At 37.0% G+C, this 144,179-nt stretch overlaps 1 protein-coding gene across 3 annotated transcripts; it reads left to right on the plus strand.

Annotated features, from left to right (window-relative positions):
* Positions 1-10,242: 10,242 nt before the first annotated feature.
* Positions 10,243-116,561, plus strand: EIF3E (eukaryotic translation initiation factor 3 subunit E). 3 transcript variants are annotated; one of them, XM_050801383.1, is made up of 13 exons: positions 10,243-10,258; positions 76,455-76,569; positions 78,386-78,503; positions 82,239-82,281; positions 83,333-83,437; positions 89,235-89,360; positions 90,018-90,142; positions 100,862-100,988; positions 101,798-101,899; positions 103,597-103,706; positions 114,774-114,876; positions 115,161-115,295; positions 116,380-116,561. In XM_050801383.1, exons 2-13 carry the CDS (start codon positions 76,512-76,514, stop codon positions 116,416-116,418), a joined length of 1,191 nt encoding a protein of 396 aa, XP_050657340.1. In that variant the 5' UTR covers positions 10,243-10,258; positions 76,455-76,511; the 3' UTR covers positions 116,419-116,561. The 3 variants fall into 3 exon arrangements, with proteins under 3 accessions (XP_050657340.1, XP_050657339.1, XP_050657338.1); XM_050801382.1 differs by lacking the exon at positions 10,243-10,258 and adding an exon at positions 71,412-71,596; XM_050801381.1 differs by lacking the exon at positions 10,243-10,258 and adding an exon at positions 71,421-71,635.
* The last annotated feature ends 27,618 nt before the right edge of the window (positions 116,562-144,179 follow it).

Consider the following 144,179-nt stretch of genomic DNA (forward strand, 5'->3'; position numbering starts at 1 on the left):
AACAGAAAATGAAAGAAGGGAATCATAAACCATACAAATGGTTACCAACAACAGCAAAAGAGAATAGAGTGGAGAGGATGGAAATAGAATATGAATTTCTTTGAAAATTCCTTACTATATACAGTTGATTTTGGAAGTATGTAAATATTTTATGTAATTATAAGACAAAAATAAAGTTGAGAGGGAAAATCAAGTTTTAAAAATAAAAAATAAAGTTGAAGAAACAAGTGGGGTAGGTGCTGTGGTTCACATCTATAATCCCAGCACTTCGGGAGGACAGGGTGGGAGGATCACTTGAGCCCAGGAGTTCCAGACCAGCCTGAGTAACATGATAAGACCCCATCTCTACAAAAAATTAGAGAAATTGGCTAGGCATGGTGATGCCTGCCTGTGGTCCCAGCTACTTGGGAGGCTGAGGCAGGAGGATCCCTTGAGCCCAGGAGGTCAAGGTTGCAGTGAACCATGGTTGTGCCACTGCATCCCAGCCTGGGTGACACAGTGAGATCCTGTTTCAAAAAAAAAAAAAAAAGTCAAGAAACAAATGAGTGTAACATACCTAGTTTACTAACATAAACATACACGGAGGAACTATGTCAAGTGATTTAAAATACAGTAATTTAACTTTATATCTTTCAAATTACATGACCTAAGAACAAGGACAAAGGATCTGCAACGAAAGGTCTGACATATTTTATTAATCATATTATGTGTAGCTAAATTTATATTATTATTTTGTAGTGTACAAAAGCAAATGAGTAATTATGTTGGCATAAGAGATTTTTTGCATAGAAAAAGATACACATTAAGTTATAGGAGGTTAAGGAAAATCTCTCTAGCCCAAAATTTGAATTAAAAACATCAGTATGAACTCATCTATTTTTTTAAAATGTATTTAACTTTTTTCTAGTTTTCTAATTGTGTCTACTACAAAATTTCAGAAGCAACAAACCTAGTGTCAATAAGCATCCTTAAAACACAGAACATGGTGTCTTAGCACCATTTTCCAAAAAAAAGAAACTAGCACTCTTTGGATAGATGGGTAATTCCAGATCTGAAACAGGAAATGTATTGATGAGTCTGCAACATCTTGTCAAGCAGAAAGCAATGAAGTTATCAAAGACTACTAGGGACTCTCTAGAGAGAGAGAGAGAAGAAGAAGAAATGTTCGATAAAAAGAACTTAAAAAGAAACCTGTATTTTAAAAAGAGAATAAAAAGACACATCAACTAGTTGTAATATGTAGACTTCATTTGAATCCTTATTCTTTCTTTCTTTCTTTCCTTTCTTTCTTTCTTTCTTTCCTTCCTTCTTTCTTTCCTTCTTTCTTTCCTTCTTTCTTTCCTTCTTTCTTTCCTTCTTTCTTTCCTTCCTTCTTTCCTTCTTTCCCTCTTTCCTTCCTCCTTTCCTCCTTTCCTCCTTTCTTTCTTTCTTTCTTTCTTTCTTTCTTTCTTTCTTTCTCTCTCTCTCTCTCTTTTCTTTTCTTTTCTTTTCTTTTCTTTTCTTTTCTTTTCTTTTCTTTTCTTTTCTTTTCTCTTCTTGAGAAAGGGTCTTGTTCCATCGCCCAAGCTGGAGTGCAGTAGTATAATCACAGCTTACTGTAGCTCTAATCACCGAATGGGTTCACCTTGCCCACTACCCAGACAGAGCCAATTTCTCAAGACAGGGGAATTGCAACAGAGAAAGAGTAATTCATGTATTGCTGGCTGTGTGGGAGATCAGTTTTATTATTACTCAAATCAGTCTCCCAGAGCATTTGGGGAGCAGAGTTTTTAAGGACAACTTGGTGGGTGGGGGAGAAGCCAGTGAGCTTGGAGTGCTGATTGGTCAGAGATGAAATCATAGTGAGTCAAAACTGTCTTCTTGTGCTGAGTCAGTTCCTGGGTGGGGGGGCCACAAGGTCAGATGAGCAAGTTGATTGATCGGGGTGGTGCCAGCTGATCCATCAAGTACAGGATCTGCAAAAGATCTCAAGCACTGATCTTAGGAGCAGTTTAAGGAGGGTCAGGATCTTGTAGCTTCCAGCTGCATAACTCCCAAACCATAATTTCTAATCTTGTGGCTAATGTTAGTCCTACAAAGGCAATCTAATCCCCAAGCAAGTAGGAGGTCTGCTTTGTGAAAGGAATGTCTTTGTTTTACACTATAAACTAAATTTTTCCCAAAGTTAGTTCGGCCTACACCCAGGAATGAACAAGGACAGCCTGGAGGTTAGAAGCAAGATGGAGTCAATTAAGTTAGATCTCTTTCACTGTCTCAGTCATAATTTTGCAAAGGTGGTTTTGTAGCCTTTAATTTCTGGGCTCACGCAATCCTCCTGCCTCACCTTGGCCTTTCAAAGTGCTGGGATTATAGGCATGAACCATCATGCCCAGCCTGGACCTAATTTAAAAAAACAATTTTTAAAAATTACATTTATGAGACAATTGAAAATATTTGTAAGAATATTTCTGATGTTTAAAAATTATTTGCTGAGATAATGATATTGAGATATTTGAAGAAAAATATGCATAGATACATACATTCATATATAAACACACACACACACTGAAATATTTGCAGATAAAATTATATGAGACTCAGAATTAACTTCTAAATATTTTAGGGGAGGGGTAGAAAAGAATGTGGGTATTTAAATGAAACAAAATTGGCTATGAGTTGCTAACTGCTAGATTGTTGAAACTGTGTAATATATACTGTCTCATTTGTACCCAAGGGATTTTAATTTATGGAGGTGACTAAGTGCTGGCACAAAAAGGCTAAAGCCATGGAAAGATTTTTATTACTTAATTTTCTGAAAGGAGGGGGCATGTTATGCCACACAGGGCCATAGGGGAAGCACCAGTGTGGTCAGGAGGCAGAAGACAGGAGCAAGAGAAAAATCTAGCCCAGAGCCTTTATTTGGGGTTTCCATGGAAAAGGCAAAGTATAGCAGAGTAAACAGCTTAATACTGGCCACTTTGAATAATTCTGGTGGGCTCCAAGCTATAGAGATGGTCTCTAGTTGACTGGTACCTGGCCTTGGGATGATTTTGAGCAGGGGAAATATTGGCTTAATGCATGAGAAATAAAGAGATGGTTGGTTTGCATATAAGAGTCATGCTCCCAAGTAAGTTGTTTATGACCTTTAAGTATTAACAGGTCTCGGCTGGGAGTGGTGGCTCATGCCTGTAATCCCAGCCCTTTGGGAGGCCAAGGCAGGCGGATCACCTGAGGTCGGGAGTTTGTGACCAGCCTGATCAACGTGGAGAAACCCCATCTCTACTAAAAATACAAAATTAGCAGAGTGTGGTGGCGCATGCCTGTAATCCCAGCTACTTAGGAGGCTGAGTCAGGAGAATTGCTTGAACTCAGGTGGCGGAGGTTGCAGTGAGCCGAGATCATGCCATTGCACTCCAGCCTGGGCAACAAGAGTGAAACTTCATCTCAAAAAAAAGAAAAAAATAAAGAATTAACAGGTCTTGGGAAGGGCAGTCTCTCCCCAGGTATGTAAGGCCCCCAAATGCCAGAGCATCGAGAACACAGGAAAGAAAATATAGATAAGAAAGTTGGTCTGTGCTGGGCGCAGTGGCTCATGCCTGTAATCCCAGCAGTTTGGGAGGCTGAAGCAGGTGGATCACTTGAGGTCAGGAGTTTGAGATCAGCCTGACCAATATGATGAAACCCTGTCTCTAATAAGTACAAAAATTAGCTGGGTGTGGTGGTACATGCCTGTAGTCTCAGCTATTTGGGAGGCTGAGGCAGGAAAATCGCTTGAACCTGGGAGGTGGAGGTTGCAATGAGCCAAGATCACACCAGTGCACTCCAGCCTGGGCAACAGAGCAAGACTCCATCTCAAATAAAAAATTTAAAAAAAAAAGTTTGTCCTGTGATAAATGTATGCTAAATAGATAAAGAACCTAAGAAAACACAGACCACATACATGATGTACATTATACTGTTTTCTCTAGTATTATATATTTTGAGATTTTTCAAAATAAAAAGTTTTTAGTAAACTAGGAAGAGCATTAGATAGCATGAGTGGACTGTGTTTCCAAAGAGCGTTACAATAGCACCCATTATATTGGGAAAAACTCTCAAGCCGCATCTTTCCTCCACTCTTACACCAACCACAACAATCAATACAGAAGACTGCCATGATCAAATATGTGTGTGGGTTTCTCCTCCCAACACCAAGCAGCAGACACTAGCTAGATGTCCTCCAATTCAATTCTGACACTGTTTACCTGGAGAGAGTGTCAGGTTCCACAGGCCAGGGTCTCAGTTCACAAGACTGCACCTGCTCCCTTCAGACACCAATCTCAAGTCTGAGCTTCTGGAACTTCTGACCTGTTGCGGGAAGCCAGGGACCCCAAACGGAGGAACTTCTGAAGCCGTGACAGAAGAATATAAATTGTGAAGATTTCATTGACATTTATCACTTCCCCAATCAATACTCTTATAATTTGCTATGCCTGTCTTTAATCTCTTAATCCCGTCATCTTCATAAACTGAGGATGTGTGTCGCCTCAGGACCCTATGATGATTGCATTAACTGCACAAATTGTTAGTAAAGCATGTGTGTTTGAACAATATGAAATCTGGGCACCTTGAAAAAAGAACAGGATAACAGTGATGTTCAGGGAACAAGGGAGATAACAAGGGAGCCAGGCAGGACAGAGCCATATTTCTCTTATTGCCAAAAACGGGTAAGAGAAATATCGCTGAATTCTTTCCCCAGTAAGGAATATTAATAAGTAACAGCCCTGGGAAAAGAATGAATTCCCGGGGAGGCCTCTAAAATGGCCGCTCTGGGAGTGCCTACCTTATACAGTTGTAGACAGGGATGAAACACGCCCTAGTCTCCTGCAGCACCCCCAGGCTTATTAGGATTAGGAAATTCCTGCCTAGTAAATTTTAGTCAGACCAGTTGTCTGCTCTCAAACCCTTCTTCCTGATGTTTATCAGTAACAATGCCTGCACAGCAGGACTGGGAACCTCATTAGTAATACTAGTTTCACCCTGGCCTTGTGACCTTGCCCTGCCCATTTGCATTGTGATATTTTGTTACCCTTGAAGTGTGTGATCTCTTGACCCAAACCCTATTCATACACTTCCTCCCTTTTGAAAATTGCTAATAAAAACTTGCTGGTTTTACGGCTCAGGGGAATTACAGAACCTGCCGACATGTGATGTCTCCCCCAGACAACCAGCTTTAAAATTTCTCTCTTTTGTACTCTTTCCCTTTATTTCTCAGAGCAGCTGACACATAGGGAAAATAGAAAAGAACCTATGTTGAAATATCGGAGGCCAGTTCCCCCAATAGACCCACTGGCTTCAAGTTGGGGTTCCCATGACCCCCTCTTTGGGTTCGATTAATTTGCTAGGATGGCTCACAGAACTCAGGGAAACACATACTTACATTTGCTGGTTTATTATAAAGGATACTACAAGGGATACAGATGAAGAGATGTGTAGGGTGAGGAATGGGGAAGGGACATAGAGCTCCATGCCCTCCCTGGGCCCACTACTCTCCAGGAACCCCCACATGATCAGCTGTCCTGAAGCTCTCTGAACCCAGTTTTCTTGGGTTTTTATGGAACTTCATGACATCAGCATTCCTTCCCCCAGGGTATAGGGCAGGACCCTCTGAGGAGGGCCTTAAGACTCACGATCAGAAAGGCAGGGCAAGAGTAGAGTCCTGCCTTGGGGCAGGTGAATGGCGGGCAGGAGAAGGTCATAGGCCTGTCCCTGAAGTCTAACACACCCAACATTATTAAAAAATGACTGTAACAAGGGCTATGGGGGTTAGGAGCCAGGAGCTATAGATGAAAACCTGTATATACATATAGGTTTATATATATATAGATACACACACACACAAACACACACACACATATATATGTTTCTCGTGTAATACCCTACAAGCACAGGCAAGCAAAGCAAAAATGGACAAATGGAATCCATAAAGTTAGAAGACTTCTGCACAGCCTTCTAATTTATATATATAAATGGGTATATATATCATAACACATAACCATTTGACATGCTCTTTTGGAATATGACTGCTATGGTTTGAATGTCCTCACCAAAACTGATGTTAAAATTTAATTGCCACAGTAATGGTATTGGGAGTGGGAGTTTTAAGAGGTGATTAGTCATGAGGGCTTTGCCTAGTTCCTCTGCCAGTGAATTTGCACTAGTCTTAGTACCTATTTTGATCAATGGCAAATGTTATGCTTTGTGACTTCTGAAGTTGGGCCTTAAAAGTTATACATCTTCTATTTTTACTGCTTATAATGCACCTTCAGTGAATTCAGTCACTATGCTTTGAGGAAGCCCAGACAGCCACATGGAGAGAATTCTGTGGGGAAAAATCAAGGTCTCTGATGACAGCTACAGCTGAGTGCTGAGTTCCCAGTCAGGAATCAGCAAATCTCACACCATATGTGTGAGACTATGTTAGACCTCCAGCCATTCCAGCACCCTCATGACACCAAGACACCTCATGAAGAAGAAAAGCTACCTAGCCAATCCCTGACTTCCTGATCCACAGAACCATGGACAAATGAACTATATTTTGTTTTAAGCAATTAAGTTTTAGGTAATTTGTTACCTAGCAATAAATACTTGAATGAAAAATCTAAGACTACCTTGCAAATAAAATTATTTCCCTATGAAAAGAAAATAAAGAACTCTAATACATGTGTAATCTTTAAGCAAATTAATGAAAATAAAGAATTTCATTTAAACACACATAAAACATTTACTTCATGATCCATGAAATTTAAGCATTCAATTTAATTCTTCTGCATATAAAGATCCAGTTTTCCCAGTATTACTTATTGAAGATACTGTTCTTTTCCTATTCTGTGTTCTTGACATCTTTATCAAAAATAAATTGCCTGTAAATGCATGGGTTTATTTCTGGACTTTCTATGCTGTTTTATTGGTCTATGTATGTGTTTTTATGCCATTACCATGCTGTTTAGATGATAATAGCTTTGTAATATACTTTGAAATCAGGTAGTGTGACGCCTTGAGCTTTGTTCTTTTTGCTCGGCTGCTTTGGGTATTTAGGGTCTTTTTTGGGTCCATATGAATTTTAGGATTTTTTTTTTATTTCTGTAAAAAACGATGTTGGAATTTTGATAGGGTGGCATTGAATCTGTAGATCACATTAGTTAGTATGGACATCTTAATTCTTCCAGTTCATGAACACCAGATATCTTTTATTTGTGTCATCTTCTATTTTTATAGTTTTTAGATAACAGATCTTTTACCTCTTTCATTAAATTTACTCCTAAGATTTTGATTTAAAAAAAAATTTATGGGTACATAGTAGGTATATATATTTATGGGCTACTTAAGATATTTTGGTATGGCATACAATGTGTAATAATCACATCAGAGTAAATGGAGTATACACCACCTGAAGGATTTGTCATTTCTTTGTGTTACAAACATACAATTATACTATTTTAGTTATTGTTAGATTTATAATAAATTATTGTCGACTAAAGTCACCATGTTATGCTGTCAAAGACTAGATATTATTCATTCTATCTAACTATATTTTATACTTACTATCCAACCCCACTCCCCAACACCCACAATGCTTCTCAGCATGTGACAACCCTCATTCTACTCTTTATCTCCATGAGTTCGATTGTTTTGATTTTTAGCTCCAGCAAATGAGTGAGAACATACAAAGTGTGTCTTTCTGTGCCTCACTTATTTCACTTAACATAATGTCCTCCAGTTCCATCCATGTTGTTCCAAATGATAGGATCTCACTCTTTTTTATGGCTGAATAATACTCCATTGTATATGTATACCACTTTTTCTTTATCTTTTCATGTGTTGATGGACACTTACCTAGATTCCACATCTTGGCTATTGTGAATAGTGCTGCAATAAACATTGGGTGTGCAGATATCTCTTTGCTATATTGATTTCCTTTCTTTTGGGTATACACCTAGCAGTGTGATTGTTGGATCATACAATAGATCTATTTTTAGTTTTTTGAGGACCCTCCAAGCTATTCTCCATAGTGGTGGTACTGATTTACATTCCCATAAATAGTGTATGAGAGTTCCCTTTCTCCACATCCTCACCAGCATTTGTTAATTGCCTTTCTTTTGGATATAAGCCATTTTAATGGTCATGAGATAATATCTCACTGTAGTTTTGATTGCATTTCTCTGATTATCAACAATGTTGAGCACCTTTTCAAATACCTCTTTGTGGTCTTCTTTTTAAAAATGTCTCTTCATATCTTTTGCCCATTTTTAAATTTGATTGTTAGATTTTTTACTGTAGAGTTGTTTGAGCTCCTTATACATTCCAGTTATTAATCCTTTGTCAGATGGATAATATGCAAATATTTTTCCCATTTTCTGGGTTTTCTCTTTATTTTGTTGATTGTTTCCCCTGCTGTGCAGAAGCCTTCTAACTTTATGAATCCTATTTGTCCATTTTTTGCTTTGCTTGCCTGTGCTTGCAGGGTATTACACAAGAAATATTTGCCCAAACCAATGTCCTAGAGAGTTTCCCTCAATGTGTTCTTTTATAGTTTCACAGTTTTGAGGCCATAGATTTGTCTTTAATCCATTTTGATTTGATTTTTGTACATGGTGAGAGACAGGAGTCTAGTTTTATTTTCTGTATGTGGATGTCCAGTCTTCCCAGCACCATTTATTGAGGAGACTATTCTTTTGCCAATGTATGTCTTTGGCACCTTTGTTGAAAATGAGTTCATGGTAGATGTATGGATTTGTTTTTGGTTTCTCTATTCTGTTCCATTGTTCTACGTATCTATTTTTATGCCAGTACCATGCAGTTTTGGTTACTGTAATTCTGTAGTATAATTTGAGCTCAGTAATGTGAGTTTTGCTGTTTTTGCTCAGAATTGTTTTGGCTATTCTGGGTCTCTGTGGGTCCATATAAATTTTAGGATTGTTTTCTATTTCTGTGAAAAATGTCATTGGTATTTTGATAGGGATTGCAGTGAATCTGTAGATTGGCTTAGGTAGTATGAACATTTTAACCACACAATATTGATTATTCCAATCCATGAACGTGGAATACCTTTCTATGTTTTTAGTGTCTTCTTTAATTTCTTGCATCAAAATTTTATAGTTGTCATTGTAGAAATCTTTCCTTTCTTTGGTTAAGTTTATTCTTAGGTATTTTATTTTATTGTGGCTATGATAAATGGGATCACTTTCTTGATTTCTTTTTCAGATTTTTCACTGTTGGCATACATAATAGAAATGCTATTGGTTTTTCTATGTTGATTTTGTATCCTGAAACTTTATGAATTTGTTTATCAGTTCTAATAGTTTTTTGGTGGAGCCTTTAGGTTTTTCCAAATACAAAATCATATCCTCTGCAAAAGAATAATATGACGTCTTCCTTTCCAATTTGATGCCCTTTATTTTATTTCCTTCTCTTGTCTGATTTATCTAGCTAGGACTTCCAGTACTATGTCAAATAACAGTGGCAAAAGTGGGCATCCTTGTCATATTCTGGAACTTAGAGGAAAGGCTTTCAGTTTTTTTCCCATTCTGTATGATACTAGCTGTGGGTCTGTTATGTCTGTTATGTCATATATGGCTTTTATTATATTAAGGTATGTTCCTTTTACACCCAGTTTTTTTAGGCTTTTTTTGATAAAGAAATGTTGAAATTTTTCAAAAGTTTTTTCAGCTTCAATTGAAATGATCATATGGTTTCTGTCCTTCATTCTGTTGATGTGATGTATCTCATTGGTTCGCATATGTTGAACCACTCTTGCATCCTTGGGATAAATCCCACTTGATCATGGTGAATGATCTTTTTACTATGTTGTTTAATTAAATGTGCTAGTATTTTGTTGAGTATTTTTGCATCAATGTTCATCAGGGTATTGGTGTTTAGTTTTCTTTTTTTGACATGTCTTTGGTTTCAGTATCAGGCTAATACTGGCCTCATAGAATGAGCTTGGAAGGTTTTCCTTCTCTGTTTTTTTGAATAGTTTGAGTAGGATTGGTATTAGTTCTTATTTAAATGTTTGGCAAAATTCAGCCGTGAAGCCATTGGCCCCAGGGCTTTTCTTTGCTGGGAGACGTTTTATTACAGCTTTTTTTTGCCGTTGTTGTTATTTTGATTCTACAGTAAAAACGAATTCAACGGCCAACTCAACTGCAATTGTGCCAGTGAGAACCTCAGGAGCCTAACAGAAGATAACGCTAGGAAGGGTTCAAGGAGCTGAGCAGAGATTTTTGGCTGCCTACCACAGGTAAGATAAACTTTGAAGTTTAAATCTAACCACGTTAGAAGGACTTGGTAAACACGTTAGGCTTTCCATTGAATTAGGAATAGAGACTACATGCATCAAAAGAGCATCAAGACTAAAACATAGACTTGTCTTGACAAGGAAAAACCAGACCTCCCCAAGTTAAAAGCAATCTATCTGTAACTTAACTGCCTGCTAGAACAAGACTCACCACTTTTCAGAGAAAGATCTAGAGTCTCTGCAACCTATTACTCAAAGCATAACAATAAAAAATTACTAGACGTGATGAAATGGGAAAATGTGACTTATACTCAATAGAAGGTGACCAACCAAGGACATAGGTGTTAGAATTGGCAGAGAGAGACTTTAAAATAACTATGACAAATATGTTAAAACATCTACAGGAAAAGATGGATATAACATATAATGAAATGAGCAAATGAAGACTAAATATTGGAAAAGCAGAAATGAAACTGATTTTATTCACTGACAACATGATTCTATATGTCTCCAAAAATCTATTAGCTCCAGTAAGTGGATTCGGCAAGGCTGTAAGATACAAAGTCAGTATTTCTATATTGTTTCAATGAACAATTGGAAAATAACATTTAAAAATAATATAGTGTCAAAAATATAAAAATTTATAAGAATAAATTTAAGAAAAGGTATAAAAGATCTCCACTTTCAAAATCACAAAGCAGAAAAAAAGAAATTAAGAAACCTAAATAAATATATGTATATGTCATGCCCTTGGTTGGTTGCAAGACTCAATATTGTAAAGCTGTTCTTCTCCCCTAAGTGATCTGTAAGATTGACGTATTTCTAACTCAGAATGGGTTTTTGGTGGAAATTAATAAACTAACATGGAATATTATGTTATATGCAAATGCAAGGACGTAAGATAGTCAAAATCTTGAAAAAAGTAAAAGCAAAATGTTGGAGGACTTAGGATAACTGATTTTAAGACTTATAACACTACATTAATTAAGACAGTGTGTTATTTGCTTAAGAAAAGGCCAATAGATGAATTAAACAGAATAGAAAATCCAGAAATAGACCTTCCCATATATTCAGCCAATTGACAAATATATCAGCAATTCAATAAGGGAAAGAAAATCTTTTCAGCAAATGATGCTGGAACAACTGGATATCTGTATATTCTGACCTGTATATCACAATGTATTAGAATTTTACATAAGCCAGGCTCAGTGGCTCATGCTTGTAATCTCAGACCTTTGGGACGTCCAGTTGGCAGGATTGCTTGAGTCCGGGAGTGCAAGATTAGCTGGGCAACATAGTGAGACCCTATCTTTAAAAAAATTAGCCTTAAGTGGACTGTTAATCTAAAAATAAAAGAGAAAACTATAAAGTGCCTAGAAGGAAGCATAAAGACTATTTTTGCAATCATGGAATAGGGAGTAATCTTTGGTATATAAAAAGCACTAACCATAAAAGAAAAAAAAAAATGATAAAATGGACTTTATCAAAATTAGAAACTTCTGCTCATCCAAAGGTACTTTTAAGAAAATGAAAATGTAACTCACTACCAAGGCTTAGCAGAATTATATTACACAGGTTGGATGTAATGAAGAGAAGGGTTTAATGAAGGTTTCTTCATTTTAGACTTCTTGCAGAAGAAAAATAAATAAATATGATAAATCTAAAAAGTGAGACTTGAGAAATGGGCAAGAGAGGTGGAAGTTTGAATACTAGTGTTAACATCATCTTACTCACATGAAAAGTGTGCAGATAAATTTGACAGTTGATGGAATAATCAGTAGCAATTTCAGTATAATATTTAAAGCTAGAAAGTAACAAATAGAAATCAAAATAGTGATATAATTATTAAAACTGATAGGAAGGAAAAAGAAATAGGAAGTAAATGAGTGAACTAAATCTTTTTTTTTTTTTTTTGAGAAGGAGTCTCACTCTGTCACCCAGGCTGGAGTGCAGTGGCGCGATCTCGGCTCACTGCAAGCTCCGCCTCCCGGGTTCACGCCATTCTCCTGCCTCAGCCTCCCAGTAGCTGGGACTACAAGCGCCCGCCACCACGCCCGGCTAATGTTTTGTATTTTTTAGTAGAGACGGGTTTTCACCGTGTTAGCCAGGATGGTCTCGATCTCCTGACCTCGTGATCCGCCCGCCTCGGCCTCCCAAAGTGCTGGGATTACAGGCTTGAGCCACCGCGCCTGGACTAAATCTTTATTATCTATAGCTGGGAGTCAATAAATGATACTCAAAGTTGATAAACCAAGAAAATATCAGTAAAATCATGTTATTTGGAGTCATCTGTGTAAATAATTCTGAGAAAACAAATATTTAACCTCTGGAAGACCGGTTTAGGAATGGAAAAGAACAGAGAAAGGAACTTTGCTTTTTGTTTCATGTCATTCTCTAACATTAGGGTTTTTTCCCCATGCATGTGTATATATTGACTTTTTTTTTTAAGACAAATATGGTAGATAAATAGAAAGATAATAGGAAGGGGGAGGATAGGATGAAGAGAGGAAAACCTATATACCTAGAGGTTATCACTGCATAGTGAGATTTCAGGTGATTTTTTTTCTTCATTATACCTTTTTGTATGGCTTGGGTATTTTACGAAGAGTAGGTAATATTTTTATAAACATAAGAGGAAAATAAACTGTTTCCCCTTTGTAAAAAAGAAAATCTTAAATTAAAACAAAAATAAACCTTGCTGAGTATTTTATTGCCTCCTGGAAAATAACATCTGGTGGTTTTGGAGCTATCTTGTGGGAAAACACTTTTCATAATGTCAAAGTATTATTAACTTCTCGATTTGCATCAGTATGTTACATTAAATACAAACCACTGTTCTTTCAGTGGATGAAGTCTGGAGAGTCCTCAGCCTCAAAGTGCCAGGTAGGACTGAAGAATAGTTGCCTACTACTTAAGCAGAAAGTTCTCACAATAACAGAATTGCTGTCAAATAACATTGAGTTCTTTTCAATTGCTATGGAAGTGAAGAAATCCAAAAAATACCCTTATGGCAATGTCTTTACAATTTGTACTGACATAAGCTCTTTTGGGATTCTTCTCTAAGATTAGGTTTACACCCATAATTATGTCATCATGTATGCAGAAGTGTCATTTTTTGCTCAGTTCATGTAACTTGTTTATAAGCCTGGAAGAGCAATAGTCAACGGTGATGTTCAGAGCCATCTGCCACTTAGATACCAAAACCTGTCGTAGTGTTCCCACTAGAGCTGTGATGTTGGTTCATCTATATCTTAAATTAGGTGTGTAGAGAGTAAATTTCATGCCCATAGGAATGCATTTTATAGCAAACAGAGTAGTATTCCAAAAACTAGTCATCAGGTTATCTTGGCTATTGTACATGCAGCACATCTGGGAATTATTCTCAGGAAAACATTGGGTAGAAGCTCTGACTAGTGGCTTGGACTTTGTTTGACTACTGCAAGGACTGGAAAAGAAATAAAGCACATATAAAGCTACAGTGTGTAATCTACCAAAGTTAACTCCAGGATACTAATACTGAAACCTTGATCATGAATTTTCACTGATTTTGTTAGATTATATTAATGGATTATGATAGACTCATTCACAAATGCCATTAAAATGTTTCCAATTATCTCATTTCTTTAGTCACAAATCTGGGCCAGGTATTTACAATACAATTTTTGTTATACATTGCATTTTCTAATAATTGAATTTCTAAGAACATTGCTTAAAGAAATATAGCAAAATAGTTAAAAGGAGGGATTTTGAGGTCAGACAACCTGAGTTTAAATCCTTTAAGCTCCATTTGCTGTATGACTCTACTTAACACACTCAGTGTGAACCTCAGTTTTCTCATCTATAAAATGGAAGTAAATTATAAGTTATAGAGTGTTATAAAATTAAGGTGATTTATATAAATCAACTAGGGTAATGATTCCCAAGTTGTGCGCACGTTGAATATTCCTGAAGAGTTTCAAAATATATTGAGCTCTGTGTCTCATCCCAAGTAATTGTCTTTAAAATTTTTTAAGGTCCCCAAGTGATGCTACTGTGCAGGCAAGTTTGGGAATCCTTGACCTAGTGCATAATAGTACCTGCATACAGGTGCATATGATCCAAGTGTTTTATAAACGTTATCTAATTTAAATGTTTGCAACAATCCTAACAAACATGTACCATAGTATCCTCAATTTCCAAGTGATAAACTGAAATTTAGAGATATTTGGTAACAGAAGCAAAGCCAGATAGCTACTGCAGAGCAGAGTCAATATTTAAAGCCAGTTCATCTGAATCCAAAGTTTAGGCTCTCAGTTATAATGCTGTCTAGCCCCAAGAGAATTTCCTATTCGTATATTTTTCACACTCAACTGAGGTAGAGTATATTGACAATGTCAGTTTCACAAAAAGGAAAAGAAGGACCCAGAGTTAATAGTACCTACTCAGTAAGTCATAGAAACAACCCACTTTTTAATCACTTCTCACAATGGTCTCACGCTAATGGTGAGGCTGAAAGGATGGCAAAGACTACTGAGGATTGTTGCAGAGAATTGAATAAGAAGATTAGCTATGTTTCTCATTTATAAACATGTCATTTCATGTTACTAAATAGTCCTCAATCGTATTGAATTTTTAATGGGTTTTGCATTAAAACTCTCTCAAGTTTCTTTCTAGATGCATCAGGGACTCAAAAGACAAAGGTAACTTCTGAAAGTTATACTTAGCACTTACTTGTCATGTATCTTACTTGTCTACAGTAGTTATTATTTACCAAGAACTGGACTAATGTGGGTTCCAGCCATAATAATTGAAACATGGTCTATGTTCAACAAAGTCCAAGATACAAGTAATAAAACGTCACCGTATATTACCTGTGACCACATCCCTCACAGAGCCATCTTGAACTGAATTTTTGATTCCATCTACTCAGGACCAACTACAATAACTGAGAGATGTTTTCTATTCTCTACCATAATAGCTGGGTAACCAACTAAAGAAGAACAAAGTTGGAAGACAAATACTATCTGATTTCAGGGCACAATGGTACTCAAGATAGTACAGAACTGGCATAAAGATAGACAAACAGATCAATGGAACAGAATAGAGAGTCCAGAAATAAATCCACACATGCATAGGCAAATTTTTGACAAAGGTCCAAAGGCAATGCAATGGAAAAAGGATAATTGTTTTCAACAAATATTTCTGAAACACATGAATATGCATATATAAAAAACCTACTCTGATTCATACTCTTTACCATATACAAAAATTCACTAAAAATGGATCAAATATTTAATGTAAAACCTTAAAACTAAAAAACTTCTAAATATCAATATAAGATAAGACCTTTGAGATCTTGGGCTTTGGGTTAGACAAATATTTCTCTTTTTTGAGACAGGATCTCACTTTGTTGCCTAGGCTGGAGTGCAGTGATGCAATCACAGCTCACTGCAGCCTGAAATTCCTGGGCTCAAGTGATCCTCCTGCCTCAGCCTGCAAAGTACTGGGACTACAGGCATGCACCACCACACCCACCTAATATATTATTATTACATTATTATCTAGAGACAGGGTCTCACTATGTTGCCCAGACTGATCTTGAACTCCTGGCCTCAAGCCGTCCTCCCACCTTGGCCTCCCAAAGGCACAATCCATAAGAGAAAACAATAAAATGAAACAATATTTGCAAATCATGTATCTAATATGCAACTTATAGTCAGAATATAAAAAGAACTCTCAAAACTCAATAATAAGAAAACAACTCATTTGAAAAAAAGAACAGAAACTTCATCAAAGAAATATATGAATAGGAAATGAGCATATTAAAAGATGCTTAATATCATTAGTCATTAAGTAAGTGCAAATTAACACCACAATGAGATACCACTGCCCACCCAACAGAGAGTCTACAATGAAAATGACCATATCAGGTATTGGTGAGGATGTGGAACAACTGGAATTGTCATTCACCACTAGTGGAAATTGAAGTGGCTCGGCCACTCTAGAAAAACTTTGGACAGCTTCTTAAAAAGTTAAACACACACCTACTATACAATCCAGTCATTTCACTCCTAGGTATTTACACAAGAAAAATGAAACATACGTTTGAATGGAACCATACAAAGATTTGTATACGACTATTTACAGCACTTTTATTTGTAATAGCCAAAAACTGGAAATTATGCAAATGCCCCATCAACAGGTGAGTGGATCAGCGAATGTAGTATATCCATTCTTCAGGAATGAAAAGTAATGGATACATACAGCAACATGAATGAATCCCAGAATAAAAAACTAAAAAAAAAAAAAAAAGCCAAACAATAAAAGAGTAAATACTCTGTGCATAATTTCATTTATATAAAATTTTAGAGAATGCAAACTAATATATAGTGACAGAAAGCAGATCAGTGGTAGCCTGGGCTGGGGAAGGAGAGGTAGGAAGAATTAAAAAGAGGCATGAGTATTATCCGAAGCAAAATTAATGCAGAAACAGAAAACCGGATACCACATATTCTCACTTGTAAGTAAGAGCTAAACAGTGAGTACACATGGACACAAAAATGGAAACAATAAACACTGGAGATTTGGAAAGTGGGAGGGTAGGAGTGGGGTAAGGGTTGAAAAATTACCTGTTGAGTACTGTGCTCATTACTTGGGTGACCAGGTCATTAGAAGCCCAAACCTCAGCATCACACAGTATACCCATGTAACAAACCTGCACATGTACCCCCTGAATCTGAAATTTAAATAAATAAATAAAAAGAAGCATAAGGAAACTTTTGGAGGTAATGGACATGTTTATCATCCAGCTTGTGGTGATAGTTTTACAGGGGTATGCATACATCAAAATCTATACACTTTTTTTTACTTTATTGTAGTAAGAGCACAACATGAGACCTACCCTCTTAGCAAACTTTTAAGTGTAAAATATATTACTATGGACTATTATTTATTTTTATGCACTTAAATATATGCAGTTTGTTTTATGTCAATTATACTTCAATAAAGCTGATAAAAATAAAAATTTTAAAAAACCCTTTTTGCTTAAAGACTTTATGAAGCATTGCCAAGTATGGCGAGGATATTTTTGTTTTATATTGTTTCTTTTGATTATAAGCTGCAGTGATTTCTGATAGGGTTAGATTTCTCATTTTTCAGCAGTAAAAGATCACTGTGTTAAAAGCCTGTTTTATTATTTAAAGGCACTGCGAATATTTTAATCAATTGTCTGGGAGAAAATAAAAACTCCTTCTACCTCAAAAAAAATAGCTGTACCACATATCAAAGAAGGTTGCATATAATTTTACGATGCCAATTGTTTTAAAATTCAGTAATTGGCAAGTGTATTCCACAGTTTGCAGATTTATCTCAGATATTCTGACCCATTTATTAAATCAGGCAATTACAAAAGAGCACCCCCAGTTAAAACATGCGTTCTCATGAATAAAGATATATCCGCCACACTCAAGTACATTTAATATCAGAGCTTCCATTTCTGAAGCTTTGTTTGTCCTTTTTGGCCTTTCTTTTCAAAAGGTAAATGGCACAGCAGATTCTTTAAAGACAAAGTTACATTTCAATAAGCTAGTCTTGGGATTTGTTCATGTTCTGTGCTTGCAGTTATTTATTGCTTTATAAAGGTTATAGGTAGGTAAATGTGGCTAAAGGTTGATAAAACAGAACATTTTACAGAACACCCTATTGGTTTAACATATTAAAACTTTTAGCATTTACAATTATGTTAAAGGATGAATATCTTAGAGTTATGAGACCTGAGATATTCATGGCATATCTAAATGGGAATAGATGTTTTTCAAATACTGACAGAGAAGATCCCATCACTTGCTTTTGTAATCTAGCTTATGGTAATACTATCCTAAAAGAAAGGTCTAAAAGTAAAATCCTGTTTATTCAGAATTTTGAGTAATGAGATTATAATAATTAAATATTGTGGCTTATAGGAATTGCCATATATTATATACCTGGATTTCAAATTTTTCAAATAAGTCAAATATGAAAGGCACTAAAATGAGACTCTATAATACCTAAAAAATTTTTGAAAAAAAAGATAAAGTGAGAGGAATCACTCTATCTCAATGTTAAGACCTATTATATAGCTATAGTAATCGAATGGTGTGCTATTGATGGAGGAAAATGTGGGTAGTTTGATGGAATAGAATAGAGAACCCAGAAATGGCCTACCCTATGTCAATAGCCATATCCTGGTTGTTATATTACACTTTTGCAAGCTACTGCCATTAGGGGAGACTGGACAAAGGGTACAACGCAAGGGATTTCTCTATATTATTTCTTACAACTGAATATGAATCTCTAATTATCAATATAAATGTTTAATTTTAAAAAGATAACAAAAATAATTAAAAAAATAAAATATGTTTCTGGTTTGTTTTAAAGTAAAATACAAGATTTTATAGCTTTGACAGGGGCTTTCATTATGAGGACGAGTTATACATAGGACTATAAAAAAGGTCTTTTTTTTTTTTTTTTTTTTTGAGACAGAGTCTCACTCTGTAGCCCAGGCTGGAGTACAGTGGCACAGTCTCGGCTAAGTGCAACCTCCGCCTCCTGGATTCAAGCAATTCTGCTTTAGCCTCCCGAATAGCTGGAATTACAGGCACACACCACGCCTGGCTAATTTTTGTAGTAGAGATGGGGTTTCACCATGTTGGCCAGGCTCGTCTCAAACTCCTGGCCTCAAGTGATCCACCCACCCCGGCCTCCCAAAATGCTGGAATTGCAGGTGTGAGCCACTGCACTCAGTCAAAAAGGTCTTATTATTTGAAAGTTCTAGTTAATTGGGTTTTCAATGAATGGATATTACCATACACATAATTACATTAATAAGACCTCTGGTAGTTCTGACAATTACCCCGTAATCTTTTCCAAGGGTCAGGAAGGTGAGCCTTAGTTAGTTGTCAACCTGGAAAGCTACTGGTGTCTCCATGTGCAACCTGTGTCTAGGTCATCTGTGCAGTTATCATGTAATGCAGTAAGAAAAGATATTCTTCATCAGAGCACCAGAATACTTAGATTTTGCCTGTATCTATTCCATAATCTTCAAATATATAAGTAACATTGCTAAGAATACACAAAATGGAAAAAACTCATTAAAATATTTACATGAAATTACTTTTGCACACTATGTAAGCAAGTAATCCAACCCGAAATGTTATAATGGATGTTATATTTGTGAAGGTTTGTTTTGGTTTGGTTTTTCCCTAAAGTAAGATCTTTCCTGTGTTTTAGAAGAGATTAATATTATAATAGTGAGCTGGTAAAAATGCAACACATTTTGAATTAGATAAAAAATTTTAAAACATAATCTCTTAAACTTTTAGAGTTTTATCATTTTTTTCTCCCACTCCATTCCCACTTCGACAAACTTGATTCATGCCCTCACCTCACTTGACTTGTCTGAACAATTTAAGCAGCTTAATGATTGTTTTGCCTCTGACCTATTTCTCACCTCTCACCCCTAATCCATCCTCCAGACTACCCTGGGTGATTTTCCTAATAAGCAATCTGCTCACACCCTCTCTGCTGGAAAACCAGTCATTGCTTCTGATTGCCTAAAATGCAAAGTCTAAACTTTGCTTCACATTCGAGGTCCTCAGAAATCTAGGCCCAACTTACCTTGCTAGTCTTATACGTGCCACTCCTAAATGCCCCTTCTATACTCTGTCCAGGTTATACTTTGTGTTGTCACAACACACCATGCTTTTCCTCATGCAAGTTCTTCCATCTAGAATGTCCATCTTTGTCTCTGCCTGGTTAATTATCTCACTTCCTCACTGAAGCTGTCCTCAACATCCTAAGACAGTTCATCACTTCTTTTTGCTCTCACAGGATTGTGTATGGAATAATAACTACTATTTACTGAGCGCTTACTAGGTACCAGGCACTGTGCCTAACTAAGCATTTTACAGACGTGATCTCATTTAATCTTCCCAGCAGCCCTATGAGGTAATCTGGCCTTTTTATGGTGTCTTCTCATTCATTGTTTTCCTGTCTACATCCTCATTAGAAGAGACTAATCTTACTCATCTTATCTGAACCACCTCCTACTATAAAAGTCTGATCAAATTGGGCACTCAATAAATGTTTGTTGAGTGAATGACTATTGGACTGAATCTAGTAAAATACACAAATTCAATAGGGCACTTTAAAAAGTAACTTGTTATAGAAGATTGACTTGACCGTACTCGAATGAAGCCACAACCCTGAGAATATGCTTCCTAATCCAAGCAGCTCTCTCCTTGCCTCTGGCATGCTGCTTGATATTCCCACTGTCCTCAAAAATGCCTTCAATTTCTTTATTTTTTATTCTTACTGCCACCAACCTAGAAGAGACCCCGTCTTGTCTCTTGCTTGATCTACTCATCCACTTTCAGAATCTGTCATCTTTGTTACTTTATATCTTAGAAAAGATCCGTCCTCCTAAAATACAAGTCAGATTGTATATTTCTCAGCCATATGTGGTGACTTGCACCTGTAATACTCACACTTTGGGAGGCCGAGGCGGGCAGATAGCTTGAGCCCAGGAGTTCAAGACCAGCCAGGCCACACGGTGAAACCCCGTCTCTACTAAAAAAAAATATATATATACAGAAATTAGCCAGGCTTGGTGGCGGGTGCCTGTAGTCCTAGCTACTCAGGAGGTTGACGTGGAGGTGATAAGGTAGAGGATCACCTGAGCCTGGGAGGTCAAGGCTGTGGTGAGCTGTGATTGTGCCACTTTGCTCTAGCCTGGGTGACAGAGTGAGAGAGACTGTCAAAAAAGAAAAAGGAAGGAAGGGAAGGGAAGGGAAGGGAAGGGAAGGGAAGGGAAGGGAAGGGAAGGGAAGGAGGGAGGGAGGGAGGGAGGGAAGGAAGGAAGGGAGGGAAAGGAAAGGAAGAAAAGAAAAAAAGAAAAAAAAAGAGAGAGAGAGATTATATATTTCTCTTGCTCAAAAAACATACCTGTTCTAGAAGGAGTCTTTTCTTCCAGCCTGAATTTTGGAAATCTCTGCAGTTTGGCCCCAGATTTATCTCCCACTACATTCTAAATCGTATAGTCCAATCAACCTCAAAGAGTCCCCATTCTTACCTCTATGCCTTCATTTATTGTAATCATTCTGCCTATCTGGGCTGCCTGTTTCTCCACATTGTCTATAAAATTTCTATCTCTTCCATGATGCTTTTCTAGAACACACCAGTCAGATATAACCACTTTTTCCCCCATATGCTTATTCCACTGACAGCTTATAAGAGATATTTTGAATTTTAAACTATCTTGCATAGTCTAAAGTTAGCTCTTTGAGCAATCAAGTAGACCTTTTCAGTTAACTGCCTGCCTCATAAATGATCTCCTTTTTTGAACATGTCTTCTTCCTCATACCAGGTGAGTCCTCTCCAACTGTGCTTCTACCAGATTAGCCTCTTTCTTGGAACATAAGCAAATCAATCAGGAATGGGAACCTGATCATGCTGGGCTGGCTAGATTCTCTCTCCAGAGTCGATGTTCTTGGGACCAAAAAAAAAAAAAAAAAAAAAGTTTTTAAACCTAAGTCTGTCTCCTAATGGAGGAGCTGGGAACTAGAGAATTGTTGCCCATAGCCAGTAGTGATATACCTGTGAGGGTGGGTCCCACCAGACTGACCTCTTTGCTTACATTGATATATATCTAAAGGCAGCCCTGGCTGGGCATGGTGACTCACATGCTGGGAGGCTGAGGCAGGCAGATTGCTTGAGCTCAGGAGTTTGAGACCAGCCTAGGCAACGTGGAGAAACCATATCTCTATGAAAAATGCAAAAATTAGCCAGGCTGACTTGGTGTCACGTGTGCCTGTTGTCCCAGCTACTTAGGAGGCTGAGGTAGGAGGATCACTCGAGCCCAGGAATTTGAGCTGCAGCGAGCTGTGTTTGCACGACTGCACTTCAGCCTGGGTGACAAAGTGAGACCCTTGTCTCAAAACAAAACAAAACAAAACAAACAAACCAACAGAAAAAGGTAGCCCTCTAGGTAGGTGCAGCTTCAGATGCTGGGCCCAAATGTATAATGTATGCAGTGACCTTGGGTAGCCATAGCACTGTCCTTTATAGCTGAAGAGGCAGAGAAAGCTGGGCTGCTGAAAGAGCAGGATGGACCAAATATATGAGGGAAAAAAACAAAGAATAAACAGAGAGAGAGAGAGAGAGAGAGAGACAGTACATGAGAGTATGCTGCTGTCGGTTCCTGTCAGCTTTCCTGATACTGGATATAGACCCTATAGAAACACCGTTACTTGTGTTTTTCTTGGGAAAATCCAGTATTCTTTCAATAAACTCCCTTTTTAGTTCAAGGGCAAAATGATTCCTGTTTTAGGTGTCTAATCCCTCAAGACCCAGGGTAGCTTTTTAGAGTAACTAGCAATGTCAGGCACCTGGTGGACACATGTTGAATGTAGATTGGACCACTGGTTTTTAACCTTGACTGTACATTAGCAATACCTGGGATGCTTTTAAACCTACCCATGCCTATGCTCTGGTTTCTCTTCAAAACGAATAAACCTACACACGCCTGCATCACACGGGAGACCATCTGAATTCAAACCGGGTTAGATGAGAGGACACACACAGTGGCATTTTTTAAAGCTTCCTTTAACCCATTTGAGATCAGGGTTTATTTTCATTTGGTTATATGTTATAAAACTATATATACTGAGGGAGAGCTGGTACCATACTAAGCCATTTTCATTTACTAACTCATCTATGTTGAATCAGTTACCAGATTACACCATCTGGGGAAAGAATCGAATAGTTAGGGTAAGGGTTGCATTGGGAGTGGTGGAGGCAAGTGTGTAAAAGAAAGGAAGGACAGGCATGAGTTTAGTACATATTTGTACCAAACAGCAAATTACCAGGGCACAAGGAGTAGCTGTATAAGCCAGCAGCTGATCAAGCAGAAGGAAATGGGGTTACCATAGTCTATTTCGTTTCAAAAATATGAAATTTTAATTTTAAAAACATTTTATTTTTTAAAAATTTGCTACAATTTTAGTTTGAAGGTCAAGCCAAGACAATCTAACATCCTAGTGAGATCAGCATAATATATAGGTCAGCATTAAAGCCCTATATCTAATTATTAGTTCTATATTGATAATCTAATGAGAAAAGATGTCATTATTAGGAGGCAGCATAAACTTCTAAGAATACTAAATGTATATTTTTAAGGCTCTTTTCTTAATTTTTCCACACCTCTCCTTGAAAGCAAATATGACTACATCCTGCTTAAAATGTTAGTACTGTGCCTCTTCTTAATGAATTATCTTGTATTGTGGCTGTTTCAGTGCTTCTCTTTTGTTTTCTGTTAATTACAAGCTCCTAGAGCGAGCAGTCATGGTTTTAATCTTTGTAGCCCCCATAAGAATCATTCTTCAATTTACAGCATGTTACTTTTGTGTGTTGTATTACATATATCAGTTAGGCATAAGTTCTGCTGCAACTAATGGTAAATCCTACCACAGTGGCTGAAACTGTGGCTTTATTTTTCTCATATAAAAGAAATCCAGATATAGGCAGTCCAGTGTTGGTGCAGCTTCCCAAGGAAGCATTAGGGACACACATTCTTCTCACCTTCCTGCCTCTGCTGTCCTAAATGTTAGCCTGTCACTTCACGGTTACAAGTTACCTGCTGTCCCTCTAGGTACTGCATTTGTTGAAGGCAAGAAGGAGACAGGTTCAAAAGACCAAAAGGGGCTGGGCACAGTGGCCATCTGTGTAATCCCAGCATTTTTGGAGGCCAAGGCAGGAGGATTACTTGGGCCCAGGACTTCAAGACCAGCCTGGCCAACATGGTGAGACCTCATCTCTACAAAAAATACAAAAAAATTAGCCAGTTGTGGTGGCACAGGCTTGTCGTCCCAGCTACTCGGGAGGCTGTGGTGGGAGGATCACATAGGCTTGGGAGGTAGAGGCTGCAGGGAGCTGTGCAATTGCACCACTGCACTCCAGCCCAGCTGACAGAGAGCAAGACCCCGTCTCAGAGAAACAAACAAAACAAAACAAAAAAACCAAAAGGAACATTCCAGTCCAGTCTATCCTAAAAGTTTTCCTGGAGTCACAGCCAGTAACAGCTCATTGATCAGAACTAGACACATGGTTACTCCTGGGCCAATACTGGAAGATGTCTAAGAAGAAAGAAATTGTGGATAGGGGTTGGGTCAGCCAGAAACATTGTACCACAAGGTTTGAGTCTAATTGGAGCTGAAAGGAATACTTAAGATTATTTGGCACCCCCTACTGAGATCTGACAGTTGAGAAAACAGCGGCCCAGAAATGTCTGAGATCCATAGCCAGGTAATGGCAGAAGAGAGACTAACCAAAGATTCAGTTATTATAATTCCTAGGCCATTTCACATTCCATATATACATGGACCATTAGAACTACCGATTTTAGAAGCTACAATTCATTTCCAAAGATGGAATTTAGAACATTGGAACTTTATTTCGGCTGTCTGCAAAATAACCTCCCCCTCCCTATAAATTTTCAAAGCAGCAAGTGGGAAGAAAGATCCTCCAGTCCTTTGACTTGAAAGAAGATAAAATAAACTGTTCGAAATTTCTGTAGGACATGTCCTTTGTCAGCTGTCCTCTTGCTCATTATAATATGGGAGGTTGTTTTTAAAATCTCGAATGCATAACAAATTCAATAAACAATGACAATTCAAAAGTGTTCAAGTATCCAGTTTGCTCTTCTTCCTTAGTATACACTGCCCTTTAAATTTTTTCCTAGAAAAAAATTTTAAAAATGTGTTGTTGCTATCAAATGACCGTAATCCTGGTCCTTGGCCAAAAACTAAACAAAACAAAAAAGGCTTTGCTAAGTATATACATTGAAAGAATTATCAATCATAATTTTTTAGTTTCCCTGCACAACTAGTTCTAGCTCCCTAGACATGATATGCACATTGCAGCAAGAAAAATAAAAATATGTCTCCATTTTAAACAACAAATTTTCTACAAAAGTGTTAATTATTACTTCTCTATAGCTGTGTGATTTTTAATCATTATGAGTAATCATCAAGCACCACTTATACATCTTTCTTTGTGAAGTATGATAGTTTCAGTTCCTATCCTCTAAGAGCTTACAACACGATATGTCAGAAATAGAAGCATGCAAGCTAAATTTAATCTGGGTATAGTAGAGACTTTTTATATAAACATGTCAGTGGAAGCTCTCCTAATACCACCATTACAGGCTACCAGTGTTATAATAAGCTTTTTTCATCATAGTAAAAATGAGAGTCAATAAAGTGAGGTTTATACAACTAAAGTTTAAAGCTACTCAGACCAAGGTTCACATCCCATACTATTATAGACCAGGATATCTTGCTTCTTTGAGATCAGTTCTCATCTACTGTGGGGGTAAAAATAAAAGGCTCCAGTTATTGAATTATAGCAAGAATTAAATAAAATAAGCTTAACATAGTTTACCACAAATAGTAAGTGCTGAATAAGTAATAGCTATTGTTATGTTTAGGTTGATATAATTAAACAAGACAGTATATATATGTATCTGAAATAGTAAATCATGTTAAAACAAATCAGTTATATTTTTATCATGTTCAAACATATTTGGGCCTAGATTATGTGGACTTATAACTTTTCATAAATATGTCAGTAGCCTTATACATATATGTTTAGCATGTGTGTTTTTCTATCATTCATCCATCTGCTGTAGCGTGCAGCTATTTTATGCCACTTTAAGGATTGATTCAGCAATAATCTGGCTGCTACCACCAAACTCTGTTAGGGAGAATGATTTCTACAAAAATTTTACTTCATAGGCTATCATTTTAAATAGAGGGAGGTGCAGCAAAAAGATGGTTTATCATAAATTTTGTAATAACCCTACATAGTTTTCCCAAGTCAATTTTAATCTGTTTGGGGTGTGTAGTTTATCGGTTATATTTCAGTTTCCATGTCAACAGATGCAATCATTGCATACACATTCTGCAGCTGGGTAGACAGGCAGTCTCCTCTGAGACTTCAACTTGCAAATAAAGCAGTGTGTGAGTAAGAGGCAAGCATTCTTCTCCAGGAGACTTAGCACTGCACTTCTAGGATACCAGTCTCAGGTGATAGCCAAAGCAAGGCTTCCAAATCCAGCTCTTTCTCTAAGTCTCTCATGGAACAACTGAGACATCTTTAACCGGGGCATAAAGACACTTCCACTTCTGCTTTTAGAATTTGGTACTTAGGTTAAATAAAACACAATGAAAAACCATACACTCAGTACCTGGTTCTCATCCATCTTTTAGGATTTCCTGTGTTTCTGAAGTGGAAATTTACAAAAACACAGTTGAGCTGTTCTGAAAATAAAATTTGGATGATGAAAAATAAAGTCATAGAAATCACCGCAAAAAAGTAGGAATCAAAGAAACTTCTGTAACAAAAATTACCGAAGATTCTTTCATGATGCTGTGAAACTGAGATTCTGCATTCATTTGAGCCACTTCAAAACACAGTGAAATATTTTATATGTAATTGACGCAGTTAAAAGAAAAATAATTTAACCTTTTGTTATGGAAAATTGTCAAACATACACAAAATTAAAGAGAATAATGAAATGAGCCTTTATGTACCCACCTCCCAATTCCTCAATTATCAATATTTTGGCACTTGTTTTATCTATATACCCTGCACAAATTTTTTACCAGATTTGATTAAAGTGAATCATGTAATTTCACTCATAAATATCTACATCTCCAACTGATAAAGATATTTTTTAAAAAGTAACAGTTATGCTGTCATCTAATAACAGCTAAAAAATGAACAATACTTAAATATTTAAAAATTCTATTTTAAGTTAATAATATAAAAGAGATTGATGTTGACAGTTGTATACATTTTAAAATCATAAATAAATTACTTCCATAAAAATTTTTAAATTATTTCTTTTTCCCACAGAGAACAAAATATTTTGTAAACATTGTTTGTTGTCCTGGGTTTTTCTCACTCTTTTTCTGGAGGAGGGATATATAAACTTCTAGTTAGTTCCTGTCATTTTATGATAACAAGGATACTCATTAAAGAAGCTAATCTTTGTTAACTGACATAACATCAGGGATTCTATGATTCTGTCGTCAGTTCCTCTTCAGTTGGCCCAGAAGTAAGTACCAAGAAGTTATCATTTCCATGTCTGTCATTACTTAAAACTAGCTAGTATGAGCAGGACAGAGGCCATGGAAGTTGAAATCCGCTAAGGAGTATCAAACAACAAACCTGACGAATCAACTAGAAGAGAAAAAGAAAAGAAAAAACAAACAAACAAAACTAGCTAGTATGTTTATGAACTCTATCTGTTTCATTAAAGGCCATTGACCAAGCTATTTCTCCATGAACACCTTTCTCTTAGAATGACTCGTGTTCCATTTGTGGAGTACCAGTCTGCCTTTGCCTTTCCACTTACCAACTTTTGTAGGGGGTCTTTCTGATGTTTCCCGTGCCGATCTGTTTGTGGCTTCTCTGCCTCTTTCTCTAGCTTTGGGGATGTCTTTATCTGCCTCATTTTTCTTTTTCCCCATGTTCATCTTTTGTTTCCTCTCTAATCTCTGCCTCTCCTTCATAGTTGTTAAATTTATTGAATATAAGGTGATATTTCCTATTCTTAATCTTCAAAATAGACAGAGGGTAACAGACCTAAATGTAAAATGCAAAACTACCAAACTCCTAGAAAATCAAATCGGAGAAAACTTACATGACCTGGGGTATGACAATGAGTTTTTAAGTACAACACCTAAGGCACAATCCATGAAAGAAATAATTGATAAGACAGACTTCAGTAAAATTCAAAACTTCTGCTCTATGGAAGACAATGTCAAGAACATGAGAAGACAAGCCACTGAATGGAAGAAAATATTTGTAAAAGACACATCTGATAAAGGACTGTTACCCAAAATGCACAAAGAACTCTTGAAATTCAACAATAAGAAAACAACCTGATTTTAAAATGGACCAAAGACCTTAACAGACACATCATCAAAGAAGCCATACAGATAGCAAATAAGCATATGAAAAGATGCTCCACATTACATGTCATTAGGGAAATGGAAACTTAAGAATGAGGTAACACTACACATCTATTGATATGGCCAAAATCCAGAATACCAATGACACCAAATATTGGCGAGTGGAGGAACAGGAATTCCCATTCATTGCTGGTGGGAATGCAAAATGGTGGAGCCACTTTGGAAGAAAATTCGATGGTTTCTTACTAAACAAACTTTACCATATGATCTAATGATCACAATCCTTGGTATTTACCCAAAGGAGTTGAAAAGTTATGCCCACACAAGAATCTTTACACAGATATTTATAGCAGATTTATTCATAATTGCCAAAACACAGAAGCAACCAAGATGTCCTTCAGTAGGTGATCAGATAAGTAATCGGTAATCTATGGTACATCCGGACAACAGAATAGTATTCAGCACTAAAAATAAATGAACTATCAAACCATGAAAAGACTGAAGGAAACTGAAACGCATGTTACTAAGTGAAAGAAGCCAAGCTGAAAAGGTTGCATACTGTATGATTCCAACTACATGACCTTTTGAAAAAGGCAAAACTATGAAGACAGTAAAAAGATCAGTGGTGCCAGAGTTTGGAAGAGGCGGGAGGGATGACTAGGTGGAGTACAGGGTATTTTTAGAGCAGTGAAGATACTCTGTGGGATACTATAACGATGGATACATCTCATTAGACATTTTTCCATAGAATGTATAACAATGAGACTGAATCCTGGGACTTTGGGTGATTGTGGTGTGTCAATGTAGGTTCATCAATTGTGACAAATGTGCCAGCCTGGTGTGGGATGATGATAATGTGGGATGTGGTGCTTAAGTGGAGGCAGGGAAGTAGAGGAATTTGTATAGGAGATCTCTGTATCTTCCTCTTCACTTTGTTGTGAATGTACAACTGCTCTGTAAAAGACTCTTTAAAAATAAGAAATAGATAAAACAAAGTCCTTTAAAAAATTAATTTCATAATAGATGAGATAAACATTTGGGGCTTCTCTAAAAGAAAATAAAATTGTTTTTCACTTAATTTTTTTTTCTTCTTTCAGACTGGTAGCTCTCTTAGCATGTTTTGATAGAATACATATTTAAGCATTCTTATAGTTAGCTAGCTATACAATGTATGTTCACTGAAGATTATTTCCAAAGAGCTCTAAGCAGTTTTGTAACTGGGAATTTTACTCATTCTCATGGCATGCGTGCTCGTAGGATAAAATGTATTGTATGATGCTCTGATATTTGGGAAGGGTAATACAGTTTAGAGAGCTTCAAAACATCACTCAGCAGATGAGTGCAGTCCCCTTGCTAGTACTCAGTGTTTTACCTAGAAAATTTGTAGTTATTCCAATTGGATTACGTCATTAAATACAGATTTTTGTCAGCCTTGTTAAAAACCCTTACATCTAGAAGACGTCTTAGAGACTAACCTAAAAGTCTTTAATTTTACTCATTGGGAAATTAAGACTAAGGGAGGCCAAGGATTGCCTAATAAGTTAGAAATGGAGTTAGAACTAGAACCTCAGTTTACTGACTACCAGTCCAGTACTTTCTAGAACTTTCCCTATAATTTTGGGAAATAAGGAATATGTTGCATGGTGTGAGAGGGCGGTGCTTGCTCTCATCAGTATAACATGCTCTGTGAGTTGTTTTCCCAGGGTCCCTGATCCTCCCACATGCTTTAAGCCAATGGGGTCTAGAACACAGGATTACATTAGGACGGTGGCTGGAGCAAGAGTATGATGGAAGAAGGTTTAGTTGGCTTTTGTTAGCATCATGCTGGAATGCAGCTAAGGGTAATATATTAATATGTCAGGATACACTTTCAAGGCAATTTCAAAATAGAAAAATCTCTCAGTGGAGCAGAAAATATTGAAATAACTTACAAAACAGCGTTCCAGTTTACATCTGTGAAAGGGAAAAGATGTCCATTCTTTCCTCCACCTTTAATGATTCACTGTATTTGTTGGCCTAATGAGTTGTTGTCATTTTTATTCTCTTGCATTAGTAAGTTCCCAAAGAGCATGTCACTAGATTTGATTATATGATGACATATAAATGAGAAAATATGCCACATTCTTTTTTGTGTGAATAAAGCGTCTTGCTAATAACAATGGGGAAAATAATAATATGCAGGCCCTAAATACTTGTGGAAGTGCTTTAATACCAATGCCTTTTGCTCTCCAAAAGCAATCTCAGGACATATGTTTTGGTTTTCAACCCTCAAAATGGATAAGCTCTATTTTAAGGCACTATTAGTATTATTTATTATTAGCTCTTTCTCTCATGTATTTTCAAAATTATTTGCTTTATATTTATGTTTAAAAGAACTCCCTTTAATAATATCATTTCAGAAATAAATAAATAATAATAAATGGCATCGTTTCATTAAGAGAGTAGTCAACAATTCACTGTACTTTTTAAATAGGTTAGAATTAGAATTACTGCTGAAAAACCACTGTTCTTCATCCTGTGTTTCCAATGAGAAAAATAAATCAATATTAGAAAATGTCACTTTGGTGAGGTTATTAACAACCTTAAATTACAGGGAGGTTCCTCTAAAGAGGAGAAAAGGATGATAAAACACGTCTACTTGAAATGGCTTCATAGTTTAAGCAAACAGCATAGCCAAAAATTGTCCCACCCAGCAGGAAATGGTAACATCCTTAAAATATTCCAGAGAAATAGACTGTTTCAACAAAAAGGAAAAAAAAATCAACCCACGACATCAATTGAATTTTGACTGAGACTGTTGAAGACTTCGGCTGGAAAAACATAATACTAGGGAATCTAAAACTCTTAAACAGCATTGGAAAATGCAGACCCTAGGGGAAAAAAAATGTAGGATAATGCATAAAAATAAGGTATGGATACTGATCATATGTTGTAATTCAGTGTTTTTCTCCCACATTAAGCTTTGAGTATAAAACCGAACAATGTCACAATATAGCTACTTTATTCAATCTAACTAAAATACACTCACTAGAAGATATACTTCCAGATCTTTATACTTCACATCTAACTTATGCTGTGAACTACTAAAATTATCTTTACAAAAATATCCCATGATACCCTAAAAATTGTTTGTAAATTGTAGTAGCTCCCCCCTCCCATTATAATATCAAACAATCAAGAAATATAAATAGTATGTAGTCATAGAAGTTTATATAATTGAAAGAACTGAGAACTTCAAAGTTGGTTTAAATGTTTATATCCTAGTTACCAGTCCATGGGCTTGGATAGGTATTTAGTTTCTCTGAGCCTCAGTTTTCCTTATCTATCAGGTGGGACTAAGAATATTTACCCTATTGGGTCTCCTTTACCACTTAAGCAAGATGACAAATATCTTAGTGCATGGTAGATGCTCAATTAATGTTTGTTTCTTCCATTTTTCTGATTAGGATGCAGCTTGAATTAAAACCTAGAAAAAAAATTTTTTTTTGAGATGGGGTCTCACTCTGTTCCAGGCTGGAGTGCAGTGGCATGATCTTGGCTCACTGTGACCTCTGCCTCCTGAGTTCAAGTGATTCTCCCACCTCAGACTCCCCAGTTGCAGGGACCACAGGCAGCGCCACCACACCTGGCTAATTTTTGTATTTTTTAGTAGAGATGGGATTTCACCATGTTGCCTAGGCTTGTCTGTAACTCCTTAGCTCAAACCATCTGCTGGCCTCAGCCTCCCAAAGTGTTGGGATTACAGATGTGAGCCACTGCACCCAGCCTAAAACTTGGACATCTTAAAAAGGAGACCAGGCTGGGCACGGTGGCTCAGGCCTGTAATCCCAGCACTTTGGGAGGCCGAGGCAGGTGGATCACAAGGTCAGGAGTTCAAGACCAGCCTGGCCAATATGGCAAAACACCATCTCTACTAAAAATACAAAAATTAGCCGGGCGTGATGGCAGGCACCTGTAGTCCCAGCTACTCAGGAGCCTGAGGCAGGAGAATCACTTGAACCCAGGAGGCGGAAGTTGCAGTAAGCCGAGATCGCGCCACTGTACTCCAGCCTTGGTGACAGAGGGAGACTCCATTTCAAGAAAAAAAACAAAAACAAAAACAAAGCAAAAAAAGAAACAGGCCAGTACTTTTTCCCCACAGATTACACAGACTGTTGTGATAAGCTGGAGGGCCACCCTGGGAAGAAGCCTGGGGAATAAAGATTTGTCTAAAGAAGAAGCCCTAAAAAATTTTAGACTCTTCAGATGGATAGTGTGATAAGCAAGAAGAAGGCTGTGTATGTATTAAGCGTGGAAATGATGTGGTACGCCCTGTCTCTCTGACATCTAGTGTATCATAGGAATCTTGGTGGGTAGACAAGTACTTTAACACACTGGGCTGGGTTGTGTTCTGTATTGCATTTTAATCTTTTCTTGCAAATCTCAATTTTTCTCAGTGAAGCCTGGTAACACTTTTTTTTGTGTGTGTGTGGGGTGGGGCTGTCTTTAGCAATTTAATTCTCAATGTAGGCTGTTGTGATATTTGTTTTACAAAACATACAGGTAACAGTTAAGGGACTAGTTAGCATTTGTATAGAATACCGCCACCTTTTGGTTAGATTTCAATGAGAAACGCAGATGTTTTAAGTGAGCTATCTGAAAATACATTTTTACAAAACTGATCAGGCAAGAGCTATCTCAAATATATTTACTTTTATTTAACAATCCTATTAGTGATTGAGTATAGTATTTTCTGGTCAAGATAAGAGTGTTCCCTCTTATTTTCTACATACTCAGTTTCTGAAAGTGCTCTGGGAATGCCACTCTTCGGCAACAACTGGATAAGCCTAAATTCATAGTTGTTTTCCTATGATATGGAAGGTTAAAGTCACTGCGGATGGCCATTCCTACTTAAGAGGTGATGTTTTGAGAAAACTAATATATCTTCATCAGCTAACTGAAGCTTCACCATTCTTACTGCATGTCATCACTCAGACATTGCCATGTGAGGTTTGTATTTTTTTTTTTATTTTATTTCTGGGCCTATCTTTAAGAGCTTGCTTTACTTTTATCACCAGCTTTTTACAGATGAGAAAATTTCAACTTAGGTTAAACACAGGAAAAGTCACAGCTTGAGTGGGACAGAGGTGTCCTGGAAACTCTGTCTGATGACACCAGAAACCATTCTCATTAGACCCACGTTGTATTCCTGAAAGAGTCATGATTTATTTCCCCTGATGTCAACTCATCTTCTAAAGTAGAAAACAAGAACTGCCATGGCAAATCAGCGGGAGGCTGACCCTGTCTTCCATTCTTTCTTTACCTACCCACTCTTGAAAATTTTATTTGGTCCAATGACTTCAATCTACCCACTTATTTATCCTGCAACACCTACCTTAGCCTCTCTTTCTCTCTCTCTCTCTCTTTTTTTTTTTTTTTTTTTTTTGAGACGGAGTCTCGCTCTGTTGCCCAGGCTGGAGGGCAGTGGCACCATCTCAGCTCACTGCAACCTCCGCCTCCCAGGTTCACGCCATTCTCCTGTCTCAGTCTCCCGTGTAGCTGGGACTACAGGCGCCCACCACCATGCCCTGCTAATTTTTCCTTTTTTTTTTTTTTTTTTGTAGTTTTAGTAGAGACGGGGTTTCACCGTGTTAGCCAGGATGGTCTCGATCTCCTGACCTCATGATCCACCCGTCTCGGCCTCCCAAAGTGCTGGGATTACAGGCATGAGCCACCGCACCCGGCCTCTTTTTTTTTTTTTTTTTTTGAGACAGAGTCTCACTGTCGTCCAGGCTGGAGTGCAATGGCATGATCTCGGCTCACTGCAACCTCTGCCTCCTGAGTTCAAGCGATTCTCATGCTTCAGCTTATCAAGTAGCACGCCACCATGCCGGCTAATTTTTGTATTTTTAGTAGAGACAAGGTTTCACCATGTTGGCCAGGCTGGTCTCAAACTCCCAACCTCAAGTGATCTGCTCGCCTCAGCCTCTCAAAGTGCTGGGATTACAGGCATGAGCCACCGTGCCCAGCACCTTAACCTCTCCCTTAAATTCAAATTCCAAACCCATATCGGTAACTTCTGGCTAGAATATTTCACCATTACAGAGATTAAACTTGACTAAAGTGGATGCTCCCTTTTCTGAAATAATTTTCTCTTCCTAACCCTCCCTAAATCACTCCTGATTTTTCCTTCTTCCTCTTCCCCCACATCATGTCAGTTACATAATCCAATTAGTTGGTTAATTGATTTAGTTCTTAAATATTTACTGGATGCTCATTGTGTCCCCAAGCACAGGGCTGGGAGCTAAGAATTTATCAACATAAATCCCTGCCCTTGAATGGATTTCAGATTATTACTTAATGTCTTTCACATTCAATACTTTCTTTCCATTCCCACTGGCAATGTTTTAAACTAACTCATGTCTTGTCAGGCCTGGTCCCTTGCAGGAGTTTCCTAGCTGGTGGTTTATCTGCTTCTATTCTCCCTGCTTGTCGCCAGGCTCACCCCCATCCTTAGACAGTATCTAACCTTTCTATTTGTTACCAACAGGAAACTCTTTCTGAACCCTACTTGGCAATGTTCTTCTTTGCTTATATGCCGTTAATTGTTGTTATTGCTGGTAGAATTATGTTCAAACCTATTAGTCTGTGTTTTAAGGATCTTTACAATCTGCTCCTCCATTTTCAGTCCTCCTTCTTACCATAGGAATAGTTACTAAAGCATGGTCTTAGATTCCTTCAATCAGAATCACATAGGTATCTTATTAGAGATATAGATTTCTTGTCTGCCAGTGAATCACTATCTTGCGCTACGTCTGAGAAATTGGAAAGTAGTCTCCGACATCTAGGAGCTGGCTGGGCTTCGTAGTGAGGCCATGATGTACTTCTGTTGAACACAAGTAATTTCACAGAATGCCAACATTAGACAAGGTTGTTTGGTGATCATGATGACCAATCTGTAATCAAGAAGAAACACAGACAAAAACAAGAACATTGTGCAAACCAGAAGAACAGACAAATATCCCCCATCCTGGCGAGTATGACTGCCTGTTGCTTTGCCAACTACAGTTTTAGCATTCTTTGGTTTGTCCCACCTTCTAGATAAAAATTATTAAGATACTCAATCATAGAAGTGCCTCTGCTTCATGACAGCACCTAATCCAGAGCAAAAGCCTGCTTCCTTGGACTCTCCTCAAGTTTACCTAGCACAATTCCAAATCCTTTTTAATACCTTTTTACGGAGACACTCCATGGGTTATCCACGGTGTGTAATCTTTCTCTTTGTAATTAATCCTTCAACTACAGATACGTTTCTGGTGGGCTTTGGCTGGAGGGCATTTGACAGATCACATGAATTTTCATTTTACTGAGCTCCTAAAGTAATTCTGAAGTTGAGATTGAGAACCACGGCTACAACCAAGCTATTGTCTATGTTTTTCTGTAAACAAGTCATATACATTCTTACTTATCTAATCCATCTAGCCTTCAAAGATAACTTATTTTTTGTTTTGTTTTGTTTTGAGACAGGGTCTCACTCTGTTACCCAGGGTGGAGTGCAGCAGCACAATCATGGCTCACTGCAGCCTTCACCTCCCAGGCTCAAGCCATCCTCTACCTCAGTCTCCCAAGTAGCTGGGACTACAGGTCTGTGCCACCAAACCTGGCTAAATTTTTAATTTTTTCTTTTTTTGTAGAGACAGGGTTTTCCCATGTTCCCAGGCTAGTCTCCAACTCCTGGGCTCAAGCATTCCTCCCACCTCGGCCTCCCAAAATGCTGTGATTAAAGGTGTGAGCCACTGCGCTGTGCCCAAGATAACTTATGTCTTCCTTCATCACTGAGGGTCCCTGAGCTGCCATCCCACATCATCTCCCTTCACTGAACTCATACCAGTGACACCCACTTGGAACCAAGTACAGACATTGTATTGCTCCTCACCCTTTAACATTCAGTTCACGGCCTTCCTCTAAAAAACTATGGCTGTTCAACACCAGACCTTCAGAGAAAAAGCAATTCCAATCACTGTCAGCAGAAGAATCTTCCTGAACCCTGCTTCGCAAGTCGCTTTTTGGCTTATACATCTTTTGTGATTGCTATTGCTGGCAGAATAAAGTTCAAACATTTCAGCCTGTTATGAATAAACAAGCTGGGCTGTTTAATATCAGACTCTTCAGAGCAAAAGAAAAGAAAGAGAGTGAGTTCTAGAAATACTGTCTCTCTGCCAGGGTCAAACCTAGGAAGAGTCCCCAAGGAAGGTTCCAGAGGACAAACAGGAGAGGAAAAATCTGGCTTTGATGAATATGAAAGAGGAAGGTAATAAATGAAGAAATGAATGAAAAAGAATGAATGAATGCTTGTGCTCCTAGTGAATTATTAATCATCAGACAAGCTCGAATAGCCCTACGTGCTGATTTCATTTCTTTCAGGTGTTTTATCTTTTTAAATAAATCGTGTATGTAATAACTGGGCTGGTGGTTGTTATAATTGTTTGATAACCCCTTTTTACCTCCATTTACTTACTCTTTCATTCATTCCACAAATATTTTTAGGCGACTTTTCATGTGTGAGGTACTGTGATAGGAATTGGCAGTACACATTTAATTAAGAAACGTCACTGCTGTCATTGAAAGCCCAGAATTTATTGGTGGAAATAGATAATTAATTATGGCATTACTCTAAATTGTGTTTAAAAAACAACTATTCAACTGCAAGGGAGGGACTGCTGGAAGAAATTACTTTAAATGGACACCTAATGAATTAGAAAGAGTAATTTTACAAAATTGTGGTGAATCATATTTAAGATATATATTAAGGTCTTTTTAAAATATGCTTTATATATCCACTTCTTCAAATGAAAATTTTTAAAGACCAAAGTTTTAGAAGTTATTTTCTAAGGTCTTACCTCCCTTCAATATACTGTGACAACTGCTATCTGCCTGTTTTTAAGATATTGCATTTCTGTCTCTCCAGCATTTTTGTGCTTTGAATCCTTTTATGTGAGTGCATTTTTCTATTTTGAAAAGCATTCTGTATAAGAAAGTCCTATGGAATCTTCTTTAGTAAGGAATGTTACCTACTGCATAGTGTCAGATAAAAAAACAGATCCTCCCTTGGGCAATATCATGACACGTCACTGATAGTACCTTCGAACAATCCTGGAAGATGCCACAGCTTAAGCATACTATTGTTCAGTTACCTTTTTTCCTAGAACTGTACAGACTATGTGACTAGAAAATAACCAGAATGCAGAATCCATGTCTATCTGTTCCATGGCAGCACGTCTTTCCAACATCTAGTACCATTACTTGCACCACATGGTAATATTCACAGCATTAAGAAAATGACAATACATCTCCATAAGAACTGGAGAGAACATAGCTAATAGTCTAGAGAGGCAGAAGAGGGTAGAAGCAAATAATCCAGACGACCCTGAATCTCACTAGGGATAAGACAGTGGCAACTTGAAATGATTCGTGCATGGTGATCCAAAATTCTTGTGGCTTCAGAGAAGGTATACAGAAATAAGTCCATATAGACTCACATTTCAAATAAGAATAACTTGTGGTTGGAGGAGATTACTGAAGGAGACATGATCCTTTCCTTAAGTAGCCTACAGTCTAGCTAGGAGACAAGACTAAAGAATGAGAAACAACCTGGTAGCAATTAATGGCTAGACATGATGTGCTGAGAGCTCAAACTAAGATGGTGGCAGAGAGAATGATGAGGAGGAAGAGGAACGTGCTTCTAGAATCTGGAGTTACATCCTTTTATATGTTGGCCCATGTCAATTTATCCATTTAAAAATATTTCTAGAGGGTGACGATGCATATTTAACTGATTGAATGCTGATAACTGTAACAACTTCCACATTGACTGTCTTATGGAGTCTACCAATTTATAAGGTAATTTTAGCCTCTCTCTAGTTGTGTCCATGCAGCCTTTAAGATTAAATACTTAGGTATCTTCTAAAGTCTGCCAATTTTACTGGCTCTCCGATCCTGCAGGCTTGACATGCTGGCTATTAAGACTGACTTTAAGTGATTTACTTAAACATAGTATGTTTCTATCTAGTCCTCTCACTGAAGTGAATCCCTGGCTCTCCTTTCCAGGATGGGCTGGCATGTTGTGACTCCTGCCCTTTTGTTTTAGTTACCTATTGCTGTACAACAAATTAATCCCCAAATTTAGTGGCTTAAAACAGCAAATAGTTTTCTTACACAATTTCCCAGGATCAGAAATCTGGGAACAGGTTAGTTGTGTGGATCTGGTTCAGTCTGTCATGAGTCTATAGTCAAACTGTCAATTGGGGCTGCAGTCATCCAAAGACTTGAATGGGCCTGGAGGATCCACTTCTGAGATCACTCATATGGCTGTTGGGCAAGAGGCCTCAGTTTCTAAATTCATGGGCCTCTCCATAGGATTACTTATGACCAGGCAGCTGGCTTCCCCCAGAGTAAATGATCTTAGAGACAAAAAGAGAGTGAGAGAAAGAGAGAGACAGGGAAGGAGAGAGAGAGAAAGAATATACTTCCTTTTATGACACACACCATTAGCTCTATCTTATTTTATTCATTCAAAGAAAGTGAGTCTAGCCCACACTCCATAGAAGGGGATTACACAAGAATGAGGATACCAAGAGTCAGGAACCACTAGGGGCTGTTCTGGAGGCTGCATACAAAACACCCCTTTATAAAGTGACTGTTCAATTATTTATTTGAAGTCGTTATCTTCATTTTCACCTGTATTTATTAACTCCCTCATGAAGTTAGTGTGAATGCTAATCTGCGTGTGAAGCTATATGAAGTTAATATTTTATACTTTAACCTCAAAGTGAGAGTTCCTCTTCCTCCTACTGACAGATTTTACCCTTTTGAGAATGAAAATATACTTGTCTTTCCCCCCACTTATTATCTTCCACTGAAAGCTGTAGGTTACCATTTCTTTCTTATTTTGATTTGTAAGGTTGTCAGGATAACAGCACAAAGCATTCCTTATACTCACAATGTCAAAAAGAAAATAGAGAATTCTTTCTCCTCCTTACTGCCAACTGAAAATATTCATATCCAAATCCTTCGCCACTCAGTCAACAAGCCAAACCCTATTCACTGTCGAAGTGAGCAACTGCCAGCAGTTTCTCCATTTACTTGTATCAAATAAATAAAAAACTGTACTAACCTGAGCATTGGTTTATTTTTTAAATAATTGAAACAATTTGGTGCTTGAGTCTTCAGTGTGTAAAGGAAGCAAAAATTCACCAACTGAAACATAACATGTTACATATTACCGTGGCTTGACTCTGAGCACGATTTTTTTGAAGCCAGAAATAAATTGGATATGGGAAGTCAAGGTCATGGCCTCTGGCACTCAGGAGTTTATAGTCAGGGAACACATTAGAGCTTGGGTCCTGAAACCATAACTATTGTCAGTAAGAAAGCGACGACTGTTGCTTGATACTTTATTATGAAGAAAAAAAAGCAAGCAAGAAAGCAAAGACTGATCTGATAACACTCTTCATGCCTTTAAGGGGGCTGTGTAGATTTTGTCCTTTCTTAAATGCATGTCTACTTCGACAGCACTGAAATTGTCTGATGAAGAAATAATGCTTTTTAAAATGCCCATTATGGGATTCTCAGACAGATCTCTCCTGCTTTTGTAGATTTTAGGTAGATTCAAGTATATGAACAGATTGAAGACAGAACTGTATTCCATTCTCACTTCCATCACAGATGTGCTAACTTTGGCAACATCTCTGAGCTTACTTTCCTCAAAAGTGAAATAAGAATAATAAATATCTACACTTGCAGATATATTTTGATGATTGAAGTATATTAAAATACTACTAATAGGGCTCTCACATAGTAGATAGTCAAAAAACGTTGCTTCTTCTTCCTTTTGTGTCTTATCAAAATATGCTGGATATAATTCTGCAAGAGTGATTTTCACATAGTTGTTGCTTCATTTTCTGGCTCTGCTGCAGAATATGGGTATGGAGGGGAGCTTTTCTACCTTCTGCATGCAGGACATTACATTGTTAACTGTATTCTGAAGCTTAAAAGAGAATTGGGCTGAATATTTAAGTACTCCCCAAAGTCAATGCAAGATATAGGAAATTATGCATATTAGAATGTTATGCTGCAACATGATACATTAAGTCCCAGTGAAGCTGTGGTTCCTAATTCAGACTGTATTAAGTTTCTCTGCTTAAATTTTATTATAGTGTAGATCATCGATATCAAGTGAATCAAGCCAACTATGAAAGCATCGGTAATAAGAGAAAAACATTTTAATGTATTAAGAAACCACTCTATGAAATTTTACACAAAACACACCACTTACTTCAGAGACATTTGCTGGAAAGTTGCTAATGTTGAGTTTTATATTAATTTATGTTTACCAAATGCTTTGCAATCACCTGTATTACTCATCTTCAAAGACTTTTGGTAATGAATCAAACCAAACCACCAACCTGGAGAAGCGACTTTGCTAAAGTAGAAGGCACCATTACCCCACATTACAATTGAAAATTTAGGATAACTTGGTCTGCAATCTTTCATAGAGCCCCTTTCACTGTCAAAATAACCAAGCATAGTCTTGAACCTTTTCACAAACATTTTATCTCCCGTTAATTGAAAGCCACACTATCTCCTGAACTCCTTCTCTTTGCCCACAGAGCCAGGAAGAAGAGTCAGCACACTCTTTACACTTTCTGCTCATTCCAAGCTATTTATTGTTCCCCGAGAAACTTTCACTATATCCTTTTCCTACCAGAACTTAATGTAACCCTCTTCTTGTCATACCATCTTGGTTTCCTTGTTACAGCCATGCTTGATATATTTTTAAGCAATAACTCCAACTCTGCTCAGCCGTCTTTGTCTCACACTACTCAAATTTGCAAAGGACCAGTATATAAACCATGGTCCAACTTAAAAAATTAACAATGATACATATGACCATAAAGAAAACAATTACACATTGTAAAAATTAGGACATTTAGTCCATGCACACCAATTTATAAGGAAGCCTCAGTAGAATCACAAGGCTGTTTGGTGAACAGGAAGCATAGTAGGTAAAGTTAGTTAGATGGTATTTCTAGTTGATGTCTTTCAGCTATAGTTGTCTGGCACCCCTCTTCACTAAGGGCCATGCTGCTAAATAGCCTGGATATTTGACCAGTTTATCAGGAAGCAGTGTTTTGTAACTATACTGAAGGTACACAAGCTTCTATAGTACTTTTGCCTCCCTCTTACTATACCCCCTATGCATGATTGAAAACATGGGGATATATTCTTTAGCTATACCTTTTCTTTCTTTTTCTTTCTTTCTTTCTTTTCTTTTTTCTTTTTCTTTTTTTTTTTAAGACGTTCTGGCTCTGCCGCCCACACTAGAGTGCAATGGTGCAATCCAGGTTCACTCCAACCTCCATTCTTTGAATTTTTAAAGTTGAACCATGGTTTATATACTGGTCCTTGCTGAATTTGAGTAATGTGAGATGAAGAACACTGAGCAGAGTTGGGGTTATTGCTTAAAACTTGGCTCACTGCAACCTCCGCCTCCCAGGTTCAAGCAATTCTCCTGCCTCAGCCTCCCGAGTAGCTAGGATTACAGGCGCCTGCCAGCAGTCCTGGCTAATTTTTGTATTTTCAGTAGAGACGGGATTTTACCATGTTGGCCAGGCTGGTCTCAAACCCGTGACCTCAGGTGATTCGTGCCTCGGCCTCCCAAAGTGCTGGGATTACAGGGATGAGCCACCACGCCTGGCCAATGTCTGTATTACATAATGATTTATTTTCCTAGGTTTGCTACCCAGTAGTAGGATGGCTGGGTTGAATGGTAGTTCTATTTTTAGTTCTTTGAGAAATCTCCACAGTTTTCCATAGAGGTTGAACAAATTTATATTCCCACCAGCAGTGTACAGTACAGCTTGTCTTTTCTTTAATCAATCAGCATTTGATTGGAATTAGGCATTCTTACTTACAGTCACCTTGACAAATCTTGCATGGTCCTGCATGAACTATTCATCTACAGGTAACCATATCTATTGATGGTTATGCCATGTTATTTTTAAAAAATTCGCCATGTGAGGGTGTTGAGACACCTCTTGTGCCTTACCTCACATCCCGTTAATGTACATCTAGCCCAGCTGTTGCTATGACAACCAGTTGTGCAAAGTATGATGTGACAGCACCTTGTCTCCACTGCGGTGAAAATTTCTTGTTTTCTACATCAGGGAATTTTTGCTGTAGTGCCTATGGGAAACTTTAGCTATTTTGACTCACACGCAAACCTGGAAGTTTGAGCGAGTTAACACAATGAGGGACAAGAGTCCCCCCTCATCCATCCCTTGAGTGGATAATGCTGAGGCCAGCTGCACAGAACTCCTCAAACTGACCCCATATGATACAACCATATTGGTTGATTGCTATACTTTTTAAGATGAGTGTATTTTTTTCCTCGATTGAAAAATGTAGGATTTACAGATTTTGTTTTGTTTTGTTTTGTTTTTTGAGACAGAGTCTTGCTCTGTTGCCCAGGTTGGAGTGCAGTGGCGGGATCTCGGCTCACTGCAAGCTCCGCCTCCCAGATTCAGGCCATTCTCCTGCCTCAGCCTCCTGAGTAGCTGGGACTACAGGCGCCCGCCACGACGCCCCACTAATTTTTTTGTATTTTTAGTAGAGACAGGGTTTCACCGTATTAGCCAGGATGGTTTCGATCTCGTGACCTTGTGATCCACCCGCCTCAGCTTCCCAAAGTGCTGGGATTACAGGCGTAAGCCACCATGCCCAGCCAAAGATATTTTTATGTCCAATTTCACATTGGCAAGACATGCCATCATGACTTTTGGAAGTGTTGTATCAGCTTTCAAATCAATATGAATATTTTTCAAAACGTTTAGGCCAATATAAAATATTTGGGCAATTTAAAACATAAACACAGCATGAGAAAAATTTTACTGAGAAAGATAAGTAAATTAAATGTTAAATTATCTGCATAATTCTGTTCAATGTTTTCACATAAAAAGTGAAAAACTGGGAGATTTGCCCTTAGAAATTAGATATTTTTCTCCTTTTAATTTATAGAAACATGTTATGGAAACTAGTCACAAAATAAAATTACTACATTATAAATATAAAACATATAAAAGCCCTAGTACATGACATGGTCTTTGAATTTGTTTCAAGATGATTTTCTGTTTAATACTTTCCCTTAAATATTGATAGAAAATAAGAGGTCAGCCAAACATCTTGGCGATGCTAAGAAATTATATTTTAAATGCAGTATGTAAACCCTCATTTTCATTTTCTAATATTAATTCAGAGAAGATGGAAAATACAAGTATTTTAGTCCCCAAAGAAATATTAACTCCTCAAACTGGGCTGCTTTGGAATAAAAGTCCTGATGTGCACCCTGTGAACTCAGTTAATATCACTATGAGTACTGTAATTTTTGCATTTCCTGATTTGTACTAAAATTGCAAGTATATTAGTTTAATATTTTATAGGGGTTTTGGAAGACTACTCTTGAAATTTTCAAGGTACAGGGTTGTCATTTCTCTGGAAGGAAAATTCCAGCATCTGACAATAATTCTCTGTAATCTTTCACTTGGCCGAAGGCTCTGATTGGTTATAGCCGTGGCTTTTCCTCACACACAAATTGAACAATTTCACCAGAGGTTCACTTTTTTTCTCTTTTGCTCAAAATAACAAAACTATTTGCCATACTATCCCTTTGTCTTTGTCCTAGGTTCACTAAACTAATAGGCCTAATCCCAGGCATCTTGATTAGTTACCCAGTCAGCACAGTTACTTTTAAACAGGGAGAATTTTTATCTGAACACTGAACTTATGCTTCATGCTCTGCAACAGTTCCACTGACCTTATTCTTTGGTCTGTGTGTTGTGGTTGTTTGTATTTTTATTTCTTTGACTTGGTGGCCCTACGCATCCACAGGGCATTCTAGTATTGACTATTGACAAAAGTCTAGTCAAATAATAAACCTTATCATACTTCCAAAGTATTTGTGGGGGAGGGGTGGAGGATAACAGGTTTTTATTCACTTATGAACTGGCTTACATAACCCCTTCCCTCCAGAACAACGTACGTAACTTTATTTTCACATGGTCATAAGAAACAGTAAACTTTCCTGTTTCTTATTTTTCACAGCAACATTCGTAGACATTTGAAATTTGAAGTATATTGAAAACATACTTGGAAAGTTGCTAGAAATAAATCAGTAAGGTAAGGGGCAGGTAATTTTATAATGATCAAGGTCTGATTTTAAAAGTGGCATAAAATAATCAGAGTAAATAGCATTTACTGAGAACTTCTTGTTAGACACCTATGACAAAAAAAAAGAATCAGACAGCTTTAGTCATTTCCTCTCTACTGGGTTATTTCCATCAACATTCCATAATAACTCCCACCTTAAAAAGGAATCCTTTGTGCCTTTTCCTTTAAGGTACCTTCTTTACCTCTCCATCCTATCTATAGAAAAACATCTTAAAAGCATCCATACTCACCATCTTCACTTTCTTTCCTCCTATTTTAGTCTTTCATCACCTCCACTCTACTGAAAATACGTTCTTCAAGGTCATCGATTCTTTTTTTTTTTTAAATAGAGACAGGGCCTAGCTATGTTGCCCAGGCTAGTCTTGAACTCCTGGGTTCAAACAACCCTCCCACCTCCTCCGAGAGTGGTGGGATTACAGGCATGAGCACTGTGCCTGGGCATAATTTCTTCAGCTGGAGTACAGTGGCACAATCATAGCTCACTGCAACCTCCAACTCCTGGACTCAAGAAATCCTCCTACCTCAGCCTCCCAAGTAGTGGGGACTACGGGTGCACACCACCATACCTGGATAATTAATTTTTTTTTTTTTTGTAGAGGTGAGGGTCTCACTGTGTTGGCCAGGCTGGTCTTGAATTACAGGCCTCAAGTCTTCTTCCTGCCTCAGCTTCCCAAAGTGCTAGGATTATAGATGTGAGCAACTGTACCCAGCCAAGTTAATTAATCCTTATTGAATCTAGTAGTCTATTCTCAGTCCTTAACTTATTGTACCTCTCCTGGAGCACCATTTGATAATAATTGATCAAACTCTATTTCTTGAAATGTTTTTTTCTTTTGGCTTCAGCAACATTACACCCTTTTTTTTCCCTCCTCATAACTGACCACTTCCTTTTTGGTCTCCTTTTCTACCCTTTTCTTCTCTTCTTGGCTGCTAATTGTTTAAATGCCCTAAAGATTGATCTTCACTGAAATTTAAGGTTTCTTTATTATTGTAGCATAGATCTTTGAGTTCTGTGGATCTAGAGATTCTGCTTTCCAAAGGAGAACATTTCCACTAGGGGTGCATCAAGAGTCCAGTTGAACCATGAGCCAAAATAAACCACTTTTGTTTATAAATCACCTAGTCTCAGGTATTCTTTTCTAACAACCCAAAAACATACTAACACATATGACATTTCATGTGGTCAACAGTCAATCTATATCTATATAAATGTTTGTTTGTTTGTTTGTTTTTTAAGAGACAGGGTCGGTCTCTGTTGTCCGGGCTGGAATGCAGTAATACAATTATAGCTCACTGCAGCCTCCACCTCCTGGGCTCAAGGGTTTATCCTGCTTCAGCCTCCCAAGTAGCTGGGATTACAGGTGTGAGGCACTGCATCTGAATTAATATTTGTGTTAAAAATGAATGAGTGACACAGAAACAGGCTTCTTATGTCACAGGAAAATATGTATGTGGCATGGATTTGAAAATAGGGATTTTGGAGTTAGACTGTTCTGGAATAGAGACTTATTTCTATGTTTAACAAGAGCTTTATGAAATGATGTTGGGCAACTTTCTTAACCACTCCAAGCTTCATTTTCTTTAGTTATAAAATAGTAAAGATAATAACACCAATTTCATAAGATTGCTATAATAATTAAAATACTCATAATGGACATGTTATCATTAAATATTGGTCTTATTTGCTGCAACCTACCAGGCAGCAGAGAGAATGCTGAAGACTTTTACCTGTAATTCTCATTCAGTCCTCCAGATAAATCTGATCAGTTGATGGCAATTCCATGAAGATTAAACAACAGGAACAACAAACTTAGACTCACAGAATTTATTTAATACATGTGATGATACAGTGTGTTAGTCTGGATAGGTTATGCCAAGCTGCAGTAATGAACCAACCCTAAAATTTCAGTGGATTAACTAATAAAAGATTGTTTCCAACACACAGAAAGTATGCTGTAGGTCCCATGGTTCTTCTGAGTACCTTCAATCCAACTTTTCTTCAGGGATCCAAGGCTGCTGTGTCTTGCATCTAGAACATCTTGAACACATGGTTCTAGTTCGCTGCAACAGGGAATGAGTGACCTGGAGAATTGTGTTTGGCTTTTAAGTGCATTAGTCAACTGACACACAGCACTTCTAAAACCATAGCACTGGCCAGAACTAGTCATATGGCTCTACCTAATTTTAAGGAAGCTGCAAAATGTGGGGGAACCTAAACCTGTTTAGTGAATAGTAAATATTTCTGCAACATCTGGCTGGTAGACTGGATTCAAAATGGCAGTATATATGCTTCATATCCTCCGAAGCTATGTTTGCCAAATAAAATACACGATACCCAGTTACATTTTAATTTCAAATAAATGATGAATAGTTTGAGTATGAGTATATCCCATGCAACATTTGGAGCACACTCAGAGTGAAAAATTAAGTGTTATCAGAAATTCAAACTTTCATTTGCTAAATCTAACAACTTAACCCAAGGGTCATATGTTTCAGACATGACTAAAACCTGTTGCTAATATGAAGTGAAGAATTATTCCCCCTACCTAAAGGTATTTACAATTGTATTTTTAAATTTTCAGCTAATAGGAGCACATCTGCAGATTGAACTTTGCTAGCCACTTGCCAATTCAGCTCACTATATTATAGGGTTTTTTTTTTTAAAGCCCTAAAATTGAAAAAAAAAAAAAAAATACTTGGATCTCCCTAACCTCCATCACCAACTGAGAATATACCTAGCCTTCTGTAACTTACTTAGGTTGCCTAAGTTGCCTCTTTATTTATTTGTAAAATTTGACTTGAAAAACATCAAGGGTAGCTTGTCCCTCATAAAATCTATTTCCCTATGACTCTATTGTGTTACATCATAGTATTGTGTCAGAATATTAATAAAAACATACCACAAATAACACTTCTGAGTATTTGCTCTCTCAAAGTAACCTCCCCAGGGGAGGTTATTCTGATGATAATGTCGTAGCTTAAACTATTTTTAGACAATGTAGCAGTATATTCTTTTGAGTATCCTCCTCTGGTGGCAAATTATTTTTCCATAAAGGTAGACTTGATTTTTGGAACCAAACAGAAGTTATTCAAAGTCAAGTCAATGAATGGTCAAATTGAAAAACAAATGTACATTATAGAATAAAAATGAGATGAGTTTATCAAATAAATGAAACTGATTTATTTTTGAGACTTTTTAAAGCTCCATTTAAAAGCAGTTAGTTTTAAGGCAGAAGTTTAAAAATCAGTTTTGAGCAATGATCATATTGCTGGAATAAGTGCATTGCTTCCACCTTTAAAGGACTCACACTCAACGGGTAATGAACTCTGTAAGTTGATTACAAAAAGTAACCCTCAATCAAGAAATCAGTGATTGATTGCTATTCATGATAAAGTATTGAAAAAACAATTCCACATGATTTATTACCTAAATGCTCTTGAAAATGACTTTTATCCTGGGACAAAGCTCCTTTTTGGTGAACTTTTCAACTATGTTTAAGAAAAGAAATACTCCATAGTGGTGGTTTTCTACCTCCCAACAAAATACATACATACATACACATGTATAAAGCTTTTCTGATCTTATTCATGAAATAATTCTTTAAAAGTTCAAAAATCCATACATCGAAGATTATGTGACAAATGAAGAAAGCTGAATAAAAAGGTTTTTTTCATGGAAATGTTAATTGGCCAAAATTGAAGATTGACTTTTTACACCAAAAGGCAAAGATTTGAAAAATGAAACATATTTCTAGAGAGAAACAAGACAGACATAAGCAAATAGATCAAAACACAAGTTTGGCCATTTTTCTGGACATAGACCAATAAGGTATGTTTTATTGAAACAGCCACTGATAGTACTTAAGATTATCAGAGACACCTCTGAGTGTTCCCTACCATTGTTTTTCTCATTTCTCCCTAACTCCTACTTTCTCTTTGCTTTCCTTTTTTTATTTTTTGAGGTGCGCCTGTGTTATTGCAGGGTATCTATGTATGCACACACAACACACAAATACGTTATTGCATGGTGTCTATGCATGCAGACACAACACACACATATGTTTAAGAACATTAAAAATTCAATTCAAAGTCATTTTGGAGCACAATTCTGAAATATTTATCTCAAGATGTTTAAATTTTACGTACCATGAACTAACCATTCTAAGTTTAGGAATTTATCTTCATAAAACTGTAGTAGACTGAATTGTGTTCCCCTAAAAGACATGTCCATGTTCCAACCCCAGGAATTTGTGAATGTTACTTTATAAGGAACAAGAGAGTCTTTGAAGAGGATATAATTAAGGATCTTGGGATGATGAGATCATCTTTGATTATCTGGGTGGGTCCTAAACCCAATGAAATGACAAGTGTCCTTATAAGACAGAGGCAGTGGGAGATCACACAGAAAAATGAGGAGGAAGCAATGTGAACAGGGAGGAAATGCATCCACAATCAAGGAATGCCAACAGCCATCAGCAGCTTGAAAATCCAAGGAACAGTATCTTTCCTTGAGTCCCTGGATTAGTGTGGCCCTCCTAGATTTCAGACTTTTAGCCTCCAGAGCTGTGAGAAAATAAATTTCTGTTGTTTCTACCCACCAAATTTGTGGTACTTTGTTACAACAGCCTCAGGAAGCTAATACAGAAATTATCCATAAAATTAATAAATATAATCAGTATAATTTTATTTACAATAGCAAAAGTAAAAGTGTCTACAATAGAGAGAACATTAAAAAGTATACTAAAGATATGACAGAATATAAATCCTATAGCAAAATAATATAAAATAATATATTCAATATATATAAAATGAAAAAAATAGTTTGCAAAACAGCCTGCAAAGTATAATTCCATTTGTTTAAAAAGATACATTGGAAGGGTTAATGTCCAGAATACATAAAGAACTTCTACAACTCAACAACAACAACAACAAAATAGCCTGGTTAAAAAATGCGCAAAGGACTTGGACAGACATTTCTCCAAAGATGATATACAGTGCTCACTTTGGCAGCACATATACCAAAGATGATATAAAAATGACCAACAAGCATGTGAAAAGATGCTCAATATCACTAATCATCAGAGAAACACCAATTAAAACCACAATAAGACATCACCTCACAGCCATTTGGATGTCTACCATCCAAAAATAAATACCCGGAAAATAATAAGTGTTGACAAGGATGTGAAGAAATTGGAACCTCTGTGCACTGTCTGTAATAATGTAAGATGGTATGGTCACCATGGAAACAATATGGCAGTTCCTCAAAAAATTAAAAATAAAATTACAATATAGTCCAATGATTTCATTTTTTGATATATTTCCAAAAGAATTCAAAGCTGGATCTGAAAGAGATAGTTGCACACCCATGTTCATTGCAGCATTATTCGCAATAGCCAAGAGATGTAAGAAACACATTGTTCATTGATAGATGAACGGATAAGCAAATTGTGGTATACACACAATGGAATATTATTCAGCCTTAAAAAAGGGAAGGAGGTTCTGACACATACTACAACATGGATGAACTTGGGGATGTTTTGCTAAATGAAATAAGCTAGTAACAAAATCACAAATACTCTATGATTCCACTATCTAAAATGGTCAATTCATAGAAACAAAAAGTAAACTGGTGGTTGCCAGAAGCTGAGGGGAGGGAGAAATGGACTGTTAACAAAAATGCATTTTTGAGTTTTAGCCTCCAGAGCTGTGAGAAAATAAATTTCTGTTGTTTCTACCCACCAAATATGTGGTACTTTGTTACAACAGCCTCAGGAAGCTAATGCGTAGAGTTTCAGTTCTACAAGATGAAAAGTTCTGAATATGTGTTACATAGCAATATGAATATATTGAACACTATTGGAATGTACACTTAAAAATAGTTTTTGAAACTTGCTAAATTGTATATTTTAAATATGTGCAGTTTATTATATCAATTATACCTCAATAAAGCTGTTTAAAAATATGTTGGTGGCTGGGCACAGTAGCTCATGCCTATAATCCCAGCATTTTAGCATGCCGTGGCAGGAGGATTACTTGAGCTCAGGAGTTCAAGATCAGCCTGGGCAACATAGTGGGACCCCATCTCTACAAAATATTTTTTAAAAACTTAGCCAGGCATGGTGGTGCACACCTGTAGTCCCAGCTTTTTGGGGGACTGAGGTAGGAGAATGACTCGAGCCCAGGAGGTTGAGGCTGCAGTGAGCCAAAACTGTGTCACTGTACTCTAGCCTGGGCAACAGAGCAAGACCCTGTCTGTCTGTCTGTCTCTCTCTCTCTCTCTCTCTCTCTATATATATATATATATACACACACACACACACACATATATATGTAACTGTAAACCTAGCAATTGATTAAGAATTAAAACTTCAAAGTCAGACTGCCTGGCCTCAAATTCTAGCTCTACCATCTACTAGTGGTATCATCTTGGATACATTATTTAACTTTGTTTCTTGGCTTTCTCCTCTGTAAAAATAGTGTTTATAACAGTAATACCTAGATGAGCTAGTATTCATAAAGCAAGGTCTGGTCATAGTCTGTGATAAATAAATGCAATGACCTATCACTCTCAATCTTGATGTATCTCTACAAATACAGATGGTCCCTGACTTACAATGATTCAACTTATGATTTTTTGACTTTACAATGGGTTTATTGGGACATTAATTGCATTTTTGATTTATGATATTTTTGACTTAAGATGGCTTTATCAGAACATACCTCTATTGTAAGTTGGTATTAGTGATTATCTCTAAGTGGCTGTTCCACCAGAGACTTTAATTATGATCTTTTCAGCTTATCTTTTTATTACATACATGTGTGATTTTTATAATAAAAGCTAAGCAAGTTTTTTATACATACAAAGTAAGTCAGATGATCTATCTAGCATAGAAGTTTTTCTCTCTTGGTGATACTAACGAAATGCTATTTGAGCAAACATGGGCCATTTACTATATTTCAGAAGTCCTTCTAATATTATTAGTACTATTATTGAAAAACAGAAAGATACTACATTTATATGAGGAAAACAAAGTTTATAAAACCAGCCTGCAACTGTTGTTATGGTTATTAATCTCCTGAAAATTATGGTTGATAATCTCCTGAAATTTTATAGTAATGTCATTAACTATTAGTCTCACTATGTGTAAACAATAGATTGGGTGATGGAAGAAGTATTTCATATAGATGCCTTATTGATCCATTATTTTTGTAACACTGGAAAGAGCCATGGTAAATTTGGTGTTGATCCTGTTTTTCCCTCCAGACAGGGCCAGCTCTGGCCTGCTCTATCTCTCATTACTGTGATGACGGCTGTATCCAGATGTTAAACACTCCAGGGACACTCCAATGCAGTGTTAAAGACTCTGAACACTTCATCCCCAAAGAATGTAGCATTCCAAGAGAAAACAGGCCTCTTTCTGACACTAGTAAAACTGTGAAGGTGTGTGATAAATCAGGGATCAAAATGAGAGGACACAAATTCTCTGCCCCTTACAGTGAATCCTGCTCTTCTCTTTTCAATAGAGTAACAGTCATATTTAAAAATAATAATAATAAAGCTTGTACAGACACACTAATGGAAACAATGACAAAATATATTCAAACATAATGTGTTACAACAGCTAGAGGCTGCTCTAGATGGGAATCAAAGAATAGATAGCTGGAGATGTAACTAAGGATAAAAACATACGAAATGTCTTGGGCTATTTGAGGGGATTAGTTTTGAGAGGGTGAGCAGGAATAGTTTGTCCTTGGGGCAATGGTTGCTTCTATTTTCTTTCCTTTCATTTTTCCTCATTTTTCTTCCTTCTTTTCTCCCTCCCTTTCTCCTTCCAGCTCCCACCCTTTCTTCCTTCTTTCCTCTCTTTCTTTTTACAGAAATTTTCATTTCTTTGCTGCCACAAAACAAAGACAAAGGGTGTTGAAAGTACCATTTACTTGACACATCAACGTCCCAAAGTAACATAAATTTTTTAAAATGTAAAATAATAAATGTTATCTATATCCAAGAAAAAAAATGGTGGCCAAAAATTTTTGGCTATAAATTAGAATTCTTTTTTCACTAACAAAATCAAGTGTTTTAACCAAAACTATGTACAAGATTGTTTCTAAAATGACCACTGCCCAAGTTTGCTAACAAAAATGCTAAACAATCTGCTTCAGTACAACAGAAACACATAAATTATGGCCACAAATGTTAATTAAAAATTTCAAAACAATAAGTTTACTTGTTTTGTTAAAGTATTATGTAATCCTTAGCGTTTTTGTTTCTTCTTACTTTTTAATGAGGTGTCATTTATATGAAGTACACAAGTGTGCATCTTGATAAATCTTTCCATAGTCTACAGCCATGTCACCACCAACCAGATCAAGATAGAGAACCCCTCAAAAACAATATTTCCAAGTTTAGGTGTATAAGACTCTCCTGAGGATGTTGCTAAAAATCTATATTCCTAGGTCACAATCCCAAAGGTTCAGTATCAGTGGGTCTAGGGTAGGGTCCCTGAGACTGATTATTTAATAAGCACTTCCACTTAGAGAAACTCTGCCCTAGAAAGAAACCTAACTTAACCCAATGGCTCTAAAAGTTCTATTACTCTCTACTTCAAAGACAATTTATTGGGAAACGTAGGTGCTTTCCTACCGAGGAAGAATGTATATGACATTTGCTATCCCTGTGTAATTTTAACTTTTAGCATTGTTTTTTCTTTCTTCGAGCCAGAGTCTCCCAAATGAAGTTTCCACCAGTCCATAGAAAAATGAAAATTAATAAGACCATAGTGAGTTATTCATAAAGTTAGATGTATCTAAAGGATTGTCATTTATTTTCAGATTATGTTCTTCCTACCTTCAGGACTTTCAAATGCTCTGTGCTGTACAAAATAATTCTAAGAGTAAAATGGTATGGCCTTTTTTTTCTTAATAATTCTGAGAAATTAAGAGATAGAAACGCTATGTTGTTCAACTTTGAAAAATCTGGGTTATCAAGCCTTCAGGTCTGCTCCTGAAATTTGAACCAATTGCCACCAGGGGAAGTAGAGTACTACAGCCTGTATGATTTCCACTGTAGGGGCATTTTTTTCTGCCAGAGCATGTCAAATTTAACTGCAGATTTTCTACTATAGTCTTCTGTCACTTAACAATGAGGAGATGAGGATATGTTCTAAGAAATGTGTCCTTAGGCTAGTTCATCACTGTAATAACATCAGCATGTACTTACACAAACCTAGACAGTATAGCCTACCACACACTTCTGCTAGATGGTGTAGCCTATTGCTCCTAGGCTACAAACCCACACAGCATGTTACTGTAATGAATACTGCAGGCAGTTGTAACACAATGGTAAGTATCTGTGTATCTAAACATAGAAAAAGTACAGTAAAAATATGTACTATAATCTTAGGGGACCATGATATAGTATATATGGGTTTGTCACTGACCAAACCATCATTACATGGTATATGACTGTACTCCGAGAAACAACCTTAGCTTCTTTTTTCTATATATAAGCAACATATGGTCTCTGTAAGAAACTTTCAAAGAATGGGAAAAATTAAATCAAAACCATCAAACCATTGTTAATGTGTTTTTTTTTTCCATTTTTAGTCAGGAATGAAATGAAGATAGAAAGAGAGATAGATTCATTACCACCTGATATTTTTCTTCAGCAGTTTCCAATGTCATTAAAAATCCTTTCTATGCAGTTTGTCTGTATAGTGTTTATCTCATGAATACATCATAATTTATTTATTTTTATTTTTATTTTTTTGAGACTGTCTTATTCTGGCACCTAGGCTGGAGTACAATGGTGCAATCTTGGCTCACTGCAACCTCTGCCTCCCTGGTTCAAGTGATTCTCATGCCTCACCCTCCTGAGTAGCTGAAATTACAGATGTGCACCCCCATGCCCGGCTAATTTTTTTTATTTTTAGTAGAGACAGGGTTTCGCCATGTTGGCCAGGCTGATCCCAAACTCCTGGCCTCAAGTGATCCATCCACCACCTTGGCCTCCCAAGGTGCTGGTATTACAGGTGTGAGCCACCATGCTCAGCCTCATAATTTATTTTATTAGCAACCTTTTACAATTTTTAAATTTAGAGGTTATTTCTACTTTGAAAAGAGGTCAGGAGTTCCAGACCAACCTGCCAACATGGTGAAACCCCATCTCTACTAAAAATACAAAAATTAGCTGGGCATGGTGGCAGGTGACTGTAATCCCAGCTACTCAAGAGGCTGAAGCAGGAGAATCGCTTGAACTCAGGAGGCAGAGGTTGCAGTGAGCCGAGACTGCACCACTGCACTCTGGCCTGGGTGGCAAGAGCAAAACTCTGTGTCAAAAAAAAAAAAAAAAAAGATGTAGGCTGGGTGTGGTGGCTCATGCTTGTAGTCCCAGAACTTTGGGAGACCAAGGCAGGAGGATCACTTGAGCCCAGGAGTTTGAGACCAGCCTGGGCAGTAAAGTGAGACCCCATCTCTCTCTCTACATATATATTTTAAAAGTAAATAACACTAAAGAGAATATTTTTGGCTCACTTAAAAATAACATTTTGAGTCTATCTTTAAGATAGATGCTTTTTTAAAGGAAACTGATACAAGGGATATAAGGATTTTTTAAGGCTTTTGATATATTGTGATTCAATGACCTATTGCTGTATAATAAAATCTCCACAACTCAGTGGCTTTAGAATTACAGTCTTCATGCTGTTCTAAGGGAGTAGTAAAAAATTAAAAAATAATAACAGCCATATATTATGTCTCTGCCTGATGTTGACTGGGGTCACTCATGTAGCCGCATTCAGCTGAAGGCTCAACTGAGGCTGGATGTCTAAGATGACTTCACTCATATATTTGGCACCTTAGCTGGTATATTAGTCAGTTCTTGCACTGCTGTAAAGAAATACCTGAGACTGGGTAATTTATAAAGAAAAGAGTTGGCCCACAGTTCTGCAGGCTGTACAGGAAGCATAGCAGCTTTGGCTTCTGAGGAGACCTCAGGAAACGTACAATCATGGCAGAAAGTGAAGAGAAAGCTGGTACTTCCCATGGCTGGGAGCAGGAGGAAGGGTTGGAGGGAGGTGCTATCTACTTTTAAACAACCAGATCTCATGAGAACTCACTTACTATTCAGTATCAAGGGGGTAATGGTGGAAAACTGTTCATGAGAACTCTGCCCCCATAATCCAGTCACCTCCCACCAGGCCCCACCTCCAACACTGGGGATTACAATTCAACATGATACTTAGGCAGGGACAAAGATCCAAACCACATCAACTAGGATGTTTGGAAGAGCTGGGAGATGACTTGGCCTCACTCTGCATAGACTGTCATAATTCAGTAGTCTAGCCTGAACTTATCTATAGGGCAGCTGGATTCCATGAAAATAAACTTAGAAGCTGCCAGGCTTCTCAAGACCCAGACCTAGAAGTCAAAGCAAGTCATGGGGCCAGCCCATATTTAGGGGGAAGAGAAGTAGACTCTACTTTTTAGTGGAGAAGCTACAGATTCACGTTGCAGAAGGAGACTGAGGTAAGAAGAATTGTGATCATCTTTGGAACTAATCGACCATATATCACCATATTATTATTTTATATATCACCAATTTACAATAAAAAAGTGTATGCAACATATACTTCCATCAGATTGCCACGAATTAAAAAGTGTCAGCAAGGATATGCAGCAACAATAACTCTTATATACTCCTGGAAAGAGTGTAATCTTGAATGCCCACTTTAGAAAGCAGTTTGGTATTAATCACCAAAGTTCATAGGTATATACCTGAAAAAATGGGTGCACGGGTAAACTAGAATATATGTACAAGAAGGTTCATAGCATCATCATTCATAGCTCAGTATAGCCCAAAACTAGAAACCCTAAACTTCATCGAGTCTAAAATAGATTTTGTGGAAATGTGAAATATTATAAAGCAGTGAAAATGAACAAACAATACACTCAGCAACATGAATGAATCCTTTATACATAATGTTGAACATAAAATCCAAGTCACAAAAGGATGGATACAGTGTGTTTTCATTTATGTGAAGTTCACAAACAAGCAAAAAGGAACTATGTTGTTTAGGGATGCAAACAAATAATACAACTATAAAGGAAAAAAGAGAAATTGTTACCGTTTCAAAGCTAGAATAGGAGTTTGCCCCAGTGAGGATGAAGGAGGATAGAGAGGAGAATCTAGGCAGAGGAAACAGCATAACTGGATGATTGGAGCTGTTTAAATTTAAGGAAATTAAAGGAAGCCCGTGCACAAAAGGAAGAACAGGAACTTACAGGCCAATTTAAGGATTTTCAGGTTTCATGCTAAGAACAACAAAAAGGCCATTGATTGGTTTTAAGCAGAGGATAATATCATCAGGTTTCCATTTTCAAAGGGTAATTTTGTCTATTGTGTGTAAATTGATTAGAGAAAGTCAAGAGTGGATACAGGGATATAGTTAGGAATCTATTTGCAGTGGCTTCAGGTGAGAGATGATATGGCTTCAACTGGTGCAGTGACTGGAAAAGGTGAGAAAAGAATAAATCTGAGATAAACTTGGAAGGTGGAATTGACAAGAGCTGATGCTTGGCAATTAAAAAAAAAACAGATTGAGTTAGAGTGACTTTTATCTTCTGGCATGATCAACAGGGTGCCGTTAATCAAGAAAGGGAACACTAGTGGAGGGCTGAACCTTGATTTTGGATTCCTGGGAGACATGAAATTGCAGATGTTACCGAATAAGTTGAATAAATGATCTGGAGCTCAGATGAGGTGCTTGAGTCAGAAAGAGGAATTTGGGATTCATCAGCACTGACACTGATATATATATTTTAATATATACATATCAATATATCAAGACACTGATATATCTTTTAATATACCATGGCAGTAGATGAAATGGGGCATAGCTGAAATACCAGGAGAGGTAAAATGACTCAGAAAGGACAGGTAGAAGCAAGAAGCAGCGAATATATTAAAACTCTATGCATAAGGTACTGTGTTTGATGCTGGGGACACAAGGATGAATAAGATATGGACCCTACTTTACTGCCAAGTAGAGGAGATGGACACTTTAGCATATTACATCTATCTTACTTGGTAAATGACAGAGTAAAGATAAGTACAAGATGCTGTGGGAACTCAGAGAAGGGCAGTGAAGCCTGGAAAGTCCAGTAAGAATTATCCAGAAGAAGAAAGGTGGGAAATGCAATCCAGGCAGACATAATAAGACACAGAAGCACTGAGGCTTGAAAGAATATCATGTATGTACACGATTGCAAGCAGACCAGTATTATTAATGTACAGAGTTTGAAGGCTAAGTGACGGGACATCAGAGCAAAGAGGCAGAAAGACCCCAGTCATGGGCACCTTGGATGCCTTGCCAAAGAACTTAGGATTGAATCAGTAGGAATACAAGTGACATGGTCATATTTGCATATTAGAAAGATTACTTAAACTGTGAGTGAGGGGTGAGGGTAAACTGAACACAGCTGAACTGGTTAGGAAAACAATAAGTGGCCGAATAATGGGTGCTTATAGGGACATAGGAGAAATACATTTGATAAATATTTAGGACTGTTCTTTAACTCCAAGAGCCTTTCTGGAAGGTCATAAATGTTCATTTCTAGTTTGTCCCAGTTTTAAAAGCAGTTGACTGGTATTTGGGGGAGATGGCGGTGGCCCAAGTTGTCAATCTCTGAATTCCTACACACCACCCCACACACACACACACACACACACACACACACACACACACAGAGCAACTAGATAGCAAAGCCAAAATGCCTAAGCAACATTTACAATAAAGCTAGGGGACCTCGAAATACAAGCAGGTGGTGGTAACCCCCCAACAGTCACAGACTATCAGGGTCTGTGCGGGAGGAAGAAGGTAGCCATGAAGCTGAGGACCGAGATCGCTGCCAGCAGGGGAGAGCAGGTGCGAGCAGAAGCCTCGGCAGCCATGGGCTTGAGGGCCACTGCTCAGAGCAGCCGGATAGGAGAGAGCACATTGTCCTCTTGGCCAGGGTGGTGCTCCTGCTGGCGGACTGCAGGCACCAGAGCAGTCCAGCCTGCCTGTAACTCCAAAACCTGTGACTCACCGCTGCTCCCTCCCGTCTGGGACACAGCCCCACACTGAGAAGAATCTGCTGCAAACAATCCAAAGCAGCACTGGGACAAATGGGATAAAGAAAAGTAAAGGTCCAGTGGAGAGGGCTTAGGGTCAGGGAATCCCAGAAAGCAAGCCACTGACGCTTTGACCACTATGCAAAAACAACAGAAGTGGGAGCTTCTTAAAGTCAGAAAAGATTTCCTCCATTCCATCCCATTGTAAAATTCTGGGAAAAATAGAACTGAACACCAGGAGAGTATGGAGAGAAAATCCCATATACAATTATTATTTAAAAAAAAAAAAAAAGAAGCAAATAAACATCTACAGACAAGGAATGTAGGCCAGGAAGATGTGCCCACAAAACAGTTCAAAATAGTAACTTCACATTTTATAACAAGTCTAAGAACATTAAGAAAATTATTCAAGATTTTGAATAATGGTGTTTTGTGGAAGAATGTGTTCACTGGGTAACTCATAAGTTGCAATCAGAAAAGCTCAGCATTGAGGTGACAAAACAACAAAGAATTAGAGATAAAAGGAAAAATATTTCCAACACAAAGATGAAATGAAAAGGAATACCAGAGAAAAGAAACACAAGAGATAATATACCTTAAAAGAAATAGGAAGTGGCCAGGCACGGTGGCTCACGCCTGTAATCCCAGCACTTTGGGAGGCTGAGACGGGCAGATCACTTGAGGTCAGGAGTTCAAAACCAGCCTGGCCAACATGGAGAAACTTTGTCTCTTCCGGAAAAATGTAAATTAGCTGGGCTTCCTGGCACACATCTGTAGTCCCAGCTACTCGGGAGGCTAAGGCAGGAGAACTGCTTGAGTCCAGGAGGTGGAGGTTGCAGTGAGCTGAGATTCCCCCACTGTACTGGGTGACACGGCAAGACTCCATCTAAAAAAAAAAAAAAGAAAAGAAAAGAAAGAAAGGAAGTAAAAAAGGAAATTTAAAAGTCATATTTTTTAAAATAAAAAAGAAATGAAGAGATAGAGACTATTCTTGAAGCTAGTAGTCTAGATAAACCTTTTCCAGCAGCTACAGACAGAGCTCTGCTTTGTATCTGCCACTGCCTTAAAATCATCCTCTTAGGCATCTTTGTATCTCTGTGACTTCACTTAATTCTTGTCACATGACAAGAAGGTGATGAGAAACTAGGGGAGCCATTCTACATAGGAAAGTCAGGGAAGACTTCTCTAGCCGTATTCATAGTCTTACATTATCAGGTTAGTTTGATAATAATGTTAAAATATTCAAGCACCCATGAATCCCAGTTGTTCCCCTGTGAACTAACTACAGGCCTCCTTTCCTTTTTCTTTATTTCGTCCAAAAGGTACATGGGGGTATAGTTACAAATACACCTAATTCCAGACCTCGTAGAACTCATAGTTTAGTGGAAGGGACAGATGGGTAAACAGGTAAGTAAACACAACATGACAAAGGGCATACCACAACTTTGAACAGTATTACTGTTCTCGTTGTTAACTCTTCTGCCTTGGGCCTCTGAAGTCCCTGGAAAACCCTGTTTTCCTGTTTGAATTCCAGGCTGAATATCTGCCTGGCTCCCTACATCATCTCAATATTTAGTTTCTATTTTTTGGCTAGATCAGTAACTTGACTTGCATGCAATACTAGCTTTATTCCCTCATAGTCAGTTGATTACAGCATTGGCTTGAGATACATGACTTAATGTAACAAGACAATTTTATTTTAAAATTACTTTCTTAAAGAGCCCGTATTTTTTGCGTCAAATATTTTAAATAAATGCTAAATAAGATTTTGGCCAGATAATTTAAACTGGCTATTAGCCAAGAGAATGCATTCACTGGGTAACTGTCATTATTAGAAATCTATGCTGCATTTCAGTATCACTGTATTTCTATCATTAAACACAATCACGAACCACTTGGTCTGGTAATCAGGCAGGGAGTGTTTATCTGTACTGCAGGCATTTTTAAAGACAGATAACACAGACAGAATATTCTATAAGAGACACACAAAATTAGAAGTATTTAAACAAATACATACGTATTTAAATTATGTTCTGAACTGGCTAGTGGTTTATATTAGCTTGTCAACTCTTCTAGCTTTACCACAATTCTTTTAGATTCCTCTGAGATACTCCCAATTACTGGAAATTGCTACCTTCCCACAAAGAATGGGGTAGCCACATTCCAGGGTCTAGTGTTAGGGACAGATGAGAAAGAACAGTGACGGTTCCCCTTTCCCAATATCCTTCACTTCACATATTACGAGGCCTCAGAACTAGAGTAAAATTGACTGTCAATCCTAGCTTTATATGAGGTGGTAAGTGAAGAAAGAAGGGGATTAAAGTTCTCCAAAGGCATCTTCTCTCCAAGTGATTCTTTAATAAGGATGACAGCAGGATTGAGGCTTCTGGAAATTCTCACACAAGCATTAGGTGTAATCATAGGAAGTTCCAGTAAGGTCCCTAAAGAGCAAGAGAATAAGGTCAGGAAAAAGTCATCTTCTGAAGATACATACTTCAAGAAACAATAATTATTTTACAAAAAGACACAGAAAACACTTAGATGTAAGATACGTATATATTTTAATCTAATTAAACTACTCCATTAATACTTCATAACGCATCTCTATGGTCACACTTACCACACTGCAGCAGAATTCTAAGTTTTTACCTATCTGTCCCTTCTACCTACCTGTGAGTTCCTTTACATAGGGACAGTATTTTAGTCATTTTTGTTTTGTTTTGTTTTACCCTCAGAATCTAGCACTCTGTCTGGCTCAGAAGAGGGATGAAGAAAATGTGTGTTGACTAAATGAGCTGGGAATATAACGAAAGAAGGCAGACATTGAATTGTAATAGGCATCTGCATGTAGTATACAGGAAAGGTTATTTGATTAAAATGTTAACGCTATTTAGAAATATCTGAGACATATGGAATCAGCAGATATGAACATTCTGATTGCTAAAATGTGTGCACCACAGTAGTGGTAGGTATTCACTAGACTATTCCAAAACATAAGCCAATTTCTTTCAAGAACACATAGTTCTAGATATCTAGGTTTTGTGCACATTCATTTCTAGAGCATTTACATTTGTTAAATACCTTTTCTTTTCTTTTCTTTTCTTTTCTTTTTTTGTTTTGAGATGGAGTCTTGTTCTGTCACCCAGGTTGGAGCGCAGTGGCATGATCTCGGGTCACTGCAACCTCCGCCTCCCGGGTTCAAATGATTCTCCTGCCTCAGCCTCCTGAGTAGCTGGGACTACAGGCACACGCCAACACGCCCAGCTAATTTTTGTATTGTTAGTAGAGACGGAGTTTCAATATGTTGGCCAGGCCAGTCTTGAACTCCTGACCTAGTGATCTGCCTGCCTTGGCCTCTCAAAGTGCTGCGATTACAGGCGTAAGCCACCATACCTGGCCTACTGAATACCTTTTATGTGCCAGGTACTGAGATGGGAACTGGAACTATAATAACAGATATTCATAGTCTTTGTTATCAAGATGTTTAGGAGGAGGAAACAACAATAACAAAAAAGGTGAACGAAAGTGTCATAGGCTCTGAGGCCAGATACCATGGCTCGCGCCTGTAGTCCTAGCACTTTTAGACACCAAGGCAGGCAGATCACTTGAGCCCAGGAGTTTGAGACCAGCCTGGGCAATATGGCAAAACTCCTTCTCTGCAAAAAAAATATAAAAATTAGCTGGGTATGGTGGTGCGCGTCTATAGTCCCAGCTACTCGGGACGCTGGAGTGCGAGGGTCACCTGAGCCCAAGGGGGCCCAGGCTGCAATGAGCTGTGATTGTGCCACTGCACTCCAGCCTGGGCAACAGAGTGAAACTCCATCTCAAAAAAAAAAATAATAATAATAATGTTATAGACTCTGAGATAAAAGTTCATTGCCAGCAGAGAGTGGTAGGGAAATAGAGAATAAAAAGATGCTTCATCCAAATCTTAAAATATGACAAGGTAATCAACAGGGTGAGGACAGAAGAGCATTTTAGACTGAAGAAGCTTTATTGAAGAAACAATAAACTTGGTGGCTTACTTGAGCAGAGCTTACTGTGGAAGGAGTGTAGGGTTCTGGAGAGATGAGGTTCCAAGGAACTTTATTTCATGGGCTAAGAAGTTTTGACTTCATATTACACAAAATTGGAAGTGACAGAGTATATTAAATTGCTAGGGCCACCATAACCAAGTACCACAGACTGGTTTGGTTTAATAACAGAAATTTATTTTATCACAATTCTGGAGGCTGGAAGTCCAAGATAAAGGTGTTGATAGGGTTGTTTCTTCCAAGGCCTCTCCTTGGCTTATAGATGTCCATCTTCTCCCTGTGTCTTCACATGGTCTTTACTCTGTACATATCTGTGTCTTAATCTCCTCTTCTTATTAGGACATTAGTTATATTGGATTAGGGCCCACCCCAATAATCTCATTTTAACTTAGTCACCTCTTTAAAGATTCTACTTCCAAATACAGCTATATTCTGAGGTACTGGAAGTTGTGACTTCGACATATGAACTTGGAGAGAATATAATTCAGCCCATTAACAGGGTTAGATCTAATTTAGATCATCCAGACAGCAGTGTGGACAGATGCAACACCAGGGCAGGCAGACCCTTTGGAAGACTATTACAGTGTTTTAGTTTGTATGGGTGATGATCCCAAGGTTGGTTTGGTTGTTGTTTTCTCCCTATCATGGCTGATAATCTGAATTTGAACAAGAGACACAGAGGGAAGCATGGCAAAGGAAGATGTTAAAAGGGTCAACAGGAATACCATGTTAAGGATCAGTGGCCTGTAGGATAGAATTCAGACTCCTTGGCACAGTCCACAGGCTTCTGACAATTTCCCTCTGATCCCTCAGTGCAGCAAGCAGACTCTTGTCCTGCCACTCCACACAGTGCACGCCCTGCCCTCTAGCCATAAAATCTCACAGTCTCCAATCACACTAGGCTTTTCCTCAAGGCCAAGCCAGTGCCTGCTCTGCCCTCTGCCTGAAATATTCTTTCTCCTCTTCTTAGCCAGCCAAACATCTATCTACTCAAGTAGAGGTAGTCAAATGTTGCCTTCTTCATGAAACTCGAACGTTCTCTGGCAGCGAGGAACTTCCTCCCTTAGACTCCTGGGGGCATTCTGCCTAGACACTCTCATTTGGTGCTATGATTAGTATACATTTTACACACTTGCTACTCTAAATTGTAAACTCCTTGTGGGCTGGGACTGGCGTCCTTTGTTTCCCCAGAGCTCAACACTGTGATCACCAAATGGAAAACTCTTCAACAAATATTTGATAAATGTGTGAGAATCAAAGTCTATACCTGTTACCACCTAGACACTACCAGGTAAAGCCTTGCCCGTGCTCTCTCTGTGATATCTCTTTTTAACTAAAACACTAGGAAAACATTAAAGAAAGTCAGATTTTCCAAATTTGGAGCTAAATCTCTCTTATAAAAAGAAACAAGATATTTTACAAACCAGCAAGGAAAATTCCAGGGGAAAAGCCAGGGGAATCAGCAGAGTTTCCAATCTGTCACCACTTTAACCCATCTTGTAAATCACTTCCAGTTTAATTTTAAAGGACAAAACACCACTGCCTTCATGTCTTTTTCTATTTAAGAATTTAACAAGTGGCTCCCTTTGCCTTTCTGATCAAATCCAAGTTTCCCCATCTGGTTTTGAAGACCTTCCATGGCCTGGCTCCATTTTACCCATCCGATCCACTGTCTACACAACTGTCAGAATCACCTCTCTGAAACACAGATGATTCACTATCATACTCAAAAATACTTCAAGGCTCCTTATGACCTAAGATAATTCTCAAATTCCTCACTTTAGTTTTCTACTCTAGTAAGACCTCATTTAACGTTGTCAGTAGGTTCTTGGAAACCGTGACTTTAAGCAAAATTAAGTATAATGACACCAAGTTGTCGGTTTTATTTTTCTCATCAATGTTATAAGGAAGCAACCTTGAATGAAATGACATTACTCGAAGACCTGCTGTACTTTGTTTCACTTAAGGTTGCAGTTTCCAAGAACTATCGACAACATTAAGTGGGGACTTACTGTAGTTGGTCCTGGTCTTTCTTGTCCAGGACATTCTCCCCTATAGACTCCAATTGTCAGCTCACTTCCCAAGTTGTCCTTCACAGATATTTTTTATATTTTCCTGTTTCTGTGTCTCTACAGTGTTCAAGTTGTTCCTGAACCACCTGTACTGTTCTCTTCCATATCTGTAGTATAAATTAGCAGTCTTAATACAAAATACTTCCAATCCACTAACCTTTCCATCTGCTCTACCTCCATTGATAATCAATTCATGTTTGGGGTCAGTCTTGAACTAACAGCACCATCTGATATAGTTAATTGCTCTTTGCTGCTTGGGCCACTCTCCTCCTTTGACTTCTAGGACACCACTTTCTCTTCTTCCTCCTCTTCTGTCTTCCATGAACTGGCTGATCCTTCTTTAGCTTTTTTATTTGATCTCAGTTGTCCCGACCTCTACAAGTTGAAGTATCTAAGATTTAACCCTGCTCATCTCTTTTCTAAACACACTCATACTTAGATTTCATCCAGTTCCATGGTTTTCAATTTCATCAATAGGTTAAAAAGATCTAATTTTCTATCTCCAGCTCTATCTCCTTTCCCCTGATTCCAGATTCATATGTTCCACTGCCTAATCAATATCTCCACTGGGATGTCAAAAAGGTATCTCAAACATAATATGTCCAAAACGAAACACTTTATTTCCCTCTTTCCTAAAACTTGCATCTATCATACCCTTCCTCATCTTAGTAAATGGCCCTCAGTTCTTCTAGATCTTAGAATCAACTCTGACTCCTCTCTTTCTCATACAATCCATTAGCAAATTTTGCATTGAAAATATGTTCAGAATTGCACTATGTCTACAACTCTTTCACTGTTACCACTTTGGTCCAAGCCATAGCCATCTCTTTTTTGAATTATTTCAGTAGTATCTTTACTGATCTCTCTGTCCCTGCACCCCTAACCCTCAAGGTGGTCTTTCTAGAGCTGATTATGTAAACTCCTCTGCTCAAAACCCTGTTAGTAGCTTCCCATCTCATTTAGAAGATAACCAAAATCATTACCATGACCTATAAAGCATTATGACATCTGGCCCACCATAGATTCTGAGTCCATCTGCTACCACAGTTACTCTTAGTCAGCTCTAGCATTTCTAGCCTCCTTGCTAATTCTTGCAGGACTCCAAGCACACTTCTGCTTCAGTATCTTTATACTTGATATCCCTTCACCAGGAATGTTCTTCCCCTAGACAGTCACAGGCTCTCTCACTTCTATCAGGTTACCTTTCAAATTCTACCTTATATGTCTGGGTATAGTGGCTCACGCCTGTAACCCCAGCACTCTGGGGAGGCCAAGGCAGGAGGTTTATTTGAGGCCAGGAATTTGAGATCAGCCTGGGCAACACAATGAGACCCTGTCTCTACAAAATTGTTTTTTTAAAAATTAGCCAGGCATGGTGGCACACGCCTGTAGTCCCAGCTACTCAGAAGGCTGAGGTGGGAGGATCACTTGAGTCCTGGTGGTTGAGGCTGCAGGTCAAGCTGATACCATGCTGCTGCATTCCAGCCTGAGTGACAAAGAGAGACCCTGTCTCCCAAAACAAAACGAAACAAAAAACAAAACCAAACAAAAAATTCTACCTTATAATTGAGACTTTCTCTAACTACTTTATACAAATTAGCAACCTTTCTCCATCATTCTCTAGCCTTTACCTTGAGTTATTTTTCTTCATATCACTTATTACCACTTAACAAAGTATATATTTGTTAATATGTTTTTATCTACATCCTTCCACTTAAATGTTGTTAGTTTTCTTTAGAGAATGTTGTTTTCTTTCCTTCTCTATTCCCTGGACCTAGAATAGTGCCTAGCATGTTGTAAGCATTTAGTTTAAATTGAATAAATTAATAATTATCATCTATAAGACTGAAAGCTCCTGTGGCCACGGACTAACACTTATTGATTATATATTCCCAGTAACACCTAGCTTAGTACCTTGCCTATGGTAAAAGTTCAGAATGTTTGTCTAATAGAATTGCATCTTATTTCTCTCTGCTTCTCAAAGATGCTCTCTGTTCCTTTTGGGCAAGTTTTCATACTGCTACCTGTTTCCTTCCTTCCTTTGCTCTACCTCACTTTTGCCTGTTTTCCTGTTTATATTTTATTACAACTTCCTGGAATTTCGGGAAACTTCAAATTACAACTGTTATTTCTCAACTCTTAGAGGCCACACAGACTATGCCCCAAAATTTAGCAGCTTATACTAGCATGTATTCTCTGCTTCATGGGCATTCTGCCTTGCTTTCCCAACAATACTGTAAATGGCATAATGGTAGAGATCATATAATATTTCCACATCATTGAAAACATACAAGGTAACATTCATTGTAAGCAATCGATAACTATATCAACTCATCCAGAATAGTATCTCCATTTGCTTACTAGATATGACCACTTGGATATTTAATAGAGATCTCATTTTGCCTGAAACAGAACTCCTTGTTTAAGTACCCACGCATATTCCTTTGCCATTCTACCCCATATACTGGTCACCAGAGGGGACTCAGTTTCTTAAGCACAAAGTGCAGGAATAAACTTCTTAATTTTGAGATAGAAGATTCACATGCAGTTGTAAGATCAACTTGTAAGCACAGGGGAGATCCCATTTGCTCTCTATCCAGTTTACCCTAATGGTAACATCTTGCAAAACTATAATACAGTCTAGAACTTCCTCAAACTATGAAACAGAGATAACCATGTAACCCAGCAATTCCACTCCTATACATATACCTGAGCAAACTGAAAACACATGTCCACAAAAATACTTGTACATGAATGTTTATAGTAGCATTATTATTATTATTATTATTATTTTGAGACAGTATTGCTGTGTCACCCAGGCTGGAGTGCAGTGGTGCGAGCTCAGCTCACTGCAACCTCTGCCTCCCGGGTTCAAGCAATTCTCCTGCCTCAGCCTCCAGAGTAGCTGGGATTACAGGCGCATGCCACCACGCCTGGCTAATTTTTGTATTTTTTGTAGAGATGGGGTTTTGCCATGTTGGCCAGGCTAGTCTCGAACTCCTGAATTCAAGTGATCCCCACACCTCAGCCTCCCAAAGTGCTGGAATTACTATAGTAACATTATCTTTAATAGTCAAAAGATGCAAACTATATAAATGTCCATTTGCAGATGAATGGGTAAACAATATGTAGTCTGTAAATACAATGGAGTATTATATAAATACAATGACCATAAAAAGGAATGAAGTACTAGTACCTGCTACAATTTGGATGAACCTTGAAATCATCATGTAAAGTGAAAAAAGTGGGACACAAAAGGCCACATGTTATACGATTCCATACATATAAGCATCTTGAATAGGGAAACCTGTACCGAAAGAAAGTGGTTGTTTAGGGCTGGAGTGAGGGGAATGGAAGGATAGGGGAGTTACCCTTAACTAAAGGGTACAAGGCTTTTTTTTGAAGTGATGGAAATGTTCTAAAATTGACTGTGGTGATGACTGCACTTATCTGTGTATGTCTATGGAACTGTATACTTTAAATGGGTGGACTGTATAGTATATAAATTTTATCTCAATAAAGCTGTTGAAAAGAAAACATAAACTGCAGTAAAATAGCACAACCAGGATAATGACATAGCTAAGATGCTGAGCATTCCATTACCACAAAGATCCCTGCTATTGCCTTTTATAGCCACCCTCACTTCCCTCCCACCCCCACATCCTCCTTAACCCTTGGCAATCACTAATCTAGTTTCCATTTCCATAATTTTGTCATGTAAAAATATTATGTAAATAAAATAATTTAATATGTAACATTTGGGAACTAACTTTTTCTTTTTGTTGAGATGGAGTCTTGCTCTGTTGCCCAAGCTGGAGTGCAGTGGTGCAATCTCGGCTCACTGCAACCTCCACCTCCCTGGCTCAGGCAATTTCCCTGCCTCAGCCTCCTGAGTAGCTGGGATTACAGATGCACGCCACCATGCCTGGCTAATTTTTTTGTATTTTTAGTAGAGACAGGGTTTCACCATGTTGGCCAGACTGGTCTTGAACTCCTGACCTCAGGCAATCCGCCCGTCTTGGCCTCCTAAAGTGCTGGGATTACAAGCGTGAGCCACCGCGCCTGGCTGGGAACTAACTTTTATTCACTCAGCATAATTCCCTGCAAATTCATTCAGGTTGTTGTGTGTATAGCTAGTCCCCTCCTTTTATTGCTGAGTAGTATTTCTAGAAATTATTTTGATTTTTACTCTTCCTTATCCATCATATCCAATCCAGGAGCAAGTCTTGTTGGTTCTACCACCAAAGTTCATCTTGGTTCTTATCTCTTCTCTCTACTTGTATGAATATACTTGTCTATACCACCATTAGCCCTCACCCAGTCTGAGAACATCAAACTGATCCTGCTGCCTTCACTCGAGCCCCTTCGCAATTCATTTACCACACAATAGTTAGAATACATTTCCACTAAAAATCTTTACATCAGGGCAAGCGCGGTGGCTCACGCCTGTAATCCTAGTACTTTGGGAGGCTGATGCCGGCAGATCATGAGGTCAGGAGATCAAGAGTATCCTGGCCAACATGGTGAAACCCTGTCTGTACTAAAAATACAAAAATTAGCTGGACACATGCCTGTAGTCCCAGCTTCTCAGGAGTCTGAGGCAGGAGAATCGCTGGAACCTGGCAGGCGGAAGTTGCGGTGACCCATGACCCGAGATTGCACCACTGCACTCCAGCCTGGCGACAGAGTGAGATTCCGTCTCAAAAAATGAATGAATGAATAAATAAATAAATAAATAAACTTTACATCACTCTCCAAAGGCCTACCTCCTTCTTTCACTCATATACTCATTCAAATATTTATTGAGTGCCAACTATATACTGGGCATTGTTTACACTTTGGAGAAGCGGTTATTATATTTAAAATAATGACAAAATCCCTGATCTTGTAGAATTAATACAATAGTCAGGGAAGAGCAAAAGTAAACAAAATAAGTAAAATATTGTAAAACAAACAAAAAAATAAAGCAGGAAAGCAAAATGAGAGGTTCTTGTAGGCAAGTTAGTTACATTTTTAAATAGACTGGTCAAGGAAGGTCTCATTGAGCAGATGACATTTGAGCAAAATATGAAGGAGACAGGAAAAAAGCTATGCAGATAACTGGGTGAAGAACATTGCGGGTAGAGGGAATAGCAAATATAACAGGACAACATGAAAGCAGGGTGGGAGTATCTGAGGAACTGAAGGGAAATCTGTGTGGCTGGAGACAAGTGAGCAAGACGGGAACATTTAGGAGATGAGGTCAGAGAGGTAATGGGTCCAGATGATCTACTGGCTTTTTAGGTCATTTAAAATACCTACTACATCTTTTACTCTAAATGAGACAGCAAGCCTTGGAGAGCTTTAAGCATAATTTGACTTTTAAAAATTCACTCTGGCTGCTGTATGAAGAATAAAGCACAGGAGGAAGAGGGGAAGCAAGGTGATTAGTGAAGAAGTAATTCCCAAAGTCAAAGCAAGAGATAGTGGTGGTTTGCACTAGAGTTGTAACTTTGGAGGTGGTGTGAACTGATTGGGTGTGAATGTGCGTTAAAGATTAGAGTTAAAGGGTTTGTCGGTAGATTTCATGCACAGTGTAAAAGAAAAAGTCAATGATGATTCTAAGGTTTTGAGTTTGGGGAACTGTACAGATGGAGTGGCCACTGAGGTGAAGAGTGCAGCTGGAGCAGGTTTGGTAAGCTACATGGGGAAACTTGGTTTGGGACAAGCTCATGTTGAAATGCCGGGTACATTTGAGTCTGGGACTAACAGTCAGTGTTGCGGCTATATTTTGGGAGTTGTCAATGTGCGGACTGCATGTAAAGCCATTAGGCTTGATGTTATCAATATAGGGCATTAGTCTAGATGGAGAAGAGGTCCAAGATCCCTGGGGCTCTTCAAAATGAAAAGGCCTAAAAGATGAGAAGTAACTAGCAAAGGACACTGCAGAGTACTTAGAAAAAAATTCCACATTCCTTACCATAATCATGACCTGACCCTTGTCAAACTCTTTAACCTTACTCCCCAGTACACACAGGCCACTCAATTTTTGAAACGCCACACACCGTCCCTTCCTGTCTCATGGTCATTGTCTTTGCTGTACTTTCCAACAAGCATGTTTTTACCCTGGCTCTAGTTTTAATCACTTCCTTCTCTTACTACAACTCTCAGCTAACTTGTTACTCTATCAGACTTTTCTCTAATTTTCTTAATTCCCATCTGAGTTTTCTCTAATCATCCTAATTAAATAGGTCCAACTCAACCATCTCCACCAAATTATGGCTCTTACTATACCTGAAATTTTTTTTCACTTATTTGTCTAAAAACCCACCCTCACTTTAACAATCGCTTACAAAACGATTAGCGTATGCCAAATGAAAAAGCCTAGATACTCCTCCCAGTATGCAACTTCCTGGAGATCAGGGACCTTCTCATCTTTTCCTTTGCCGCATCCCAATGCAGTCACATTGCTTCAGCAATCAATTCTGAGGTTTCACTAGTTATTAACGGAATAGACTGCAAGCCACTGACTGGTAATCGAAAGTCAGCATTAAAAAGAGAATACTGACAAACCTACAAATAGATACAGGGAACCGTTCCCGTCACTCGCGCCTTAACGCAAAGAAGTTGGACAACCCGCGCGCATGCGTCGTTGTCCTCTGCTCGCCAGGCTAAACCCCGCCCCTTTCCTTAGCCCAGTTTTACAATGGCACATGCGCAGTACGGGATCTGTCTGTTCGTTTGTCGGCGCTACCAATAAAGTTTTAGTGAGCACAGACTCCCCTTTCTTTGGCAAGATGGCGGAGTACGACTTGACTACTCGCATCGCGCACTTTTTGGATCGGCATCTAGTCTTTCCGCTCCTTGAGTTTCTCTCTGTAAAGGAGGTGAGGGGGTCTTTGGGCGCGAGGAAGGCGTCGGGGCGGGTGAGTTGCTGAGCAAGGCCGAAAGGCGGTGTCTGTAGCCCTAGGCCTGACACGTGCGAGGCGGTCGCGAGTTTGGTTCCTGGACGGACAGTAAGGATCTTGCGGTAGTTTAGCGTCTTCTCAGTTAAGAAGCACCGCGGTATTCGGCAGTGAGAAGGAGGGAGGTTACGGAGAGAGAAAAGACGTCTCCTTCACTAACTGAGGTGTCAGTGCCAGAGGGACGTTCGCATCAGTTCTCGGAAGTTGGTGATTCGCTGGTTTCTCTAGAGAACGTTAGAGCTTCACAGGCCGGCTTCTAAAAGCAACCTGGAGTGTTGTTAGAGCTTTTGATTTTTCTTTTGGAAACGGTGGGAAGCCTGGGCTTGGCTATGGGTTTTTGTATGTCGAGTCGTTTAGAGTGATTCTCTTACACTTAAAATAAGTATCTAGCGCTTTAATTTCCATCAAGTTGTGAGTTCTTTGCGTTTTCTTGTCTTTGATAAGTAGGACTTTCTAGAACAGCATATTTCGTCAGATGGGAACGGCGCTCCCCTGCCCCCCACCCAAAAAAAATCCCCACAATCTTTAAATGTGTTTTCCAGTGTGTACATTGTACTGACTTCAAGTGATTTGAATTGGTCGTTAATGTTCAATTATCTACTCAAGATATTGTGAATAAATGTGTAATTCTGGAACTTCATTTTAAAGCGTATGTCAGTCCTAAAAGTTTTATTGGACTTGAAAGTTTTGGCTAAAATTGACATTAGTTATACCATGAGTTTATTGGGAAATTGATGCATTTTAATAATGCAAAGTAATTTGCAATGATGAAGGAATTTTGTCCAGAAAAATAAGTGAATTCTGTTTCTGGAAGCAGACTACAATATAAGTCTACTTAGGGAACTCTAGATTTGGGGAGTCGATTTTGTGTAGCAAAAGACAAAAAGTAATAAAACAAAAACGTCCCACAAAACCAGCTACCAGGTGGTTGTGGCTCATTAGACAGGTATAATCCTCATATTCCTATGCACCTTTTCTAAACATAGACAACTCTGAAGTTGTTGATGTTAGGTAACGGCTAAGATCATTTTCAGTAAATGTCCAAGAATGTCTTGTCATGTAAAACTTTCTCTTGAAAAGATATATTTTTGCTTTGATTCTTCTTTTTACACCTGTATTTTAGACCTTGAGTAAAACATTCCCATCTGCATTGTTTTCTTTTCTGGAAAAGTGAGAACAGAAGATCTAGTAAAAGTGCCATATTTTGAAAGCCTTTTTACCAGCTACTTGTAGAAGTACTTCTGAACCAGCTGAACTTTATATATTTTTGTGTTCTTTATAATTTCATTTTTTTAATGGCAGACAGAAGGAAAGGAGGAATATGTAAATGTAAATTAGATTTTCATAGGGCTAGACGAAAACTATGAACTGCAGGCAGTTGAGAATCAGTGGGAAAAACTGCCCAATACCCACCTCTTTGGAGAAAATGTTGGTAAGATGACTGTAATATACCAAGAGGAAGACAGATGCTGGAGTATTTAATTACCATTTACTAAGTACATTTTATTCTTGGACAATACAGGGGTTAGGAATGCTGAACTCCTGCAGTCAAAAATCCGTTAGAACTTTTGACTCCCCCAAAACTTAATAATACCCCAATGTTGACAGGAAGGCTTACTGAGAACATGAACAGTCTTGTGTTGTATGTGTTATATACTGTATTCTTACAATAAAGTAAGCTAGAGAAAGTGGTCTTATAAGGAAATACACTTTTTAGTAAGTGGAAGTACATCATAAAGGTCTTCATTGTCTTCATATTGAGTAGGCTGAGGAGGAGGAAAAGGAGGGGTTGGTCTTGCTGTTTCAGGGGTAGCAGAGGTGGAAGAAGTAGAGGAAGTGGAAGGGAAGTCAGGAAAGGCAAGCACACTTGGTGTAACTTTTATTGAAAAAAAGTGTATACGTGGACCTGTGTGGTTCAAACCCTTGTTGTTCAAGGGTTAATTGTATAGTGCCATGTAACTGAGAAATCCAAGATAAAACCCAGACATCTCACCACTAAAAACTTACCTATCCTTTAGAGTTGAATATTTTTTATATAAGGTAAAAAGTAATAAATGTCGAAGAGGTACTGGTAGGGTGCTATCAAAATTGAGATTCTGTTATCTTCAGTGAGCAAAGAATACTTTGAGGAGGTGAGGCTTTGAGTTTTGAAGGCTAGATGGTTAGGATAGAGTCAGTGATCCTGCTATGTGAGGATACAGCAGCCCCCCACACCCCTTTAGCAGTTTCAGTTTCTGCAGTTCCAGTTACGGTCCAAAAATACTAAATGGAAAATTCCAGAAATTAACAATTCGTAAGTTGTAAATTGTGCGCCCTTCTGAGTAGTAGGATGAAATCTGTCTCGCTCCCTTGCTTTAGACTGGGACATGAATCATCCTTTTGTCCAATGTATCCACACTGTATATGCTAACTTAATTGTTATATTTTGTTATTGTTAATCTCTTGTGCGCAGTTTATAAATTAGACTTTATCGTAGGTATGCGTGTATAGGAAAAAAAACAGTAAATATAGGATTGGGGCTATCTGCGGTTTCAAGCATCCGCTGGGGGGGTCTTGGAACATTTAGCTCGTGGATAAGGGGAGACTATTGTATTGCACCAAGAGAAAAACAATTTCATATGTTTGTTACATTGGAGAATATAAGCCTTATGAGAGCAGAAGCTTCCTTGTGCTCTCAGCACATAATATGGAGTCTGGCATAAAGGCTTTTTATGATTGTTTAATAAATGATTGAATGAATACATATTTGTTTCTCACTCTTTATTTTCATGTGAAGCAGGCCAGGTAGTGAAATATTTAGGACCCTGGGCTCTGAATTGGAACCTTCATGACTTTGTCGTTTAATACCTCTGTATAGTCAACAGATTCTTTTACCCTCTTAACCTTTTTTCATGAAAAAATTGTGGAAATTTGATTGTCCTTTTTCGTGTGAGTACTTATATAGTATTTTCAATTGTGGCTTCTTGATATGAAGTCTGAAGTATTTGCTTTCTGCCTATGAGGCAGAATTGAGAGGCAGATGTAGATTTCAGAACAGGTCAGTAACACCTGATGGTAGAGCAGCAGGGCTGTTGAATCTATCGTGGAGAGAGACTTGGCAAATTAAAAGTTATTAATAGAGTGGTGAGGAGAGGTTGCATGCTTGGAAAAGAATGTTTTTACTTAAGATTACGGTTTCTATAGCGCAAAGTGATGAGAAGTTAAGGTTTTTCTGGTAAATTTTATCAGATACAACGTTCATTCATAGAAGTACACAAATATAAATGTACTGGTCAATGATACATTTTTTTTTCAAAATGAATAGTGAATGCATTTATGTGACCACCGCTCAGATTAATAAAACATTACAGACATCTTTAAACCTTCCTCTTGACCCCTGTTAGTCACTACTCACACCCCCTAAAGGTAAGCTGTAGTCTGATGATTCATTTTGCCTGTTTTTGATTTTTACATAGGTGGAGTTAAGCATTTACCACCATGTACTGCTTTGTATGACTGCTTTCACTCAGCGTTGTTTGTGAGTCATCATGTTTTTAGGATAGCAGAAGTAGTTCATTGATTTTTCAGTGCCGAATGTTAGTCTCTTATGAGTATGCCGTGGTTTGTTTTCTCATTTTAACATTGATAGACTTGGCTATTACAAATAGTGCTCCTGTATACGTTTTTGGAAGTGCACTTTGACTATATGCACCCGTTTGTTTTGGATGCCTCGAAACAGAATTGCTGGATCAAAAAGTATGTTTGGCTTTGGGAGATAAAAATCTTACAAAGTGATTTTATTCCTGCCGGAAGAGTATATGTTCCAGTTAGTCTACATCCACAGCAACACTGGTACTGTCAGGATTTTTAAAATTTTTATTGTAATTTTTAATATGCGTTTACTTATGATTAATGAAGTTGAGAACCTTTTCATGTGTTTTTTGGCCATTTTGTTGTCTTCTTTTGCAAAGTGCCTATCTTTTAGCCATTTCAATTGCATGGGCTGTCTTGTCTTACTCATTTATAGGAGTTCTGCATGGAATTTGGAAGGTTCGGTTTCGCTCTTATGGCTAAATACCATTTGACCACCTTCATCTTTACTTCTTGCGGGCAGTGAAATATTGTGGCATTTGCCTGGATTTTTTTTCCTTGCAAAATTAAGTTCAGTACAGAAATCTCTTCTTTTGCTGAAGCATTTATGTCCCTGAATATTTTGTAGAATCTTTATATATTACTCAGCACACTTCATGTTGATGTGAGTTTGTATATATATCTATTTGCTGCCTGTACTATAGGTTAAATTATATTTTTTGGACCCTTTGCAAAGCAAAAGCCTGGTCTGACATGGTTGACCTAAAAAATCGGTGCAGTTTTTGTTTCAGCAGTGTGGATGGAGAAGCATGTTAGAGTTTATTACTGATTACCTGGATATGGAGAGGTGACAGCTATTTCTGCTTTACAGAAAAGATGGTGTGGATTTTGTTTATCCACAGCCTTGCCTAGAAAAGATAAGAGATGGTTTGTAGGGACATATAAAAAATAAGATCATATAAATCAGAAGGAGGTTGGAATGTCTATTTTCTCTTCATTTTATAAATTTTAGGTAAGTAAAATACTTTTATGTCTGTAGGTTGTTTGCTTGCCATATTGCTTGCCATTATTACAAGAGGGGGAAGTTAATAGTTTATCGTATTTTATAAAGTATTTCTTGAAATATATTTCCAGGTAAATTAGTCTTAGTATTAATCAGTTTATTTGGGGGACTTAAATATATTCATTAGAAAGTTATCTTCTTTTTCAGATATATAATGAAAAGGAATTATTACAAGGTAAATTGGACCTTCTTAGTGATACCAACATGGTAGACTTTGCTATGGATGTATACAAAAACCTTTATTCTGATGATATTCCTCATGGTAAGTTTTGTCATTAGAATTGAAGCTTGTCTTGTGACTTGAGGATATGTGTATTAAAGTTTTATGATTTATAAGAGAGCTTTAGCCAAAAGACTTCATTATTATTTGAATGTTAATGTTCTTTGGGTGAGAGGTTATATAAAGGTTTCATGTCTTCTGAAGTGTATTGTTTTTTCCCTGTGAAAGATGTGGAACTACTTTAAAATATGGTCATCAGATACCTTCAGTTCATAGTATGTATCATCAAAGTTGTGCTTATGATTCACATTCCTTAGAATTATCTGAGAATGTTGCAGTTCTTGGGTTGCTACCTTTTTTAGTTACTGCATTGTGTGCCTTAGAGATTTTTATTTTATTTTAATTTTGAGGCATCTAGTGTAGACATTGTTCTCCAAATATGGTACCCAGGACCACCGTCATCAGTTCACCTGGGAGAGCTTGTTAGAAATGCAGGTTTTTGACCACACACCAGACCTACTTAATCAAAACTGTTAAGTAAGGCCTAGCACTCAAGTTGGGGAACTACTGTGATACAGTGTTTTCCAAACCCTTGCTTTCTGTGGTAACGTTACTTAAAAAAAAAAAAAAAAGTGGTTCTCTAGGTTTGGGAAATACTTCTGTGTCATTTCTTCAATGCACATTACATTTTTAAAGATTCCAAGAATTCTGGCAGTAGAGAAATACAGTATACTCTGTTTAAATTGGCATTTCTCAAAATTTGATCATAGATCTTCTCCTGTGTTTGAGAAAGACTGCTCTAGAATATACTTTCTAATATGTAATGCAGAAATTATTACATTAAACATAATCCACCTGTTTGACTTGTAGTTCCCTGCAACAACAGTAGCTCTTCTTTAGTTTGTCATATATAAACAAAAAGGAAACTGTTTCTTAGTTTCTTTTTTCTTTTTTTTTTTTGAGACAGAGTCTCTCACTCTCAGGCAGGGTGCAGTGCAGTGGCGTGATCTTGGCTCACTGCAGCCTCCACTTCTCAGGTTCAAGTGATTCTCCTGCCTCAGCCTCCTGTGTAGCTGGGACTACAGGCACGCGTCACCATGCCTGGCTAATTTTTATATTTTTAGTAGAGATGGGGTTTCAGCATATTGGCCAGGCTGGTCTCGAACTCCTGACCTCGTGATCAGCCTGCCTTGGCCTCCCAAGTTCCTGGGATTACAGGCGTGGCGCCACTGCCCCCGGCCTATTTCTTAGTTTCTTAATGAAACATTAAGGTGTTACCAGAGTTGGTTATGTGCAAGTTTTCTCCACCTTTTCATCGTATAGTAAAAGGAACAATAGAATTTGGTTTGAGAGGTTATAGAGCTGGATTTATAGTTAAAAGAGATTATTTAATGGATTTAAATTCCATTCAACCTAGTGGATAGCCTGTAATAGTAATATGTAAGCCCCTCTGAGTTTTTGTTCAAAAACTCCTGGATAATATTCACCTAAGAAAATTAAATGGGAACAAATATAAAAACCCTTGGAATGAAGTTTCTGCGATGGAGAATTAAATGATAGATAATTGGGTCCTACCCTTTTTTTCTTTCACCTCTGTCACCCCAAGGCTGTATATTCTCCAGTTTCCCTTAAGAGTAGAAAGAGGATTCCCTTTTCCTTTTTGTGGCTTTGTATTACTAGAAAAAAGAAATTAGGGATTGGGGGACACTTCTGAGTGAGTAGCCCCTGGCATATGAATATATTGGGGATGAGTAAATGTATGTATGGTTTAAATACTCTGAACAATTTCCAGACATTCTCATGATGAGTAGCACACTTTAACATGCCCATTGTAGTACTCTTTTGCATTTTTAATTAGCTTTGAGAGAGAAAAGAACCACAGTGGTTGCACAACTGAAACAGCTTCAGGCAGAAACAGAACCAATTGTGAAGATGTTTGAAGATCCAGAAACTACGAGGCAAATGCAGTCAACCAGGTAAACTCTTCTTAATTTTGAATTCGAAAAATTCTCGTTTCTGGATTAATACAAATGTTAATTCAAACTTTATCCAGTATCCCACAGTAAAAGTTCATAGGTTTAAATGAGTGCTTTATTCATTTTTAAATGTTCATTTATCCTTATTTTGTAGGGGCCAGTATAATTAATAAATATTAATATTAATACTGTTTTTTTTTTTTTTTTAAACTTCTTTAGTACTTATCTGTACTGATTATGCTACAGAATTTCCATCTCCTATTTCCCTCTTCCTGGGGACATTTGGCAATGTCTGGAGATACTTTTGGCTGTCATAACTGGGGGGTGCTATTGGCACCTAGTGAGTAGAGACCAGTTATGCTGTTAAGCATCCTACAGTGCACAGGACAGCACCCCTCCCGCTACTCCCCAACAAAGAATTACCTAACTCAAAATGTCCATTAAGAAACGCTGTGCCACTGTGTGGTGGCTCACGCCTGTAATCTCAGCACTTGGGGAGGCAGAGGCAAGCGAATCGCTTGAGCCTAGGAGTTCGAGACCAGCCTGGGCAACATGGCGAAACCCTCTATCTACCAAAAAAATAAAAGCAACAAAAAATTAGCCAGACGTGATGGCGTACGCTTGTAGTCTCAGCTACTTGCTACTTGGGAGGCTGAGGTCAGAGGATGGCTTGAGCCCAGGAGGTGGAGGTTGCAATGAGTCAGTGTCATATCACTGCATTCCAAAGTAGATGATGTAGTGAGATACCATCTCAGGAAAAAATAAAAAAGAAACCCTGTGCCTGTGCAATACCTAGCGCTTTAGAGCACAACTCGTTATAAGAGAAACCTGAGTTCACTTTATTCCTGGCTACATTCTTTCATACCCTTCTAAGCTCCATGCCTCGCCCAAGGAGGGTAGTTTTGAGCTGATGATTATTTTATTCCTAACTTCCCTTTACCTGGAAGTAGATTTACTGTTTCGTAAGCATGTTGCCTTACTCTGACTTAGTACATGTCACGGGTAGAAGTCCTTTGGGTTATTAGAAACATTTAAAAATAAAATCTCTTACTAAAATTGAATATTATCATTTGAGATAAATCCTAGCTACCATTGAATTCACTTGAGGAATTGCTGGATATTTTGCCATGTTATACCTTTAATTTCTATGTGTTTAAACCAAATTTTTAGAGATTGGCTCTTAAGTTTTCCTTTGTGATTTGTGAAGATGTTACCAGATATTTTTAGAAAAGCAACAAATACACAATTACTGTGCCATACTATAGCATACTATACTATACTATGACATATGCTACATATAAATACAGTCAACTCTCTGTTCTGCATCTGTGGATTCAACTAACTGCAGATTGAAAATATTCAGGAGAAGAACCTAAAAAATAACAATACAGCAATAAAAAATACAAATAAAACTACAGTATAACAACAACTATATGATATTTACGTTGCGTTAGGTATAAGTAATCTAGAAATGATTTAAAGTATATGGGAGGATGTGTATAGTTTACATGCAGGTACTGTGCTATTTTACATAAGGGACTTAAGCACCTGCAGATTTTGGTATTTGAGGGGGTTGGTGAGTAGGGGGTAGGCGAGGTCTTGGAACTAATGCTCTGGGGATACCAAGGGATGACTATATGCAGGAAAACACGCACACAGAGAGATATATATATACACACACATTACATGCATAGGCAGAACTATATATTATACTAAACTACTTGTATGCTTTTAGAATAAGTAGTTTTAGATCTTCAGGTCACATGTAGGTGATTACAAAGGGACACCTGAAATAATCCAGTTGTTAGACTACAACAGAAAATTTAGGATGTTGTAGTTCAGTCACTCAAAGACTGGGGAGTTATGGGATCAAAGTATGAATAAGATGAATGTAGATATGTTCACCATTTAGAAAAAGAGGATCCTTGTAGCTTAATAGGCACTGAATTTGAGATAAATGAAAGGATCATGTGTTAAAAACTTGTAATCTTATTATACTTACAAACTACCTATTTTCAATGTGAAAACCTTTTTCTTGCAATTCCCCCTTTTTAAATTTCATTGAACATATAGTATCATACTTAACACTTTCCCGGAAATAATCAGCCAGAGGGCAGTGATTATATACGTGAGTGGTGTAAGTAGTGCAATACAAAGTTATTCACTGTGATCCACTGCAAGTGTTCAGTTTTTGTGGAAGTTCTTCTGTGTTGGAATTTCATGTACATTTCATACTCAGTATTATAATACACCTATATTTTTATGGGGACATATCTCACCCCATTAAATCTTCAAGCAAAATTGTGCTCCCTAAGATACATTATAGCATATTTCTTCTCGTGAGAAGGATAAGAAAATGTTTTCATTTTGGAACATGCAGTCAGGTGCAGTGGCTCACACCTGTAATCCCAGCACTTTGGGAGGCCAAGGTGGGCAGATCCCTTGAGGTCAGGAGTTTGAGACCAGCCTGGCCAGCATGGTGAAACTTCATCTCTACTAAAAATACAAAAATTAGCTGGGCATGGTGGTGCATGCTTGTAATCTCAGCTACTTGGGAGGCTGAGGCAGGAGGATTGCATGAACCCGGGAGGCGGAGGTGGCAGTGAGCCGAGATCGTGCCAGTGAACTCCACCCTGGGCGACAGAGTGAGACTCCGTCTCAAAAAACAGTAACAACGAAAATGCTCATAAGGTGGGCAGCTACCCTTATATCCCCTGTCCCTTGATGTCTTTATTATCAGTTTGTCTTTTACCAGTCTGTCAGCATCTCAAGATAACACAAAGCTAATTTAAGAAAAATTAAATATGGCACTTGGTTATACCTAATGATTATGTAGGGTATGTAGCATAGCTGTCATGTACATGAGACATGATTTTTTTTATTTTTATTAATTTTTTTGAGACTGTCTCACTCTGTCACCCAGGCTGGAGTGCGGTGGCGCCATCTGTGTTCACTGCAACCTCCAGCTCTCAGGTTTAAGTGATTCTCCTGCCTCAGCGTCCCAAGTAGCTGGGATTACAGGCACCCGCCACCATGCCTGGCTAATTTTTGTATTTTTAGTAGAGATTGGGGCTCACCATGTTGGCCAGGCTGGTCTTAAACTCCTGACTAGGTGATCCACCTGCCTCAGCCTCCCAAAGCCTTCCAAAGTGCTGGGACTACAGGTATCAGCCACTGTGGCCAGCCAGGCATGATTTATTAATCTTGTAAATTTGTCAGAATCATCCTTTTGAAAAATATTAACAGATTGGAAGAGGGGACAAAATTTGTATATAGGATTAGTTTCTTGTAGTTTGTACATGGTACATTTATATCAGTCTCTATAATTAGACTGCATTATCTATTAGAAATCTGACCACAGAGAGCAAAAACCATTCTCAATAGATTACCACTAAGTAGACTTCTGACCTTACTAGAAATAGTCAGAATCTTCTGGTTTTATTACCTGACAGACTTCTAAAGGCCTTACGTTAGTCGTGGTGAAACAACACTAATTTTCAATTAGAACTAAAGACATCTGAAAGTGAATTTTAAAGTTTGTAGCTCTCCTTGTATACTTACTAATTCTTTACATTCAAAACATGTAATGTCCTGCTTATTTTATTCTGGAAGTCTTATAACGTTTACGTACTTATTTAAGGTGACTTTGCATAGGTAATAATTTAGAAGTTGGATATGCTTATTTTGTTTTCTGTGGCCTTTAAAATACTGTAATTTTTTTTAATTATCATTTAGGGATGGTAGGATGCTCTTTGACTACCTGGCGGACAAGCATGGTGTAAGTGTTTTAAAAATAATTTAAAGTTGTTATGTTTTAATAATGCTGACTAAAGACTGGTTTGTACAGATAGGCTCATGGCTTGGCCTAAGAATATAATTTCTAGATTAATTTATTAATGATAAAATCTGGTTCTATTTTTAAAACTTCAGTTTTTATAAATTGTTGCTGATAGGAAAATAGGTGCTTATAGCTCACCTTTAGGTAACAGAAATTCTCAAAGCTTTTATTTATTCCAGAGTTGTAATAGCTGGCAGTAGTTATTGGCATTTTATATTAGTGCCAACAGCAAGCTAAGTATTATATATTATAGGGCATAGGATGCCTTTTCTTATGGATTAACAAGTAAGGCAAACAGAATGAAATTTGAATTAGAAATGTTTTGAGCAATAGAATTAGGTAATACTTTGGCCGCCTTGTGGAACACAATGGCCTTTGAAATTATCAAAGTCTTTATAAGTCCCCAGATTCACAAAGAAATGTTAGAAGCTTTCCTAACCATCACTCAATCTCATTTCCCTTGTGTTAACTCAAAGCATGAGGCTTTGCATATAATTCATTATTTAAGGGGTCCCCAACCCCCCCAGGTCATGGACCAGTACCAGGGGGCCACAGAGCAGGTGATTAGAAGGTGAGCAAGCATTACCATCTGAGCTCTGCGTCCTGTCAGATCAGTGGAGGCATTAGATTTTCATAGGAGCACGAACCCTATTGTGAACTGCGCAAGCAAGGGATCTAGGTTGCACGCTCCATATGAGAATTCAACTAATGCCCTGATAATCTGAGGTGGAACAGTTTCATCCTGAAACCACCTCCCCCAGCACAACCCCCGTTAATTTACTTCTTTAAATAACTCCAGAGGTCAGTTCTTTAAAAGTCTCCCAAAAGCTGCCACCAAAAATAAATACCATAATCAGAGATAGATTTTAAAATATACATTAGAAGTTGGTGAATTAAACATTCATAGTTTTGACCTCAAAGACTTACGAATTACAATGGGGTTTTAAAACTCTGAATTAAAGAGAACCTAATCTTTTTTTTTTCTTTTTAGTTTAGGCAGGAATATTTAGATACACTCTACAGATATGCAAAATTCCAGTACGAATGTGGGAATTACTCAGGAGCTGCAGAGTATCTTTATTTTTTTAGAGTGTTGGTAAGTATAAGTACTTGATTTTTTTTTTTTTTTTTTTTTTGTCTTTTGTAAGATTCCCTTGGTTCTTCAAAATGTGTATATAGATTTGCGTTTGTTCATAAAGTTTTCAACAGTCATTAGCCAAAGAGAAAAAAGTAAAGAAAACCACTGAAAAACAGAAACCTTGTTTCAGGGCCTGAAAATTTGGAGGGTGATTTAACTTGTCCTTGAAATCCAAAAGTAGGAACAATTTTATGATTTTTAGCATTAATAGAATCATATCATGTAATGGATTTATTATTATAATATTATACAGCACAGTGAGTGGCACGTTGTAGGTGTTTAATATTGTTGAGTAAATCCATTATTCCTGATTTAATACTTTATGGTATGTATATTCCTTGAACTTGTTCTAAACAACTGTGGAATCATAAGGGTATATGAAATATTTTATGCCTTAGTAGTAACCTTTTTCCAGTTACCTCTGCCTTCAGCTATTAAAATATAAAGATCAATGGTTTCTTCATTACGTGGGGTGTAGATGAGTTTAAATGGTACTATGAACCATGAAGTATCCTGTTACCTTGTATTTGACAGGCTTCTAGATTTAGTGCTTTTGTTAGAGAAGGAGAGTTGTGTGAAGCCAAATTAAAAATCAGACCTTGGCCAGGTGCGGTGGCTCACGCCTGTAATCCCAGCACTTTGGGAGACTGAGGCGGGCTGATGACCTGAGGTCTGGAGTTCGAGACCAGCCTGGCCAACATGTTGAAACTCTGTCTGTATTAAAATACAAAAATTAGCTGGGCGTGATGGCACATGCCTGTAATCCCAGCTGCTTGGAAGACTGAGGCAGGAGAATCACTCGAACCAGGAGGTAGAGGTTGCAGTGAGCTGAGATGGTGCCACTGCACTTCAGCCTGGGTGACAACAGGACTCCATCTCAAAAAACATAAACGAAGTAAATAAAAATCAGGCCTTCAAATTGATGTACTTCATTCTCACTCTGTCTTCTGTTTAGGAAAGTGTATTAAGTGTCTTCTACAGTTATCAAAACATCCTTGTTTTAGCTAGCCTCTCATTTGAGAAATTATAATTTGTTACTCACCTTGGACTAGTAAGTAGGTACTTAAAGTCTAAGATTTCTTTTTTTCTTTTTTTTTTTGAGACAGGATCTTGCTCTCACCCAGGTTAGAGTGCAGTGGTGCCATCATAGCTCACTGCAACCTTAAACTCTTGTGCTCAAGAGATTCTCTTGCCTCCTGAGTAGCTAGGACTACAAGTGTGCATCACCACTCATGGCTAATTTTTAATTTTTTTTTTTCCAAAATGGAGTTTTGCTATGTTGCCCAGGCTGATCTCAAACTCCTGGCCTGAAGTGATCCTCCCTCCTCAGCCTTTCAATGCTTTGGGATTTACAGGCATGAGTCACTGCACCCTGCCTGTCTAAGATTTTCTAGTTAATCCTAGAAGTTGGGAAAAGACCTTAAAACAGAGACTTTTTGTCTTCCAACCTTGGAAGAGTTTCTTTTTGCCTTTATTTTCTGGTACTTTTTTCTTTACTTGTAGCTCCACATGTCGCAAAATAAAGTCTCTTGGCTGCTGTCTGTGGTTATTTTCTAGGAAATTAAATTTTCATTTTGTGGGGAGGGAGAGATTAGTGTTATTGATTCAGGTAATTTCGACACTTAAATTGCATAGACAGCTTCACTTTTTGAAACTCCACCATCCTTTAAATAAAAAGATTTTCTGTTTATTTCCAACTTTGCTTAAGAAAAACAACTTTTTTTTTGCTCCCATTTGTAGATGAATTCTTAATTTACAGATTAGCTGTGGTTCACTTGCAAGTGCATTGAAGGTAATCAGTGATGCTAAACTTGTAGTAACTTATCAAAAAATTCCATCAGTTTTACTTTGAATATTATGAGGGATTTAGGAGAGCAAAAGTTGATTACTTTGGAAATGTAAACAGCTTAAACCAGGATTGTAAAATCAGAAGCCTGGTATGATTACAGGTACATGAAAAGAGTTGGTTATTTATATCATTTGTTAATGCTGGGAGTGAATTTTGAGAATGAAGATTTAGTGTCATGTTAGAGTTCCAGCACAGTAAATTTATTGTTGCTGGTCAGTGAGTGAATGTGCCATTTTGCTAAGACATGGAAACTTAAGGTAACTGCTGGAAATCCAGATATTGAAACTCTTCTAGCATATCAACCCTTGAAAGCGGGTTGGTATGAAGAGCCAACTGTAATGACATGGAGTTTAGCCAGAGTAGTACACATGAACCTTTTGAGGATTAAAAAACTTGCTACACTGCTACAAAAAGCTTTTATTCTAACACATATAACACATTCTAGTGTTAATAGTATCATTATATTTATGTAGTATGGTTTCCTATTAGTCTGAAAATTTCTACAAGTGACAGCTTTGTACTTGTAGATTTGGTGAATTTTTATGTTTACTTTTTAAAAATATGAAGATACAAGTTAATTCACTGTCTTTAAAAAATTGGGGAGTTAGTTTTAAACTTTTGCATTGCCCCTAACAAATCTTGTGCTGGAACTCAAATGATACTTTGATTAAGTGTTTGAATACTGTGATATAAACACTAAATTAATATGTTTTACATCAAAACAGTCAACATAGAGTTACTGGAAATTCTGAGAAGTTACGTTCAATTCATTTTTTAATTTTTGTCCTGTCTTGTGCCACAAAACATTTGTGTTAGGTGAGAGTTTGTTGCTTCCTATTGGCATATTGGCAGGCTAACAGTGCCAAGCTTAAAAGAATAGATATCTTTTTCTTTTGATTTAGATAGCCACTACCATAAGATCTGTGTATTTGTTTGAGGTTTTGTTAATAGCAAATCTAAAAATCTTGTTTGGATTTGGGATGAAAAATGTCAGTGTTTTACTTTAGTTAATTAATTTTATTTTTTGCAGTGGCCTTTTTTATTTCTAAATACTTTTCTGGTGGTTATTTTAAATCTATGGTTAGGGAAACATAAGCTATGAAAGAGCCATTGTAACTGATCAGAGATTAGAATTTGACTCTCCAAATGACCTATTGTAGGTCAGTGTTGTATAAATTAAAGCTGTGTGACCCTAGAATCTGCCCTTTAAAAAAAAAAAAGAAAAAGACTTGTGGATTTTATAATACATTGCGGATTGTTCAGGTACACTCTGTTTGGTTGTGAAACTTCTTTGGTTGTGAAAAAGACTTGTGGATTTTAGAATACATTGAGGATTGTTCAGGTACACTCTGTTCTTTGTGAAACTTCTGTTTGGTTGTGAAAATGACGAAACTGGTTTGGTGGGAATTTTTGAAAACTTTTGCTTTAAAAGTTATTAGCACTATTGATTATTCTATTAAAATTTTCCTTCATTGTGGCCTTTGCTCTGGCTCCATAATATATCCCATTCCCTTATTCAGCAGCTCTTTGAAATAAAAGTGATTTTAGTTCCTAGGACTATTTGTTATATTTTTGGAGCTATATCTTTCCCTCCCTCAGGATGTGAAATGTGTTTCCTGTTTGTATATACCACTTCATTTAAAAATACTTTTCCTTGAGGCTTAAGACAGTATGAGTAATGATAATTTTTGAAGGCATTAGGATCTTGACTGAAAATTTCCCTCTGATGTACTCTGTTGTGATGTCACTGTAAGAATTGTGCATTTAATACTGATTTTCAAGCTTAGTTTTTCGTATTTTAGCATCTGAAATCAGAAAGTGTCTTTACTGGGTTTTTCGTTTTGGAAAGATAAAATAAAAATGTATGATAAGATTGATGGCATCTTTGACTTGATGATATATTTTAATATTCAGATGTCCTTTATAAGAATTAAACATTTTATCCTTTGTAATTAGAACAATTATTTTATGGATTTTGATAAACCAGTTTTTAAATTTTCAATGAATTTTGAAACATTTGTGTACTTGTGTGGCTACCATTAAATCAAGATAAAGAATATTTCTGTCACCTCAGAAAGACCCTTTTTCGGTCATACTCCACCCATGGTCCTGGGCATCCATTGACCTGCTTTCTGTCCCTGTAGATTAGTTTTGCCTGTTCTAGAATTTTATGTATGTAAGTGGAATGATGTACTATGTATGTGTTAGGCTTATTTTTACCAGCAAGTTTTTGAGATTTATTCATGTTATCATGTGTATCAGAAGTTAGATTTTATTTATTGCTCAGTAGTATTTCATTCTGTGAATTTACCATGGTCTCTTTAATGTATTCATCTATTGATGAACATTTGGATTACTTTTAGTTTTTGCCTATTAAAAATAAAGGTGTTATGAATATACATGTACAAGTTGTATTGTGGATATACTTTGTGATAATAACTAGAACCAGGAGTGTCATGGATACATTTCAAAATGTAATTTATAAATCTAGTCCCTGTGTTATTTGCCTGCTCTTAGAGTGTGCCAAATGTTATTTAGTACATTTGAAAGGAAGAATTTCAGTATAAACTGAGTTTGTATTGTGGTCCCCAGTGTTTAGATTATATATCTGTAAATATGTATATAGATAAATGTAATTTTACATATGTAAATATATATTTAAATATATGTAAATCTGTATACATATCTCTGCGATGATTTTCATCATCATTTTAATAACTCATATTTACCAAGTTCTTACGCTGTATCAGGTGATAATTGTAATCTCTGTATGTCTCATGTCACTTAAACTATGCAACTGAGGTGGGTTTTATCCCCATGTTGCAGTGAGGAAGCTAAAATACAAACTAGCTGTTAAGTGGTAGAGACAGAATTCTTGATCGGATTTCTGATCCTGCACATAGAATTTAACTTGTGATTATGATATCTACTTGATATTTATACTTTATGTAAAAGTGCTTCTGTAAAAAATTAAAATTGAAATTTCATCTTGAGGTGTAGAGATGTTCCCCCTCTACTACCCTTACTGTTTCTACTGCTTTAGCACATCTGATTGGTTCAGAGTCAGTTTACCTACTTCTACTGCTTTGTTTTGAGGGAGTCCAGCTTTGCTCATTGTTATTAGCCTGGTCATCATGAATGTTTTGAGTTTGTGACTGTTTTACCAGTGGATAGAAGAGGTAGGGATGGCCCTTAGTCCCCTCTTTTTTGGGGTTAAGACTGTGGTATAAAATTTATAGGTTTCATGATTAGAAGTGTAATTTGGAGCAAGTTACACTCTATGTATTAGTTCACCTCTTGAAAATGGGAATAAAAAATAGAGGGTTTTTGTTAGGATTACAGGAGAACACCAACTTGTATTGCTCAGTACATAATCCTTCAGTAACTATTAATTGTTAATCAGTGGGCCTGTTTTTTTTTTCCCTGTCTCCCTCTCTCCATACTGACTTCATTTGTGTCATAATTTGCAAATATTTTTTGGTTCTGTACATAATTTCTCATTACATTGTAAATGAGACTCACGAGTCTTGATTTTCCACATCTTCATTCTAGCGACAAATTTACATATGAATCTAACTTGGTTTCTAAAGTTTTAGGTGCCTGAAATTTGATTAGTTGTGTATAAATTATCTAAAGTGGGTTATAGTAAGATGATGCTGTGGTTTCCTAGTTATAAAAGTTATTTTTTATTTTCTTATCTAGACTGAATATTGAAGACCTGAGTATTTTTAGCAAAGGTTTTTTGAAACAAACCAGGGTGATCCAATAAACACTTGGATAACTACAGTTTTGTGTAGAGAGCTATAGGTCTTTTAGTAGGCTAAAGGGATACATGGGTATAGAACATACATTAAGTTTATTCTTCAAGAATATTCACGATATAATTAATTATGGTTTCTTAAACAGGTTCCAGCAACAGATAGAAATGCTTTAAGTTCACTCTGGGGAAAGCTGGCCTCTGAAATCTTAATGCAGAATTGGGATGCAGCCATGGAAGACCTTACACGGTTAAAAGAGACCATAGATAATAATGTGAGTTTGACTTTTTCACTGTTATTGTCTGAAATATCTGTGTATCCTTCACCCTTTCTGATGAGGAAAAACACTATGCATTTTGGGAATAAAAAAAAATTTCAAATTAGCTTTTGTTGACCTTACAAAAATCATAGTGGCTTAACTAGTTTGACTCTCCTTGAACGAAATTGTCAAACTTCTTTTGGCTCTTAGAGAAAAAAACGTAGCCTTCATTTCTGTTACACAGTTACTGTGTCCTTTTTTTCTATGCCAGTCAAAATGACACTGCTGTTAGTGCCCGCTATTATTGAAAGTCCTATGCAGAAGACAGTTTTCATCTACAATTATCTAATTAAACCACTTACTATGAAATGTTCAGTTTAATTCCTGCTTTTAAAATGTTTTCTGAAATGAATTTATAACTTCTGTTAGAGTTTATAAATTAGAACGTCTTCACTGGACGTTACTGAATCTGTCTCTACAAACAGGGTAATAATTTGGAATGTCGAGGATCATGCAGAGAGAAGGCATAGGGGATCAGACATTGATCATAATGACCCTTGTGCATGCCTTAGAAGGGCTCATTTTTAATTACAGTTTTGAAGTTAGTGATGTTTGTCCTGCCTCTTTCTTATATATTAATATTTTTTATGTGTACATTTTTAAATCCTTTAGTCTGTGAGTTCTCCACTTCAGTCTCTTCAACAGAGAACATGGCTCATTCACTGGTCTCTGTTTGTTTTCTTCAATCACCCCAAAGGTCGCGATAATATTATTGATCTCTTCCTTTATCAGCCACAGTAAGTTATTTCACTGTGTAATTTTGGCTCTGTTTAGATAAAATTATATGGAATTGTTTAAAATTAAAATATACGTTTCTCTGTCATTTGAATTTGTTGTCACCTGTTGTTTTGTTTTTTGTTTTTTTCCTTCATGTACTAGATGTGCTTGTTATTGAAAAGCATGCGACTCTTAAGTAAATTGTTTGACAAAGTGCACCCTAAGCCTTTTAAAGTGCTATTTAAAGTGTGGTCACTGGGCCAGCAGCATAGGCATCATGTAGAATCTCAAGACTCACCCTAGAACTAAATTAGAATTTGCATTTTAATAAGATCCCAGGTAACTCATGTAAACATCCAAGTTTTAGAAATAAGGCTCTAGGCCATACTACTTGAAAGGAATATGTGCATCCTGCAAATCTTTTTATATCATCTTTGCTCTGTCAACCAGCTTTTGTTTAATCTTTTGGTAATGAGAAATTCACTGCTTATGAACTAGACCATTCTTTTGTTAGCTAGAAATTATTTGTAAACTTAACTCTTCCAGTGGAACTCAAATACCTCTGAAACTTCTGCCCATTATTTCTTGTTTGTTTGGAATGACAGAAAACAAGACTGCTTCATGGAAACTCTTTAGATGTTTTAAGATAATTTTTTACTCCTCTCTGCTTCCTTCAGGCTAAATATCTCTAGTTTTATTAAGTAACATAGTTTTTCAGAACCTTTAGTATTTGATTGCCTTTTTAGATAATTTCTATTCATATTCTTACAGTCTAGATCTTCATAATTGAAATTTTATTCCAGGATTGTCATCTAAACTTTATAGATTACAGTGGCAATATTAGCTCCTATTACTTGTACATACGCTTTTACTAATATAGCCTAAGATTATAATAGCAATTTTAGCAATCGCTTCATGGTATGAGTTATATTGTATTGACTGTATTGGACAAATTTTGCAATACTTTTTTTTTTTCTCTCTGAGATAATGTCTGGCTCTGTTGCCCAGACTGGAGTGTAGTGGCGCTATCTCAGCTGCTGACTGCAACCTCTACCTCCTGGGCTCAAGCCATTCTCCTGCGTCAGCCTCCCAAATAGCTGGGACTACAGGCACATGCCACCATGCCTGGCTAATCTTTCTATATTTTGTAAAGACAGGGTTTCGCTGTGTTACCCAGGCTGATCTCAAACTCCTGAGCTCAAGTAGTTCACCTGCCTCAGCCTCCCAAAGTGCTGAGATTATAGGCATAAGCCACTGGGCCCAGCCCTACATTAATACTCTTAGTTCATATTGTTGTTATTTGTTCATCTAAATGAAGATTTTATAGTTTCATTACGTTTTATCTTGTAGAAATGAAAATGGCTTCATATAACCAATGAAATAATAATAATTCTAAATCATAACAAAATGCTATACACTTGGCTGATATCTTCCAAAATCTGAAATACCATATGTGGCATTATCAGATCGGTTAACTGAGGGAAGCATCCTAGGGGGTTTTGCTTTGTTTTTAAATGATTCCATTAAAAGGATTCTGGGTCCTGATGAATGTATTGGTCAGTATTTAAAAAGTGTGTGCATAGGGGAATATATCCTCACTCTGTGGGGCAAAAAAACCCCTATTTGAACATCCAGTAAAGCCCTTCTTCTTAAACATTCTAATTAGATATACACTGAAAGCCACTGGATATTTGGAAGGAAGAGAAAAATGACATTAAAATTATATTTGGAGTATTTTTACCAGCCAATGGTTCTTAGACATTTTGCTCTTGGAACTCATTTACACTATTAAGAATTATTGAATGTAGTCCAGGCGCAGTGGCTCATGCCTGTAATTTCAGCACTTTGGAAAGCTGAGGCGAGTGGATCACCTGAGGTCAGGAGTTCGAGACTAGTCATGGTCAACATGGTGAAATCCCATCTCTACTGAAAATACAAAAATTAGCCCCACGTGGTGGCGGGCACCTGTAATTCCAACTGCTCAGGAGGCCGAAGCAGAATTGCTTGAGCCTGGGAGGCAGATGTTGCAGTGAGCCTAGATCACGCCATTGCACCCCAGCCTGGGCAACAAGAGCAAACCTCTGTCTCAAAAAAAAAAGAATTATTGAATGTAATTTTCTTTGCATTGGTTTTATCTCTTGGTATATACAGTAAGTCCTCAATATTGTCTCTAAGTTCTTGGAAAATGCAACTGTAAGCAAAACAATGAATAATGAAACCATTTTTTTTTTCTCATCAGCTTCATAATCAAAGAGTGTTATTTGGTTTTAAAGTTGCAGCTTCCAAGAACATACCGATTATGTTAAGTAAGGACTTAACTGTATTAAAAATCAAAACAAATAAAACATTTTCTCATTAATGAATGGTAAATTGATTAGATTTAACACATAATAGAATTTTAACGAAAGTAACTTTAAAAACAGAATTATTGAGAAGAGTGACATTGCTTTACATTTTTGCAGACCTTCAGTTGCTGGGTTAATTGAAAACTGAGTTTTCATGCCTGCTTTCTTGCAGTCTGTTGTGATGTGTTTTAACTGTAAGATGAAAAACCTAGCTTCACACATATAATTGGAAAAGAAAGGTGTGTTTTATTAATAATATCCTTTTCCGATAATTGTGAATATTCTTTTTTGAAGATACAGTAAAACTCAATAAGAACTACAGATACAATACTCAACAAAAAGTAGTTTTTAAAAGGTTGTTTGTAATGTAGAATCTGAAACCATGTCATTAAACTTTTTGGGATCCTAAGCTATACTGGTATTCTAGACTGTATTGAGCTATCTTGCACTTGGAATGGATCTTTCACCCATGCATGATTTTATAGTATCATTCATTGGTGGTTTGGGAAATACTTACTGGTCCAGTGAGTTATGCAGGTATTCCAGTGTGTTGACATTATACAACACCAGAAAAACCACATTCATTAACATCACTATCAAACCCATAGAAATGGTTAAGTATTGGAAAACTTTCAAGCTCCCAGTGGCTGATACAAATTTTCCAAAATTCTAGTTTTTCTTGAAAGCTCTAATTTTTATCATTTGTTTTTCTTGAAGGACAGGCTCACTTCATTTTCTAGAAAATGTCTGCCAAATTCCCAAGTCTGAGTGTCTGAATAGCTTTGGTTTGTCTGCCATTCTTTCAAGTAAAAATAGCGTTCTATTAGAAAAGCAGCTGGTTTATCTTGTTTCTCAGTTGCACAAGTGCTTTTCCTTAAGGACAACCAAGACAGTGAAGTGCATACACAGCAGAAGCACTTTATGAATACTTGCCATTTAGTCATACAGAAGACTGGAAAGATTAGTACTTAAGGGTTGAAATTTTTAAAAATTAATTTGTGCTACCTGATTCAAGGACATAGTTGAAACTTTTTGTGTGTTTTTTAAAACTGCAAAAGTGTGGTGGTGAAAAATATAGGGATTATAGTATAGTTGGATGCCACTGCTTTGATTTACTCTAAAGTCCAAGAAGAGTTTGTTTATAGTTTAGTAATTTTTAGTAACTTAACTGAGTGATACAACCATCACAAGCCAGTTTTAGAATATTTTTATTGCCCCAGTAAGAACCATCATGCCTGTGGAACTATTTTCTTTGAACAGAAACAGCCTGTGGAAAAGAAAACTACTCAGTAGTATGATGACTTTTAGTTGTTTACAAAAGTACTGTGTTTACTGTTTCACTTGCTATAGGGTCAGATTGCTGTCTTATTTTCTGTCTTGTTAAGTCGTCTTGTCTGATTTTGATTTTTGCTTGATTCTGACTTTTTCCCTAATGGAAGTATACCCAGTTGACTTGACAAATCATTGTGTCATCCATTTCCTGGACTTCATATTCTTGAAATGGGAGAGCTACTTACTGTTGAGATTGTGTGTAATTTGCATTTGTATGTCTGTAATCGGTATGTGTTTTTCAGTTGTCTCTGTTAAAGATTTATGAAAAATGTAGTTTTAATTTTTTACAGCACAGTAGGTGGTTGGTTGATTGCATGTTCGATGGGTATTATACATAGATTGTAAATCGCATACCTTTTCTTTAAATTTAATTTTATTTTATTTTTGAGACAGAGACTCACTGTCGCCCAGGCTGAAGTGCAGTGGTACGATCTCTGCTCACTGTAAGCTCTTCCTCCCAGGTTCACGCCATTCTCCTGCCTCAGCCTCCCGAGTTGCTGGGACTACAGGCGCCCGCCACCACGGCCGGCTAATTTTTGTATTTTTAGTAGAGACAGAGTTTCACTGTGTTAGCCAGGATGGTCTCAATCTCCTGACCTCATGATCCACCCGCCTCGGCCTCCCAAAGTGCTGGGATTACAGGTGTGAGCCACCGCACTCAGCCATACTTTTTATTTTTAATATAAAAGTACTTTAGAGATCATGTATATGTTTGTCCTTAAAATTAAAGTTTAGATACCAGTGCAGGTTAAAGTCTCTTACGTCACGTGTATTACCATTTCTGCCATAATTTATTCTGAATCTAAAATGGAGATGATTTACACATTTGAAAAGTGTTGAACTTTTAGATGTAACATAATATATAAGATAAAGTAGCAGGTGTAAGATAGAGCAGTGTTCACAGGCTATCGGAGATGAGGCTTTGCCACTAAATGTAGATGCTGTTAGGAAAAAGAATCCATTTGTAATACAATGGCCTGTTACTCTCTACTTGTAGAAAGAAAGATGCAGTATTTTGTTTTCTAAATAAAAATAATACAAATTTTCTAAGAAATTTCAAGTTTTACTATTAACCAATCCACTATATGATGTGTAGAATTTGTACTGTCAGACTTTTCCTGCTGTTTTTTTCCTTATATTTTCTAATTAGTTCCTGGTAAAAAAACTCTTTTTCATGCAGGTATTTTACCTGCTTTAGCTCACTCAAGATGACCTCCAAGGTCCTCATCTGGAAATCTTCTGAAGGTCTACTTAGTGTCCTACCTGTGTTTTTGTTTTTCTCTTTTTAAAGCCTCGCCTTCATGAAATGCACTTCCCTTTCTATTCTTTCTTGTCCAAAGCCTATCTGTTTTTGAGGTCCAGCTCAGATTTACTTCCTTCGTGAAGTCATTTCAGTGTATTTTGTTTAGCTTGTACTTGATGTTTAATTACTTAAAGCTGTTAAAATAAACAAAACTTATAATAGCTTCATCTCCCCAACTTGTAAGCATACTTACAGACAGAGTTGTCATTTTTCATATTCTTGTAACATACAGTAGATATTTAAGTATTAAAATTTGGCGGTATATTTTATGTTTTGATTATTAAATTTTCTGACTTCCAATTATGAAACACTGTAGAAAAACTCCCATAAAGCTGTACAGTTGGGGAAGAATTGTGCTAGAATGAAAAAATAAACTAAAACATTTTACTTACCTAGCTTGAAATACCACTTCACAACACAAATACTGAGTCTGTTATTTAAAAGAAAAAAAAAATCTAATAAAATTTGATTTCAAAACTATGAGAAGTATAGCCTGCTGTTACACAGCTTAGAATTCAAACTAGTAACATAATAAGTAGTACAAGAGTGTGTCTAATAAGTACATACAGTGGTATTGTACATGCCAAATACTGGAGAAGTTAGAAGCATCCAGTCCTTGAAGATAAAAATTGATCTGTCTTAAATTTGGTTGGACAGAGAGGAGAGATAAGCCAGGGATGTAAAACAAAAGAGCACATTGGTCATTGGTAGACTAACTGTTAACATATATACCTGTGGTTTTGCTCATGTTTGAAACAAATTTATAATTGCTGATCCTTCAAGAATGTGAATTGAGATAACAAAATGATCATCTCTAATCTCCACTCCTATTCCTTCCTCTCCTTATCTATATATAGATGCACACACCTAGATGTATATACACAGGATGGATCACTTTTGCCCTATAAGGTAGGGAGTCTGCCATGTTTCAAAGTCTGGCTGGTCATGGTAGCTCCTCCCTATAATCCCAGCTACTTGGAAGGCTGGGACAGGAAGGTCACTTGAAGCCAGGAGTTTGAAGCCTGCCTGGTAACATGGTGAGACCTATCTCTAGAACATTTTTTTAGAAATTAATTGGGCATTGTGGTTCACTCCTGTGGTCCCAGCTACTTGGGAGGTTGGGGCAGGAGGATGGTTCGGGTCCAGGAGTTAAAGGCTGTAGTGAACTATGACTGTCACACTGCACGATAGCCTAGGAGACAGAGTCAGATTCCATCTCTAAAAAGTAAAAACACCTGGAGCCTGATACTGTATACCAAGGATCTGCAAACTATAGACCATGGGCTAAAATCTGGCCCGTAATCTGTTTTTATATGTCTGGCAGTCTAGAATGGCTTTTATATTTTAATTGGCTAAAAAAATATGAAAAGAATAATAATATATTGTTATGTGAAAATGACATGAAATTTCAATTTTAGTGTTTATAACTTTTTATTGGAAAACAGCCCCTTTCTCGCTCTTTCTGTGTGTGTGTGTGTGTGTGTGTGTGTGTGTGTGTGTAGTCTGGCTGCTTTTGAACTCTAATGGTAGACTTGGGTAGTTGAGACAGAGATGATATGTTGCACTTTTGCCACTTCATATTCTTCTCAGTTTACTACAAATCCAAGTGATGCCAGTTATACCTGGACAGTGTTTCTCATGCCCCATATTGTCACACTGCAACATTTTATTTATATGTTATCTTATTACCAGTGTATATTTACCCTGTCAAAACAGAGAAGTGAACTTCAAATGTGATTATAAAGCACAGTGGAGTGGAGATTTTTATTGTAGGAATTACAAAGCATAGTACTAAACATTGTAGGTAAGCTAATAATATACATCCACCTCACTGGACTATAATCGCTTATCACAACTGTCACATGTTCTCAAACTGACAGGAAAGCAACTGTCAGAAAAATTGTAAGTTTTAAAAATGGAATATTAGATCCTAGCAGAATTTTTTCACAAAACTGAGTGAAAGTGAGGCTTCAAAGGTAAGTTTCTAGCCCAGAGCAGTGCCTCATGCCCATAGCCCCATCGCTTAGGCTAAGGCAGGAGGATCACTTGAGCCTGGGAGACTGAGTGATGATCATGTCACTGCGCGTCAGGCTAGGTGACAGAATGAGACCCTGCGCTAAAATTTTTTTTTAAAGTTTCTGAGGGGTTCTTTTCTTTCTTTCCTTTCCTTTCTTTTCCTTTCCCTTTTCTTTTCCTGTTCTTTTTCTTTTTCTTTTCATCCTGTCCTGTCCTGTCCTGTCCTGTCCTGTCCTGTCTGTCCATGTCTTGCTCTGTCACCCAGTCTGGAGTGCAGTGGTGGAATCTTGGTTTACTGCAGCCTCAGCTCACTCACTCCCTGGGCTCAGATGATCCTTCCTCCCAACTCAGCCTCCTGAGTAGCTGGGACTATAGGCTCACACCACTATGCCCAGGCATGAGTAGTACTTTTATTAACCAAGTAAGGAAAGTCATTTACCAGTGGTGATCCAGTTAAAACATGTTTTGATTTTAGCAGCCGGAGAAATCTGTCCAGTGAAATAAACTTGTTTAAAACTATTAACCTTTCAGCGAGAACAGTTGCTCTGAGTTGAGGATATTGAGAGTATGTTGCTCCAGGGAGAGATTGAAACTGCCCCCGACCTGCTAACAAACACTGAATGGCTCTGGAGGTTAACATTTGCAGCAGACTTGACAATGTTTCTTAGTCTGTTCCACCTAAAATTACAAAAATGTTTATATGTAGAATTTATATTGCAGTAAAGTCATTTCAGTGACAACATGGTATGAATTATAAGTAATAAAAAGCCAACTGCTTTACACATTTTGCGTTCTGTCAGAAATTAAAACACAAAGGGAGACCTTCATTCCTAAATAGGATTGTAGCAGATACATTTCCAAGCCCAAATTAGAGTTGCAGAAAGTTTTAGACCTCATTGCAAGCACAAAGGAAATTTCTGTATTTCAAAATTTGAACTGAAAGTGATTAATTTGCAATATAATGACACACTAAAAGATAACACCAATATAATGGAATTGCACATGTCTTTCTAAATGTGCTCAATTGAAATAATATACTTGTCAGTTAGTGTTTGATGTCAGCATTTACTAGTGCCTGTGCATGTTTTTATATTTTCTTTTTTTTTTTGGAGATGGAGTCTTGCTCTGTCGTCCAGGCTGGAGTGCAGTGGCGCCATCTCAGCTCATTGCAACCTCTGCTTCCCGGGTTCAAGTAATTATCTTGCCTCAGCCTCCCAAGTAGCAGGGATTACATACAGGTGCCTGCCTCCACACGTGGGTAATTTTTGTATTTTTAGTAGTGACGGGGTTTCACCATGTTGGCCAGGCTGAAGTCAAACTCCTGACCTCAAGTGATCCACCCACCTTGGCCTCCCAAAGCACTGGGATTACAGGCATGAGCCACCATGCCCCGCCTACATTTTCTTTTTTCTTTTCTCTTTTTCTTTTCTTTTCTTTTTTTTTTTTTTTTTTTTTTTTTTTTTTGAGGCGGGGACTTGCTGTGTCACCCAGGTTGGAAGTGCAGTGGTGCAGTTAATAGCTTATTGCAATCTCGACCTCCTGAGCTCAGGTGATCCTCCACCTCAGTTTTTTTTTTTTTTGTAGAGACAGGGTTTCACTATGTTGCCCAGGCTGGTCTTGAACTCCTGGGCTCAAGCAATCCTCTCACCTTGGCCTCCCAAAGTGTTGGGATTATAGGCATGAGTCATGGCACCTGGCTGTTTTTACATTTTCAAGGACTAAATATGGAAAATCTCATTATAGATTACATTATCAGAAAAACATTTGCAATACTTTTTAATGATATGAACCTCTAAATTTGAAATTAATTGAGCAAAATTATTCCCAGTGAAAGAATTCCATTGGTCTCATTAGTAGACCTATATTTTGGAAATTTGTTTCCTCTCTTTTTATAGAAGTATCTAGCATACTATTCTGAATTTTGCCTCTTGCCACAAAGCCAAAAGTGTTTACTATCTAGTTCTTTACAAAAATTTTGCTGGCTTCTGAAATACACTCACATAAACAAAAAATAGATTTCCCAAATAAGGAATCCTCCAGTAAAAATAATTAAGATGTATATGGTGCAATAGTATAAACTTAGGATAAGTAAAAATAACACGCTATACAACAAACTTATAGAACGATTTGTATATAAATTGATTTTAGATAAATTTATGATTAGTCTAAATGCGCACTAAAATGACCTACTTCGTCTTGGCGCAGTCGCTCACGCCTGTAATCCCAGCACTTATGACTCAGCAGTTCGAGACCAGCCTGGCCAACATGGCGAAAAGTTAGCCAGGTGTGGTGGTGTGCGCCTGTATTTCCAGCTATTCGGGAGGCTGAGGCAGGAGAATCTCTTGAATCTGGGAAGCGGAGGTTTCAGTGAACTGAGATGGTGCCACTGCACTCCAGCCTGGGAGACAGAGTGAGACTTCGTCTCAAAAAAATAAATAAATAAAAAATAAAATTACTTACTTTAAAACTGATAGTAAGAAAAAACAATCATGCTTTCCTGTGTTTGTACATGAGCTCTCTGGCAAGGGAAGTAATTGTTATAAATGAGCATTGCAATTAAAAAATTTTCATTTGAAACTGGAGCTTAATTTTTCAGATGATGTCATTCAACCAGTTTGTTTTTGGTGTCTTTTCCTAGAACTTATTTATTCTTGAGTGGATATTCTTTTTATACTTTGCCTCATTTAGAGAGCATTCAGGGTGGCTGAGTGGGACTAGATAGTATTAAGTGTTCGATTCTAGGGTCCTCTAAAGAGTTTAAACAACATTTTGTGGGAATTTGTAATAAAATAAAATGCAGATGTATTCATCATTGCCTGATGGAACTTAGAAGATAAGGTATTGAAGCTGGACCTTGAAGGATGGCTAAGATTTAGGCTTTCAGGGTATGCGTTTGGGAGACCAATCTGTGTGGAGTGAACTTGAAGAAAGAGGAAGCTGTCAATGGTAGTGTGATGGGAGATGGAGCTGGATGGGTGATTTGGGGCTTGAATATTCACCTGAGAGAAATGGACTTTATTGACAGATAATTCTGAGATAGGTATAGTGTCTGACACTCAGAGGTGCTAAACTAATATGTATTGGGTAAATAAACAGGGAGCTTTTTGAGGAAATTAAGCAGGAGAAACAAGGGTAAACACCTAATTACAGGGCATTGTCCCATGTTGATCATCACAACAGCAAGATTTGCTAAATATTAGCCAAGACCCTGTTAATGTTTACCTGACGTCTATTCCTTCCTAATTCCTACTGCTACCACTTCAACCAGTGCCTTGTAATATTGTAATATTCCTTCTCCCTATTACTTCCAGTCTTTCATCCTCTGAATTATTGAAATGCCTGATTTTCTGATTAGTATGAGTGCTTTGCACATAGGTTTTCACACATTTTTTTCTAAGAGGTGAATGAAAGTCGTCATTTAGTGCCTTTTGCAACAGACTGATAGCATGTCAGTGAGCCTCCCAAAATCCTGTTACTCAAAAATAGTAATAGGATAATTAGCCTCTTGATTGAGTCTTCCATCTCACCCCATATTAAAGAAATAGAGGCTGGCATTCTCCTCATTTGGATTCCTGAAACTGGATTCTGTTTTTAAATTTCCTTGGAGGAGATTTTCTTATAATACTCACTATGTATTTACAGTCTTAGGCTAGTGTAATAGTACAATCTAATGACCTGCTTTGAGAGTTTTCTTTAACTCATCCTGGGTAAGTTATTAAATAACTTTTATGTTTTTTTCTTAGATATCTTAATGCAATTCAGACAATGTGTCCACACATTCTTCGCTATTTGACTACAGCAGTCATAACAAACAAGGATGTTCGGAAACGTCGGCAGGTTCTAAAAGACCTAGTTAAAGTTATTCAGCAGGTAAAACTGAAATATATGTTGTTTTTTTTAAAAGTACCTAAGCTTTAGGTCTAACCTCTTTTTCTAAAGTAAGACTTAGTTCTTAAGGTAAAAATGTTTTTAAAAATAGGTGAGGAATACATGAAGTTTAGAAAAGAGAAGAGCCTCAAATGCGCTTTTGTTTTCCTTAAGTCCAAGATACACAAGTTGGATGTGGTAGGAATGATTATTACTGTCTGCTAGATGAACACTTAATATACATTATGTATATGTGTTTCTCATTGCAAAGAGTGAAGAAAATCTGGAACCTGGAATTGGGGGGTCATTACCTGTATAATTCTAGATGGGTGAACTTTATATACAATACAGTTTCAGTAGACCCCAAATTGGGGAAAAGGTTCAGGCAGCCATGCTGATTGATATTTAGTGAGCTTGTCAGCAAAACCCATAGATTAGAAAAATAAATTAAATATTTATTTAAGAGTTAATTAAATACAAAGAAGTTATTGTCATTCAGTAGGGAGTGAATATCCTTATGCTTGGGAAGTTTATTACTGTTTATTGACTAAGGGAGACTTGGTAGTAGGGGAGTTCGAAAGCTTTCAGAATGCTTCTAGGATGAGACTTTAGAGAACTTGGTTTGAAAGACATTATAAGCTTAAGGTGTGGTCTGGAATCAGGATAGGAACAATTGCTTCGAGAAGATGCTAGGTAATTTGGCTAGAAATTAATGGTAAGGAAGGAGAAAACAAGAAGATTGGGATATTCTGGGGCAATCTGCTAAACGGTGTTGAATCAGACTTACCTTGACCATTGACTTATTTTTACAGGAGTCTTATACGTATAAAGACCCAATTACAGAATTTGTTGAATGTTTATATGTTAACTTTGACTTCGATGGGGCTCAGAAAAAGCTGAGGGAATGTGAATCAGTAAGTATGAATTTTTACTTATAAACTAACACTGTTCTTAAATTTTTGGATATTGTAATCTTGCACTGTCTTCCTTAAAATAATGAAGTAATTATAACAAATATGTTTATTAATCTTAAAAAGGCCTAAATGGCTCATGTTTATTAACCTTAAAATGACTTAAATGGCTTATGTTTATTAATCTTAAAATGGGAATGTGCTAAAGTGATGACTTTTTAAATGTTGTTGCCATGTGTTTATCTCTTTTGTGAGGGGTGTTTGTTAAAACATTGGGGATAAATTCACAGATATATCCATAATTTCATGTCTTATCTCGAATGAATAAATATTTTTAATATTTCATATGTACGGGCAAGGTCACTTTGAATTGCAGGTAACAACTGTGTTTTTAATTTTGATTCATAGGTGGGCTTATCTTTAGAATATTTCCCATGGTTGTATTTAACATTTGTGATAAACCAGGCAATTCATTGTACTTAATGAATTTTATAACGGCAGTGTCTCTTGTTGTTTAGTAGAAATTAAAGTACCTTTAGAACAACTGTGGAAGAGTTAGGTTATAGTTGTTTTGATAATTAGTTACAAGTTTTAAGAAACCAAACTAAGAATTCTAACTGCTAAATGTAGTCGCATTTACCAGATTCACAAGTTACTAGTCATCAGTTTCATCCTTGGAACTAGAATTTTGGCACAAAATGGGCAATTTGTTGACAAAGATCTTATTTCTCTAAGGAAAAAAATGATCATGCAAATATCCATTCACTGATGATTTTCTTTCTTTTTTATTTTTTTTGAGATGGAGTCTCGCTCTGTCACCCAGGCTGGAGTGTAGTGGCGTGATCTCGGCTCACTGCAAGCTCCGCCTCCCAGGTTCACGACATTCTCCTGCCTCAGCCTCCCAAGTAGCTGGGACTATAGGCGCCCGCCACCTTGCCTGGCTAATTTTTTGCATTTTTAATAGAGACGGGGTTTCACCACATTAGCCAGGATGGTCTCGATCTCCTGATCTCGTGATTCTCCCGCCTGGGCCTCCCAAAGTGCTGGGATTACAGGCGTCAGCCACCATGCCCGGCCTCCCTGATGATTTTCAAACATTAGATGGAATAGAAAACTAGAATCCAATATGTTAATATGTTATTATCCATATATGTTAATTGGTGTTTTTTTGTAGTCATATGTTGCATTATTAAGGTAAATATTGGTGTATATTTATTATGCTAAGTGTTTAGGTTTTGCTGTTAAGAGACCTAGAGGGCACTTGGTTGCTGTTTTTGAAATTAAAATATTTTTAATTACACCATCTGTGGAATAGTAGCCACCTTTTGCATTCTTTTCCTTTCTAATTTCTAAGTCTACTTAATATTACAGAAATACTCAGGGCTTTAGTCCATTTATAACTATTTTAAATAGTTGGAAGAGATATATTATCTGCAGAGCATTAATGTAGAATAATGGATAGTACCAAACTTTGTTGTCTGAAGACTACTTTATTACTTAAAGTTATCAGAAACATTGCAGTTTTTAGGTCTTTATCTTGTAGTAGTCTTTTACTACTTATTTAAATCATTAAAGATTTGAACACAGTATTCTAGAAAGTGCTGTGATATAAAACTCATGATATTAGAATGGAAAAATAAAGCAGACGAAGTATTTGATTCACATTTCATCATTAATTTTTGTTATATTTGTACATATAGGTGCTTGTGAATGACTTCTTCTTGGTGGCTTGTCTTGAGGATTTCATTGAAAATGCCCGTCTCTTCATATTTGAGACTTTCTGTCGCATCCACCAGTGTATCAGCATTAAGTAAGAACACTGTTTTGATTTGGATTTTCTACTTTAAAATTCCTGAAAATTTCCATTTATTGTGAATTCACACTTAATAGAATTCCAGTTAATTGGATTTTTATTTCCCTTTCCTTTCGGAAGAACAATGAAACAATTTAATGAAATTACTTAAAAGCCTAACTTTTGCTACAGGCTCAAATAGTTTTAGCTTGAGTGGCGTAATTTTTCAGAATACTAAGTTGAAGACAATATATGATTGCCATTTACCTTATTGAAGAGTAAATCCTGTTGTACCTTTACATAATGAGAAAAGTGAAGTAAACATTTCTAAAATGGTTTTCAGCAGCAGTACAAAGAAGGAGATACCCACTGAATTGGAAATTCTGTTGAAAGACCGCTACATTTGGTAATCCTTTCTGTTTAGTTTGTATGATTGAATTACATATTTGACTTCTCCTATAGTAAACTCCTATGACATCTTAAAATGTTGAAAGATGGAAAAATTATGGTGAATTTTAGTTGTAATTTCCTCTGTTTTGTGAGAAAATTTTTGGGTAAAAATTGTGAAATGTACATAACCTATTAGAAATAAATTGTACACATGAGAGTTTGAAAAATGACTAGTACCCTTTGGGCACAGAGGAAGTCAAACATAAATGTCTAAAAACCTACTACTTTAGTGTTTGCTTCTGAGGAATTGTGCATAAAACAAATTCTTTTTCTTTAATGCCATTTGTTTTTGCTTAGCCGTACTTGTTTTGCTTAATTTTAGTGGGCTGTCCATTGAAGTGGTTGTCCAGAGTTAGAAGTATAGTAGAGTCATGGGATTTTTTCCTATGGGAATTGAATCCTTGCCTTCACAGTTTTATTAGCACTTTACTATAGCTTGCAGACAGAATTTTTTAAACCTGATTCTCTTACAAATTACATGAAAATTCCTAATAATGTAATTGGTTGTGAAATAAAGAGGTAGATATATCATATGTGGGGCTCGGTGGACAGTAGTAACCGAATTCTTGCATTGTTCTTTGTTTTTAAGGTTTGTAAGTAGGGCTTGTGAAAGAGGGATGTTAGTATTTTGGTTTCCTTTATAGAATTTTCTCCATTTCTCATTAGAATATGGTCATTTGGGTGTATTTTGGTCCAGGACTGATGTAACTACTACCCCTGTTGTGGGCCTTTTGAAAGCTGACCCTTTTTTTTGCATCTTTAGCACCTAGCATACTAACTTTGTAGCACCTAATATGCTTTGTACAGTATAGTGTGAGTATACAATATAAATATTTGTTAAGTAAATTTCTTCTGTTCTTTGTATTAGTGAACTTGGCATTTTTGTTAGTAATAATGCTTGTCTGCTTTGATGTTTGCTTCCAAGGTACTATCAATAAGATTTGTTCTAGCTCTTTTCCTTTAACTCTGCAACCATAGATTCATTATTTTCTTTCTTGGGATTTGGTTTGTTATATTTTAACAGGAACATAGATTAAGTATGTGTCCTCCTTACTGAAGAGAGATGTGCAGCTCAAAGAAGTTAATAGAGTGGGCATGTTTCTATATACCTTTATGTGACATTACCTAAGAATTTTTCAAACTTTTCTTCATGTAGATTTTTATTATTTTCTTAATCTCTGTAGTTTTATGCTAGACAGAAATCTACAAAGCATTTTCAAACTAAAATCCTAGTGGCTTTCCAGAGTCCAAAAGTATTTTTTTTTCTAGTAGTAGCATTTTCTTTCACTTTAGTTCTTCAGTTTTTTTTTTCAATGTTTTACTAAGATGATTAAGAGCACATGGATCAATAATGTGTGTTTTTCTTTTCTTTTTTTTTTTTTTTTTTTGGAGACACAGTCCTGCACTGTTGAGTACAGTGGTACGATTTCTGCTCACTGCAACATCTGCCTCCTGGGTTCAAGAGATTCTCATGCCTCAGCCTCCCAAGTAGCTGAGATTACAGGCATGTGCCACCATGCCCAGCTAATTTTTGTACTTTTAGTAGAGATGGGGTTTCACCATGTTGGCCAGGCTTGTGTTGAACTCCTGGCCTCAAGTGATCTGCCTGCCTTGGCCTCCCAGAGTGCTGGGATTACAGGCGTGAGCCACTTGCACCCAGTGTTTTTTCAAATACTATGGTAGAATTTTCAATCTGAAAGCAATCTTAGGGATCTTATAATCCACAACAGTTACTTTTCAGGTGAAGGACTTTTCAGTAGAATTTTCTGTGGTGATGGAAATGTTTTATATCTGAAAATGTGTTTGTATGTGTTCAGTATGGTATACTTCAAAGATGGCTCACATTTCAAGATCTTGAAGCATGGCTTTCAAATCTCTGTGTGTGTGACAGTGGGACTTATTTTCAAATGCAGTATCATATATATGAATATATTTATTTATTTATTTATTTTATTATTTTTTTGAGATGGAGTGTCGCTCTGGAATATATATATTTATATATGTATATAAGCAGATGAAAGCAGAACCCATTCACCTTGCCTATCTTACAGCTCTGTTCAGCTTCTCTCCTGACTACTAAGACACCTCTTTGGAACACAATTTTACAAAACACTGACTCAGAACAACTGCATTGTTTTGTAGCCAGGAAATTTAAGGCTCAAGGACATTAAACTAGGTCTTGATAGAGCCTACACTAAAGGTGTCTGACATTCATTGTACTGTACCTCACTGTAAATTATTTTATATTGTGAACAACTTATATTTTTAGAAATGTCAGGTTTAGATTAATTTGTCATTTAGTGTATCAGTTGAGCCAGAGGATAAAGTTGAAAACCCTAAGTCAGTTTAACTCTGTGTTTCCGAATCTTTGTAGAGTTTGTTTTATAAACTCCTTGTAGCCACCCTAAACCTTTGAATCAGATTTATTGAGTAGGCTGTGCTATGATTTGCAGCAGGGCTGCTGTGCTGTATCTTGAGGGTGGTTATTCCGAAGCACAGCCAGAATCCAAAACCACTGCATTAGGTCACCAATTTTTTAGGCATGTGATTACAGCCTACTAAAGTAATGGAGTGAAAAAATCAATAATTCAATACCTTTATTGTATAATGAATTAAGAAGATAAGCTTCTTCGTGTTTTTAAAGATGCTTTAATGGGTTAGAAACACAGTGGCTGGACAAAAGAAAATACCATCAGAGTGAACAGGCAGCCTACAGAATGGGAGAAAATTTGTACAATCTACCCATCTGATGAAGGGCTAATATCCAGAATCTGCAAAGAACTTAAACAGATTTACAAGAAAAAATCAAACAACCCCATCAAAAAGTGGGGAAAGGATATGAACAGACACTTCTCAAAAGAAGACATTTATGCAGCCAACAGACACATGAAAAAATGCTCATCATCACTGGCCATCAGAGAAATGCAAATCAGAACCACAATGAGATATCATGTCACACCAGTTAGAATGGTGATCATTAAAAAGTCAGGAAACAACAGGTGCTAGAGAGGATGTGGAGAAATAGGAACACTTTTCCACTGTTGGTGGAACTGTAAACTAGTTCAACCATTATGGAAGACAGTGTGGTGATACCAGAAATACCATTTGACCCAGCCATCCCATTACTGGGCATATCTCCAAGGATTATAAATCATGCTGCTATAAAGACACATGCACACGTATGCTTATTGTGGCACTGTTTACAATAGCAAAGACTTGGAATCAACCCAAATGTCCATCAGTGATAGACTGGATTAAGAAAATGTGGCACATATACACCGTGGAATACTATGCAGCCATAAAAAAAGGATGATTTCATGTCCTTTGTAGGGATGTGGATTAATCTAGAAACCATCGTTCTGAGCAAACTGTCACAAGGACAGAAAACCAAACACCACATGTTCTCACTCATAGGTGGGAATTGAACAATGAGAACACTTGGACACAGGGTGGGGAACATCACACACCGCGGCCTGTCGTGAGGTTGGGGGAGGGGGGAGGGATAGCATTAGGAGATACACCTAATGTAAACGACAAGTTAACAGGTGCAGCACACCAACATGGCACATGTATACATATGTAACAGACCTGCACGTTGTACACATGTACCTTAGAACTTAAAATATGATTTTAAAAAAAAAAGAGAAGAAAGACAGTGGTTGGAAATAATAAGTATTTATGTTGGGATTTTATAAATACAGCAAACATTTTAATTTGGACTTCAAGGATTTGTAATCCGTGATAATGACCAACAGAGCTAAAAACTACCTTTAAACAATATACAGGAAAAAAAAATACTTTTAATCTAGAGGTTTTAAACCTAGTTGTACATTGAAATCATCTGGAGAAGTAAAACAACACGAATTTAAGCTTAAAAATAATAGATTTCCTGCTTTTATCCCAGACCTTCTGAATCGAAATCTCTAAAGCTTCTCAGGTGATTCTTTTGCAGTCAGCCTTGGGGAATCATTGCTGTAAATGAGTGATTTGATAGTACTGACAGCATATTAGAATCAAATGGGAAACTGTAAAAAGTAATAAACAGAAATACTAGATGACTGAGCCTAACCACTAAAATCATTTTCTGGAGGCAGACCCCAGAGACTGTGTTTTGAAAAAGGTCCTCTAAGTGACTTTGATGCAAGATCTGGCTTAAAAAAAAAAAGGTTAAACTGTTTATTTCGAGATGATTATGTATCAGTTGTACGAAATGATAAAAAGACCCCCTGTGTCCTTTACTCAGTTTCTCCCATTAGTAACATCTTGCAAAACCACAGTAAAATATAGCAGCCAAGATGTTGATGTTGATACATGCAAAATATAGAATATTTCTATCACAAGGATCCTTCAAGGCGCTCTTTTATAGTGGTACCCCCTTCCCTGCCACCCTCTCCTTAATTTCTGGCAACTACTCATTTGTTCTCCATTCCTGTATTTTTATTACTTCGAGAATAAGCAAAACTTTCCTAAACGTTAGTGTTCAGCTTCCTAAACAGCAAATATGCTATGTATCATGATTAAGGTATAATTAATTAATAGCGACCTACCTACTAGTACAACTCTCCAAAGAAAACATTACAGATGTTAATGAGTGCCTCTTTTGGCCAAACACAGGGTAGAAAGTAGTGAGTACTCTTTCAAAGAGCTTAAAACCAGAGGAAGAAGCAGATATTAAATAAGTGGACAAATATAAAATTACAAATTATTGGAAATATTTGTAATTTTGGGAAATTTCAAAATTTCATACGTGAAATTACACATTATTAAAAATATGTCCATATCAGTCTCTCTAGTCACTCTGCATTGGAGAACAATGGGAAGAAAATTAGATAGGGTCAGTGAATCCTGATAACTCTCTACATGGAATATCTTTAAGGCCCAAACTAGACTTTTTTCCACTGAATACTAACTATGGCAAATTATTCCATTCACTAGTTTATGCTGGCTTGTTTTTGCCTCTAATTAGTTTAAAGTTATTTGATGTTCTGTCTTTTGAGGGAGGGGAAAGGATATCTTCTTTTTCTTCCACCAAAGGACACATTTCAAATGCTGAAAATAGTATTATAAAACCTGTAATTGTTTATTAAATAACTCTTTCCATTTGTAATTTGGAACATTCTCTGTTAATAGATTTCCTGACTAAATGCCTGTAAGCACATGTGATAGCTTTATAAAAATGTATATTAAAAATGTTTTATATGTTTCTATACAACCTTATTGATCTGTGTAGGATAAGCTACAAATCTGTTTACCATAAAGTATGCAACATCTGTCAAAAAAGATTACTGTGTTGGGGTTTAATTTAGTATAGCTGAATTGTTTTATCAGCTACGGTATGTGTCTGAATTTTAAAAGCTGTTGTAAAATAATTCTTGGACCAGTTTTCAATTGTAGATTAAAACAAAGTATGTAAGTAATATTTTGAATGTGTATGATAAACATGTTGGAGCATACATTAATATAATTTCCCATTGGGGGTTACTTTAAGTTTTGAAGTTATTCTACTTTGCTTATTTTATTAAGTTATATTTTAGGTCTTAATATTTTTCTTAAAGTTCTTATAACCACATAATAATTTACATTTAGAATGTAAATGTATGGAGATAGTTTCAAAGGCCATTATCATTGCATTTCTGCATTATCAATAAGGTTCAGTTATTTATAAGATTATAAAGAGATATTGGAAAGTTCAGTGCGAATTTTCAGTTTTCACATAAGGATTTAGCATTTCTCAGTTTTCTCCTGTTTTCTTTGTCCTGTTTCCTCCCAGTCATACAGTTAAACATAGTTTACACTTAACACTGATTCTTTAATTAGTTGTCTTAAACTAATTAGAGAAGACTTGGAGTACTTTTCTTTGGATATGCTGACTAGTTGGCCAGCAGACTTCAGTGAAAACTAGACCAGAGGTTTCTGTATTCGAATGGTTAAATCAACACTATTTTGAAATAAATTGTGCCTATCAGATAAAATTTGGAAAGCCAGGTTATTCAAAGAGGTAATTAATAAGACAGGTGAAATATAGGACCTCCAGGTCCTTACTTTTCCAAGTCTTTGTTAAGATGAGAGGGTGGCGGAAAATGGTGACTGTGAGAGGGTTCGGAAAAGGAAGACCATTTAAATGATTAGGCACTGAAAACCTGACAGAAAATCTAGAGTTGATACAACCCTAATCAGTTCCCTAAATTAAGACTTATATATCTTGTGTCCTTAAGTGGGATCTCTGGTATATTTTCACTTCCTGGAAACAAGATATTTCATTTTGTGCTAGAAGCATGAACATGTTTAATTAAATTGAACTGAGAATGAAAGATTTTTTTTTTGCTTTGTCTTTTGAAATAGCACTGAAGAATTCTGTGCATATCTTATTTAACATATTCGATATTGTGTTTTGTGTGTGTGTCGGTGGAGCAGCAGAGCTAGTTAGGTTAAAGATATAAGGGATTTACAGAACATATTTAAATATCTACCTTAAGCTGCCTACAGACAAGATTGAGATTTTTAGTGTAATCTAAATAATCTAGAAATATGAGTGTTTAAAATCTGGATTGGACTAGATATTTTTCTCAGAAATTCTGCATTTTGATGGATTTTGTCTTTTAGTTTATTGACAAATTGAATTATTTTCAATAACATGAGGTAGCATATTCTGGGATAGGTTAAGCCAACTTTTTGTCTTTTTAAAAATGGTTTTATTTCTCCGTAGCCACTAGACCACCAGGGACAGCTTTTTATCTTCTGAGCTTTGATAGGATATTACACTTTTATTTTAAAATCTGTACTATTCTGCATAAAATTGCTAGATTGGAAAAGAATTGTAGACCTTGATGATTTCTGTTAGTCCTTTTTTTCCTTTTTTTTTTTTTCTTTGCTTTTTGTAGAGACAGGGTCTTGCTATGTTGCCCAAGCTGGTCTCAAATTCCTGGGCTCAAGCAGTCCTCCTTCCTCGGCCTCCCAAAGTGCTGGGATTACAGTCTTGTTAATCATTTGGTTTCTTTTACTGTGTGCATTTTCATGTTACTTAAAACAAACTAGATTATTTCCACATTCTTTAATTCAGTCACAGTGGTCATCGGTAGCTTAGATAAACTGAGATACCATCAATAATTTACTAGTATTCCTTGGGCCTTATTTTAGGTTTTTCTTTGACTTGATTCACTTCGAAAAGTAAAGATCAACAAATAAAAGATCAACAAGCACAGTGTAAACAAAGATCCACAAAGTAAGATATGGCTTAGAGCATGCAGGCATTTATGGATCTTGATGCCTGATGCAAAATTAACACCAGCTATATTGGAATGAGACTTAGAATATGGATGTAAAGAAAGAGAGAGGGATAGAGAATTCTAGTTAGTTATTACATAAGATGGAATTTTATTTTATAGAAGCACAGAATCTTGTTCTGTCACCAAAGCTGAAGTACAGTGGTGTAATCGTAGCTTACTGCAGTCTCAAACTACTGGGCTCAAATGTTACTCAGACCTTAGCCTCTCAAGTATCTGGGACTATAGGTGCAGGCTACCGTGCCTATGTGTGTGTGTGTGTGTCCCACTATGCACGTGTGTGTGTGTCCCACTATGTGTGTGCACACGTGTGCACAGAATCTCGCTTCGTTTTTCAGACTGATCTCAAACTTCTGGCCTCAGCCTCCCAAAGTGTTGGGACTATAAGTATGAGCCACCACATCCAGCCTACAGTGAAATTTTCGTTCTATGGTCTTAAAAATCTAAGATTAAATAGCATTTCCTTAGGTAAGCTGTTCCCCAAATCTCCAGATTAGAACTGGTAGACCTTTTTGGATTTCACATACATAGCTCCTTCCACTTTTTCTTTTTTCTTTCTTTTTCTTTTTTTTTTTTTTGACACGGAGGTCTCACTTTGTTGCCCATGCTGGAGTGCAATGATGCCATCTCAGCTCACTGTAACCTCTGCCTCCCAAGATCAAGCGATGTTCAAGTCAAGACCCCCTTGACTTAAACTCTGTAAAGGCTGGCAACAGAGGATGTTTTGCCAACAGCATCTAACACGGTTTATATTTTGTTGAGTGAATGTCAATGAAGGAAAAGGATTGGTTTGGTTTGGCTGGAATGTTATATTTATGAAGGAGAATAATGGGAACTTGGAAAGTTAAAAGTGTTGAAAGGAATATGAAAATAAACTGGGTAGTCTCCCTTTATCCAAGGGGATATGTTCCAAGAGCCCCAGAGGATGCTTGAAACTGCAGGTAGTACCAAACCCAATACATACTAGGTTTTTCCCTGTGCACATTTAACTATGATAAAGTTTAATTTATAAGTTGAGCACAGTAAAAGATTAACACCAATAATAATGAATTTGTAACAATATGCTAGCATCACTACTCTTGTACTTTGGGGCCATTACTAGGTAAAATAATGGTTCCTTGAACATAAGCACTGTGATATCAGGGCGCTTGATCTGATAGCTGGGATAGCTACTATGTAACGATGGGCAGGTAGCGTATACAGTGTTGATATGCCGGACAAAGGGATGATTCAAGTCCTGGGTGAGGCATTAGGACAATACAGGATATCATCATGCTAGCCCGAACAGTGTACAATTTAAAGCTTATCAATTGCTTATTTCTGGAGTTTTCTATTTAAATATTTTCAGACTGGAATTGACTGCTGATAACAGAAAACACGGAAAGTGGAACTACAGATAAGTGGGAACTACTGTAGTTGGGTTGTAGAACTAACCTGCCAGCTATGTAAGATAGATGGAAGAGACTCAAGAGGTAAAGTAGTTAGAAAACTAAGAAATAGTAATGGAGCCTGAACTAGGGTAGTGACTAGAATGGGAATCAATCAGACAGTAGATATTTATTGTGTCCTGTGTACGAGGCATTGTGCTGCTAATTGGTAGACATAACGGCAAGGAACGAGGAGGATACGGTGCTTGCACTTTGGTTACATGTATACAGTCTACCTTGGAGACAGATATTCGGTAAAACAACTATAGCAAAAATAGGTGCTATGAAAGCACCCAACTGATGTATCACAGTTGGGAGAGGTGTCTTAGAAGGCTTATGAGGGTCTTATTTTAGCTGAGACCTGATAGCTTCCATGAGGATAAAAGACAGTGTATAAACACACATATATACATGCATGTATACTACATACTCTTAAGTATTTTACATGCATATGTAGGTACTCTTCCATCAGCTGAACTGACTTAACCTACTTACTAAGACTGGTGTGTTTTTAATTCTGATAAATTAAGCACTGCAATGGCCCTCTTCAACCTGATCATAAAATTGGAAAAATACAAAATGCAGATTGATATCAAATAGTATTTTAGATCAAGATCTTCATGTTCTGGTGCACTCCCTCCATCTCTTTTATCTGAAATTCAGTGTCTATATATATAGACATATACACACACACACTATATATAGTATATAGCTCCAGAGAGTGCCCCCACAGTTTATAGCACAAACATACACAATGCCCCTCAGTTTTATTTATGTTTTTCCTGAGATTATACTTATTACTGATGCTCCTTATAGTAGGTTTACTTTTTTAAAAATTTTATTTCAATAGCTTTTGGGGTACATGTGGGTTTTTTTTGTTGCATGGATGAATAATATAGTGGTGAATTCTGAGATTTTAGCTCATAGCTTAGCTCCCACTTATAAATGAGAACATAAGATTTTTGGTTTTCCACTCCTGCATTATTTCACTTAGAATAATGGCCTCCAGTTTCATCCAAGTTGCTGCAAAAGACATTATTTTCTTCCTTTTAGTGGCTGAGTAGTATTCCATGGTTTATATATACCAGATTTACTTTATCCACTCATTAGTTGACGGGCACTTAGGTTGGTTCCTAAGTGAACTGTGAATTGTGCTGCTATAAATATATCTGTGCAAGTGTCTTTTTCATATGTCTTCTTTATACAAAGAAAGCTTTATACAAAGGTTTCCTTTGTATAACCATTATATAGTTGTCCCTTGGTATCCTTGGGAGACTGGTTTTAGGACCCTCCTGGCTGCCAAAATTCAGATTCTCAAGTGTCTTAAATGAAATGGGGTGATATTTTCATATAACCTACGCTTATTATCCCATATACTTTCAGTCATCTCTGGGTTACTGTTAAAAATGTAAATGCTATGTAAATAGGTGTTATACTGTGTTGGTTTCTTCATTTGTATTATTTTTGTATTCTTTTTTATTGTTTGTTTTTTCCCAAATATTTTCTATCCATGGTTTGCTGAATCTGAGGATGTGGGACCTGTGGATATGGAGGGCTGACTTTTAATATACCCTGATATAGAGGGAACATCATAAAACCTTTTTCTCGCTTAGATCGTTACTTGTTGAGCAGCTCGTAAATATAAAGTACTGTTCTAGAAGCTGAAGGATTTCCATAAATGCAGAATGTTACCCTACCCTCAAGGATTTTACAGTCCAGTTGGTGAATGGAATAGGTCGTGCGTAGTACAAGTCAATAGGCACAAACACATGAACAAATCAGACAGTAGGGGTCATGGTATATAAGAGGAAGGTGATCCAGAAAGACCAAAAAGTCTCTGTGCAGAGTATGAGTCAACACTGTGTACATAAAACTAAGTTTTTAGGCCCAGTTAATTAACATTGCTGTTTTTACTTTTTCATTAGCATGTTGGCAGATAAATTGAACATGACTCCAGAAGAAGCTGAAAGGTGGATTGTAAATTTGATTAGAAATGCAAGACTGGATGCCAAGATTGATTCTAAATTAGTGAGTATTATGTTAGCTATGCTGCATACTATCAGTTCTTGATTATACTTTTGGGAATTCTTAACTAGGACATTTTATTACCTCCTTTAATAATTTATTTTGTTTTAATGTAAAACATTTCTTTGAAGGCAACAAAAGCCTCCTATTTTTTTTCTTACTTGGTAAATATTGTCATCTCTATATAGTGCATTAAAATATGTGCAAAGGTTATGTCATGCTTATTACTCACCTGAGAAACTCTGTCATTTACATTATAGGATCAATTTCCCTGTGTTTCCTTTTAGGGTCATGTGGTTATGGGTAACAATGCAGTCTCACCCTATCAGCAAGTGATTGAAAAGACCAAAAGCCTTTCTTTTAGAAGCCAGATGTTGGCCATGAATATTGAGAAGAAACTTAATCAGAATAGCAGGTCAGAGGTAAGAACCACACATTTTCTATTCTGTCTGGGATTTAGCAACCATGTAATTGTTACATGAAGTTTGGAAGTGTATTGATATGAGTTGTAGCTGATTTTGTTTTTCTCTTTAAAGATATGAACATTTTAAGAAATTACTAAACAAATGAATTTTTTCTTAGATGCATTATTATGTTCCTAGTTTATTATAAGTATTTTTCTTTTGCTTTGACTCTTCAAAAAGAAATTGTGTTCGTAGTTTATTATAACTATTTTCTTTTGCTTTGACTCTTCCTGTGTGACTTCATTAACTCATTTCCTCAGGGTTTTCAACACATCATTTTGATACTGGCAGATGATAACTTACATGTGTAGCCCTCTTTCAAGTGTTCGAAATGTGTATTCCTTCTAAATCTAAAGAAATAGTTCTGTAAAAATGTTGATCTTATTATATGTATTAGTGCTGATCTTATACAAATGTCATTATCTTTCATCTGATATTCACATCAAAAATTAATCTCCCATTTTGGGAGATTAATTCTGCATGTTAGCAATTGAAGAAACTTGAATGGCCTTATAATTTTGGAATCCTAAACTATGTTGTTTACACATTATGATTATGTGTAACTGGAGGGTAGGAAGTCATTAGGAAACAGTTGTGGGATATGCAGAAACCCTATTTGATTGAAGTTTTAGGAACAAATTTGTGTCCGTGGAATAGTCCTTTAGTTCAAAAGGGAAGGATGCATTAGAATTTGAATTGCATATTTTAACCAAGTTTAGAATAACTGAGCCTAGAAAATAACTTTCATATGATGTTTTTTTCTGTATGCTTCAGGATTAATTTGTGTTGTTTATTGTTCCAGTATTAATGATACCGTTATTGCTATACATTTTAATTGACCATATACTATACCAGATAATAATTTTGATGTTTGTTTTGTCCTAAGTGGGACATCTGACATCTAGTAATTGCAGGAGTTAAGATCTTAGAATGGTTTGGCAAGAGTAGTGCTAAAGTAAATGCTGTGTCACTTTCTTGTATGTTAGTTTTTTTCCGAAAGTATTTTCTTTTCACTCTGTTGATTTCTTTTTGCATATTTTAGGCTCCTAATTGGGCAACTCAAGATTCTGGCTTCTACTGAAGAACCATAAAGAAAAGATGAAAAAAGAAAAGAAAAGAAAGATGAAATAATAAAACTATTATATAAAGGGTGACTTACATTTTGGAAACAACATATTGAGTATACATTTTGAAGAATTGGAATAAAATTGACTGATTCATTTTGTCTTGCTGTCAATTTTCTTGCATGTGCAAGTTTGTGTTTTTTTAACTTTCTTTTTTGGAATAATTACATTCGGAGGAAGTTGCAAAATTAGTACAGAGAAGTCCATGTAGGCTGAACCCTATTTCCGTCAATTTTTTCACTTTATGTTACTGTGGTACAGTATCAAAACCAGGATGTTGACATTGGTACAGTATGTGCGTAAATGGCTCCCTATCATTTTATCATGTGTAGATTTGTGTAACCATCACTGCAACCAAGATAGAGAACTATCATCATAATCTCCCTCATGCTACGTTTTTGTAAGCCATACCTACTCCCAACCAGCTCTAACCCTAGGAACCACTAATCTGTTCCTCACCACTGTATTTTGTCATTATGAGAATGTTATATAAATGGAATTACATAATACACAGCCTTTGAGATAAGCTTTTTTCATTCATCACAATGCTCTTGAGAGCCATTCAAAGAGCATGGAGACCTCCCAATACTAAACTTAGCATGGGGGTCTACAAACTTTTTTTGTGAAAGGCCAGATATTAAATCTTAGGCTTTGCAGACCATATGTTCTCTGTTTTAGCTATTCAACTCTGTCATGTAGCACAAAAGCAGCCTTTGTATGTAAATGAATGCTTATGGCTATGTTCCAGTAAAACTATTTACAAAAACAGGCCAAGGGCCAGATTTGTTTCACCTGCTGTGGTTTCCAACCCTTGGCTTGGGGTATTGGTACTTCTAAGCTTTAGTCTAAGGGTGCTGAAACTAGGAAGATTATTGGTTAGGATAAGCCAAGTGCTATTTTTTTTATTCATCTGTAACCAGTAGTGTGAAGATGCCAAGTATAGGGCAGGAAAAAATACATATAGAAATATAAAGAATTCTTGGTAGTACAAAATGGTCAAGGATCATGGAGAAAATACCAAAGTGTTGCATCAGTAACAAGGTAGAACAGTAACAAGATAGACCCTTTATATATGTAGCAGCTAATTCCATGAATTAAAAGTTCTTTATCAAATAGATCCATAGTTATTATACAGAACTATATAAAATGGCATATATTACTCAGGCTACGTAGAATTGAGAAAAATGTTCTCAGTTGAGAAGGAAGGTAACAAGACTTCCATGTTTCCTTCTTCACCAGTAACCAAAGGGCCAAAAGTTCCTACATGGAGACATCATTAATCACTGTTTAAGACTGTAGCTCAACCAAGCCACATTAATAGCTAACAAAGATTTCTGGATGCTTACATAGCTCAGCAGCTAAAAACAATTATTAAATATGCCCGTGGACTAGTAAAAGCCCCAGGTAGGAAAAATAGGAAGCCAATAATAAGTATTTACCGTGTGTCATAGGAAGCCAGTAGTAAGTATTTACCATGTGTCAGGCATTTTCATGTCCTCTGGTTCTCTAAATAAACTAACCTAAGGAGAAGGAAGGGAATCTTAACATCTGAATGCCTTGCTTATGCCTGGAAATACTAAAATTTAGGTGGTATTATTTATATGTTATTGATGAGGAACCATACTCAGATGGCTGCCTAAAGCTGGAGTCCCCAGCCCCTGGGCTGTGGACTGCTACCAGTCTGTGGCAGCATTCGATTCTCAGGAGCATGAACCCTAGTGTGAACTGAGAGCATGAGAGGGATCTAGGTTGCGCATTCCTTATGAGAATCTAATGTGGCCTACCCCCGATTTGTGGAAAAATTGTCTTCCACGAAACCGTTGCCTGGTGCCAAAATGGTTGGGGACTCTTGGCTTAAGGTAATACCTAGTGCCAGTTAAAGTAAGGAAAAGACTCTCCAGTTATGTCACACTAACCTTGCTTACATCATTCATTGTTGCTTTATAATTAGAAATTGCAAAGAGTTAAGGGATACATATTTAGTAGGTTGTGTGAACAGGTCTTGATCCACCAAACTCTAGCTGTCTCAGCACCATTATCTTCCAATAAGAGCAAAGGGTACTCTTCTTCTATGGGTATAATCATTGGATACTAGTGGCCCCTTACACGCAAAACCTATTGGAACATAACTCTGAAGAACATCTCTTTGATTTTTCTTTTTTCTATTTATACTCTGCTCCCTCAAGATTAGTATATGAATAATTAATACTCACTTCTACCACTTGTTTTCTTTTCACATGTTGCCATCAACTTGAAAGATGATGCCACTATGGATTACTATTATCAATTAGAAAAAAACTATATACAACTAATGGCCATTTTTGCACATTACCAATACTTGCTCATCTTGAAAACCCATTTTTGAAGTTTGCATAATAAAAGTTGCTTGATTTGGGGCTTAACCTTAAGTTTTGATAACAGGCTATTCCAGTAAAGTATTGAGCACCAAATAAGTACTCATTTTCTTGTGCTCTTTTTTTTTCCTTTTCTTGCCATTCAGTAGATAGTACATCCTCCTATGTGTTAGCAGCTTTTATAAACACATCAAAGAACAGCATTCATGAAACTTAGGTTAAAATGTTGCTTTGAGTACTTTAAAATTTTTTCTATGCATTCATAAACATACGTGTTTGTGCTTTAATATGAACTATACAAGAGTATTTGTAAATGGCCAGTTTACAGGAAAAAAACAAAAACAAAAACAAACCATGCATTTATCCAGTACCAATGCTTCGTACCTGTTACTGAGCTTAAGAAATAGAATGGTCCTAGTAATTGGTCCTGTGGGCCACTCAGTAATTGTATTTTCTTCTTTGTCCCTAAAAAGTGAACACTACCATAACTTTTGTGTTAATTTCCTTGTTTTTATTGTTTTATTACACAGCATACACACATATAAACCATATATACACACAGTTGACCCTTAAACAACATGGGTTAAGGACACCTATTCACCAATAACCCAAAAGTCAAAAATTATTACATGGAGACACATAGAGTCAAAAGTCCATGTATAACTTACAACTTCCCCAAAACTAATAGCTTAGTGATAAACAGTTGATTGATTAACAAATATTTAGTATATTATATACTGTATTTTTACAATAAAGTAATCTATAGAAAAGAGTGTTATGAGGATATAAGGAAGAGAAAATATACTCAACATTGATTAGGTAAAAATGGGTCATCGTTATAAAGGTCTTCATCCTTGTCTTCACATTGAGTAGGCTGAGGAGGGGGTTGGTCTTGCAGTCTCATGGGTAGCAGGGCAGGAAGTGGAGGAGGTGGAAGTGGAGGCATGAGGCAGGCACACCTGCACATTTAAGGAAACACTAATTCGACGTTTTTGCTTTTTCATTTTTCTCAAAATATTTGTATATGATACTTATCCTTTTTTCACCATTTGTGTAGTTTGTAGTGCCTGTATCAGAAGGGTCTATGCCATGAAAGAAATCGAAAGCAATCTTGAATAATCAGAACCCTTCTGTCAGATATCTAACGTCGATTTGTGTTCTGGCACTGTTGCTTCTGCATTGTCTTATCATCTGGCACTGGTTCAGAAACACATCTCCATCGAGTCGTGTTTTGTTAATTCCTGTAGTATGGTGTCTGTTAGCTCTTGAATTTCTCCAAGATCTGTATCTTGAAACCCTCCATCCCCCACTTTTTTTGCCATATGCATAACCTCTTTCATGATTTCCTTTATTGGTTCTGTTGTAAATCCTGTGAAGTTTTGCCCTACATCTGGACACAGTTTTCTGCAGCAGGAATTCATTGATTTATTGTTTTGGGCATGATGGCTTTCACGGCTTTTGTTGTTGTTGTTGTTGTTGTTGTTGTTGTTGTTGTTGTTGTTAGAACAATGTATCTTCAGTGGTGTAATCCTTCCAGACTTTCGTCATGTTCTCTCCATCTGGGTTGGCTTCCACAGCATTGACAATTCTTTCCATAGAGTACCATGTGCATTGAGGCTTAAAGGTCCTTATTACCCCCTGTTTGAGAGGCTCAAATAGATATAATGTGTTTGGGGGTAAGTAGACCACTTGAACACCTTTAGTGTTGAACTTACAGACTTCTGGTTGGCCAGGGGATTGTCCAATATCAAAAAAACCTAAAAGTCAGTCTCTTACTGGCAAGGTACTTCCTGAATTCAGCGAAAAAGCACTAATGGAACCAATCCAGAAAAAGGGTTAAAGTTGTCCAGTCTTTCTTGTACAACCAAAAGACTGGCAACTGTTGTTTATCTTTTCCCTTCAAGCTCAGGGGTTAGCAGGTATATTGAAAAGGGCAGTCCTGATCATGACTGCTTGTGCATAAGGCAGTAGAGTTAGCCTATTTCTTACTGCCTTAAATCCTAGTGCTCACTTCTCTTTCTTATAAATAAGTGTACTTTTTCCCAGAATAGGGCAGTTTTGTCTGCAATTAAAAACTTGTTCTTGCAGATATCCGTTCTCTTCAGTGATTTTCTTAGTGTCTGGGAACTCATCTGCTACCTCTTGCAGCAGAAGCTGCTTCTCCCATCTTGACACTTTTTAAGCCCATCCTCTTTAAAATTATCAAACCGTCCTTTGCTGGCATTAAATTCTCCAGCTTTAGACCTTCACCTTCCTTTGGCTTTTAGTTGTCATACAATGACCACTATGTCTTGAACCATATTAGAGTCTGTAGCTTTGCCTTATAACAATCCTGCACCCACATAAAAACTGCATTTTCAATATGAGATAAAAACATTTCACAAAAAGTACAAGGTTTCTGTACCTGCTGACATAGCTGCAGCAACAGCTTTACGCATTTCCTTTTTTTTTTTTTACAATAGTTCCTAGGCTGGATTCATTTATCTTGAAATGGCAGGCAATCCTGATGAACACCTCAATTTACAGCACCTATCAAGCAATTCAGCTTTTTCTTGTAATGTCATGACTTCTCTCTGCTTCTTGGGACCACTTCCAGGACCACTAGTGGCATTTTGTATGGGCTCCATGGTGTTACAGTATTGTACTAAATGAAAAATACATGAGAACCATGAAAGATCACTTTTTACTGCAATATGCAATTTACTGGAGAGATGAACTGCTCACACAGAGATGGTTAGCATCACATGGCATTTTAAGTGGATACTCACCAGAACTCATTGCAATAGCACTAAGAGATGGCTATGAAATTATTACAGTGATACAGTATGAACTACAGTTAATTTTATGCCTGAGTGGTTTAATACTGCATCTTTACATTTGTTTACATTTCTCTTGACTGGGAATGGGACCGTGTCTGTAAGTGTTTGTGTAAGTTTTGAAAATTTTTAACTTTTTATAATAGATTTGTGTGTATTTTATGGTAGTAAATGATAAAATAGACTAGTAGCTACATATTTTTATACATTCATGACAACTTTTTCTTAATTTTGTCAGTATTTCTCAACTATATTGTTGTCTGTGAGTTTTTTCAAATTGTGATGTATTCATGGGTCAATTGTAGTTGGTCAATGCCTGTCCTAGACTGTCATGTTCATTTATTTATGTATGATATCTATCTGGTTCACTACTGAATCCCTAATGTCTGGCTCTTATTAGGCCCTCAATAAATTATTGAATGAATGCATCAATGAATGTTCAGAATGGCATAATGGAAAAAAAATTGAACTTGAAGGTAAAAGGTTAAAAAATGTATCTTTCAGAAAACTTTAATTTTCCTTTATTATCAGGTGATCATGACCAAAATCATGTATTTATTATTCTCCAATTTCATAATCTGTCAAATGGCAATATTGACTGCTTTATGTGCCTGGCTATTTGGGATTAAGTACCAATAAATAAATTTTTAAAACCACAAAACCCAAAAACGTCAGAGCCCTTCTCTCTATGAGTTCACAGTTTACGTCTGGGACAGACACATGAACATAAAATGAGAAGTACTACTGTGTGTGAAAACACTTAGACTTATGAAGTGCTTCTGTAAGATACATTTTTTAAAATGGTTAAAGTCAGTTGAAGACCTGTTAAAATCATCAAGATATTGGCAATGTATGAAAAGTTTTATAAAAGTTATCTTTTTCTTGGTCTTGACTCCGTCTTGGTAATGGTGGAAGTAAAAATGGAGAGAGGCAGATACACTATCTCAGATGTTTTTCTTCCTCTCAACTTCCCCAGTTGTCAAACAAAAAGCTGGACAGCATACAAAACTATTGGACTTATAAACTCACAATACTCTGACCTCGTGTTGTTTGCCAGTCTATGATTGATCACCACATATGACCACTGTTTTGCTTTCTAGCTGGTGGCTTTGTGAACAAAGCATAGCGGTACAGATATCCTCAAATACCCTCACGTACCTTGAAGAGGTCACTTGGGTAGTAAACCTTTTTGGTTCCCATGCCACTAACACAGGAGTCAATTGAGAGCCTGAACTGGGTTTGCCTCAGCAATAGAGGCCAGTAGTAAAAACTCAGCCATAAAAACCAGCAGTAAGAAAAGTAGTCAAGGTCAGGGGCAAACTATCTGCTGGAGTGAAATGTTTAAAGCTTCCAACGAGGCTTTAATTAGACTCAAAAAAACATCCCACTGTTAAACTGTTTTGTGTTTCCCATGCATAATTTACTTCCATGCATTTTAATTCTCAGTGATCAAACATCCTCTGGAAAAGCGCTAACTTCCTGGAGAGGTAGCACAAACACTGTTATGTTTTGTTAATTTTTCATCTCATGTATTTAATAAACAGTTTGACTGTTAGAATCTGCAAGAAATAACATTAATCTAAGGCATCTCCTATTTTGGTTCTAAAACTGTGACTCTTGTGCTGACTTCCATTTAGTCTGATGAGATTGGGAGAACAATGCCAGATTGATTCATTTTGTTTTTAATTGTTGTAAAGACCATTGAGAGGGGAGGAGAATGTTGTTTGAATTTGACATTTTGAACTGGGAAACAGCTTGGAAATGTAGGCACAATTCCAGGTAAATAAGCTACGTATACTTATGTGTGTATGTATATGTAAGTCTAATTGCTTAAAGGTATACTTCTAAGATTCCAAATTGATTGATGCTAGAAGGCAGCTGTTTGAGGACCAGAGGCATGGCTTATATGCAAAATGATATGGAAAAAAAAATTGGATCACAGAAAGACAGTGTTATTTAATCAGAATTTGAAATCTGGCAGCTCTCCTAGGAGAATAAAATACTACTGGATTGCATTTATTTGTGGACATTTTTTTATCTTGCCTCTACATTGCCCCTTAGGCACTGTAACTCCCTAAACAGAAGGCATAATCATAGATACTTGGTAGACACCCACTTGTTCACTGTCCATTCATGCATGCAGGTAGACAGATAATGTTTGTGAGTTATTACAGCTGCAGTCTTGCAGAAAGAACATGACTGATTCCCTCTGCTTTCCTCTACTGAAGGAGTATGCAGCTTTTCATTTCATTTTAGAGACAAATGGTCTGCACAGGAAGGAAGCACATGGGTAGCTATGTCTTTGTTCATTTGGCTAACGAGGCCAGAGCTGTGGGTCCATCTCTGCATAAGCCGGTTAGTGTTTCTCTACTCCTAACCACAGATTTGCACTTGAACCTTTGCCAGCTGTTTCCCAAGTGCATGCCATTGGATGTGAGGGAGACCTGAAATGAGTGCAGATAGATCAGCTTAAAATCATCACAACGTTTTCAAACAAAACAAAGCATAAAGCTTGAAGCCCTTAATGGCAGATCAGAAGTTTTATCTTTGTGTATTCAAAGGTCAAAACATTTGTACCACATGTGCTGCTGTCAGAGTAAATGCTATATGATAGGAACGAAACTTAAGAAGCTGTGACCAACTTGAATATTGAAACTTTCGTTACCATTTTTATCTAAAAAATTAAATTTTTGGTGGCAAGTTAGTGTAGCCAGTCCTAGAAAACAGTGGTTGGAATGAGGATGATCTCATTGATTCAGAAATTGTCAAGAGGTCTACAAAACCAGTATGCCTCCTGTTTTAATAGAAGACATAATTAGAGAATGTTCTTAGTTGTCTAGCTCCCTTGCCCTGGGATTTGTGCCTAGTTCTTTGAGCATTTGTAGGACTCAGATTTCTCTAACAATCAATAATCCTTTTTTATTTTCTTTATATTTTCACTTTTAGTAAACATCCATCTATAATCATTTTAAGTGAGTTTAAGTGATTTTAAGTGAGTTTGAGAACAACCTTGTAATGTAAATCAGGTATTAGTCTTGAAGTTTGCCTGGTTGGTCATTTGGCAGCCTTTTTTTATCTGCCCATTAGTGACTTAAACAACTCTGAGAAGAATAATTGACAATAAAGTGAAAAAAAAAAAAAAAAAAAAAAGCATAGACCTATACTAACAAAATTAATTCTAAGACACTACATTCTCTTACTAGAAAACAATGTGAAAGTTTAGACATTGTTCATCAAAGTTTTTTTTTGTTTTTTTTTTAAATTTATAAACTTTTTTTCCCCTTTTAGAGTATCTGAGGAAAAAAAGTAAAAGAACTCTCTTTGGGATCTCTAGACAGTTGAATAGACAAGGAAGAACTGTAGTCTTTTTTTTTTTTTTTTTTTTTTTTTTTTTTCAGCTAAATTATCCTAAGAACACTCTGCTCCAACATAGGAATGCCATGGAACAAGAGATGGTAACACAAGATACACCAGGAGACTCGAGGTTTTGTGTGTTTGAAACTTATATTCTACTATAATTAGACTAAATTGTAGAGAAGCAAAACTAATGTGTGTGTTGTTGTTTTAAAATTTACCCAATGTTTTTTTGGTTCTGTCTTATAGGAGTGAACAAACTCCTTTTGTTTTTTTTTTGTTTGCTTGTTGTTAAATGTTCACTCTTAAATTTTATAAAACAAGAAAATTTTAAAGTTACACTTTATTAAAACTTACAATTTTTTTATTATATGTATTTGTTCAAAATAGAAATACCAAAGACATATAAAGGTACAAAGTGGTATGCAGTGCTTTTGTGTCCTACATAACTGATTTAAATTGGTAAGACTATTTTTATCTTTCAACTTTTAATTTTCTTATAAAAGTCAAGTAAATACAATGATTGTTATTAGCTGAATAGCAGATAAGATCTCAGTATTTAAAAGAACAGATTTCTTCTTATAAACTTGCTTTTGATTTTAATTCAAGAATAATTATGCTGGGTTCTTACGTATGACTGGACAAAAAAACATGTGGTTGTGTGTTTTGGCATGTGTTCTTCCAGATTTTTCAGTGATGCTCATGATAACCAACAAGGGAAATTTAGATTATAAGGCCTTTTTCTATACCAGATTCTAATCATTGCTCTAAGAAAAATTTCAGCACCTGTTGGTTACTTTTGCTTGAAGACTTTATGTGTAAAATGTTGATGACTTTTAGTGGTAGAGAATAGGGATGTGAAATTCAGAAGAATAAACTTTTGGAACACAACCAAATAATACCTGCACGATACTGTGCTTCTTTCTAGCCCTGCTGCTGTTGCTTGAAAAAGATTTGGGTAAGTAATTATAAACTGATTAAAAGTATAACTTTTTTATAGCAGACTTTTTTCCCCATCATTCATGTTTATAGCTCTCTCCTGAGAGCAGAATTAAAATGATAAAACATGGTTTTCAAATATATCACTACTATAAAGGATAGGAATGGGTGTTCATAAGTACGTACCCCCCCCAACATTTGTTAAAAAGTCTAGATTTTAGTATCAAACAGAGATGTGGGTGTTGTGCAATCAACAAAGCACTGTTGTGCAATAATTAAGGAATTTTTAAACTGAAGATTAAATTGGAATGTTGTTATAAACATAAAGGAAATGGCCAACATTTTTCTTTGTATCAAAAGAAAACTCATTTCTAAAAATAAGCACCCTCTTAGTGATGACCCTTTAAAATAGTTTTAAGTGATTCCATCCACAGATGAGCTTTGGACTCTGCAGCACTTTGCCATAAGTGGTTTGCTCTTTGATCCTGTAGCCTTTCTTCAGGTGTGTATCTGAAAAAGCATTGGCATGGCGGTATCGCCAGCCAGACTTGGAGTCCCTCTGAAAGTGAACATGGCATGACTGAAACATGCTGCTGGGTCCTGAAAGGTCTCCTCTGGTGGATGAATTTAAGGAAATGATGCTTAATTTCCCACTTCTAAATTTTATTTTATCAAATTGAGACAAACGTGGACCTTTCTAAAGTTACTAAATATAAAATATCTCCATGGTGAAAAAAAGAAGAAAAAAAAAAAAAGCATGTATTTTTGTTATCTTTTGTTTTTGACTTCACTTTCCCAGAAATCAGAATTAGGTGAAAGCAAGGATTGAGAATGTTACCTAGTCTGTTAAATGGTTGTTATTGACCTGTGGCATTCAATTCCTTTGTAATGAGAAATTGGTTTAGTGTAACCTAAATGTTCCAATTTTATTTTACATTGAATGTTATGAATATTGTCTTTTTTTTTTAACCCCAGATATTGTCTTAAGAAGTACAAACATCAAAGAATTATTCCTTTACTCTTTTTACTCCACCTCCCACCCCAATTCGATCCCTATTTCTTATCACTGCTGATTCTGTCCTCTATAAAGATGCCTGGCCTTGATCTTTTCTTCCCTGTTCTTTTGCTCCCCCTATCTAAACAGTCATAAGCACTGTCTTGGGATTTTTTCCACCCAGCAGTAACTTGGTGATTAAGGACTAGGCTCGAATCCTTCTTTGCCACTTAGAAATTGGCTTTGGAGAAGTTACTTAACCTTCTTAAAGAATGTTTCCAGTACCTACTTTGCAGGGCTGTGGGATTAAACGAAAAAATTCACGTAAAGCATTAACACAGTGCCTGCCTTCCTCCTCCTTTTAGAGTGAATGCTTGACACAGGGTAAGCACTCAATAAAGTGGTAATTTTTATTGTTGTTATAAAACTACCACCTTCTCTCCACTAATCAAGTCCTCCTAATTTCTCCCCTAGAATATTCAAGTTAGCTAATTGTGTCACATGCCCTATGTCCTTCACAGTAAAGATCTGTATCCACTGACTTGAATTAGTAAAAGTACAGTTTGTATATCAACTCATGCATTTAGGATTGGGAAACGAAATATTGCAAAAAACTACTGTTGGTAACTATTATCCTTTTACTTGCAGATATAGTTGCTATCATCTACTATATCTAGGTGCAGTCATAAACAGATTTATTTTGAAAGAGATTTGTAAATAACTTTGAGAATGTATATAAATGTTTTCACTTAAGAGTATCAAGACTTTACTATGTGTCAGGCACTGTGACTTAAATGCTTTCCATACATTATCCTATTTAATTCTCAATAATGTCTGAGATAGTTACTGTTATCACTACCCAGTTTATTGAGAAGGAAGCAGGCACAGTGAATCAGCTCAACGTCATAAAGCTGGTGAACAGTAGAAAAGGATTTGAATCCAAATAGTCTCATTCCAGAGCCCATGCCCTTTAATACTAATCTATATTGTCCCCACACTTCCAGGAATAAAATAATTTAGTAACGTTTATCCCTAAACTAGAATTCTCTGGATATTGGAAGAACAGTTCTTAGAGATTCACTTTTCAGAATGAGTAAGACCTACTATTTGATAGCACAACAGGATGACTATAGTCAATAATAACTTAATTGTACAATTTAAAATAACTGAAAGAGTGTAATTGGATTGTTTATAACAGAAAGGATAAATGCTTGAGAGGATGCATACCCCATTCTCCATGATGTGATTATTACTCATTGTATGCCTGTAACAAAACATCTCATGTATCCCATAAATATATACACGTACTATGTACCCACAAAAACTAAAAATTATTTTTTTAATTCACCTTTCAATATGAAAAAAAAAACCACACCCAACTCTTTTCTAACAAATAGTACTGAGTCTGAGAATAAATGTTATCATTGGCTTTTCTTCTTTTTTTTGGATAATCAATAAGGTTTTCTCATTCACTGATTCTCTGAAAAAAGAGTGTGTCTGAAAGATGGCATCTGAATTGAGACTCAAAATCATGACCTATGAGAAATAGTTGAAAAATCTGGAGATATGTAGCCTTGAGACACCCTCGGGGAAATAAAAACTTTCCAAATAGTTAAAGGGTTTAGATGTGAAAGAAGGATTAAGTATGCTCTATGTGGCCCAAAAGGACAGCATTAGAACCATTTGTTAGAAGCAATTAGATGAGAACTTTCTAACAGTTGGGACTATAACACCATGGAAGATCCTGTTCTGATAAATAATGGCAAGACCTTACTAATCAGGGTTGAAACTATTTCTACTGATCTTCCAGCTCAGAGATCTCACATTTTCAGGGAAAGGAAAGGTAGCTAGCTCATTTTTTTGGTGAGAATGTTGAAGATTTTTAAGTGTATTCACTTTGTCTGAGATGAGGATATAATGTGAAAAGTACAATTTTTATAAAAAGTAAGATTATAAACTTAATAAATAAAAAAAAAAAAATTGGGATTCCATAAAACCAGAAACCTGCCTCTAATCCAGTGACAAATATTTGGTATATTAATAGCATCTATTTCTTATGATTAAAAAACTAATATTATAGAACACTTATGGAAATTTATAAAGAAAAACAAACATAAAAAAATTAAGACCCAAGTAAAAAAAAATCCTTAATTCCCTACATTATTATCATATATATATATATATATATATTTTTTTTTTTTTTTATTGAGACAGAGTCTCGCTTTGTCGCCCAGACTAGAGTGCAGTGGCCAGATCTCAGCTCACTGCAAGCTCCGCCTCCCGGGTTCACACCATTCTCCTGCCTCAGCCTCCCGAGTAGCTGGGACTACAGGTGCCCACCACCTCGCCCGGCTAGGTTTTTTTTTTGTATTTTTTTAGTAGAGACGGGGTTTCACCATGTTAGCCAGGATGGTCTCGATCTCCTGACCTCGTGATCCACCCGTCTCGGCTATTATCATATATTTTAAGGTATTTTTTCTTACAGCCCTTTATTTTATTATCTTAATGTTTAATTTATAATTTTTTTATTATACTTTAAGTTCTAGGGTACATGTGCACAATGTGCAGCTTTGTTACATATGTATACATGTGCCATGTTGGTGTGCTGCACCCATTAACTCGTCATTTACATTAGGTATATCTCCTAATTCTATCCCTCTCCAATTCCCCCTCCCCACAATAGGCCCCGGTGTGTGATGTTCCCCTTCCTGTGTCCAAGTGATCTCATTGTTCAATTCCCACCTATGAGTGAGAACATGCGGTGTTTGATTTTCTGTTCTTGCGATAATTTAATGAGAATGATGGTTTCCAGCTGCATCCATGTCCCTACAAAGGACACGAACTCATCCTTTTTGATGGCTAGTATTCCATAGCCATCCATGGAATGTGTTCCATCCATAGTATTCCATGGTGTATATTTGCCACATTTTCTTAATCCAGTCTGTCACTGGTGGACATTTGGGTTGATTCCAAGTCTTTGCTATTGTGAATAGTGCCACAATAAACATACATGTGCATGTGTCTTTATAGCAGCATGATTTATAATCCTTTGGGTATATACCCAGTAATGGGATGACTGGGTCAAATGGTATTTCTCTAGATATTTGAGGAATTGCCACACCGTTTTCCACAACGGTTGAACTAGTTTACAGTCCCATCGACAGTGTAAAAGTGTTCCTTTTTCTCCACATCCCCTCCGGCACCTGTTGTTTCCTGGCTTTTTAATGATCGCCATTCTAACTGGTGTGAGATGGTATCTCATTGTGGTTTTGCTTTGCATTTCCATAAATGTTTTCTTTTTAAAAGTGTCCGTTCATATCCTTTCCCCACTTTTTGACGGGGTTGTTTGTTTTTTTCTTGTAAATTTGTTTGAGTTCTTTGTAGGTTCTGGATATTAGCCCTTTGTCAGATGAGTAGATTGCAAAAAATTTTCTCATATTCTGTAGGTTGCCTGTTCACTCTGATGGTAGTTTCTTTTGCTGTGCAGAAGCTCTTTACTTAAATTAGATCCCATTTGTCAATTTTGGCTTTTGTTGCCATTGCTTTTGGTGTTTTAAACATGAAGTCCTTGCCCATGCCTATGTCCTGAATGGTATTACCTCGGTTTTCTTCTAGGGTTTTTATGGTTTTAGGTCTAACATTTAAGTCTCTAATCCGTCTTGAATTAATTTTTGTATAAGGAGTAAGGAAAGGATCCATTTTCAGCTTTCTACTTATGGCTAGCCAATTTTCCCAGCACCATTTATTAAATAGGGAATCCTTTCCCCATTTCTTGTTTTTCTGAGGTTTGTCAAAGATCAGATGGCTGTAGATATGTGGTATTATTTCTGAGGGCTCTGTTCTGTTCCATTGGTCTATATGTCTGTTTTGGTACCAGTACCATGCTGTTTTGGTTACTGTAGCCTTGTAGTATACTTTGAAGTCAGGTAGCATGACGCCTCCAGCTTTGGTCTTTTGGCTTAGGATTGTCTTGGCAATGCAGGGTGTTTTTGGTTCCATATGAACTTTAAAGCAGTTTTTTCCAATTTTGTGAAGAAAGTCATTGGTAGCTTAATGGGGATGGCATTGAATCTGTAAATTGCCTTGGGCAGTATGGCCATTTTCACAATATTGATTCTTCCTATCCATGAGCATGGTATGTTCTTCCATTTGTGTGTGTCCTCTTTTATTTCATTAAGCAGTAGTTTGTAGTTCTCCTTGAAGAGGTCCTTCACATCCCTTGTAAGTTGGATTTCTAGGTATTTTATTCTCTTTGAAGCTATCGTGAATGGGAGTTCATTCATGATTTGGCTCTCTGTTTGTCTATTATTGGTGCATAACAATGCTTGTGATTTTTGCACATTGATTTTGATTCCTGAGACTTTGCTGAAGTTGCTTATCAGCTTAAGGAGATTTTGGGCTGAGACGATGGGGTTTTCTAAATATACAATCATGTCATCTGCAAACAGGGACAATTTGACTTCTTCTTTTCCTAACTGAATACCCTTGATTTCTTTCTCTTGCCTGATTGCCCTAGCCAGAACTTCCAACACTATGTTGAATAGGAGTGGTGAGAGAGGGCATCCCTGTCTTGTGCCAGTTTTCAAAGGGAATGCTTCCAGTTTTTCCCCATTCAGTATGGTATTGGCTGTGGATTTGTCATAAATAGCTCTTATTATTTTGAGATGTGTTCCATCAATACTGAATTTATTGAGAGTTTTTAGTATGAAGGGCTGTTGAATTTTGTCAAAGGCCTTTTCTGCATCTATTGAGATAATCATGTGGTTTTCGTCTTTGGTTCTGTTTATATGCTGGATTAAGTTTATTGATTTGCGTATGTTGAACCAGCCTTGTATCCCAGGGAGGAAGCCCACTTGATCATGGTGGATAAACTTTTTGATGTGCTGCTGGAATCGGTTTGCCAGTATTTTATTGAGGATTCTTGCATTGATGTTCATCAGTGATATTAGTCTAAAATTCTCTTTTTTTGTTGTGTCTCTGCCAGGCTTTGGTATCAGGATGATGTTGACCTCATAAAATGAGTTAGGGAGGATTCCCTATTTTTCTATCGATTGGAGTAGTTTCAGAAGGAATGGTACCAGCTCCTCTTTGTACCTCTGGTAGAATTCGTCTGTGAATCCGTCTGGTCCTGGACTTTGTTTGGTTGGTAGGCTATTAATTATTGCCTCAATTTCAGAGCCTGCTATTGGTCTATTCAGGGATTCAACTTCTTCCTGGTTTAGTCTTAGGAGAGTGTATGTATCCAGGAATTTATCTATTTCTTCTATGTTTTCTAGTTTATTTGTGTAGAGGTGTTTATACCATTCTCTGATGGTAGTTTGTATTTCTGTGGGGTCAGTGGTGATATCCCCTTTTCATTTTTTATTGAGTCTATTTGATTCTTCTCTCTTTTCTTCTTTATTAGTCTTGCTAGCAGTCTATCAATTTTGTTGATCTTTTCAAAAAACCAGCTCCTGGATTCATTGATTTTTTGGAGGGTTTTTTTGTGTCTCTATCTCCTTCAGTTCTGCTCTGATCTTAGTTATTTCTTGCCTTCTGCTAGCTTTTGAATGTGTTTGCTCTTGCTTCTCTAGTTCTTTTAATTGTGATGTTAGGGTGTCCATTTTAGATCTTTCCTGCTTTCTCTTGTGGACATTTAGTGCTATAAATTTCCCACTACACACTGCTTTAAATGTGTCCCAGAGATTCTGGTATGTTGTATCTTCGTTCTCATTGGTTTCAAAGAACATCTTTATTTCTGCCTTCATTTCATTATGTACCCAGTAATCATTCAGGAGTAGGTTGTTCAGTTTCCATGTAGTTGAGCGGTTTTGATTGAGTTTCTTAGTCCTGAGTTCTAGTTTGATTGCCCTGTGGTCTGAGAGACAGTTTGTTATAATTTCTGTTCTTTTACATTTGCTGAGGAGTGCTTTACTTCCAACTATGTGGTCAATTTTGGAATAAATGTGATGTGGTGCTGAGAAGAATGTATATTCTGTTGATTTGGGGTGGAGAGTTCTGTAGATGTCTATTAGGTCCACTTGGTGCAGAGTTGAGTTCAATTCCTGGATATCCTTGTTAACTTTCTGTCTCGTTGATCTGTCTAATGTTGACAGTGGGGTGTTAAAGTCTCCCATTATTATTGTATGGGAGTCTAAGTCTCTGTAAGTCTCTAAGGACTTGCTTAATGAATCTGGGTGCTCCTGTATTGGGTGCATATATATTTAGGATAGTTAGCTCTTCTTGTTGAATTGATCCCTTTACCCTCATGTAATGGCCTTCTTTGTCTCTTTTGATCTTTGATGGTTTAAAGTCTGTTTTATCAGAGACTAGGATTGCAAACCCTGCCTTTTTTGTTTTCCACTTGCTTGGTAGACCTTCCTCCATACCTTTATTTTGAGCCTATGTGTGTCTCTGCATGTGAGGTGGGTCTCCTGAATACAGCAGACTGATGGGTCTTGACTCTTTATCCAGTTTGCCAGTCTGTGTCTTTTAATTGGACCATTTAGTCCATTTACATTTAAGATTAATATTGTTATGTGTGAACTTGATCCTATCATTATGATATTAGCTGGTTATTTTGCTCATTAGTTGATGCAGTTTATTCCTAGCCTCGACAGTCTTTACATTTTTGCATGTTTTTGCAATGGCTGGTACCTCTTGTTCCTTTCCATGTTTAGTGCTTCCTTCAGGATCTCTTGTAGGGCAGGTCTGGTGGTGACAAATCTCTAAGCATTTGCTTTTCTGTAAAGGATTTTATTTCTCCTTCACTTATGAAACTTAGTTTGGCTGGTTATGAAATTCTGGTTTGAAAATTCTTTTCTTTAAGAATGTTGAATATTGGCCCCCACTCTATTCAGGCTTGTAGAGTTTCTGCCAAAAGATCTGCTGTTAGTCTGATGGACTTCCCTTTGCGGGTAACCCAACCTTTCTCTCTGGCTGCCCTTAACATTTTTTCCTTCATTTCAACTTCGGTGAATCTGACAATTATGTGTCTTGGAGTTGCTCTTCTTGAGGAGTATCTTTGTGGCGTTTGCTGTATTTCCTGAATTTGAATGTTGACCTGCCTTGCTAGGTTGGGGAAGTTCTCCTGGATAATATCCTGCAGAGTGTTTTCCAACTTGGTTCCATTCTCCCCGTCACTTTCAGGCACACCAATCAGACGTAGATTTGGTCTTTTCACATAATCCCATATTTCTTGGAGGCTTTGTTCATTTCTTTTTACTCTTTTTTCTCTAGACTTCTCTTCTTGCTTCATTTCATTCATTTGATCTTCAATCACTGATACTCTTTCTTCCAGTTGATCGAGTCGGTTACTGAAGCTTGTGCATTTGTCATGTAGTTCTTCTTTCATGGTTTTCATCTCTATCAGTTTGTTTATGGACTTCTCTGCATTGGTTATTCCAGTTATCCATTCTTCCATTCTTTTTTCAAGGTTTTTAGTTTCTTTGCACTGGGTATGTAGTTCCTCCTTTAGCTCTGAGAAGTTTGATCGACTGAAGCCTTCTTCTCTCAACTCGTCAAAGTCATTCTCCATCCAGCTTTGTTCCGTTGCTGGCAATGGGCTGCATTCCTTTGAAGGGGGAGATGCGCTCTGATTTTTTGAATTTCCAGCTTTTCTGCCCTGCTTTTTCCCCATCTTTGTGGTTTTATCTGCCTTTGGTCTTTGATGATGGTGATGTACTGATGGGTTTTTGGTGTTGGTGTCCTTTCTCTTTGTTAGTTTTCCTTCTAACAATCAGGACTCTCAGCTGCAGGTCTGTTGGAGTTTGCTTGAGGTCCACTCCAGACCCTGTTTGCCTGGGTATCAGCAGTGGAGGCTGCAGGAGACAGAATATTGCTGAACAGCAAGTGTTGCTGTCTGATTCTTGCTCTGGAAGCTTCGTCTCAGAAGTGTACCCAACCATGTGAGGTGTGAGGTGTCAGTCTGCACCTAGGGGATGTCTCCCAGTTAGGCTACTCAGGGGTCAGCAACCCACTTGAGCAGGCAGTCTGTCCATTCTCAGATCTCAGCCTCCATGCTGGGAGAACCACTGCTCTCTTCAAAGCTGTCAGACAGGGACATTTATATCTGCAGAGGTTTCTGCTGCTTTTTGTTTAGGTTAGCCCTGTCCCCAGAGGTGCAGTCTATAGAGACAGGCAGGCCTCTTTGAGCTGTGGTGGGTTTCACCCAGTGAGCTTCCTGGTGACTTTGTTTACCTACTTAAGCCTCAGCAATGGCAGGCACCCCTCTCCCAGCCTTGCTGCTGCCTTGCAGTTAGAGCTCAGACTGCTGTACTAGCAATAAGGGAGGCTCTGTGGGCATGGGACCCTCCAGGCCAGGTGTGGGATATAATCTCCTGGTGTGCCATTTGCTAAGACCCTTGGTAAAGTGCAGTATTAGGGTGGGAGTTACCCGATTTTCCAGGTGTTGTGTGTCTCAGTTTCCCTAGGCTAGGAAAAGGAATTCCCTTTCCCCTTGTGCTTCCCAGGTGAGGGGATGCCTCACCCTGCTACAGCTCTCACTGGTTGGACTGCACCCACTGACCAGCACCGACTGTCTGACACGCCCCAGTGAGATGATCCTGGTACCTCAGTTGAAAATGCAGAAATCACCCGTCTTCTGTGTCACTCATGCTGGGAGCTGGAGGCTGGAGCTGTTCCTATTCAGACATCTTGGGTGCCCCCCTAATTTATAATTTTTAATGAAATGTACTTTACATAGTTTTACAGGTCATTCTTTTGACATAGCATTATATTATGGACATTATCTCATTAATATTTCAGATATATACATTTTTATGGAGACTTATGACTCCATTTTATGAATGTTTTTTGACATATTTAATCAATTTCTTATTGACAATTCATTATGTATACAATGGTTTATTAGCATAGGTACTACTGCATTGAATCTCTTTGCATATTATTAATTATCCAAATGCTAATTGTGTTCCTAGATTAGATTTCTAGAAGTGGAATTCATAATTCCCCCCAAAGTTCTTGGTTTGTCTGGCCAAATTGACCTCTGAAAACCACATATTAATTTACTTTGTTACTATCACTATATGAGCTTATATCTTGTTTTTTTACCAGTTTGAAATTAAAGTTGGTAGATTATGTAGGCAATTTAAATTTTTAATTTGTTTTTCTTTAAATAAAATTGGATTTCATATTGATTTAATATGTTGAATGGCTAATTACAATTTTTCTGTAACATACCTATTTACATTTTCCCCCAATTTTTAAAATCTGTATTGTTATTTTTAAAGAATTTATTCATAAGAATACAGGAGTTCTTTATATATTAAGGATGTTTTACTTTTATCTATCACACATGTTAAGAATTGTTGGTTTTGCTTTTTGCCTTTCCATCATGTATTAATGTATTTTGAACATTCAGAAATTTTAATTAGTATGTAGTCATACATCTCAGTTTTTATGATTTCTTCCATTGCTGTTATTTCTTTTAACAAATCCTTCATACCAGTTCTTTCTCAGTTAGACACCTTGTATCAGACATGGTTCAATCAGAGAAGCAGAATTAGTAGGAGACACAGAAAAAACACACACACTCGCATTTAATCTTATGCCATTGTGGCAGCTGGTTCAGCAATCTCTGTATGGCCACTGCCTTCATGTCTGATGCTGGAGCTTGCAGTCCAGAAGGCAGGTGATCAGAAGGGAAGATGGAAATAAAGTGGGAAGACCAAAGACCAGGTGGAATCACAGCTGGAGCCCCCTCAGGGACAGAAGGAAACCCAGGCTGGTTCTTGTTGCCTGTATCCTTCGGGGTGTGGTGTGAGTGTCTGCTTTTGGTCATGAGGTTAAAGACACACATTGGGCCAGGAGTCAGAGCAGAAGAAAGATGATCCAGGGGAAAGCGAAGCTTTGTAGGCCTGGCCCCTGCCTCACACCGTAACATGAGTCGGCAGACCAATGACTGTAAAAGCTACAATATGGCTGTAGTTTCACTTCTGCTCTCCAAATCCCCCATCAGAATCTCTCTAGTTCATTCTAACAAAAAACAAAGAAAAGTTGACATATTCCAAAGCAGCCACACATCTATATTTTTTCTAGTTTTATTACATTAATTTGGGAAAAAAATGATACCTTTTCATAATTAGTCTGTCTATTCAGGAGCATGGTGTATTTCTGCATTCAAATCTGATTTTATAAAAGAAAAGTACTATAATTTTGTATGAACCTTATATAATTTCTATTCAGATTATTTTATTTTTTCTTGTTTCTAAAGCAAATGAAATCATTCCTCCCTATTTTTTTTAGCCAATTGAAAGGAAAGCTGTTATTTTTAGCATATTTATCTAGATTTTGCTACTTTGCTGAAACCTGGTTAATTTTAGAACTTTGTAAAGTTGATTTTCATTCATTTTCTAAGCATATCATTTTATTATTCACAAACAACATTTTATTCTTCTAACTCTATTTTTATTCACTTTTATTGTTCAGCAATCTCTGATTGATACAATGTTAACCAATAGTGAGGCTAGTGGGCATCCTTTGAATTTCCTTATTTTACCATTATGTATTTTTTATCTTGAAAAGCTATTTCTATTTCTTTTTCTCTTTTTTTTTTTTTGAAAATCAGGAATCTTGTATGGAATGTCATTTGACATCTACTGACATATGGGGTGGAATATGTTAATAAATTTCCCAAAATTGAACTATCTTTATTTCTGGAATAAATCCTGAATTTTGCTAGTAAAAGATTTATTTTTTAAATGTACTGTTGAAATGTATTGCTAATAATTTACTATGTAAAAATTTTAATTTCTAAGTGAAATTGGTCCAGTTCTTTATCTGTCTCAGTTTCAGAGTTATGCTAATTTCATAAAAATAATTTAATAGGTTTACTTACAAACCCTATGGCAGTTTGTATAGCCTGAGAAATATCTACTCTTCGAAAATATGAAAGACCTTACCAGTAAAATTAGTGCCAAGCATTTTTGTGGTAGGTTTTTTTTTTTGTTTTTTTTGTTTTGTTTTGTTTTGTTTTTTGAGACAGAGTCTCACTCTGTCGCTATCTCAGCTCACTGCAACCTCCGCCTCCTGGGTTCAGGCGATTCTACCTCAGCCTCCCGAGTAGCTGGGATTACAGGCAGGCGCCACCACACCTGGCTAGTTTTTGTATTTTTGGCAGAGACGGGGTTTTGCCATGTTGGCCAGACTGGTCTCTAACTCCTGATCTTAAGTGACCTGCTCACCTCCTTTGTGGTAGTTCTTAAAAATTTACTTTTTATTTGAGGGAAAATCATACATGTGGTAAAGTGTGCAAACCTAACATATATATAAATAACACCATGAAATTGTATACATTTACACACACATACAGAAACACACATTTGTGTAACAACTACCCAAATCAAGGTGTAGATAATTTACAACAGGGGTCTGCAACCCCTGGGCTGAGGACCACTACCGGTTGGTGGCCTGTTAGGAAATGGGCTGCATAGCAGGAGGTGAGCCGAGGGTGAGGGAGCATTACCGCTTGAGCTCTGTCTGCCTCCTTCTGAGTGCATTAGAGGCAGCATTAGATTCTCATAGGAGCGCGAACCCTATTGTGAATTGTGCCTGCTAGAGATCTAGGTTGTATGCTCCTTATGAAAATCTAACTAATGCTTGATCATCTGAGGTAAAACAGTTTCATCCTGAAACTATACCATCCCCACCCGCTATCTGTGAAACAGTCCCTGGTACCAAAAAGGTTGGGGACTGCTGATTGACAACATTCCAGCCAAATCTCTCCAGAAGTAATCACTATTCAGATTTATCTATTTGATAAGGTATTTGATTTGATTAAAATTATTTGACTAATAATTTTTATAATATTACCTTTTATTTTTCCCTAGTGAGTAGTTTCAGTGAACACTTGTCCTTTTAGGATGCTGCATTAGTTTGCTAGGGCTGCCATAACAAAATGCCACTGATTGGGTGGCTTAAACGACAGAAATTTGTTTTTTCACAATTGAACAACATTAAGGTGTCAGTAGATTTGGTTCCTTCTGAGGTCTCTCTCCTTGGCTTGCAGATGGCCACCTTCGTGCTGTGTCCTCACATGGCTTTTTACGCTGTGCACACACATCCCTGGTGTCTTCTCATATATACACATTTCTTCTTCTTGTAGGGACACACAGGCAGGTTGGAATACAGCCCACCCTAACAGCCTTATTTTCACTCAGTCACCTCTTTAAAGGCCCTATCTTCAAATACGGTTACATTCTGAGGTACTGAGGTTTAGGGCTTTGACATAGGAATTTTGGAGGGACACGATTCAGCCCTTAACAGCCACCCAACAATTTTGAACACCTTTCCTGTATTTTGGGGAGTTTCCCACTTCAGGAGTGTGTACCTTGAGATGGTAGAATCCAGAAACTGACATTTTGAGCATATGCCAGGACCCTGCAAACGCCTGTTTGTTCTGCACAATTTCAGAAGATGACTTGCACATAAACCACAATGAGAAGGACTCCTTGCAGGGTTTTGCTGTGTTCAGCTTGTCCAGCGTATGACATAGACCCATTGTTTTCCATCATTTTGAAACTACTGTCACAAAGCAGATATTGCAGCTGGGCTCACTGGGCAGTGGATATAGTCACTCAAGTCTCTGTCTCTGGAAGCTGCACAGTCCTGCTCCCAACAGCATTGACTTGAATTTCTGCTTTGTGACAGTAGTTTCAAATGGATTGGTAGATTTAAATGTTATCTCATTGTGATTTTAATTTGCATACCCTGATTTGTCAATTAGATTGAACATCTTTTGTTATATGTGTATTTTGTTTCTGCTCCAGTGAAATTCATTTTTTTCTATTTTCTTATTAGGTTGTCTTTTGAAAAATGAATCACAATATTCTTTTTAATACAATTTCAACTTTTATTTAGGTTCGGGGGCACATTGTATAGGTTTGTTACATAGCTTTATTATGGGACACTGAGGTTTGGGGTATGAATGATCCCATTACCCAGGTAGGGAGCATAATAACTAATAGGTAGTTTTTCAGCCTTACCCCTCTTTTCTCTCTCTCCCCTTTAGCAGTTCCCAGTGTCTATTGTTCCCATCTTCATATCCATATGTACCTAGTGTTTACCTCTCACTTGTAAGTAGAAACATGCAGCATTTGGTTTTCTGTTCCTGTTTTGATTTGCTTAGGGCAATGGCTTACAGCTGCATCCATGTTGCTGCAAAGGACATGATTTTATTCCTTATTATGGCTGTGTAGTATTACATGGTATATATATATATACCACATTTTCCTTATCCAGTTCACTGTTAATAGGCATCTAGGTTGATTCCATGTCTTTAATATTGTGAATAGTGCTGTGATGAACATACAAGTTCATGTGTCTTTTTGGTAGAGCAATTTATTTTCCTTTGGGTACATACCCAATGATAGGATTGCTCGATCAAATGGTAGTTCCATAATGTTCTTTATACATTATTGATTTTTCATTGGTCATATATTTTGCTAATGTCTATCTTTAACTTTCTTTATGGAGACTTTTGATAAATACAAGTTCTTAATTTTAGCAGTCATATTTATTAATCTGTTCCTTTGATATTTACTGTCTGTATTTTATTTAAGAAATCTTTTCCTGCATGAGGCCATAAAAATATTCTCCTATATTGATTTCTAAAGGTTTTACAGTTTGCCTTTCATATGTGGCTGTGAAATACACCTGGAATTGACTTTGCATATAAAGTGAGGTAGGTGTGCTTTGCCACCCTATCTCTGTCATATAACAAATGACCATAGAAAGATATGTTTCTAGGTTCTTTATTTCCTTATTATCTTCATATTGATTTTTGACTTCATTACATTGTAGCCAGATAATAAGGTCTGTGATTCCATTCTTTTTAAGTTGGTTGAGAATTACTGTATGTGTGTGGTCAGTTTTGATAAATGCTTCATATCCGTCTGATAAAAAAGTATATTCTGTGGTTGTAGGTGTACTTTCTAGACTAACATTAGAAAAACCTTATGAACTGTGTTATTCAAATGGCCTGTATCTTCGTTATTTTTTTCCTGCTAAATCTGCCAATTGTGGAGAGAATTCTGTTAAAATATTCCACTATTGTGGCAGATTTATCTGTCTCTCCTAAAAGTCTATTAATTGTTGCTTTACATATTGTGAGGCCATGTTATTAAGGGCATACAAGTCTAGAACTGTTAACTTCCAGTTCATTAGTATGTAGTGAGCCTTTATATTTTAATGCTTTTTGTCATAAACTCTATTATGTACAATATTAATATAGTGACTTCAGTTTTCTTTTAGTCAGTATTTCCTGGTATTTTTTCTAACATATATTTTGAATGTAGATTTTTTTTTCTTAAATGTGTTCTGATGATCTTTTCCTTTTAATGGGAGCTTTCAGTTCATTAAGATTTACTTACTACATGGTAAATAGATATAATTACTATTAATATATGTATATAAATACATGATATATAAATACATAAATATATTTTAAGTATTAATGTTTGTTGATACAATATATTTTTTATTACTATACACCATATTTGGATATTTTTTCTAACATTTATTTTGTACTTCTTCTTTGTTTTATCTTTTTTATGTTGCTTTTTCTTTGTTCTTTTCTAAGTGATTGGTTTTTTCCTACTATTCTGAATCATGGTTTTTGTTTTGTTTTGTTTTTTTGAGGCAGGGTCTTGCTCTGTCTCCTGGGCTGGAATTCAGTGACACATCTTTTTTTTTTTTTTTTTTTTTTGAGGCAGGGTCTCGCTCTGTCGCCCAGGCTAGAGTGCAGTGGCATGATCACAGCTCACTGTAGCCTCGACCTCCTGGACTCAAGCGATTCTCTCACCTCAGTCTCCAAAGTACTGGTACTACAAGAATGCACCACCATGCTTGGCTAATTTTTTAAAAATTAAAAAAACGGTGTCTCACTATGTTTTTCAGGCTGGTCTCAAACTCCTGGGCTCAAGTGATCCAGCTGCCTTGGCCTCCCAGGAGGCTGGGATTACATATGTGAGCCACTGTATCCAGCCCTGGATCATTCTTATTAGTAACTGCCTAGATCAGGCCCAGCGTGGTGGCTCATACCTGTAGTCCCAGTACTTTGGGAGGCAGAGGCAGGCAGATGGCTTGAGCCCAGGAGTTCAAGATCAGTCTGGGAAACATGGCAAAACCCCTTCTCTCCAAAAAGCTACAAAACTTAGTCAGGTGTGGTGGCTTGCATCTGTAGTCCCAGCTACTGGGGATGCTGAGGTAGGAGGACTGCTTGAGCCCAAGAGGTTGCAGCTGAAGTGAGCAGTGATCATCCCACTGCACTCCAGCCAGGGTGACTGAGTGAGACCTTGTCTCAAAAAGAAAAAGAAAAACAACAACAACAACGAAAAACCTGTCTATATCTGTAATAAAACAGGTATTCTTCCAGGGACTTTTTTAGAAATATTAACATGAATATTAAGTAATCAAGATCTGGTTTAATTAAAATCTTTACCCATCTCCTAAACAATACATGAATCTTAGCATGGTTGATTCTAGCCACCTGGAAATCAACCTATACCCTATAAATATATTTTAATAATAACTTATTCTTATTTTTATTTGAATCTACAAAGACATTAGTCTTGCTGTTTTATACCATCTATATTTGTTTGAATTTATCCATATAAGCTTTTCCTTCTTGTACTTGAAACTTTCTTTGAGAGATCATGTTCCATATGACCGAAGCATATATTTTGGAATTTCTTTTAGTGATAGTTTGTTGGTGGCAAAGTCACTGCGTTTTTGCTTCTCTGAAGACATTTTTATTTCATCTTTGTTTTTAATAACTTTTTATGGACTTTCTGGGTATAAGATTCTGGCTGGCAGTTACTTTCTCGTGGAAAAATTGAACTCATTTCATAGACTCCTGAGTTCATTGTTGTTATAAAAATTCTACTGTCAGTCTAATTTTGATTCTTTGGAGATCATTTATCTTATTTTTCAGATATCTCTGAAGATCTCTTCATCGTCGATGTTCTGCAGTTTCATTATGACATGGCCATCTTTGGATGTGACTTTGGATCTTTGGATTGTGACTACCTGTCACAAATAATTGCCTTTTTTTTTTTTTTTTTTTTTTAGACAGGGTCTTGCTCTGTCATCTATGCTAGAGTGTAGTGGCATGATCACAGCTCACTGCAACCTCAACCTCTAGGACTCAAGTGATCCTCCCATCTCAGCCTCCTGAGTAGCTGGGACTACAGGCCTGCCCCTCCAAACTTGGCTATGTTTTTTTCTTTTGTTTTAGAGGAAGGGTCTTACTGTGTTGCCCAGGTTGGTCTTGAGCTCATGGACTGAAGTGATCCTCCTGTCTTGACCTCCCAAAGTGCTGGGATTACTGGCATGAACCACCATGCTCGGCCTCGTGTTTTTTTTATGAAAAGATTTTGGATCCTCCATTCTTCTTCTCTAATCTGTACAGATTGTTCTCTGGGAACTCCTGAGCAGCTCTTGTCATGGATTTTCCTTCATTATTTTTCTGCATTGGATCTCCAGTTTCCTCATCCTAATGGTTTCTTTTTTTTTCTAAATTTCTCTTCGATTTTCCTAGAATTTGTCCTCTATTGTCATCCATGGAAAGTTTGCATAAGGTAAAGTTTTTGGTTCTTGTATGCCTGAAGATACTTTTATCAACCTACACACGTGAATTTTTCCTGAGAAATATCAGATTCCTATTCCTTTGTACATGAACTGATTTTTCTCTTTGGGAAGGTTTATGGTTGATTTTCTTCTCTGTGGGCTTCTGAAAATTCATAATGATGCCTTTATGTGGTGGACTCTATCATACTGGGGATTTACATCCTTAAGTTTTGTTAAAAAAATTGTATTGTTACTTTGAAATTTTCTTGTGTTTCATTCTCTCTAGTTCTTATTGTTATTTCTGTTAGTCAGATGTTGGATTTCCCAGGCCGACCTCTATTTTTGTCTTGTCTTTCCTTCCTGTCATCCTTTTTTCTTTCTTTTTCCTCTACTTTTTGATAGATTCCTGCGACTTTGTCTTTTGACACATCTTATCTCACTGATTCTTGTGTTTTGGTCATTCCCCGTCTACTGGTGAGCTCATGAAAGGCATTCTTTATTTCTGCTACACAGTGTTTTCTAGCATTTTTTTCTAACATTTCCTTTTGATTCTTTTTTCGTTTCAATCTCCCGGCTTACACTAGGCATCTGACCTTGCAAGTTGTCCACTTTAAAAAAAATTAGAGCCCTAAGCATATTAACCATTGTTATTTTAAATTCTCTGTTAGTTACAAAATTTCTGCTATATCTATGTC

Source organism: Macaca thibetana, chromosome 8, assembly GCF_024542745.1.
Source record: "Macaca thibetana thibetana isolate TM-01 chromosome 8, ASM2454274v1, whole genome shotgun sequence".
NCBI lineage: Eukaryota > Metazoa > Chordata > Mammalia > Primates > Cercopithecidae > Macaca > Macaca thibetana.

What these genes read in the sequence shown, in the direction of transcription:
- EIF3E (XM_050801381.1), top strand. Translation starts at nt 71,423, where the DNA reads ATGCGCAGTACGGGATCTGTCTGTTCGTTTGTCGGCGCTACCAATAAA. An exon ending in TTTATTTTTTTAGAGTGTTG is followed by an intron (nt 83,438 to 89,234) that starts GTAAGTATAAGT and finishes TTTCTTAAACAG; the next exon opens with GTTCCAGCAACAGATAGAAA. An exon ending in ATCAGAATAGCAGGTCAGAG is followed by an intron (nt 115,296 to 116,379) that starts GTAAGAACCACA and finishes TGCATATTTTAG; the next exon opens with GCTCCTAATTGGGCAACTCA.